At 37.7% G+C, this 122,401-nt stretch overlaps 2 protein-coding genes across 4 annotated transcripts; one reads left to right on the plus strand and one right to left on the minus strand.

Moving 5' to 3' along the window:
• Nucleotides 1-13,658: 13,658 nt before the first annotated feature.
• Nucleotides 13,659-45,184, minus strand: METTL4 (methyltransferase 4, N6-adenosine). 3 transcript variants are annotated; one of them, XM_082853391.1, is made up of 9 exons: nt 45,113-45,184; nt 44,008-44,402; nt 42,459-42,521; nt 33,134-33,503; nt 30,932-31,001; nt 26,866-27,040; nt 24,345-24,451; nt 23,840-23,931; nt 13,659-17,879 (listed from the first exon to the last, which is right to left on the minus strand). In XM_082853391.1, the coding sequence occupies exons 2-9, from the start codon at nt 44,395-44,397 to the stop codon at nt 17,734-17,736; spliced, it is 1,413 nt and encodes a 470-aa protein (XP_082709517.1). In that variant the 5' UTR covers nt 44,398-44,402; nt 45,113-45,184; the 3' UTR covers nt 13,659-17,733. The 3 variants fall into 3 exon arrangements, with proteins under 3 accessions (XP_082709517.1, XP_082709516.1, XP_082709518.1); XM_082853390.1 differs by having other exon boundaries at nt 44,008-44,398; nt 45,113-45,180; XM_082853392.1 differs by lacking the exon at nt 45,113-45,184 and adding an exon at nt 44,834-44,978.
• A 1,755-nt stretch (nt 45,185-46,939) lies between these two features.
• On the plus strand, nt 46,940-104,838 carry NDC80 (NDC80 kinetochore complex component; the record flags this gene model as incomplete). The annotated part of the gene is made up of 16 exons (XM_082852956.1): nt 46,940-47,043; nt 48,411-48,488; nt 51,357-51,480; nt 51,585-51,757; nt 52,444-52,546; nt 72,363-72,452; nt 74,630-74,723; nt 76,194-76,300; nt 77,054-77,198; nt 79,569-79,774; nt 82,626-82,778; nt 85,658-85,747; nt 92,988-93,080; nt 93,604-93,734; nt 94,569-94,671; nt 104,701-104,838. The coding sequence occupies exons 1-16, from the start codon at nt 46,943-46,945 to the stop codon at nt 104,836-104,838; spliced, it is 1,929 nt and encodes a 642-aa protein (XP_082709082.1). The 5' UTR covers nt 46,940-46,942.
• Between the last annotated feature and the right edge of the window lie 17,563 nt (nt 104,839-122,401).

A 122,401-nucleotide genomic window follows, 5' to 3' on the forward strand; every position in this document is an offset into this window, starting at 1 on the left:
TTAAAAACAGGCAAAGAACCTGAATTGACCTTCTTCCAAAGAAAACCTACAAATGGGCATAGGTATATGAAAAGATGCTCAACATCACTAATCATCAGGGAAATGCAAATCAAAACCACAATGAGAGAACCCCCTGGCAGTCCAGTGATTAGGATTCTGGGTTTTCACTGTCAGGAGCCCAGGTTCGATCCCTGGTTGGGGAACTAAGATCCTGTAAGCCACGTGGCGCAGCCAAAAAAAAAAAAGCCCACAGCGAGGTATCACCTCACACCCGTTAGGATGCTTATTACCAAAAAGCTAAAAGATAACAAATGCTGGCAAGGATGTGGATAAGAAGGAACCCTTGTGCACTGTTGGTGGGAATGTAAACTGGTACAACCACTATGGACAACAGCATGGAGTTTCCTCTAGAAATTAAAACTAGAACTACCATATGATCCAGCAACCCCACTCTAGGTATATATACAAAGGAAGTGAAATCACTATCTTGAAAAGACATCTGTATTCCCATGTTCATTGTAGCATTATTCACAATGGCCAAGGTACAGAAGCAACCTAAATGTCCACTGACGAATGAATGGATAAATAAAATGTTATATATATAACATATGTAATATATATATCAGAGAAAGACAAACACTGCATGGTATCACGTATATGTAGAACCTTTAAAAAAAAAAGTCAACTTATAGAAACAAAACAGAACAGTGATGGCCAGGGTCTGGGGATTAAGGGGGGTGAGGAAAATAGGGAAAGTCTGGTAAAGGATACAAATTTTCAGCTATAAAATAAATAAGGTCTTACTAGAGCATGGACTTGAGGATATGGGGAGGGGGAAGGGTAAGCTGTGACAAAGCGAGAGAGAGGCATGGACATATATACACTACCAAAAGTAAGGTAGATAGCTAGTGGGAAGCAGTCGCATAGCACAGGGAGATCAGCTCGGTGCTTTGTGACTGCCTGGAGGGGTGGGATAGGGAGGGTGGGAGGGAGGGAGATGCAAGAGGGAAGAGATATGGGAACCTATGTATATATATAACTGATTCATGTTGTTGTAAAGCAGAAACTAACACACCATTGTAAAGCAATTATACTCCAATAAAGATGTTAAATAAATAAATAAGGTCTAAGGATCTAATATATAAATGGTGACTGTAGTTGATAATACTGTATTGTATAACTGAAATTTGCCTTTAATGTTTGCATCAACCTAAGGCACTCAAAAAAAAAAAGCCATTCAGATTATATAGCAAATAAGGAAGAATAATAAGCAACTATAAATACAAAATGCAACAGCTCAATTACAGAGAATGAGAAAATGAATAAAGGTTGAAAATTACTTACAGATGTCATAGAGATAAGATAAAACTTTATAATGAAAGCTACATTTTGGGAATTTCATGTAATGCAGTTAGAGGTATATTCTGGATATTCAGAGTTATCATTTTATTGATCCTTAAATAATGTTTTTTACTGTAGCTTAAAAGAAAACTAACTGAATTATTTTATCCACCTGTCTCTTTCATCAGGACAGATGATACTTCCAGCTCTCATTGGTCTCAAGAAATATACCATATTTCTCAACATTCTAAGTTTATGGTATCTGTAGGTTGGCATTTCAACGACAGCATATACCATCTCACTCTAGAGACCAGAAAAAATGGGTACATGCTGATTAATTTCCATATTTGAACCAGAAAGAAGAAACCTTTGTGCTAAAAGCAGCATATTCTGGCATTACTTAGAGCAACTGGCATAACGCCTGGTGGGAATGCCTGTGCACAGTGGACATTAAAGGGTTTATAATCTTGCCTAATTGGCCTTGAGTCCTAGTTCTGCCATTTACTAGCTGTGAGACCTTGGATCTCCCTTTCATCATCTGTAAAACAGCAATAACAATAGCTTCCTTTCAGGATTGTTGTGAGACCTAGAAATAATGTAGGTAGTGTATCTCTTATTTTTAAACCAGATTTCTTTTTTTTTTTTTTTTTTTTGCAGTACGCGGGCGTCTCACTGCTGTGGCCTCTCCCGTTGCGGAGCACAGGCTCCGGACGCGCAGGCTCAGCGGCCATGCATGGCTCACGGACCCAGCCGCTCCGCGGCATGTGGGATCTTCCCGGACTAGGCACGAACCCGTGTCCCCTGCATCGGCAGGAGGACTCTCAACCACTGCGCCACCAGGGAAGCCCTAAACTAGCTTTCTTTATCAACATAAAATATTCTTACGGCAGGAAGACAGTTGAACAGTACTTAGCAGGACAAAATGGCATTCATACTTGTTCATGTTGAAATAGGTTACTTCTGTTTTAGGCTAAGATAATCTCAGTTGTGTCGTTTCAAAGCAAATTCGTCCCTAAAATGTTTAGTGCATCTCCTTTCACTTCTACCATTAGATGCCCCCTTCCTTTCAAGATAAGTTTGATGATGTAGCTGAAAGTGAAGTAATCAAAGGATTTAAAGTCTGTAATTCAGGCTTCATTACTTGTTAGCTCCATAAGCTATGGTCAATGACTTAACTTCTCCAAATTCTAATCTTCTCAACTACATAGTCCACATAATAACCACTAAGCTGGTCTATCTCAAGGAAATATAAGGGAAAAATGCACAATTTATGGAATGGTTCTTTTTAATCAATAAAAGCATCAACTTTTCCATATCTGGAAAATATTTAGTGAATACATTGAGAAAATACTCAGACTATTTAGTGAAACACTTACATTGACCAATTCACTCTTATGAAGATAATAATAGCAATGGTACATTGCCTTTCTCGCAAAGTAAATTTAGCAATGCAATTTTTAGTAATGGCAAGAGTATCTCACTTGAAATTAAGAGATTTGTGTTAATTTCCATTAATCATTTAATATGCAATAGTGCTTTATTCACTTTAATGTACAAATAATGTACAATAAAATATATTCATTTATTTGTTCAACAAATATTTATTGAAGACCTACTAGGTGACACCACTGTTCTAGGCACTGAGGATACAACAAAAAACAAATTATTGTTTAAGTAGACAGTATATCTTCACATACATAGTCTCATTTTGATACTCAAAACCACTACATGAGGTGAGCTGGTGAGGCCAGAGATGTCAGTAGATTTTACCAGGATCAATAACAAGTTGTGTCAGCTTCAGTCCAGTTCTTCTGATTCTTAATACAGTTCTTCCTATATTCTCTGTGAAAATGTAAGTGCTGATTCTTTCAAGTATAGCACTCTAGGGACTTCCCTGGCAGTCCGGTGGTTGAGACGCCACACTCCCAATGCAGGGAGCATGGATTTGATCCCTGGTCGGGGAACTGGGATCCCACATGCCACGCCGCCAAAAATAATAATAATAAAAAATAAATAGAAAAAAAATGTTTTTAAGTTAGTTAAAAAAAAAGTATAGCACTCTACTGGACAAGATTATACTACCCCCAGATGACCTAAACCCAGTTAGGAGAAATACTCATTCCTGTAAGTCCTGGGAACGACAATGTTTTTTTTGTAATGAAATAGTAAGACATTTAAATTAAAAGCTGCTTCCAGTTACTTCCCATTTTTCTGCTCATTCTATATAACAAAATTCCTTAACAGAATGATTTATATTAATTCTCACCATCTTCCTGCCCTCTGTTATCTCTTTAATTCACTCCAGTTAGACTTTTATACTGCTACTCCATTAAAATCACCTGTGTTAAAATGACCAATCTGGTGCGCATTCATTTTATTCCAAACATATGCATCATTGATGCAGTTGATTAACCAACTGCTTGTTTAAGCATTTTCTTTACTTGGTTTCAGAAATTTCAGTCTTGTTACCTTCCTTTCCCAGATCCCCTTCCTTTGCCATCTTCCCATCTTTTCCCATTTTCCCTTTCCATTTTCCTTTCCTGGGGTAGAAGAATTAATGCCAGGCAGAAGTATGGAGGTGAGAAGAGGACATGTGAGGCACCTTGGCAGCATGCCTAATGGTTTCCAGGATGTGGGATGTGAAGGAGTGAGTGAGGGAGCCACATGGAAGCATAATTTCAGCTTTCTCAACCGTGCCCAAGAATGCAGGGGTGCTGCAGAAGGTGGGGGAAGGGCCCCACCTGCACAAAGAAATATTGGCAAGTGTCTCCAGATTGATTAATAGCTTCAACTTATCTCCAACCAAAACCCAGTAGGTATTTTTCTAGAAACTGTTATCCTGATTCTAAAATTTATACAGTAATTCAAAGTACCTAGAGTAGCCAAAACAGCATCATGCTAGGTGAAATAAGCCAGACAGAAAGATAAATACTGTATGATCTTACTTATATGTGAAATCTAAAATAATCAAACTCATAGAAGCAGAGAGTAGACTGGCAATTACCAGAAAAGGGAGGGGGAAATGGGAAGGTGATGGTCAAAGGGCACAAAATTTCAGTTGTGCAAGATAAGTAAGTTCTTGAGATTTGCTATACAGCATAGTGCCTAGAGCTAACAATACTGTATTGTATACTTAAAATCTGCTAAGTAGGTAGATCTTAGGTGTTCTTAATACACACACAAAGGCACACACAAAATAATAACAATAATAGAAGTGGGAGAAAATTTTGGGAAGGTGATGGACATGTTTATGGCCTTGATAGTAGTGATGGTTTTATGGGTATATGCTTATCCCCAAACTCACCAAGTTGTATTCATTAAATATGTACAGCTTTGTACATGTCATTCATACCTCAATGAAGTGGTTTAAAAATAGAAAGAAGAAAGATAGAAAGAGAGAGAGAGGGAGGGAGGGAGGGAGGAAAGACTGATTTATTTTGGAGTGAAACAGACTGGGGTTCAGGTCCCAGTTTTGCCACTTACTAGCCATGTGACCTTGGCCAAATCATTTAAGTTCTCTGAATCTCACTTTGTTCATGTGTAAAATGAGGACACCACAGAAGGAATAATATGATGTCTGAGATGTTCTTTTTAATAATCCAGGTAGGAGTGGGCAGGGGTATGAATTAATCAAAACTGGCCATAGGTTGATAATTACTGAAGTTGGATGATGGATACACAAAGATTCATTATATCATTGTCTCTATTTTGCACGTATTTGAAATTTCTATAATATAAACCTTAGAAAAATTAATTTTAAAATATGAATGCCTCATCAGAAAAATGGATAATCAGAAGGAACTACTGATGATCCATGAAAGAAATATAAATGGCCAAACATTCTTAACTGTTAGATTTCACTAATTTTTAAATGGAAATTTACATACAAAGATAATATCTCTTAAGTGATGACCAAAAGTAAGAAAGAAGAATAAAGGTTGTGAACTGATCTTACTTGATTTCAAGCCTACAGTAATCATGATAGTGTGGAACTGACATAAATGAAGACATAATTCAATGGAACAAAACTGAGAATCCAGAAATAGACACATATACCTTTGTCAATTGTTTTCAACAAAGATGCCAAGGCAACTCAATAGTGGAAAAGAAAGATTTATCAGCAATTAGTGCTGTAAATAACTGGTTATACATTTGGGAAAAAACGAACATTGACCTTTACCTCTATACAAAAACTCACACAGGAATGTTCATATAAACTTTATTTATAATAGCCCCAGACTAAAAACAACACAAATGTCCATTGACAGAAGAATTATAGTAGGAAAATTCTAAGAATGACCCCCAATAACCCACACCCTAATATACTCTCTTCTTCTCTGATTATGAGCTGAACCTATGAATATGATTATGTAACCTTATGTGGCAAAATGGAGATTATCCAGGTGAACCAATTAATCACAAAACCCTTCAAAAGCTGAGTGTTTTCTCTGGCTGATGGCAGAAGGTGAAGTCAGTGAGACTGGAAACACAGGAAGGATTTGACACATTGTTGCTGGCTCTGAAGATGGAGGGGGTACAGCCCCTAGGAGCTGAAAGCCACCTCTGCTATCAGCCAGCAAGGAAACAGAGACCTCAGTCCTACAACCACGTGGAACTGAATTTTGTCAACAATCTGAATGAGCTTGGAAGCAGTCTATTCCCTAGAGCCCCCAGATAAGAGCCCAGATTGACCAACAATTCCTTGCTTTGGCCTCCTGAGACTCTATGCAAAGAATCCAGTTTAGCCTGCCTGGAATTCTTACCTACAGATTTGTGAAATTAATAATAATAATAATAAATAGTGTTGTTTTAAACTACTATATGGTAATTTGTTACACAACAATAGAAAACTGATACATATTTTGGTACCTGGAAGTGGGGTGTCATGATGATAAACACCTAAAATGTGACTTTGAAATTGGGCAATGGGCAGAGAGAGACTGGAAGATTTTGAGGAGCATGGTGGAAATCTTGAACAGACTGTTAGTAGAAATATGGACTTTAAAGATACTGCTGGTGAGGACCCAGAAAGAACTGAATGGAACTCAGAGGAACGTGCATTTGGAAACTAGAAGAAAGGAAATCCTTGTCTTGTAGAGACAGAACACTTAGCAAAATTATATCCTGCAGTTATATAGGAGAAAGGAAAATTCAAAAGTGATGAACTTGAATACTTAGGAGATTCCAAGCCAAGGGTTGAAGGTGTTCCCTGTTTTCTTCTTGCTGCTTATAGTAAAATATAAGGGGAGATAAATTGAGGAAAGAACTGCTAAGGAATCAGGACTTGCTGATTTGGGAAATTCTCGGCCTATCCAGATGGAAAGAGATGCTAAAAGTAAGAGATTGCTTCTGAAATCATGGCATTAAGAACAGGCTCAGGCTGGGCATGTAACCATACAACTCTTTGCTGAAACCCTGGAAAGATCAAAGGGTCAGAGTATTCAGCCACACAAAAGATCCTTCCAAGTGATTAAGCGTGTTCCTAACAGATTTTCTCAGTCAATCAAGAGGGCCTTGAGATAGTTTAAGAGCACTGCCCCTCAGCCAAAACACAGAGATCTTTAAAAGATTTGTGGATTTGGCTCTTGGCTGATGGGAGTGAATTCCAAACAAGATCCATAGGTTTTTGAGAATTTTATATCAGCAGCCATAATACCAGTGTGGACTGAACGTGAGTATAAAGTGAAAAAAAAAGGCTGTCAAGTCCCCCAAATTCTACTGACAGGAAGAGGCTGATAAAATAATTCAGTTGTAAACACATGCTACCTTTCATAGAAAAGGATGATTCAAACTATTAGGTATAAAATAAGCTACAAGGATCTATTGTACAACATGGGGAATACAGCCAATATTTTATAATAACTATAAATGTGGTATAACCTTTAAAAATTGTGAATCACTGTGTTGTACACCTGTAACTTATATAATATTACTGTACATCAACTATACTTCAACTTTTTTAAAAAAGAAAGAAAAGAATGAATCAAAAGACGAAAACAAAAGCCTAGAGAGCAGAATCAGAGGATGGAGCCAAGAACCCAAAGTGCAGAGCTCCGAACCACCCATTACTGCCAGGCCTTGAAGCTTTAATCAAAGAACTCTGCCTGGAGTTTACCTGGCTGGATTTTTTAACTGCTTTGGACAAGGAAAATTGTTATTTTTTTCCATCCTCCCCTATTTTTCAACTGGAATAGCTATAACTCTTATGCTATGCCCATCCAACTACTGTGGGAGTGTTGGAGGCAGCTGAAGGGAATTTTGCCCAGGAGCTGTACTTAATGGATTACACCAGAGCCTGTTCTAACCTGATTTAGATTTAGATGATGAGATTTGGGACTTTTAAGCCAGTAGAATTTATATGATGGAATTATACTATTTCGAATCTTAGGATAGGCTGAATGTATTTCACTTGTGGGACAGGCATGGATCGTTGTGGGCCAGAGGTTGGGTCATATTAGGCAAAATTCAAAGAATGACTCCCAGTGACTTGTATAACCTCCACTTTGAGTTTGGTGGGAACCTGTGACATGATGAACTATCACTCCCATGATTATGTTACACTATATGACAAAAGGGAGATTATCCAGGTGGGTCCAATCTAATCACAAAAGCCCTTTAAAAACAGAGAATTGTCTCTAGATGGCAGCACAAGGCAAAATCAGAGAGAGTCAAAGGGTAAGAAGCACTCAATGTGCTACTGTGACCTTGAAGATGGAGGGAATCGTGGGCAAGGACCAGAGAGCAGCCTCTAGCAGTTGATTTGACTCCTAGCCAACAGCCAGCAAAGAAACAGAACTGAATTCTGCTATCAAACTGAACGATCTTGAAAATGGATCCTTCCCGGGAGTTCCCTGGTGGTCTAGTGGTTAGGATTCAGTGCTTTCACTGCCATGGCCCGGGTTCAACCCCTGGTGGGGGAACTGAGATCTTGCAAACCACACGGAGTGGCCAAAAGTTAAAAAAAAAAAAAAAAAAAGAAAGAAAGAAAGAAAATGGATTTTCCCGTACAGCTTCCAGATAAGAGCTGAGCCCGGCCAACACCTTGTTTTTGGCCTTCTGAGATCCTGAGCAGTGAACCCAGCTGAGACTGCTCAGACTTCTGAACTACAAAACTATAAGCTAATAATAGGTGTTGTTTCAAGCCATTATGATTGTGGTAATTTGTTATGGCAGCAATAGAAAACTAGTACATGAATAGGTAACACATGGTATGTCCATACAACTGAATACAACTCAGTAATAAAAAGGAATGAATTATCGATACACACAAAAAAATGGAAGAATCTCAAAATAATGACGCTGAGTGAAGGAAGCTAAGTAAAAATAAATAAGAGTACCTGCTGTATGATTTTATCTATGTACAATTCTAGAAAATGCACACAACTCTATGATGCAGAAAACAGATCAGTGATTGCCTGGGGATAGGATGGGGAAGGGTGGTTAAGGAAGGTGGATTACAAGGGGCCATGAGAAAATCTTAGGAGATGATGACTGTGTTTATTATCTTGTTTCTGATGGTGGATTCACAAGTGTACACATAAGTCAAAGCTCATAAAACTGTATGTTATAAAATGTGCAATTTATATCATTATACCTCAATAAAATGTTATAAGTAAATAAAAATGTTAAAAGTAAGCCTCCTAGGGCTTCCCTGGTGGCGCAGTTGTTGAGAGTCCGCCTGTCGATGCAGGGGACACGGGTTCGTGCCCCGGTCCAGGAAGATCCCACATGCCGCGGAGCGGCTGGGCCTGTGAGCCATGGCCGCTGAGCCTGCGCGTCCGGAGCCTGTGCTCCGCAACGGGAGAGGCCACCACAGTGAGAGGCCCACGTACCGCAAAAAAAAAAAAAAAAGTAAGCCTCCTAGACAACTGTAGAAAAGATTCCCAAATAACATTTTCATTCAAAAGGTAGAAAATGCAGAGAAGCAGATTTTTTTAATCCTGTTAATTTAGCCTCCAGTTAAAAAATAGTGTGCACTATCTTCTATATTTCTATAAAAAGAATTTTTAAAGCACACAATCTACAAAGAACAAAATGCTTCCTTTGTAACTCTTCTGAACTTGCACATTTTAGCTGCCTACTGTCTAGTAACATCATTACAGCCACTACCTAGAGTTAGAAAATAAACCAAAATTTAACCAGCATGTGGTTCCTGTTCTCTATTTCTCACATTGCTCAGTGATCTCGAAGTGATGTGCTTCTCTAAACTTCTGCATCACTTTCCATCTGTTCCCCAGCTTAGTGTTTACTGTGTACTGTGGTTTATTAAGCTCTCATGGTTTCTTGCAGGAGTCTTGTCTATTCCATTGAATTCAAAGCCTGAAGGCCAAGAGTCCATTCATTCATTCATTAAATATTGGCAGTTCTAGATATGCTGATAAGAGAAACATAAATTAAAAATTGTCCTGGGCTTCCCTGGTGGCGCAGTGGTTGAGAGTCCGCCTGCTGATACAGGGGACACGGGTTCGTGGCCCGTTCCGGGAAGATCCCACATGCCGTGGAGCGGCTGGGCCCATGAGCCATGGCCGCTAAGCCTGTGCGTCTGGAGCCTGTGCTCCACAACGGGAGAGGCCACAACAGTAAGAGGCCTGCGTACCGAAAAAAAAAAAAACAAATTGTCCTTCCTCCCATAATCTCCTGAGATGAAAAAATCTATTGTTTAAAAAAAAAAAAAAGGGAGCCACCTACAGAATAAACCACTTTCTGATTTCCTGATAAATGTGAGGAAAAACCTAGCTAGATAATCCATGTATGTGAAAAGTGGCTCTAAAAGAAAGAATAAAGGCTTTCCTTTAGGAGACAGAAAAAGGTGGATCACAAAATAAGAGGTGCTAAAATAAATAAATAAATAAAATAAGAGATGCTGCCAGGAAGACTGTGAATAAAGAGAAATAAGCATATATATTGAATACCTTCTAGGTACCAGGCCCTACGCTAGGCACTTCACATATGTTATTTCACCTCATCCTCATAATAATCCTACAAGGTCCAAAGATTAGGCCTCTTAACCTCAAAAAAGTAAACAAAACAGGAAAACATAGTTTAAATAATTATTCAAATTCACTCAGAAGCCAAATATTACGACTCAATATATAGATCCAGCTGATCCCAAAGCCTAGTTTTTTTCCTGACAGAGGAAGGTCCATGAGCAAAAGCAGAGTCCTAAATTCAGGTAATAGCAAATATCCAGTTAGACTAACATTTAAGGCATATATGGGAATGTTGGGAGAAGCAGCTAAAAATCAAGCTAAGTACCATATGTTTTTCCTTAAAGATATTGACCAAAAATGATTTTAACACTGCAAATGACCATTCATTTACCTTAGTTATCCAAAGTTATCCCATTGTTATGTCACAGTTATCTGCTAATTAGTACAAAGTCTAATCAGAAATAGTTGACGAAAAAAAATTTTTCTCATGGTCTCCACTCCTAGAGATCAATTTGTTTTTATATAGTCCCAAGAATTTGGACTGATACTGAAAAAGTCCAACAAGTTCACTCAAGTTCACAGAAGCCCTAGAAAACCTAGGTTAACTCCTAGGAATATTTAGAGGAAAATATTTAATGTAATTATCATGGTATTCTGGTATTGACTTGCTTTCAAGCTGGAGCAGACTGGTCAATAGAGCCATGAATTTGGACTTCCCTGGTGGCACAGTGGCTAGGAATCTGCCTGCCAATGCAGGGGACACGGGTTCGAGCCCTGGTCCAGGAAGATCCCACATGCCACAGAGCAACTAAGCCCGTGAGGCACAACTACTGAGCCTGCGCTCTAGAGCCCGCAAGCCACAACTACCTAGCCCGTGTGCCACAACGACTGAAGCCCACATGCCTAGAGCCTGTGCTCCGCAACAAAGAGAAGCCACCGCAATGAGAAGCCCGCGCACCACAATGAAGAGCAGTCCCCGCTCGTGGCAACTAGAGAGAAAACCCGCGTGCAGAAACAAGACCCAACGCAGCCAAAAATCAATAAAGTTTTAAAAAATAGAGCCATGAATTTAATTAAGACCCTCAGTGGAGTTTTGGGTTGTCTATACCCTGATAGCAGATAACCATGGTGCATTAAATAATTTGCACCTGTACTTATGTTACTTAATCTAACAATTTGAACAACCACCTTCAAGTCCAAGTCTGTATCTTGCAGAAGGGCTTCCTTAAAAATGTAAATTTAAAATGGCTAATCTGATTGAGGTAAATACAATTGCATGGTAAATGTGCTCACAGCTTATGTCCAAGGGTTTAGCAGGCTATCTGATTCTGAGTGATTCTGAGTTGCACTGAGGATATCAGTTCAACTAATGTCACTAAAATCTCTAACAAAAAATACTGTGTTAATAATCCAAGACTGATGATATCACATACTGAGAAAGGTATGTTTGGATGACTACATATGAACCATTCTAAATTTGCTTCAGGCCAAACAGTGGATCCTCTGATTAGCAGCTGATGAGCCTATTAAGATCTCAGGTTCATTAGCAAACATGGTACAACATAAAGTGTCTTAATTTAGGAAACAGAATAGAATTCAAGTCTTGGTTCACTTATTAGCCATGTCAGTTCACCTCTATGAACGTGTTCTCTCATTATAACTACAACTTCATAAGACTGCTTTGAGAATAAAGTGATATAATTGAAGTAAAAGAACTCTGGTAACCAGAAAACCATGCCAACAATGCTGTGGTGCTTCCCAGCATGTGGTAAGCCAACGGTACATGATATGTCAAATGAGGTAAATTGAGCGGCATCTTCAAGGAAGGGAAAGCCATTGAAGGTGATTATAATCCTCCTCTGAATCACAATCAGTACAAAATCCAAGTCTCACTGAAGCTGAAAACACAAATTCGCTAAATATACGTCTCTAGAGTACCAAGCCTGAAAAGGTAAGATTTGGGGGCCTACAGTTTTCTGGTAAGAGTGAGTTTGAGCCATAGAATTTGGATAACTAGAACAGGACAAGGTAGATAGAGCCTACAGTGAGGATAGAGCAAAGGCAGCAACTAAAGCAAGGCTCAAAGTTAAGCCTCTGATATTCACATACTCAAAGAATGAACAAACTTCAAAAATAACAATTTTATTTGGCAAAATCAGTAAATAAATTGGCAAACTTGACAGATAATCATTTCAATGTAACATTTTACTTAGTAGATAAATATTTGTAGAAAATCTATAAACTCTTTTCTCAAAGCTCTAAATGAAAGGCCAAACACAATAGATTACATATTCTATGATTCCATTTATATGAAATTCTAAGAAAGCAGAACTAATGATACAAAACAAATCATTTGCAAAGGGCCAAGGGTGGGAGGATGGGATTGACTGCAAAAGGACATATCAATTTTGGGGGATGAAGGAAATGTTCTATATCATGATTATGGTGGTAGATATATATGTATGCTTTCAAAACTCATTGAATTCGACACTGATAATAGGAGAATTTTATTATGTGAAAAGTATACCTTAAAAAAAAATTTTAAACTTATATATAATAAATCAGCATGCTTTTCAGAGAACCATTTCAGTAAAAATATTTTACTTAGTAAACAAATATTTATTTGTAGATAATCTGGAAATAATATTAAAAAATTTTTCACAATCATGAGCAGTAGTTACTTTCTTTTAATTTTTATTTTATATTGGGGTATAGTTGATTTACAATGTTGTATTAGTTTCAGGTGTATAGCAAAGTGGTTCAGTTATATATGTACATATATCCATTCTTTTTCAGATTCTTTTTGCATATAGATTATTACAGAACACTGAGTATAGTCCCCTGTGCTAGAGAGTAGGTCTTTGTTGATTATCTATTTTATATAAAGTAGTGTGTATCTCTTAATCCCAAATTCCTAATTTATCCCTCTCCCCACCTTTCTCCTTTGGTAACCATAAATTTGTTTTTGAAAACAATGAGTCTTTCTGTTTTGAATATAAGTTCATTTGTATCATCTTTTTAGAGTCCACATATAAGTGATATCATTGTCTTTCTCTGTCCAATTTACTTCACTTAGTATAATCTCTAGGTCCATCCATGTTGCTGGCATTATCTCATTCTTTTTTATGGCTGAGGAACATTGCACTGTATATATTTACCACATCTTCTTTATCCATTCCTCTGTCAATGGACATTTAGGCTGCTTCCATGTCTTGGCTATTGTAAACAGTGCTGCAATGAACACTGGGGTGCATGTATCTTTTTGAATTATGGTTTTCTCCAGATATATGCCCAGGAGTGGGATTGCTAGATCATATGGTAGTTCTATTAATTTTTTTAGTTTTTTAAGGAAACTTCCACACTGTCCTCCATAGTGGTTGTTACCAATTTACATTCCCACCAACAGCATAGGAGGGTTTCCCCTTTCTCCACACCCTCTCCAGCATTTATTGTTTGTAGACTTTTTGATGATGGCCATTCTGACCAGTGTGAGGTGATACCTCATTGTAGCTTTTATTTGCGTTTCTCTAATAATTAGCAAAGTTGGGCATCTTTTCATGTTTTTTTGGCCATCTGTATGTCTTCTTCGGAGAAATGTCTGTTTAGATCTTCTGCCAATTTTTTGGTTGGGTTGTTTTTGTTTTTTTGATATTGAGCTGCATGAGCTATTTGTATATTCTGGAGATTAATCCCTTGTCGGTCACTTCGTTTGCAAAGATATTCTCCCTTTCTGTGGGTTGTCTTTTCATTTTGTTTATGATTTCCTTTGCTGTGAAAAAGCTTTTAAGTTTAATTAGGCCCCATTTGTGTATTTTTGTTTTTATTTTCATTACTCTAGGAGGTGGATACAAAAAGATATTTCTATAATTTATGTCAGAGTGTTCCACCTATGTTTTCCTCTAAGAGTTTTATAGTATCTGGTCTTACATTTAGGCCTTTAATCCATTTTATTTTTGTGTATAGTGTTAGAGAATGTTCTAATTTCATTCTTTTACATGTAGCTGTTTTCCCAGCACCAGTTATTGAAGAGACTGTCTTCTCTCCATTGTATATTCTTTCCATCCTCGTCATAGATCAATTGACCATAGGTGCATGGGTTTATTTCTAGGCATTCTATCTTGTTCCATTAATCTATATTTCTGTTTTTGTGCCAGCACAATACTGTTTTGATTACTGCAGCTTTGTAGTATAGTTTGAAGTCAGGGAGCCTGGTTCCTCCAGCCCCATTTTTCTTTCTCAGAATTACTTTGGCTATTAGGGGTCTTTTGTGTTTCCATACAAATTCTAAAATTTTTGTTCTAGTTCCATGAAAAATTCCATTGGTAATTTGATAAGGATTGCAATGAATCTGTAGCTGCCTTGGGTAGTATAGCCATTTTGACAATACTGATTTTTCCAATCCAAGAACACAGTATATCTTTCCATCTGTTTGTAAAATATTCCATTTCTTTCATCAGCATCTTATAGTTTTCAGAGTACAGGCCTTTTGTCTCCTAGGTATTTTATTATTTTGATGCAATGGCAAATGGGATTGTTTCCTTAATTTCTCTTTCCAATCTTTCATTGTTAGTGTATAGAGATGCAACAGATTTCTGTGTATTAATTTTGTAACATGCAACCTTACCAAATTCATTGAGGAACTCTAGTAGTTTTCTGGTAGCATCTTTAGGATTTTCTGTAAACAGTGACAGTTTCACTTCTTTTCCAATTTGGATTTCTTTGGTTTTTTGGGGTTTTTTTCTTCTCTGATTGCCATGGCTAGGACTTCCAAAACTATGTTGAATACAAGTGGTGACAGTGAACATCCTTGTCTTGTTCCTGATCTTAGAGGAAATTCTGTCAGCCTGATCTCACTGATCTTAGAGGAAATGCGGCCAGCTTATCACCACTAAGGATGATGTTAGCTGTGGGTTTGTCATATATGGCCTGTATTATGTTGAGGTAGGTTCCCTCTATGCCCATTTTCTGGAGAGTTTTTATCATAAATGGGTGTTGAATTTTGTTGAAAGCTTTTTCTGCATCTATTGTGAGATGATCACTGGTTTTTATTCTGCAGTTTGTTGATGTGGTGTACCACACTACTTGATTTGAGGATATTGAAAAATCCTTGCATCCCTAGGATAAATCCCACTTGACCATGGTGTATGAACCCTTTAACGTATTGTTGGATTAGGTTTGCCAGTATTTTGTTGAGGATTTTTGTATTTATGTTCATCAATGATATTGACCTGTAATTTTCTCTTTTTTTGTAGTATCTTTGTCTTGTTTTGGTATCAGGGTGATGGTGGCCTCACAGAATGAGTTTGGGAGTTTTCCTGCCTCTGTAATTTTTTGGAATAGTTTCAGAAGGATAAGTGTTAACTCTTTTCTAAGTGTTTGACAGAATTCACCTGTGATAGATAGAATTCATCTGGTCCTGCACTTTTGTTTGTCGGAAGTTTTTTAATCACAGTTTCAATTTCAGTACTTGTGATTGGTCTGTTCATATTGGTCTGTGATTGGTCTGTTCTTCATGGTTTAGTCTTGAAAGATTGTACCTTTCTAAGAATTTGGGCATTTCTTCCAGATTGTCCATTTCATTGGCATATAGTTGCTTGTAGTAGTCTCTTATGATTCCTTTGTATTTCTGTGGTGTCAGTTGTAACTTCTCCTTTTTCACTTCTAATTTTATTGATTTGAGCCCTTTCCCTTTTTTCTTGATGAATCTAAAGGTTTATCAATTTTGTTTATCCTTTCAAAGAACAAGATTTTAGTTTCACTTATCTTTTCTATTGTTTTGTTCATCTCTATTTATTTCTGCTCTGATCTTTATGATTTCTTTCCTTCTACTAACTTTGGGTTTTGTTTGTTCTTTTCTCTCTAGTTGCTTTAGGTGTAAGGTTATGTTGTTTAGTTGAGATTTTTCGTTTCCTGAGGTAAGATTGTATTGGCATAAACTTCCCTCTTAGAATTGCTTTTGCTGTATCCCAAAGGTTTTGTATTGTCATGTTTTTGTTTTCATTTGTCTCTAAGTATTTTTTTATTTCCTCTTTCTTAGGTGATCCATTGGTTGTTTAGTAACATTGTTCAACCTCCACATGTTTGTGGGGTGTTTTTTTTCAAATATTTACTTATTTATTTATTTTTGGCTGTGTTGGGTCTTCATTGCTTCATGCAGGCTTTCTCTAGTTGCAGTGAGCAGGGGCTACTCTTCGTTGCAGTGCACAGGCTTCTCATTGTGGTGGCTTCTCTTGTTGCGGAGCACTGGCTCTAGGTGATCGGGCTTCAGTAGTTGTGGCACACGGACTCAGTAGTTGTGGCTCATGGGCTCTAGAATGCAGGCTTAGTAGTTGTGGCACATAGGCTTAGTTGCTCCACAGCATGTGGGATCTTCCCGGACCAGGGCTTGAACCCATGTCCTCTGCATTGGCAGGCAGATTCTTAACCACTGCACCACCAGGGAAGTCCCATGTTTGTGTTTTCTACAGTTTTTTCCTTGTAGTTGATTTCTAATCTCATAGCAGTGTGGTTGGAAAGGATGCTTGATATGATTTCAATTTTCTTAAATTTACCAAGGTTTGCTTTGTGGCCCAGCATGTGATCTATCCTGGAGAATGTTCCAGGTGCACTTGAGAAGAATGTGTATCCTGCTGCTTTTGGATGGAATGTTCTATAAATATCAATTAAGTCCAAGCAGTGTTTACTTTCTGACATTATTAAGAATTTATTTTTCTTCTAGAAAAACAAGCAAAACTAAAAAGTAATTGAAAAGTAACCCTGAATGAAATTTAAAACCCTCCAAAAAATGTTTCATGAACTCAATACAATGATGCAGTACTTAGCAGGTCTTTGAATACATTTTCCAGAATGTAGCAGTATACTAGATGTTCTGAATTCAGGTTGTACAGGGGTCAGGAAGACAATATAAGTGAGTGGCATGGGACAAGGGTTACTGTGGTAAACTGGAGAGTACATGGCCCTTCCCAAATAAGCTGCCACCACTGGGTCCCACAGACTGATGCCAGGAAAGAACACAGGCTGCAGTGTAGCCAGAGTTTCTGACGTTTAAAGAAAGGCAGAAATATGGACTTATTATGTGAAATTTCCTGATTTTTTAGACTGATGGCTCCAACTTTTTTTACAACACCATATGGGCCGAACAAAACACACCCATATATAGAATTGTGACTTCAAGTCCATAGTGCATGCTTTCTGAACTTTTTCAGTAACAAAATCTTGCCATCGTTCTAACTGCTTACCTCTTTATTTGTAGGGCCCAGAATAATGTGAAATACTAGTGCAACTGAAGTAAAATTCATCTCAAAATTATATGACAGCTAGTCACTTTTAATCATTTTCCTGAAAAACCAAGTCCTGTTTACATCTCTAAGCATACTGGTTGGTAATAAAAGGAAAAATTTATTAGAATGAACAGAGAAGGGGTGAGGAAAAACTGAAGAAAAACACAATTTTAAGAACATAGTCAACTTTTAGACTCCAGGGCAACAAAATAATCCACATGTTGAAATTTGAGAACTTCATTGCCCCAACTAGTCCAACCTGGCTGTAAATTTCGAGCAAACAATTCCAAACATTCCCCCTCTGGCTTGATATAGTCTTTTAGAACCTCTGTCCAGAAAAAAAAAAGAGAAAATAACACGAAAATTATTATTAAGGAAGGACTCAATTTCCTTTAGCAGTAAAGAGTAGAAAAGCAGGGATGTTTCCTTAAAAAAAAAAAAAAAAAGGCAAGTTAATTTCAAGGATTTCATCACAGGCTTTACTATTTATAGTTAGAAAGTCATTTGAAATAAACACCCTTGAGATTGGGAACAATACCATCAGCACTTTCAATAGTCCTGATTTATCAGTTTTCATTTGTAGATAAGAAATGAGGATTTTAACACCCACATCGGTAACTTTTCAGTCTTCCAATAATGCTGACATTGCTCCTGAGTACTAACTTAATTTATTTTTTAATAAATGTAATCCATGCATGAAAAAAAGTCTATAGGAACAATACAAAGACAACCCACTTTAAAAACTAAGATAAAACATAAGTCTCTGCAAAAACATACTTTAGTGTAAGAGTTGGAAACACAGAGAAATATTCAGAACATATATCTAACAAATAACTCTACCTCCTCAGCTACAACTTGGTACTGAGAACACTCCTTCACTTCCAAATTACAGATCTTTCTTTACCTAAAATTTCACCATATTATTTCCACAGTTAAGTATTCCTTATTCAATGTATTCATAACTACTGAAAATTATATTTTGTTAGGAAAATGGCATCTCATCTATACCTTGGCTAAACAGCTGTGATCTACACTAACAGAAAAAAAGAGAATACCGTAGGAGCTTTTTTTTAAAGCACATGCTCATTTGAATAACAAATATTTAAATCAATTTAACCTTGATCACGTTGCTGGTTAGCTGTATTTTTTTGATATATGTATATTCTACGACAGGAATCGAGTATGAAAATAACAATTCAGGGATGAAAAGTCACTGGAACTGGCAAAATATAGTTCTTAATTGCTATATAAGATTGAGCTTGGAAGAAACCCATCAAATTCCCTTTAGCAATGATAAGGATTCTTTAGAAATACTTGATATAGGTTAGATGTGAAAGATAATATATTTAAAAATGTATATTTCATGTTCTTCAGATGATCTCACAGTAAAATAATTGTTCATTTGTCTGAAAGCACTGGTCCTGATTATCAAAAATCAAAGAATTTAAAGTATTCATTGTCTATAACTCACCAAACTCAAATCTGGGCTTTGATAGCTTCTAGGTGATGCTTACATGAGACTTCTAGTCCTTTCATAAGTATATAATTAAATGCTATTAAACTTGAGTGAGAAAAATTTCCCCAGAGTCTTAGAACAATAAACTTTTATATCACTTTTCCATTTTTGCCCCATGAATTCAATGACTTACTGGCCTCAATTCACTTTTAATGTGGTCTAAGGTTATATTGAAGGCAAGGTTTTGTTTTCTTCTTTCTGCTTGTTCAGTTCTTTGGTACAAAGATGTTAGCAACTCTATTTTGGAATTTTAAACTGGAGTCTAAACTGGAATCAGCCAGTCAATAATGTTTACTATTTCTGAGGGACTTCCCTGGTGGTCCAGTGGGTAAAACTCTGTGCTCCCAATGCAGGGAGACCAGGTTTGATCCCTGGTCGGGGAACGAGATCCTGCATGCATGCCGCAACTAAGAAGCCTGCATGCCACAACTAAGACCTGGCACAGCCTAGATAAATAAATAAATAAATTTATTTTTAATGTTTACTATTTCTGAGCACCCATTATAAGTGCTATGGGACTTAACAAAAGAAATAGATATCCATGTCTTCTAAGAGTTCACTAGCTAATAGAAAAAGATGGCCAGGTACTTGGAGTGGAAAAATACATGAAACCTAAACCCATTTATCACCTTCTACTTTATCAATGGAACACATTTCTGCATGGCTTTTTTCCTTTCTAGCTGAGAAACACAGAAAATCAAGGAGTAATGTTTTTGTACTGTTAACCACATATGTTTAATTTCAAAACAAAGCAAAAGAAATAGAGGCAAATTAATAGGAATATTTTATTCTTACTAATTTTAAATATCAATTTAAAAGAAAATGCAAGATCTTAAAAGTTCTCATCACAGGAAAAAAATTTTGTAACCATGTATAGGCTTATTGTGATCAGTGAATATGTATATATATCTTGAATCACTATGTTGTCCACCTGAAACTAATATAATGTTATATGTCAATTATCTCAATTTTAAAAAAGCAAATTCAAAGGTATAAATTTAAATGTGAGTATGCCAATATATATAAATAATTACATAACATCTGGCATTAGTAAAACATACTTGTAACCAATGGAGAGGAAGTAATTCATACATAGCCCATCATTCCCCTTCTGCTTGGGAGCAAAGGGCATGGCTGGGGGAAAAGCGGCTCAAATGTCAGTGCATAAAATCTCATCAAACTATATTTAACTGTTCAGATACAAATTGTTGTGAGTAAAGTAGTAAAAAGGAGTAGAAATTCCTCTAAGGTACAATATGAAAAACAAAATTTTCATTCAAATACTTTTATTTCATGATTTTCCTACCTTAAATCTTTAAACTTAAAATATTATACATTTATGTTAGGTTATAAGCCATAGCTATTGTTGGCTTATGTTTCAGTCTATAGGAAGAAATTTCAAAACTTAAAAAGAGTAAATGTCTCATTTTGAAACAGAATATGCTTCCAATTTGGTGTTTTTTACATTTTGCAGTAGAAATAACAAATTAAAACTTGTTAAAAGAAAAAAAATTGGTGTTTCTAGAAGCAAAAGAGAGAACATTTCATTTTGTGAATTGGCATAAAGCAGTTTAAGAACATTTACATGTAAAAGTTCTAAGCATTATATAGAGAACATGTATTATCCCAAATCCTAGGGTTATGATTCAGAGTAAAATACTATTTTATTTATTTTTATTTATTTTTAACATCTTTATTGGAGTATAATTGCTTTACAATGTTGTGTTAGTTTCTGCTGTATTACAAAGTGAATTAGCTACATATATACATATATCCCAATATCCCCTCCCTCTTGCACCTCCCTCCCACCCTCCCTATCCCACCCCTCTAGGTGGACACAAAGCACTGAGCTGATCTCTCTGTGCTATGCAGCTGCTTCCCACTAGCTATCTATTTTACATATGGTAGTGTATATATGTCCATGCCACTCTCTCACTTCAGAGTAAAATATACTGCAGAAATCTGCAAGTTGCTTTCTGATGGCTTTGTGTGGCTCTGTACCCAAAATACAGGCACTTGCTATCCAGTAACATGAACTCAAAAATAAAGGATTATAAATACTACTTGTCTACCAGTACTTAACCAAAACATAAGAATAACATATATTGAGTCACACAAGATTTCCCCCCCAAAATCTAACTTTTCTTTTTAAATATTCTCAATGCTAAAAATGTGTTTGTGCTGCACTCTATTGGGAACACAGCAGAACTGCACTTCATAACTACAGGCCGTAATATGTACTAATTTTTATTAGTATTAATAAAAGACTAATTTTACTCACTATTTTATAAAACCTTATATTTTGTTTCTTTTTTGTTTGTTTTGCGGTACACGGGCCTCTCTGTTGTGGCCTCTCCCGTTGCAGAGCACAGGCTCCGGACACGCAGGCTCAGGGGCCACGGCTCACAGGCCCAGCCGCTCCGCGGCATGTGGGATCCTCCCGGACCGGGGCACAAACCCGCATCCCCTGCACCGGCAGGCGGACTCTCAACCACTGCGCCACCAGGGAAGCCCTAAAACCTTATATCTTAAGACTACTCTTTAAACATAATCTATGTAAAATGAATTAAGAAATAGTTTAACTATCATTTGGGAATGAAAGGTTTTTTGGGTCTGGCGCTTGGATTTTTAAAAGTAAAAAAATAAGCCCTAAGACAAACCCTAAATTAAGCTTTGGTACTCACCAAATGATAAAGAAAATTCAAATGAGAAGAATACAAATTAGATTTCCTCCAATGAGTATAACTGGTGGCAAATATAATTTTTTTCTCAAAGAACAGTACAGCTACACTTGTCATTTAAGTCAAATGTTTACTGCATTAAAGTATCTATAACAGTCCAAAGTTTACAGGCAATTATTCACTAAGAATCCCTCTAAGTCAAAGAATGGATCAACAGGTAGACATCTGAACATTTCTCAAATGAATTAACACTAAAGACTCTCAGTATAAGCAATTTAAGATAATAGAAATCTTAAATGCTACCAATAACCATTCTCTTGGGAATTTGAATTCACCTTTCTATGTATCCTAGCTCATGAATTATCCCATATTCTGCAAAATCAGGTGAAAAGCTGATAGCCTATAGTCTTCCTGAGTGGCAGCTTGAAAGTTTTGGTTTATTTAAGCCAGGACCACCAAATTAATAAAATATATATTTCTAAAGAAAAGATTTTTACAGTAAACTTTGAATGTCAAATTCAGTATCTCTCATATTCCTATTCCTATTACATTCCTATTTTTTTATTCTTTCACTTGAAAAATTTAGCATTTACTGATCTTCTACTATATGCTACAGAATTTCAAATATAAACAATCCTCACAACTCTGAAAGATTAAATATCATTATTCCCCCTTCAAATGTCGACTTTCAGGTGGAAAATTATTAGAGTAACTTGCTCAAGTAGCAGAACCAGGATTCAAACTCATGTTAGTCAATCTGAAAAGCTAAAGCTTTCCACTATTCCTTGCTGCTTAGTTTCATTAAATGATGGACATTATACTAAAGCATTAAGACTAGTAAGAATTCCAGGCTGCAGCAATTACCTTTCCAATGGTTCAGAAAAGCAACACCAACTCAACATAAAACTGAGAGTATCTACCAACTATCAAGGGAATTCTTCAGGGTTCAAGGGATAGAACCCTGAGAGTACAATAAAGCACCTAGCAGAACTAGTCCTCACATGCACCATCAGTCTTCATTCTGCTGAGGGCAGTGATGGGATAACAACCCAGTTAGTAAGGGCAACCTAAAAAATGGCGAAGAGGAAAGGCTGAGGTAATGTAGGACTAATCTGCATGGGTACACTGGGTGGTCACGCGGCTCCGTCTCCACTTCAACAGTGTTTTAACATAACAGACCCTTTTTCCAACCACCAACCACCCTCCAGACTCTTTTCCAGTTGCGACCTCCGGGACCAAGCAACACCACTTTTGCGGTCAGCTCCTTAGTGCCACCCACGATGACCTCCCAGATTCGTGAGAATTATTCCACCCAAGTGGAGGGTGCAGTCACCCGCCTGGTGGACCTGCATCCGCGGGCCTGCTACACCTACCTCTCTCTGGGCTTCTGCTCCGAGCGCCACAACGCGGCTCTGGAGGGCCAGGGCCCTGCCTCCTTCAGCGGGTTGGCCCAGCACCTCTCCAAGATGCAAAACCAGTGTGGCAGCAGCGCCCTCTTCTGGGACATGCCGAAGCCACCCCAAGATGAGCGGGGCAAAGCCCTGGACGCCACAGAAGCTGCCATGGGCTCGGAGAAGAACCTGAACCAGGCCCTTTTGGGTTTGCATGCCCTGGGTTCTTCCCACACAGACCATCTCTGTGCCTTCCTGGGGAGCCACCTCCTGGATAAGGAGGTGAGATTCAAGAAGATGGATGACCACCTGACCAACCTCCGCAGGCTGGCCGGCCCCCAGCCAGGGCTAGGCGAGTACTTAGGACCAGTAGCCTTCGAGCCCAGCGGCCCTTGAGGGCCCAATTCCACCTCCTGGTCTCAGGGCCTCTGCCTGAGCCTCTCCCTGCTGCCACTAGGCAGCTATGTAACCGCCTGGAGCCCTCTCCCAAGCTACGGACCAACTTGAAACAATAAAGCTTTCTGTAGCAAAAAAAAATCTATTCTCTATTCCATAAATTCTGCTATATGATTTTAGAATATTAATTAAAATAACATATATCTGATTTATTTTCCAAATTTCTAGACTATTCAAATACTATCAATACATTCAACCCTTTTGTCAATTTCACATAAGTCATAACTATTTTATAAAAACATACCAGCAAGAGGTGGCTTATGTGAGTGAAGCGTACAGGGCACACTGACAATTAACTTGTGATCTGGAATGGGGAGCTCTTTTACATCTGCATTCCTATTAAAACAGAACAAAAACGTAAATTATATTTTAGAGGACAATTTTTTACATATAAGCCACAGTTGCCTTGATTTTTTTTTCAACTTTCCAATAGTATCTGAATTTATAATAAATTTAAGAATAGAAATAATGGAAATCAACAACCTTTGATTGAAACCAACAATTTCAACAAACTATCTGAAACCAACAATTTCAGATAGTTTCCTTTTCTACAATAATGACTCTTACACATTAGATAAAGCAAAAGATAATATAAAATTTCATGTGCCGTACCATTCACACTTATCTCGGCCATTTTCAGATTTTCAAAAATGTAAAAATTAACAAAAACTAATGATCACTGTATTAATAACTTTTAAAAGCCTTAAAATCAATACATTTATACAATTTTGAAAAATCACCTTTCCTACCTTAATGGTAAAGCAGCTTTTTCTCGAACTCTTCCCAGTATAAGACCTTCGTAAGGCTTTTTGTGTGGAGAATCTAATGGGAACACAAACTCTCCTGAACTGGTGATCTGATAAAAAGGAGTCAAAAACAAAAACAACCCATACATCTGTAAATATCCAGGAAAAGGATTGGGTTTTTTTTCCTACCACTATATAATTTTCACCAAAGAAAAAGAAGTATTAAGCCTCAAGGCTACCGCAGTCCAATAAAAATATAATGTGGCCACAAGTTTAAGCCACACATGTAATTTAGATTTTCTAGTACCAACATTTAAAAAAGCAAAAAGAATGAGGCAAAATTAATTTTAATTGTATTTTAAGTTTTAAATAATTTTTAATTATTTTTAATTTAACCTAACATATCTAAAATATTACCATTTCAATATGTAATCAATTCAAAAAATTATTGAGGTATGTTATATTCTTTCTTTCATATTAAGTCTTTTAAATCTAAAACACTTATATTTTACATTTAGCACCACGTCTCAATTTGGACTAGCCACATTTCAAGTGCTGAAGAGCTACATACTGCTAGTGACTACCATAATGGACAAGGCAGCTATGAAGGACTAAAAAATTTTAAGTATCATTTTATCATCTTGCACACAAAAACCTCTATTTTTCATTAAAATTTATTATTGGAAACCATGCCATCATTAATCCATTTATTTGTTCAAATAACATTTACCTATTACTGGCAATGTGACTAAGTCAATTACAATAAAGTATTTTCCTTTACTTATAGGAAACAATGGCATTAAATACTGTCAGAGCTAAAATTAATAATGAAGGAAGCTCAGGGATTGATGAGATAGACAATACGTGGTCCAATTTCTTGGCATTATAAATCCAGAAATTCAATCTTATCATTTCATCCTGGAGTGATCAGACTCCCAAAGACTCACTTTAGCTAATCAAACTCAAAACACAATTTATAATAACAATATCAAATCATTAATTAAGCATGGAAGAAAATATTTTCACTATCAGAATATTCATATCTATTCTCTGTGGAACCCTTTACCCTATATCGAGGTATCTAAAAAACCAAGTCCTTTTACCACCTCTAGGGCCCACGAGAAACAGCGTCTATTCCACACAGCACTGTATAAACACTGGCAAATTCTTATTCTTTGGATATCCTTTATACTCAATGCAGATTACTCCTTCTGATATAACAATATGTTCAATTACCTAATAAGTATTTCATAAAACATATTTTTGTTTTAAGCTATAGTCATATCATACCATCTCATAGAACTGATTACTACCAGAAATGAACAGTCTTAGTTTTCATGTATTAGCATTTTACTGGTTTTCATTTCAGAAGGTAACCTTTTCGTGACTTTGGCCTCAGTCTCTGATTATAAAAGAACTGCCATAATAGACAGAGTGGAATGGAGTTTTATATTCCTGTTATGGTCCTACAGCAAATCAACCAAAGCTAAGCCCAAAGCACAACTGTAAAAGCAAAGACACAACTTAAGTGTTTGTTTGCCAAGTCTCACAAAATAGGTGCAAATAAATAATGTACACAGCTTTTAGAAGATATTCCAGTACACTACAAAGTACACAGAGCACATAAAAATAGAACCTGTGTCTAAAATGAATATACAGTTAAATAAATATTATATAAATGTTAAAACATTCAACCCATAATAACCTGGTTTACCTTTTTAAAATTTAGGAGGGGTTTTCTGGAATTCACCTGGTAGACAATGTATCTTTAAAAGGATGTCCAATGAACTCTGAACTGATGCCTTATATTTTTGTATTTTTTGGTATTTTTATACCAAGCAAAGATATTAAAGATCATTCAACCAATCCAAGAGTTGGAATCATTTCTTTCAAAAACAGGCACTGAGGAACTAAGTTAAGGTTTAAAGTATAAAAGGTCCTTGCTTCTAGCATTTTCCCAACTCTTCCACAGTACATTTCTTTGCTATCTCCCTCTCATCCCCAGAAACATAAGAAAAAAAGAAAGAAGGAAGGAAGGAAGGAAGGAAGAGAGGGAGGGAGGGAGGGAGAGAGGAAGGAAGGGAGGAAGGGAGGAAGGAGAAGAAAGAAAGACAGAAGTCACAAAGGGCAGCTGAAATTTTGGATGAGTAAAGAGGAAGAAGATGAACAGTAAGACAATTTCTATGTTTAGTGATGGACAAATTCCCCAAAGTTTTTGTTTGTTGTTTCTTAAACTACAGACATCAGAGCTTTTTAAAATGTCATCCTGATATCTCCGAGTGATTTCTGAAGGCCAGCAGTTTGGGATTCTACTACAAAAATATACAGAACAAATAGGTAAAAAGTCTTGAGAATAAGAAGACAAAGGTATTTAGTAGCAAAGTAAACATTTTAATTAGACCATGTTGAAGGAGTAGAGCGGTGACATGTTAAGCATTAAAAAGTAGATGCTACCTTTATGTGACTTGTATGTCACACCTTATTAACAAATAAAGTTAACAAATACATTAACTTCTAAACTTACTTTTACCCAGTGCCATTCAGCAACTATCTCCACAGACCAAGAAGGGTAAAGTTCTTCCTTAACAAAACGTAGGTGCTTCTGTCTATTCGTCACCCAAGTAACAACAAGACAGTTTGGAGCAGCCAGCTTAGGGATAGGTATCTGCTTTATTTGCAGTGGTGATAAATAACTATATCTAAAAATAAACAGAAAAAAATATTAGCAAAATTTGCTGCAAAAAAGAAAAATAAGCAGGGTGAAAACCTGTATAACATTGACTCCACAAACACAAAGCTCCTATATTTATTTGTGCAACTAAACATGAAGCCACACTGACACCCAGTGGACACATTATTACACGCAAGTCAGAAATAATATTTTTAGTTTTTACTAATTTAAAATGATGAAGCCATATTTATCATTTCTAAATGTATTACATTTCAGTAATTTTACTAATATTTTCTATATGCTCTTCTAACATTCAAAATTAAGCAAATATTATGGTTTCATAATCTGTACATTACAAAGGGACCCCATTAACCGTCTTGAAACTACTATCTCAATATCCCACGAACATCTTCAGTCTATCATCTTGTTTCTTTCATCCTTCCCAATCAGTTCTACTGGGCTCTCTGAAACTCTCATGCTTTCATTACAAAAAAAATTCTACAGTCTTGCACCTCCTGGTCGTTAGTAGTATGAAGTCTAGTTTCTCTTGCTAAAACACTACTTGCTCTACAATACCCCATCAAACCAATGTGGCCCTTTCTCCAGCACCCAACACACACAACAGAAAGAGGAGAGGTCAGTATTCTCCTAGCTCCCCTACTGCCAGTTCCAGGCTATCAGCCATCTACCTTTGTGTAAAATCCCCTTCTCTTTGAGAAGTACGCTATCTAGCCTCCAATGTTCCTTATCGAGACTATTACAGCCTCACTCTCCATATTCAATGAGGATTTAAGTTCTGAGATCCTTCTACCTCACCAACATAAATCTTGCCAGTATCCTGGGCAATTTCAAAGCACAGGCTAAATAATGTACACACTCACCTATTCTTCACCTAAATAAATACAATTGCATTCACCCCACTTCAATAATCCCTTCGAGTGGCCAAAACCTGGACGTTGTCATCACTCAAACTTGCTCCATTTCTGAAACCATATACACTGATCTCTGGCCATTACTTTTTTTTTTTTACATCTTTATTGGAGTATAATTGCTTTACAATGTTGTGTTAGTTTCTGCTGTACAACAAAGTGAATCAGCTATAAGTATACATATATCACCATATCCCCTCCCTCTTGAGCCTCCCTCCCATCCTCCGTATCCCACCCCTCTAGGTTGTCACAAAGCATCAAGCTGATCTCCCTGTGCTATGTGGCTGCTTCCCACTAGCCATCTATTTTACATTTGGTAGTGTATGTGTATGTCAATGCTACTCTCTCACTTCGTCCCAGCTTCCCCTTCCCCCCACCGTGTCCTCAAGTCCATTCTCTATGCTGTGTCTTTATTCCTGCCTTGCCACTAGGTTCATCAGTACCGTTTTTCTAGATTCCATATACATGCATTAGCATACAGTATTTGTTTTTCTCTTTCTGACTTACTTCACTCTGTATGACAGACTCTAGGTCCATCCACCTCATTACAAATAACTCAATTTTGTTCCTTTTTATGGCTGAGTAATATTCCATTGTATATATGTACCACATCTTCTTTATCCATTCATCTGTCGATGGACACTTAGGTTGCTTCCATGTCCTGGAAACTGTAAATAGTGCTGCAATGAACACTGTGGTACATGTATCTTTTTGAATTAAGGTTTTCTCAGGGTATATGCCCAGCAGTGAGATTGCTGGGTCATATGGCAGCTCTATTTTTAGTTTTTTAAGGAACCTCCATACTGTTCTCCATAGTGGCTGTATCAATTTACATTCCCACCAACAGTGCAGGAGGGTTCCCTTTTCTCCACTCCCTCTCCAGCATTTATTGTTTCTAGATTTTCTGATAATTGGCCATTACCTCTTCTCCGTCACCAATTCTTTGACTTTATCAAAGCATTCAGTCAGTGCCCCATTCCTCCACTTTACTGAGTCTATCAGTTTCTTCCTGCCCACACTTTCTCCTCTTCCTCACATACTACCAACCACCAATCACTCCTCTGCCTTCTCACTATACCCCTAACTCCAATCTCCCCTTTACTCTTTCACCCCATAACTCCTGCAAACCTCCAATCTTAAATTCAATTCAATTTCAACACAATTCAATTCAACTTCTTCATATGGAAAAAATCAGGTGGAGAAAAATGCTAAACTGAAGAATTGGCTCAATTAAGTCCATTCTTAGGTTCTCAAAACTACTCATCAATTCTTTTACTTATCCTTGGTCAACTACTACAAACCTTCATCTCTTTTCAAGTCTCGCCCAAACTCACTCTTTGTAGATGAAGTTAACGCACATATCAATTAAAAAAAAAAAAGCCATCAGACTGCTTCAACTACCTAACCCTCTCCCGCCTGGTTATACGCTTTCACTTACCCATTGCTATATATTTCCTCTTAAAGGATAGCATGGCTTCATATATTTAAAGCTTATCCCTCCAGCTGTGTTCTCTTATTCTCATCTTCTAGTCTATTAGTGATGCTAATTACTCCCCTCCTGTATTTTCAACCTCTCTAGTAGTTCCTTACCATTAGCCTATAAATATGCTTATACTATACACTTTTCCTTTCTTTTCTTTTTTTTCTTTTTTTTTGGTTAGTTTTTCTATATACTATATACTTTTAAAGGAAAGAAGAGGAGAGAAGACTTGGGCAGGGGGAGGGTGGAGAAGGGAGAAACAAAGGAAGAGAAGAAAAAATAACAGAAAAGAAAAAAGGGGAAATACCCTCAGTTAGGTCTCCTGTCTACAGCTAAACTAAGGACTGGCCTATCCAGATAATGCATAGTAATCTCCTTTTCTTAGCAGCCTTAATTCCATTTGGAATTTTAATTCCCCTTTTCCATGTAACCTAACATATTCACAAATTCCAGGGATTAGGACAAGGGCATGGAGGCGGGTGTTGGGGGAGGGGGGACAACAGTATTCTACCTACCACAGATGCTAAAACTGGTAACAAGATATTTACATATATCACAGTATCTCCCTATATGATTTCCTTTTTAATTTTCTAATAAAGGAAAATTAGAAAATTAAAAAGGAAAATTACCTATTTTGATAATTACATTATGATTATATAAGAAAATATTAATATATTTGTTTTCAAGAAATACAGAATAAAATATTCCAGAGTAACTTACTTCTTCCTAATTTATTCTCATACAGTTCAGAAAAAAATTATATATACATAGATATCTACACACATGCACAAATACACACATATAGAGAATAGCTACAGGAATTCTTTGTATGATCCTTGAAACTTTAAGAGAAAAAAATTCCAATTATTGGTACAGCTCATAAACAAAAAGCATAACAAGATAATTGTGGAGAAGAAATTTCATACGAACTTTAAGTCAAGGTAATAGGAACTGTTCAGTCCAGAAAATCGAAGAGTGAGAGGAAATACAACTGAAGACATTCACTAGAACTAGAGGGAAAAACTTTTTTAAAAAGCTATTAAAAGGGAATGTCATCTTACTAACTAATTGAACTTATCACTCTAAAAGGTTACATAAACGAAATGGTGGCATAAATAAAAACAAATTTCAGAATGAAGTAGACCAATTCATTCATAGCAGTATTAAGGAATACTGTATTTTGGCACATATTTCTAAACTTTAGAATTTGATATCAAAGAAGGCAAAAATGTTGCCTTTTGGTGTTATAGAAACATCCCTGAACTGGACAGTCAGTAACCTTAATCATTAATAAATATATTACTTTTAACATTCTTAACCTACATCTACATATAGTTCTAGTTCAAGAGAATTATCTACTTAAGGGAATTAAAATCTTAAAACGAAAGTGTTTTAGTAGTTTCAGACAATCTATTATCATAAAGTAATGCTTTTAGCATATGTAACTAGAATGTACAAAGGACAATAGCTTTGAGAAAGCATATCTAATAGATAAATTATTTACACTTACCTGTTACTTCTTTTAACTGATTTGTTCTGCCATGGTGGATCTATCACAATTACATCATATGTTTTCTTACCTGAAAACAAAGAGACAATTTCAGAAAATATCTTCTATACGTATCACTTTAAAAACTAAACATGTTCTGAGATTTCCTGGCGGTACAGTGGTTGGGACTCTGCACTTCCACTGCAGGGGGCATGGGTTCCATCCCTAGTTGGGGAACTAAGATCCCACATGCCACATGGCAAAAAAAAAAAAAACTAAACATGTTCTTCAACAATGAAGTGCATTCACTACAGACACAAATATACTGGAATGCAAGAAAAGGATTTGTGGCATTTATTCAAATAATTTATCTAAAATAATTAAGAGATTCCCCTTATAATTTAGTACCTCTGGGATTTTAACATAATTTCACCTATTGCAGAAACTTCCTAAAAATAACTACAGCTCCCTTAGCTAGACATCAATGATTTATAAATGTCCTATAAGTCTTGGTAGCCATATTAACTTGGTCCTTTCAAGCCTAGATAGGGTAGGTGTGGGTTTTTTGCTTCTGTTTTTCAACTTTTTACATGAAATAAAACTTGTCTTTTGACTGATATATTGACCACAACAAAATGTCCCCAATAGTCTACTAGTGTTCTTTTCTCTGGACCAGGATCACACATTGCATTCAGTTGCCATGTCTCCTAAATTTCCTCCAATCTGGAAAAGTTCCTCAGTCTTTCTTTGTCTTTTATGACCTTGATACTTTTGAAGACTACTGGCTAGTCATTTTATAGAATGTCCCTCAAGTTTGGGTTTGGTATTTCCTCGTGATTAAATTTAGGTTCTTTATTTTTGGCAAGAGTATCACCATGCCATTATCAGGAAACACAGTGTCAAAATGTCTCATTATTAGTGATACTACCTTTGATCATTTGGTTAAAATGCTGTCAGCCAGGTTTCTCCAGTTTTACTTTTGTAATTAATAAGTATTTTGCAGGGAGATATTTTAAGACTGTGCAAATATCCTGCATCTCATCTTTTCATCCACTATTTTGACACCCAAATACTATGATGTGTGCCAAATGGAAATTTTCTAGTTACATCATTCTACCTACATTTATTAATTGGAATTTTACTGTGAGGAAGAGCTGTCCCTTTTCCTTTTATAAACAGAGGTATATTTTTGTAAATGTACAATCTCATAAGTGATCAAAAGAATGCAAATTAAAATAAGGAAGTGATGGCTTTTAAACTATTAGAGTAACAAAGATCAAAAAGAATGGGGAAAAAATGTTCAAATATAGCATGATTTTCTCATTAATTTGTTATCTTGTCATCTACCCTGAAGAATTTATGACACTGTGACATGAATAACCAATCATTTATAAGACGGTTTGAAAGTAATTAAAAGAAGCTTTTCATTAATAAGCTGTGTTATGTTAATAATGTAAAATTTTGCTTAAAAATGTCCAAATAACATTAAACAGCAGATTAAATTCAATTTGGTCAATATACCTCTTATCTACATCATCCCTTAGAATATTATAATAGTTATAATTTGTTAGAAACATAAATCACTGAGCTAAGCTCATGATGCAGATTATCTCATCTAATCCCCAAAATTACCCTTGGAAGTAGGTATTATCATATCCATTTTATAGACTAGGAAACTGAGGCTCAGTTTTGTGAAGTGCCTAAAGACTCATAGTTAAGCTTCAGAATCTAAATTCAAATTCAGGTGTATATGACTCTGGACTTAAATATCTAAATTCTTAACTTTCTACAGGAAAATATTTTGAGAAACTTTAGATAATAAACTTGAACAGTAGCTTAAAATGTAACCTAAAAGGCTAGGAATGGTTTGGGAATTAACATTCGTATATGAAGTGTTTCTACTTTGCTATGAATAAAAGCTAAATAAAGTTATTTGGTCAACCCCAACTGTACCCTGAATTCCTAAGTACAGAACAGTAACTATGTTTACTCTCTTGAGGACTAGTTAAGTTTTTGACCCTTTGTTTGTAATAAGAATTTTTTTAATTTTTAAGACAGAAGTCAGCACTTTAAAATTGAATTTAAAAGAAAAATACACTGAGAAAATTAAGTGTTCACCCTATCACAAAATGCTGGTGCTCATTCAACATTCAGACTTGTTCTTGACTTCTGAGGCCACAAAAAAATTATCTTTTTCTAATAATAAACATAATAATTACTTACAGCTCAGAAGCGGGTACATGCAAGAAATGTCAGACAAAAGAAAACTGCTTTTTGGTGGCAGCAGGTATTTCTGTCCCATTAAAGTGATCATTTTTGTAAAGCTAGAGTTGTTTTCAACAATCCGTGAAAATAAATCCTGCTCTGTAACAGATATATCATCTTCCATCAATTGTAACGTCTGAAGTTCCATTTCATTCCGAGAAGGCAAATGCTTTGCCATTTCACATAATTCTGACAAATTGCAGGTATCAAGTGGTAAAGTAATGGGCTCACTATACTTGTCCCGTTTTTCATAAAGTGGATGAAGAAAGCCACTTTTGAGACCTTCTTGGATTAACTGTGAAGATCCATCCAAAATCAGCCCCCTGATCTGTAAGAGAATTTTTTTTAAGTACATTAAAAAGTCACTAAAAAATAAATAAATAAATAAAAATAAAAAGTCACTGACATTAAAACAATTTTCTAAATAATAAAGTTCCTACTATGCTTTGAATATTTCAACTCTTGGATTAAAATCAACATTCTTAATGCTTACAGGAAAATAACTTAATACTACAAAAAGAGTTAGAAAGTGTGAATATACCTTTGAAATGCTATTTCTTAACTGTGGAATGAAACAAATCTCATAAACTCACTGAAAATTAACTAACCAAACAATATATTGAATACGTAGAAAATGTATCCTTAAAACTTTATATGATAAATTTGATAATGTTTCTAAAAGAAAGTGGAATTTCTAATTTATAAAAAGAATTAAGGGAATTCCCTGGCAGTCCAGTGGTTAGGTCTCCATGCTTTCACTGCCAAGGGCATGAGTTCAATCCCTGGTCGGGGAACTAAGATCCCGCAAGCTGTGCAGTGTGGCCAAAAAAAAAAAGAATTAAGTTTAAATCACATTTAATCTTAAATTTTTCTAGTAACTTAATTTTTTACATATTTATTTATTTACTTATTTGGCTGCGCCAGGTCTTAGTTGCAGCATGCAGGATCTTCATTGCAGCATGTGAGATCTTTAGTTGCAGCATGTGGGATCTAGTTCCCTGACCAGGGATTGAACCCAGGCCCCTTGCATTGGGAGCATGGAGTCTTAGCCACTGGACCACCAGGGAAGTCCCCCTAGTAATTTAATTTTAAAATAAATATACCTTTGATTTTATAAAATATAGCTTGAATTGTAAAAAAAGAAAAAAATTAACTCTATAAAATGAATATATAAACAAAGGTTTTCAATAATACAACCAAAATAATTATAAAATTAAAAGCCAAGTTCTGCTTCTGGACAAGATGGAGTACCTTTAATCTGAAATTACTTTTAAAAAATTATTTTTAAAAAACGGTTTTCAGACCTTGGATGGATGTCAAGCAGTGTAGAACAGTAGTCCCTAAAAAAGGAGAAACGAGTTGCTCCAGCTTACCACCTTGAGAAAGTTTCTAGGTAGCAGTACAGGAAAGAGACCCATTCAGAGCCCAGCAGTCTCTCTGAGTTAAGGAAATACAGCTGGGAGTCTGGAAAGGCCAAGGCAGCTAGAGTTTGCAGGGAAGGATGCCAGAGAGGAGAGAGCTGCAGAGGGTCAAGTCTCCAGCTGAGTAGTGATCAGCACATGTATGTGATGAAATACCCAAGGACAGGGAAAGAACCAGATAAAATGATCAGAGAGAGAAATCCCCAGAGTTCACACAGGGCTTGTGCAGCCCTTTTTTTTTTTTTTTTGTAATCACGGGCCTCTCACTGCTGTGGCCTCTCCCGTTGCAGAGCACAGGCTCCGGACGCGCAGGCTCAGCGGCCACGGCTCACGGGCCCAGCCACTCTGCGGCATGTGGGATCTTCCCGGACTGGGGCACGAACCCATGTCCCCTGCATCGGCAGGCGGACTCTCAACCACTGCACCACCAGGGAAGCCCGTGCAGCCCATTTTTAAAGATTAGGAAAAAAAAAGTAGAAAGGGATATTAGGCACTCATTATAACCATATTCATATGTTCAAAAATGTAAAGAAAAAAATGAACCTGTTAAGAAGAGATAGGGAAACTATAAGAAAAGACCAAATTGAGTGTCTAGAAATTTAAAACTACAATGCACAAATGAAAAATACACTACATTAGAATTACAGCAGATTAGACACTGACGAAGAAAAGGTTAATGCACTTGAAAACAGCGCAATAAAAGCACCCAAAATGAAGGGGACAGAAAATATATTTGAGGAGACAACAGCCAAAAATTTCTAAATTTGCTGAAGACTATGTATTCACAGATCCAAGAAGATGAACAAATGGAGGAGGAGGAGGAAGAGGAGGAAGAGAAAACTACATTAAGGAACATCACAATTAAATTGCTGAAAACACTCAAAGCAGCCAGAGACTTCCACTTCCAACCAAGATGGAGTAATAGGGACAAAAGCTTTCAAGACACTGGACATCAGGCAACAAAGGAGAGTGAAAGAAATCATAGGTAAGCCCTATGACTGCCCCAGCTAACTGCCTGGAGATTTTCCAAGGCACAAGAAGAATCTGGGCAGAGTCTAGAAGAAATCCAGAGTTATGGAGACAGAGCTGAGAATATGGGGATGCCAAGACAGAGTACCCAGGAGAGTATCAGAGAGGAAAGAGCTGTACAGAGAGAACTCTGTATATCTGCAGGTAGTCACACTGGAGAAATTCCCCTAAATACTGATCACTCCAAGTGTGTGGGGGAACTATCCAAGGCCAAGAAAAGAACCACCCAAGAGGACTAAAAGAAACAGTGTCTTGAGCTCTCACAGGGCCAAGAATAGTACTTGTTTCCAACACTCAGACCAGAAAACATCATGATTCACAGGACAATTGGGGGACATTTCACCATGGGTCTAGCTGTGTGAGCAGAGGCACTGATAGCTTTTGTTCCAGAATAAATTTTCAAGGTGTTGGTTTGTAACCTCAAGAGCTTCCCAGGTGAAATCTGAAACTGGCCCCTGTACACAGAGGGCAAGGAGAGACCAAAGAAAAGAGGCAGACCACTCTAGATGGGAAGATGGCAGGTTTAACAACAAGAGAACTTACAAACGAGGCTTGTCTTGGGAGGCTGCAAGACAAGTAGATCTCTGTACCTGTCGCCCAGAATCCTAAAAGTTTATACAGAGTTCTTAACTGGGTTCAGTCACATACACAGTCCAGATCGTCTCAACAACAGCTTACTCTCTCAAGGCTATGTCCTTGAAAACAGCTCCCACTGTGGGAACGGTGGGCAGAGTGTACAGTCCAAAGACAAAGGAGGGGTGAGGAGCCTCCAAGTGTCCAGGTCAACCAGTGGTCATATCCTCAAGATCAGTTCCTCCAACACAAGGATATTCATATAGCATGGAAGACGGAGATCATGTCTCCCTCCAAGCCAGAAGGCAGATCTGTTTGCTGTCCAGGTTAATAAAGGCTCACTCTGGGACAAAAGGCTGGACAGGTTTGTTTGCAACCCATTTTAAAAAACTGGGGTTCCCTAACCTTGGGGTTCTTTAGCTATGAACCAAATCTACTGCATGCAGAGCATACACCGAGGCTCCTTGGCATCGTCCCCATGGAGTACAAGGGAAGTCTGTGAACAGAAAGTATATGCTTCCCGCTATGCAGGGAGCAATAAACTCCTCATTTAATAAAATCTTAGGTCTAAATCTATTTTAATAAAATCTGAGACCTAAACTTGCTAGCTTGTTAGCTTCCAAATAGAGTAAAATCTCAGACATTTCATCCCAGTTCTTGACAGGGGTATTGGGTAGGTAATAGATTTTGTGTCAGTAAAAAGGAATAATCAGCCTTAGTCTAAAAACATCATTCTAAACTCACCTAAGAAAAATCTACCCAGTAATTGATAGACCAATTAAACCAAAAATCTCTAAAGACATAGAAGTTCTGAACAACACTACCAACTTAACCTGACATTCATAGAACACTGCATCCAACAACTACAGAATACGTATTCAAAAATACATTAAAAATAGCACACAATACAGTCACAAAGATAATTCATATGCTGGACTATAAAGAAAGGCTCAATAAATTTAAAAGGATTGAAATCATCAGGGTATATTCTTATACCCCAACGGATTTAAGTTAGAAATCAATAATAAGAAGATATCAAGATAAACCCCAAATATCTGGGAATGAAACAGCAGACTTCTAAATAATTCATATAGGTCAAAGATAAAATCACAGAGGAAATCAGAAAATATTTTGAAGTGAATGAAAGTGAAAATACAAAATATCAAAATATGTGGAATGCAACTAAAGCAATGATTCAAGGCAAACTTATAGCTTTAAGTGCTTATATTTAAAAAAATCTAAATTCACTGACAAAAGCTTCTACTTTAAGAAGTTAGAAAAAGAGCAAAGTAAACCAAAAGGAAGAAAATAATAGAGAACAGATATCAACAAAATAGAAAACAGACAGTAAAGAAAATTAATTAAGTTAAAAGCTGGTTCTTTGAATATACTTGACATCAATTCATGTGTCTAATAAGGGATTGATATCCAGAATATAAAAGAACTCCTAGGGAATTCACTGGCGGTCCAGTGGTTAGGACTCCAGGCTTTTGCTGCCAAGGGCGCAGGTCCGATCCCTGGTCAGGGAACTAAGATCCTAAAAGCCGTGCAGCGCGGCCAAAAAAAAGAACAAAACTCCTAAAACTCAATAACAACAACAAAAACCCAATTTAAAAATGAGTGAAGGACATGAATAGGGACATGAACAGACATTTCTCCAAAAAAGACATACAAACGGCCAACAGCACATAAAAATATGCTCAACATCATAAATCATCAGAAAAATGCAAATCAAAACCACAGTGAAACACCACTCACACCCATTAGAATGGCTGTTAAAAAAACAAAAACAGAAAGTAAGTGCTGACATGGATATGGAGAAACTGGAAACCCTTATGCATTACTGGTGGGAATGTAAAATGGTACAACCACTGTGGAAGACAATAAGGCAGTTCCTCAAAAAATTAGAATTATCATATGATCCAATAATTCCACTTCTGGGTATATTCCCCAGAAAATTGAAAGCAGGGACTGGAACTGATATTTGTACGCTCATGTTCATAGCAGCATTATTCACAACAGCTAAAAGGTGGAAACATCCCAAATGTCCATTAACAAAAAAATATATAAATAGGCACTTCCCTGTTGGGGGAAAATAAAAATCATTCAGGAGATAAATAATGGTGATGGTTACAAAACAATGTGAATGTACTCAGTACAACTGAATTGTACACCTAAAAATGGTTAAAGTGGTAAATTTTATTTTATGTATATTTTGCCACAGTAAAAAAAAAAAAAAAAAAAATTTACAAAAAAAAGCTGGTTCTTTGAGAAAACAACAACAACAAAATAACAAGCCCCTAGCAAGAAAAGGAAAGAATACAAATCACCAACATCAGGAATGAAAAGGGGCATCACTTATCGTCACAAATCCTAGAGACATTAAAAGCATGATAAAAGAATACTATGAACAACTTCATGCCAATAAATTTGACAAGTTGGATGAAACAGACAAATTTCTTAGAAAATACAACTTGCCAAAACTGACATGAGCAAAAGCAGAAAATCTGAAAATCCCTGTTATCTATTAAAGAACCTTATATTATTCCTAAAAACCTTCCCCAAAAGGAAACTCCAGGCCTACATAATTTCACTGGTGAATTAATTCAAATATTCAAGGATGAAAAAACACTGATCCTATGAAAACTTCAACGAAGAATGTATAGCAGATGGATGTATATGGATGTATAGCAAATGAAAAGATTCTCAACATTATTAGTCATTAAGGAAATGCAAGTTAAAACCTCAATAAAATACCACTACACACTTAAAAGAATTCCTAAAATCAAAAATCTGATGATATCAATGCTAGTGAGGATATGAAGCAAAGAGAGTTCTTATACTTTGCTGGTGGGAAATGCAAAACAGTACAACTACTTTGGAAAGCAATTTGGCATTTTTTTATGGAGATAAATATAACATTAACCATCAAACCAAAAATACCATTCCAACATGGAAATTTAAAACTCTATTACAAACAACTCTTAAGCAAATCCCTAGAAAACCATGATATATCAATGAAATTTCACATCATGACAATTACAACACAACATATCAGAACCTATGGTATGCTGCAGTGCCCCAAGAAAAAAAATCATAACATTGAATACTTCCATCAAAAAAAAAAAGAAGAAAAAAAAATGAACTAAGACAACTCAAAAAGTCAAAAAAAGAAAAAAACAGAAGGAATAAATTAAAATGGATTAAAGCAGAAATAAGTTAGACATTTTTAAGGTAAATTAATTTCAAAAACAACTAATAAATTAGGCAAAGCATTAGCTAATCTATCAAGGCAAAGGAAGTAAACATACAACATAAATAGTGAAGGCAAAATAACCACAGAAACAGACTATTCATAAACAAATTTGAAAAATTAGATAAACGGATAATATTCTAAGATAACATAATTTACCAAGATTAACTACAAAAGAATTTTTTTAATCTAAAATTGATTTCCAAAGAGGAAAAAGGAAAAGCTGTCAAAGAAGTATCCCCACAAAAAAAGCAACATACTGAGATGGATGCAAAGGGGAGCTCTACCAAACTTTTAAAGAACCGATTACTCCAGAGAATTGGGGAGAAAAAAAGAAAAACTTCCAACTTCCAACACTGAAATATGTAAATATCTGTATATAATTATATATATAAAACAAAAAAATTAAATATATCAGACCAATCTCACTTACGACTGTTCCAAATAAAATAGTAGCAAACAAAATCCAGCAGAACATTAAAAAAATAATATATCATGGTCATTTGGAATATATACTACAAATGTAAGGTGGTTACATATGATTAAAAATCAAAGGAAAATATCAGGAGAAAAATCATCCATTCAATCTCCATAGATGCTTTAAAAACATTTGATAAAATTCAGTAACCACAGTTGATAATAACACTCAATAAATAAGAATACACAGAAACTTCTTTAACATGCTATTTCCAACTCAGCCCAAAACCCAGTGGAGAGGAAATCATCTCCTACAAAGTCAGGGACAAGGATAGATACTCTCACAAACGTTACTTAATATTGTATCATATTTTCCAGCCTATACAATTAGAGAAGATAAATAAATTAGGGATATAATAATTATAGAGGTGTAAGTAAAACTATTAATATTTGCAAGAGTTATAATTATTACCTGAAAAATCAAGACATTCAATTTTTTTAAATTAATGCTAGATGTATATAAAGAAAATTTTACAGAATAACAACAGAAACTTAAACAAATGGAAAGACACATTTATGTTTTGGAGTAGGATCACAACATCTTAAAGATGCTAATAGTAAATGTTTATAAATTTGATTGCCATAAAAATTTCAACAGGTTAGTTTTTCTAACCAGACACTAAAATTGATCCTAAAATTCATGTGGGAAAATAAACAAAAAGCCCAGGAAAATTCTGTAAAAAGTAGCAATGATAAGATGGCCCAGGGTGGGGGGTGGCGGGGTGGAGGGTGGGGAATAAGTAACTACCACATAAGATATTAAAACATATTCACATTATAAAATCTCAAAAGAGATTGGCAAATAAATAGTGAGACAAACAAGTAAGACTTAAAGTCCAGAAATAAACTCAAATACTTATGTGAATTTAGTATATCAAGCATCTCATATAAGGAGGGAAAAACTGCATGAATAATGGTAGGACATATAGGTAGTCAACTGGATCCATATCTCACACTGTATACCAGGATAAAGTCTAAATGGATCAAGATATAAATGTGAAATAAAATCATAAATGTTCTAGAATAAAACATGGGAAATTATTTTAAAACCTTGAAGAAGGAATACTTCTCTAATTATGATTCCAAAATTCAGAAGTCATAAAAGAAAAAAATGATAAATTCAACTAAATGAAAATATAATATTGTCTGCATGGTGAAACCAAAACCAAAAAAAATCATAATTAAAAATAAAATGACAAACTGGGAAAAATATGCTTGTAATTTACATAATAGACAAAGACCTAATTTCCCCAGCATATAAAGAGCTCCTATAAATCAGTAACAAAAAGAACAATCCAATTTTTTTAAGTATGCAAAGGAAACAAACAGTTCACATAAGAGAAATACAAATGAATTTTAAACATACATTACAATGCTTAACTACATTCATAATAAGAAATGCAAATTAAAGCCATACTAAAATACTATTTTTCAACAATTAGATTGGCAAACATCAAAAACTATAATATACTGTAATGGTGAGGATGTGGGAAAACAGGCAAAATTATACAGTTCTAGTGTGCTAATAAGATGATACAATCTCCATAGCAGCAATTTGGCAGTATCTATCAAAATGCTCAAACCCTCTGACCCAGAAATGTGACTTGTCGAAATTTATCCTGCAGATACCACACATAAATATAGAAAATGACATGTGCATACTATACCTAAATGTCAGCAATTAAAGATTAAGTAAATAAAAGTAGGAAAGACAATGAGATCTAAAACAATTTGAACCCTCTGTTTCCTCTCATTTCTTTAACTCCCAGATCTCAGTAACCTCTAAGTTCTAGAAATACATCCTTCATATTATTCACTTTCTTCTGCGACTATCTTAAGTTGTTTTACCTACTGACAGTAGGCTTTTATAACTCAGAAAATTTCTGGACTTAACCAATATAGCATAAGTTTACTTATGTTAAATATGTAAATGAGAAGTATATGAGATTTTAATAAAAATTGGTTTAAATTGTTCATTACAATAAAAGTAATGATAAATCACTCCAGTGTTAAATTCTAACCTTGATCAAAATGACTGCTTGAGGGACTTCCCTGGTGGCGCAGTGGTTAAAAATTTGCCTGCCAATGCAGGGGACACGAGTTCAAGCCCTGGACCAGGAAGATCCCACATGCCGCAGAGCAAATAAGCCTGTGCACCACAACTACTGAGCCTGCGCTCTAGAGCCCGTGAGCCACAACTACTGAGCCCGCAAGCCACAACTACTGAGCCCACGAGCCACAACTACTGAAGCCCGCACACCTAGAGCCCACGCTCCGCAACAAGAGAAGCCACTGCAATGAGAAGCCTGTGCACCATAGTGAAGAGTAGCCCCGGCTCGCCACAACTAGAGAAAGTCCGGCAGCAGCAATTAAAACCCAACACAGCCAAAAGTAAATATAAATAAATAAATAATAATTTTTTTAAAAATGACTGATTGATTTTTAAGAACATCCTTATTTACGTTGTCCTTTTATTTATACTAGTTCACATTAACCTTCCAAAGTCATCAATGAATATTTTACACCGTACCTTTGTATGGTATTCCATAGCATCCAATTCACCTTGATTGAAAACAACACATCTCTTACGCTTCTAAAGAGTAAATTACACGGAAAAAAATTATGTGGCCATCATCAAAATAATGATATTTTGAAATATATTAGTACTTCCTTTTTCTTTATCACATTTTCCATATTGTGTATCTCATTCTTTAAGAGGTAATAACTACTGAGGTCGAAATAAGTGCAAAGAGTATGGACTGGGGAGGTAAGATTTCCCAAATAATAATAATTATTATTATTACTATTATTACAAACTTAATGGGTGATAAAAGGCCATGTAGGCGTTATCTACTATTAGTAAGAACTAGTATGACATAATAAAATGGCACTGACATCCATAGAACACAAGGAAACTGTGACACTGTATAAGAGTCACCAGTGTCATCTATCAGTTGATATAGGGTATAATTATTCTGAACTTTCTTAATTTCTACAACAAAAACAATTCGCAATGTACTTTTAATAGATCTTTATGTGTAATCTGAGGATTAGGTATAAATAAGATATATTAACACTGTTCTACATCTAACAACTCCATAGCAAAGAACATGTAAGTCTGCAATATAGAGCAGGGACTTTGTACTTTTCATTACTGAAATCTCAGTGCCTACATGGTGGCATAACTCCTAGCAGGCTAACAACAAAAGTTCTTTGGCTGAATAAATACATGGACTCTCTATTACTTTCCTTATTCTAATTCTCAACATGCTTTCTTATTTAGTATCTTTCTTCCCCACTCAATTGTAAGATCTAAAAAGGCAGAGATTATATTTATCTTGTTTCATCACTCCTTGTACAACAGCACATAGAAAGATCTCAAACATTTATTGGGTGAATAATGAATGTAATTCCTATCTCTAACAAAGAAAATGTTAATATGATCTATCTGAAATGGACTTTGTATAATCACCTCTGAGCTCTTCAATACATAAAAAGTATTCATGCATAATTAATTTGACTCTATATGGCACTCTCAAAACTTTTCATTGCACCAATGTGTATACAAATATATATTTTTTAAGAATATATATTTTCCATAGTAGCTGTCTAGTTTTATCACTAGAAACTTTTCAAAAATATCACCCTTCTTCCAAACATTTATTATACAAGCTTATCCCCAAAGGATAAATCTCTAAAATTCCCCCTTTATACTGCTATATACTGCTTTAGAATTTTACAGAGAAACATATTTTTGAGCAAAAATAGGTGTAAAAACATGCAATTAATACGAAAACCTAGGCAGACAGGGTTTCTTTTTTTGTTACTTAGTTTTGTTTGTTTAATTTACAGAGCATTCACTTTTGAATCAACTTTGCTTACTTCTGAAATATGCAAATTTGGTCTTCTAAGAATAGTAGAATGTTAGCAAAAAGTTAAAAATCACTCTGGATATGCTAAAGTCTTATGATGCTTTATTGACTATTCTTTATACTTAGTAAATCACAAGATATTTGAGATGCTGGAATAATAAATTTGTGTTCTCTGTAGAAAAATTTAAATTTCTTAAAACTTATTACCTTCCCATTAACAGAAATGGAGATTTCTTTCTTAACATCATTTACTAGATCTTCCTTTTCATTACTTTGTTGGCATTCTTTGTGAATTGCAGAAGTTATATAAGGTTTGGTGACATCAAACAGTTCAGATCGAAAAACATATTTTTGTATGAACATTTCACAATTTCCTCCATCATCATTTTCTGGCTTAGTGGTAGAAGCAATACAGGTAGCAGAGGCTCCAAAAGAGGACATAGAGTCCATGTGAAGAGTATCAAGGTGAACAGAAGAAGTAGGCTCATTTTTACTGCAACAAGGCTCATGATGCTGGTGAAGTTCATAACTTATCTTGTTAATGAAAGAAAGATGATCCAGTAACCATCCTGGCGATAGCTCACGCACCACAGACATTCTTCCTTTAAAACAAACAAACACCTCTGATAATTAGACACTAGAAGTATAAACCCAACTTTCCTAATTAAGTTCTAAACTCAGACAGGAAAGGTGACGTGCCCCAAATTACAACTGGTTGATGGCACAATTGCTACAAGACCCAGGTATCCAGACTTCGGCTCTGAGTTCCCCTCCCACCACCCACCACTCTCCAAGTTTGGGGCTGTGTTTGCCTCTGAGTTCAAACGCAGGTAAGGGGGGATGTCATATTTTAGCAAAGTAACCTACTGTGCTCAGGTCACTTTTCTCTCCTAATTCTCGGCCCCACACTGGATCCTCCAGCTTTCCGCAGGCCACCGCTAGAGCACCTGGAACCCCAGAGAGCACTCATGCCCTGAGCCCGAACCTTGGCGGCGGCCTCAGCAGCGCGACCTGGGCCGTCACTATCTCCTACCTCGCCGCCTCCCTTGTCAGAAAAGTGCACCCCGCCTTCCCAGACTTGCTTCATGAAACAGCACCCATCTAAACAGTGGTCCTGAAAGACACTCCTTTCAGGGCAAAGGAAAAAACAAATCTCCTTTTCTAACAGTCAACGGGAGCCGCCATGTTGCTGTACGGAAAAAACGTTTCAAGGGCTGCCTGGAGCGCTCTGCTCGCTACTCAGGGACGTAAAGCGCTCGGGTGTTCACAGCTAAATTTAAGGGTCGGACCAGACTTCTCAGAGGACGCTTACAGCTTGCCGGAACACGCCCGAGCGCGCCCGTGAGGCGGCGGCATTTCACCAACACGCAGAGTTCCGGCGACGAGCGGCGCGAGAGAGTTGCGCACGCGCGCGCATATGTCGTGCGCGATGACGTCAGCGACGCCGGAGATTTTAAAATTCGAACGGCGCCGGCGGGTGGAGGAAGGAGGTTGTGTTTTGGCGGCTGACGTTTTGTCTAGCGGGCAATAGCACGGTTTACAGCAGTTCGGTCCCTGCGTCGTATCGGGAAGCTGGAAGAAAGGTGACTAATGACTTTGCGTTAATTTTGTTCCGGCAGCACTGGGCTAGAGGGAGAACGCCAGGGCGCCAAAAAGTTAGATTCACGGGCCCTGAGGAGAGACGTTTTGATGTTTGCTGTTGTAACCGGTCCCCGGGCCCCATCTGTTCTAGGCGCTAGTTTCCCGGAGTCCAATAAATTTCTTATGGCAGTGATTTTCCAAGGGAGAAGGGGAAGGCCAAGGTGACACCGGTGGGGTGAAGAGGACATGGAGAGAGGAAAAGGGGAAGAATGGATGGGAGCAGGGAGAGGAAGGACGAGATGAAGAACTGTTTGCTATGGTGCGTTTGAGATACTAGTGTAACATCCTGGTGGCCGTGTAAGGAGTACATCTGAAAGTCTTAACCTCAGATTTTAAGAGTACATTTTAAGTGGAGATTGGGAGTGGACAGATAGGTGAGAGTGGAAAAGTTTAATAGCTCAGAAGCATATACTGAAGAAGAAATAGCCAAACAAAGAAGTAAAGAGTGTAATCAGTTTAAAAGACAAAGGAGAGCCTCAAGAAGTAAAAGGATAACCACAGATGTCCACTTTCTTGGAAACCAGGGCAGGACCTGGAAGGGCTAGGTGTATAGTGTCTAATGCCTCAGAGTTAAGATAGGATCAAAAGATTTGTCAGTCATGAGTATCTCAGGAGGCAACCGTTTCAGTAGATGGGAAGGGAATGAGATGTGAATGTGGTCTGAGAAAATGGAAGCAGTCTGTAGACCAGATAATTTATCCTTGATGAGAGGGAGATTGAAGCACGAGGGGCAGTAATTGAATAATGTAAATGGGAAACAGTAGGTTAAGGACAGAGCAGGGGAGATGGACATTAGGAAAAGAAAACTGAATAGCTCTGCTCCAAGACCAAAGAAAATGAAACATCAGAGGTAGTTCTTGTCAGTAGCCTCTGACTTCCCATTGAAATAGGCACAGCCAACAGTGGTGATGTGGTCTGAGTTAGGATTTAGGAGTTTAACTACCATAAATACCCTGTGAAGGTAGGAATCATACCTTATTCACCTTTGTATTGTTTGCATTACTTTCACACTCCCTTGTACATGGTAGGCAGTTAGTAAGTGTTTATGGGTGTTGAATTTTTTTTTTTTTTTTTTTTTTTTTTGCGGTACATGGGCCTCTCACTGCCGTGGCCTCTCCCAACGCGGAGCACAGGCTCCGGACGCGCAGGCCCAGCGGCCATGGCTCACGGGCCCAGCCGCTCCACGGCACGCGGGATCCTCCCGGACCGGGGCACGAACCCGTGTCCCCTGCATCGGCAGGCGAACTCCCAACCACTGCGCCACCAGGGAAGCCCTGTGTTGGATATTTTTAAATGGAGTTAAATAGATAGATGTTCCCTGCAAATTAGGACTTCACCTTACATGAACAAGCAAAGATGGCCCGGGAAAGATTATCTTGAAAAAACAGTGAAACTTGGCTGCCTTTCTGTTTGAGGGTAAAGATAATAGTTGTTGCTTAATGTACCATCTGTGTCTGGAAAGACTTGTTCATTACCAAATTCATGAATGCAGGTCATAAACATGAAACGCAGTTCATTTTCTACCGGTGGTGCTGGCCGCCTCTCTATGCAGGAATTAAGATCCCAGGACTTAAATAAACCAGGCCTCCATACCCCTCAAACGTGAGTACCTATGCCTTATTGTCTTTGGCAAAGAAATCTGTAAAGGAGGTTAATACAAAGATGTAGTATGAGTCATATTGTGATGAATCTTATCTGTTCTCAGTGGTACCTAATTTGGAGTCAGTGAAGGCTAAAAAATGGGCATGTTACTAGGTGTTGTGTTTTATCTCATTTGATAGTTAAATCTCCAAAGCCATGTCTTTTGCTAGGCAATCCCTGAGGGACTGCTAATTCCTTTTCAGCACTCTTCCACTCATTTATTTTCCTCCTTTACTGTAGAGCTGCTTGTTTGAGCAGGTTCTCTGCTGTAACTTGTATTTACTGAGGTGTATCCAACTAGCACAGTTCTCAATGAAAGGTATTATTTGCCCTGACAATTAGCTGCAGTTTAGTAGCAGCCTACAGAACACCACTTCTCCAAACTATTTCCTCAGGATTCACTGGAAAAAAAAGGTGCCCCAAAGAACTTGCTGTCACTGTAGTCAATATCCTGTAATGATCTGTAATTGGAAAGAATCTGAAAAAGTATGTGTGTGTGTGTGTGTGTGTGTGTGTGTGTGTATCTCACTTTGCTATACACCTGAAACATTGTAAATCAACTGGACTTCAATTTTTTTAATAAAAAATAAAATGAGGGGGAAAAAAGAACTTAAAATCATAAACTAATTTTTCCCTATGAATGAATTTCTTACAATTAAGAGAAGGCTATTTGTAACCATGTTGAGTGCTATCATTCCTTCTGTATTACCAAGGTACAGGTTACTTGCTAACTGTTCTTGTTACTTGGGTTTACATAGTATGAGCCTCTGCTACTTATAGAAATTGGAAATATTTATACATTTTTTCTTCTGAAATCAGAGAAATGTTTTGTACTGTTGCATATTACTACTCCAAAAGATTTGTGCCTTGAATTGCATTCAAAGCTAAAAGGTTGCCTTTGTCAATGTTTCTGGTCTGTAATTGACGTAATGTATGTTCTTAAGTGTAGCTGCAGTCTAATAAAGAGTGAGCCTCAAAAGAAAAAATGTTAAATGTGGCTATCATTCTCTGATTGAAAATATCTGTTAAGTTATTTCTTTTCCTTTGACGTTGTTATCCATAAATGTACATATTTTAGGATAATTAAAATTACAATGTAGATATGGGGTTTTTTCCTTTTTTCTTAACATTTTAGTGTTAAAACTCATACTATGTTGTAAGCCTATCCTATTTTTGATAGCTATGATTGCTGCTAAAAATTTTCATGATTTTGAATTATTCTTATAAGTAATGAGGAAGAGGGGTTGGTTCCAATGTATTTACAAAAGTTTCTTGAACTAATATTTTTCCACTTATTTAAAGAGTTTGTTTTTCTCCTTTTCTTAAAGCAAAGAGAAATCAACCTTTGGAAAATTGAGTATTAACAAACCCACATCTGAAAGAAAAGCCTCTGTATTTGGTAAAAGGTAATGATTTTTTTATTAATTCTAATGGAAGGGATTCTTATAGCCATGCATTGAGCTAGATGCTGTCAAAGTACAAAAAATTAGATGGCATGGTCCCTTTCAAGAGAGAGTTATAATCTAGTTTTCCTCTGTTTTAAATGGTTAAAATGGTTATATTTGCTTTAGGTTATGCTGAGATATATCAGCACATTTAGACCACTATTTCATTGTTACAAGTGAATACTTGATTGAAAATTCTACACATAGCTTTCACATACTATGGAATCATAGCATTTTAAAATTAGGAACCATCATCTAGTCCAACATCTTAGCCAAAGACTTTTTTTTACTAAATTATTAAGGACTCCAAAGAGCTTTTATCTTGTGGGCTGTATCTGTTGATATTAACTATATTAGAAAATAAAACTGAGAAAAAAAAATTAGTACGTATTAATTCAGTTTAAAATAAAAATAGCCCAGGACTGCACTTGTGATCCAGTGATAAAGAATCCGCCTTCCAATGCAGGGGACACGGGTTCTATCCCTGGTCGGGGAACTAATATCCCACATGCGGCGGGGCATCTAAGCCCACGCACCACAACCACTGAGCTCGCACACCTCCACTAGAGAAGAGAAAACCCGCATGCCACAACTAGAGAGAAGCTTGCATGCTGCAATGAAGAGCCCGCACGTTGCAACAAAAGATGCCACATGCTTCAACAAAGATCCTGCATGCTGCAACTAAGACCCGAAGCAGCCAAATAAATTAATTAATTAAATAAGTAAATATTAAAAAAATAAAGTAAAATAAAATAACAGTAACCCATTACATGTTAATATAAATAACATGCTTTAATTTTTAAAAAATAAAACTATTTCCGTAAGAAGAGTGACATTTATATTTTTGCAAATCTCTTTAATGTCTGGCTTAATAGAAGGTAGCTGAATTCTCATATCTGCTTCGGAATTCAGTCTGTTATAATATCTGACATCATGTAGCCAACCTCTGGAAAACTGCACTGTACACTCAACGAAAAAATAAGCATGAAAGGTGTGAAAAAAATCTTAATTTTATTGGGAAAATAGTTTTGACTTCTCGATCCCCTAGGGCACACTTTGAGAACCACTGTCTAGAGTAGATCAGTAGTTGCCTAGGCTGGGGGTAGGGTAAGGATTGACTGGTAAGGGGGATAAGATTTGAGATGATGGAAATGTTTAATATCTTGATTGTGGTAGAGATTACACAGGTGTAAATATTGTCAAACCTCATCAAATTGTATGCTTTAAACAGGTGCATGTTATTCTAAGCAATTATACCTCAATAAAGTTAATTTTTTAAAGAAATTTCCAACTCCAAAATAGAGAAACTGTTCATCTCACCAAAAACAAAATATAACTTTGTTTTAAAACAAATGTTTATTTAATTATATTTTGAAAATATTTAGAGATAACATATTTGTTACCTTATGAAAAGTCTTTGTCATGAACCCAAGTTAAACTGTTTCTGGTGTTTATTCTAGTTGATAAAAAATCTTAAGGCATTTTTGTAATGTAACTGTCATCTCAGAGCTGAATGTCAGAGATACTGATGCTAATGATTATAAATTCTAACTTTTGCTGAGCATTTTTGTAAGCCAGAAAAGTGCTATTTTATATCTCTTTTAATCAATCCTCAGAACTGCCCTATGTGTAGATACTGTTATTGCCTTCATTTTAGACATTAGGAAATTAAAGCACAGAGGTTAAATAGTTTACCCAAGGTCATACAACTAGTAACAGAGACAGAATTTTTAACCAGACTCTGCTTCTAGACCCTATTCTCTTAAACTATAAGTTGAATGATACAGTATTTTGATTGGTTGGGAAATTCTTTTATAATTTGAAAAGCTATCTATTAGTACAGTTTTGTGTAGAATAAGAGCTGAGTCTATACATGTATTCTTTCCTAGTAAAAAAAAATTAAAGATTAAGTAATAGCAGTATGTAGAAAAGTGGATCTCAAATAGCAAATTCTCAGGGGAAGAATTAGCTAATTAGCTAGTTAATCAGAGCAGTGGCATCAGAGAGCCCAAGGTAAAGAACTTTTAGATCCTGGTCAGGAGAGAACTTGAAAGCAGCAAGCAAACATGCAGGGAGAAATTGTTTTGATGAACAGAGTTCAGACATTACAGCAGTGTTCATTGTAACTCAGTTTTGTGGCATCTGTCCAAAAAGGAAAAGTATTGTCCCAAGGATATTTAATAAACTACAATGGTTAGGTAAATTGGGCCACAAAGAGAAGCAAAAGAAACCATTATAAAGATTTAAACAAATGATGTTTTATTTTGAGAGGAGGGGCTTAAGATGGAGCATATATGCTATAGCTATTAATGACTAAAAAGTAGCAACATATATTTATGGTAAATAACAATCAGATACATAATATTGCACGACACAATAACGTTTATGAAAAAAAGCACAATCTTTCAACATCTCAAATTTTCCTGCAATAAATAATGGTAAATAAAGGGGTTGGAAATGAAGGAGCAATCATGGAGGGGCAAGTAGGTTGTTGAAAGAATCTGGGTTATTGGAGAACAGTTGGTGCAGAACAGTTGGTGCAGAAGACCTAGTGGACTCAAAATGCACAGTTTTAGAGGATGATGTATGTGTTAGTAATGTAGAGCACCAGAAGTGTACTTTTCTTCCCACCTCATTTTATACTTTAATCTTCATTATTTGCTCTTTTTTTCTCTGCTTTGAGTAAGAGAAATCTTAGTTAAATAAAAACCAAAGAATTGAACTTTAATGTTTGGTGCTGATGTTAAAATATAAAATTGCCTTGAAATAATTTAGGCTTGACCACAGAAGGAAATAATTTTGACTGACTTTTTAAAAATATGTTTACAGAACTAGTGGACATGGATCCCGGAATAGTCAATTTGGTATATTTTCCACTTCTGAAAAAATCAAGGACCCAAGACCACTTAATGACAAAGCATTCATTCAGCAATGTATTCGACAGCTCTGTGAGGTATTTTATAATCTTAACCATTCGAAATTGTGAGTGTTTTCTTAAGTATTCTTCAATAATTTTCCTATTGTAAAATGTTTGATGTTTCATAAAAATTATTATAGTTTCTTTCAGAAAACGGTTATGCATATAGCGTATCCATGAAATCTCTACAAGCTCCTTCTGTTAAAGACTTCCTAAAGATCTTCACTTTTCTTTATGGCTTCCTGTGCCCTTCGTATGAACTTCCTGACACAAAGTTTGAAGAAGAGGTTCCAAGAATCTTTAAAGATCTTGGGTTTGTATGTTATATTTCTCATTAGCCTAGAGAGATTGTTGGAACACAGAAAAGAATGAAACTCAATAAGTGTGTAAAGATTTTGAGTTAGAGAAATAATATATTTTAAGATGGTCACTATGGGCGACATATGCAAGATAAATTGAAAAGGCAAAAAAAACTTTTTGGAGATTATTACTGAACTACAGATTATAGATCATAAAGCCCTCAACTACTGATGTGACGAGGAATAGATAGAATAGGCTAGCTACTGCAGATTTTATAGAAACAGAAAAGATAGGATTGAAGGCCTGGTGAAAATGGAGTAAGAAAGTCCAGAAAAGCCTATGTAGAATAAACACAGGGGGAGAAGTGGATTTGAGGAGGAGAAATACATACATGTGGTTTATTTGGGGTACATTGGATTTGAGGGAACAGTCTTTCAGGAGAGAAGTCCAGCATGTTGGTTGTAAATCAAATTCTGCTTAGGGAATATATGTACAAAGTAATCTGCAGAGAAATAAAACAAAATACACAAAACCATTTGAGGGTAAGAAGACGAAGGAGAGAATCTCAACAAGTATCTTCTAAACAAGTCGAGACTGATGGTATATATGGGGAATTTTTTTTAATGTAACTTCTTGCTTAATTTAGCCATTATTTTTACAAAATTAACATACTGGCTTATGTTTTCTGATTTTTCATAGGTATCCGTTTGCATTATCGAAAAGCTCCATGTATACAGTGGGGGCCCCTCATACATGGCCTCACATTGTGGCAGCCTTGGTTTGGCTAATAGACTGCATCAAGGTATTTGATTTCTCATTTTAATGATATATATAGGAAAGATTTTTTTTTTACCTCAGGGTATTTCTATTTCTCTCCCAATCTTGCTTTTACCAATTATCTCAAAATCTGCATCAGTTTTCAGTTTTCAAAGCAGTTTTTATTTTAAGTTCTTCAAAATGTTAATATATGATTCCAGAAGTGAGGAAAGGAAATATCACAATGGCAAGGAGATCATTTGTTTTCATGAGGTTTTACAGCTCAAAAACAAACAAACAGAAAAAAAAAAAACACAGCAAAATAAGTCAGTAGGAATTTCCCCCATAACATGAATTTGATTTTCTTCCCCTTTTTATTTAAAGTCCATATTCATTGCAACAGTTCTGGAAAATACAGAAACGCGTACACAGAAATTGGTATACTCATAATCCCACAACTCAGAGGCAACAACTTAAAACATTTCTTAGGATATTGTTTTAAAGGTGCATTTTTGCTATGCAAATTATGTGTATATTTTCAAATTTTGATACATATTGACAAATTTCCCTCCAGAAAAATTGCACCAGTTAAAAGGTCCTCAACAATGTCTGAGAATACCCATTTTCCCACATGATAGGCATTATTGTTTTAAAATTTTTACCCATTTGGGAGGTGGAAATGTAGTTTGTTTTAATATATTATTAAAGTGATTATGTTTTTGAATGATTTATCATTATCATTGCTGTTCTTATAACTTGCTTATATGTGCTTTTTTGGCCTATTTTATATTTATTTCTTTCTAGTATTACTATAAGCCTTTATATATTGAACTCCTTACATATTAAACTTATCGATGTTTTTAATAATTGACAACATGACAAGCAAAAGATAATATTTTTGTATTTGCAATTTTTGTTTTTAAACTTGAATATTCACACATTATAACTGCATATTCATGTCTTTTGACTTTTTTATCTTATTTGCAAGATCACCATTTTGTATGTCAAAAAGAGTTGAATTGGGTAAATAAGCTCTTATGTATATGGTGCAGATGTTTTTCCCTCATTATCCTTTTGATTTATGTGCTGTATTTTAATTGGTTGCAAATGTAAATATGTACATTGTTACCTAGTCTAATGCAGTCTCTTCCTTCTACAGCTTCTGAGTTTCCTGCCCTACTTAGTGCTGGAATCCTTAGAACTAATACTGTCCCCTGACATTCTCTTGGCCGTCAGCAAGCCCATAACTAAATGTAGGCAGGCACTGGGGATGGCTTTTGACCCAGGAGATATACTGGTACATTCAGCACCACCAATTTTCAAGAGAGAAGTAGAAATCCACTACCATAGTCCATTAACAGAACTTAAGTTTTATTGAACTTTATGTATAACTTTTATGCGTTCAGTTTGCCTCTCCTCAGTGATACACGTGGACATTGGGTAACCACCTCTCTGCTCTTCCCTCCAAATACCACTACTGTCATTAGAACACCTTACCCTTGTTTGCCTAAGCAGCTTAGGTCATTGTTATGTTTTAGGGAGATAGCATTTCCACAGTGATACAGGAGCTTCTGTATGGAGTACCTGCTTTGGCTTCTATCGGGGAGGGACCTCTTGAGATGCCTCCAAGTCCATTACATAGACTTGGAGGCATAGATTGAAATCCTCTCCTTCCTATCTTAATTTGCTTGAGGTAGTGCAACTGAACACTATAACAATGTAAGAATCAATGAGAGAGCATTCATAGGTTTCTTATGCTTTCTTTCCCACTTAACAGAATCCTAGGTAATTAGCCACACTTAGGATGGTCTCCTTTACTCCCATGTTTTTTAAAAAGTGCTTTCGCTTTTTTCCATAGTATTTTTATGGCTTCTTTGTATTGTGTTTAAATCTTAAACCATCTGCAATTTATTTTAACATTAAAGAAAAGGCAATTTTATTTTTTAAATGGCTCATTCATATATCTCAATACCTTTTATTGGATAACCCATCTTTTCCCCTTGGTTTTTTTTTTCTTTAATTTTGTTGAGATATAATTGACATACAGAACTGTAAATTTAAGGTGTACAGTGTAATGACTTGACTTACATTGCCAAATGATTACCACAGTAACTTTAGTTAAAATCCGTATCTCATATAGATGCCAAAAAGAAAAAGGAAGAAAAATGGTTTTTTTCCACATGATGAGATCTTTTATGATCTACTCTCTTAGCAACTTTCAAATATACCAAACAGTAGTGTTTGGTGTATACACATGTTGTATATTACATTCCCAAGACTTATTTATCTTATAGCTATAAGTTTGTACCTTTTGACCTCTATCCAGTTCTCCTACTCCCTAACCCCCTGCCTCTGGTAGCCACAAATATGATCCCTTTTTGTTGGCTTGTTTTTTCAAAATTCCACCTGTTAGTGAGATCATGTAATATTTGTCTTTCTCTGTCTGACTTATTTCATTTAGAGTACTGCCCTCAAGGTCCATCCATGTTGTCACAAATGGCAGGATTTCCTTCTTTTTATGGCTGAATAGTATTCCATTGTGTGTACATATGTGTATGTGTGTATATATATACACATATACCACATTTTCTTTATCCATTTATCTGTCAGTAGATGCTTAGGCTGTTTCCATGTTGTAAATAATGCTGCAGTGAACATATATGTACAGGAATCTCTTCAGCATACTGATTTTGTTTCCTTCAGATACATACCTAGAGTGGAATTGTTGCACCGTGTGGTAGTTCTAGTTTTAATTTCTTTAGGAACCTCCATGGAAACCAGTGTTTTCTGTGGTGGTTGTACAAATGTACAACTACACTAACAGTGCACAAGGGGTCCCTTTTCTCCACATTCTTACCAGCATTTATTTCTTGTCTTTTCCATGTAAGACATACTCAAAGGCATGAGGTTTTCACTGTGGTTTTGATTTGCATTTCCCTAATAATTCGTGATGTTGAGTACCTGTTGTCCATTTACTCAGGTCCTTTGCCCATTTTTTTAATTTCATTATTTCTCGGCTATTGTTGTATTACTTCTTTATGGATATTGGATACTGACACCTTATCAGATAAATGCTTTGCAAATATTTTTTCCCATTCTGTAGGTTACCCTTTCATGTTATTGATCATTTTTTTGCTCTGCAAAAGCCTTTTAGTTTGATATAGTCCCATGTGTTTATTTTTGCTTTTGTTGCCTTTGCTTTTGGTCTCAAATCCCAAAAAATCATTGCCAAGACCACTGTCAGGGAGCTTACCGCCTATGTTTTCTTCTAGGACTTTGTTTTGTTTCGTTTTTAACGTCTTGATTGGAATATAATTGCTTTACAATGGTGTGTTAGTTTCTGCTGTATAACAAAGTGAATTAGCTATATGTATACATATATCCCCATATCCCCTCCCTCTTGCATCTCCCTCCACCTTCCCTATCCCACCCCTCTAGGTGGTATCAGAGCACCAACCTGATCTCCCTGTGCTATGCAGCTGCTTCCCACTAGCTATCTACTTTACATTTGGTAATGTATATATGTCAGTGCTACTCTCTCACTTCGTCTCAGCGTACCCTTACCCCCTCCCCGTGTCCTCAAGTCCATTCCCTACATCTGCATCTTCATTACTGTCCTGCCCCTAGGTTCATCAGAACCTTTGTTTGTTTGTTTTTTAGATTCCATATATATGTGTTAGCATACGGTATTTTTCTCTTTCTGACTTACGTCACTCTGTATGACAGACTCTTAAGTCCATCCGCCTCACTACAAATAGTTCAATTTCATTTCTTTTTATGGCTGAGTAACATTTCATTGTATATATGTGCCACATCTTCTTTAAACATTCATCTGTTGATGGACACTTAGCTTGCTTTCATGTCCTGGCTATTGCAAATACTGCTGCAATGAACATTGTGGTACAAGTCTGTTTTTAAATTATCGTTTTCTCAGGGTATATGCCCAGTAGTGGGATTGCTGGGTCATACGGTAGTTCTATTTTTAGTTTTTTAAGGAACCTCCATACTGTTCTCCATAGTGGCTGTATCAATTGATGTTCCCACCAACAGTGTAAGAGGGTTTTCTCCACACCCTCTCGAGCATTTATTGTTTGTTGATTTTTTAATGATGGCCATTCTGGCCAGTGTGAGGTGATACCTCATTGTAGTTTTGATTTACATTTCTCTCATAATTAGTGATATTCAGCATCCTTTCATGTGTTTGTTGGCAATCTGTATATCTTCTTTGGAGAAATGTCTGTTTACCTCTTCTGCCCATTTTTCGATTGGGTTGTTTGTTTTTCGATATTGAGCTGCATGAGCTGCTTGTATATTTTGGAGAATGATAGTTTGTCAGTTGCTTCATTTGCAAATATTTTCTCCCATTATGAGGGTTGTCTTTTGGTCTTGTTTATGGTTTCCTTTGCTGTGCAAAAGCTTTTAAGTTTCATTAGGTCCCATTTGTTTATTTTTATTTCCATTTCTCTAGGAGGTGGGTCAAAAAGGATCTTGCTATGATTTATGTCATAGAGTGTCCTGCCTGTGTCTTCCTCTAAGAGTTTTATAGTGTCTGGCCTTACATTTAGGTCTTTAATCCATTTTGAGTTTATTTTATTTATTTATTTTTTTGTGTGTGGTACGCGGGCCTCTTACCGCCGTGGCCTCTCCCGTTGCAGAGCACAGGCTCCAGACGCGCAGGCTCAGCGGCCATGGCTCACGGGCCCAGCCGCTCCGCGGCATGTGGGATCCTCCCGGACTGGGGCACGAACCCGTGTCCCCTGCATCAGCAGGCAGACTCTCAACCACTGCACCACCAGGGAAGCCCTTGAGTTTATTTTTGTGTATGGTGTTAGGAAGTGTTCTAAATTCATTCTCTTACATGTAGCTGTCCAGTTTTCCCAGCACCACTTATTGAAGAGGCTGTCTTTTCTCCATTGTATATTCTTGCCTCCTTTATCAAAGACAAGGTGACCCTCTGTGCGTGGGTTTATGTCTAGGCTTTCTATCCTATTCCATTGACCTATATTTCTGTTTTTGTACCAGTACCATACTGTCTTCATTACTGTAGCTTTGTAGTATAGTCTGAAGTCAGGGAGCCTGATGCCTCCAGCTCCGTTTTTCTTTCTCAAGATTGCTTTGGCTATTCGAGGTCTTTCATGTTTCCATACAAATTGTGAAATTTTTTGTTCTAGTTCTGTAAAAAATGCCATTGGTAGTTTGATAGGGATTGCGTTGAATCTGTAGATTGCTTTGGGTAGTATAGTCACTTACACAATGTTGATTTTTCCAATTCAAGTACATGCTATATCTCTCCATCTGTTTGTATCATCTTTAATTTCTTTCATCAGTGTCCTATAGTTTTCTACATACAGATCTTTTGTCTCCTTAGGTAGGTTTATTCCTAGGTTTCAATGGTAAATCGGAGTGTTTCCTTAATTTCTCTTTCAGATTTTTCATCATTAGTGTATAGGAATGCAAGAGATTTCTGTGCATTAATTTTGTATCCTACTACTTTACCAAATTCATTGATTAGATCTAGTAGTTTTCTGTCAGCATCTTTAAGATTCTCTATGTATAGTATCAAGTCATCTGTAAACAGTGACATTTTTACTTCTTCTTTTCCATTTGGATTCCTTTTGTTTCTTTTTCTTCTCTGATTGCCATGACGAAAACTTCCAAAACTGTGTTGAATAATAGTGTTGAGAGTGGGCAACCTTGTCTTGTTCCTGATCTTAGAGGAAGTAGTTTCAGTTTTTCACCACTGAGAACGATGTTGGCTGTGGGTTTCTCATATATGGCCTTTATTATGTTGAGGTAGGTTTCCTCTCTGCCTACTTTCTGGAGGGTTTTTATCTTAAATCGGTGTTGAATTTTGTCAAAAGCATTTTCTGCATCTATTCAGGTGATCATATGGTTTTTATCCTTCAATTTGTTGATATGGTTTAACACATTGACTCATTTGCATATATTGAAGAATATTCGCATGCCTGGGATAAACCACACTTGATCATGTTGTATGATCCTTTTAATGTGCTGTTGGATTCTGTTTGCTAGTATTTTGTTGAGGATTTTTGCATCTATGTTCATCAGTGATATTGGCCTGTAGTTTTCTTTTTTTGTGACATCTTTGTCTGGTTTTGGCATCAGTGTGATGGTGGCCTCGTAGGAGTTTGGGAGTGTTCCTCTCTCTGCTATATTTTGGAAGAGTTTGAGAAGGATAGGTGTTAAATGTTTGACAGAATTCACCTGTGAAGCCATCTGGTCCTGGGCTTTTGCTTCTTGGAAGATTTCTAATGACAGTTTCAATCTCAGTGCTTGTGATTGGTTTGTTGATATTTTCTATTTTTTCCTGATTCAGACTCGGAAGGTTGTGCTTTTCTAAGAATTTGTCCATTTCTTCCAGGTTGTCCATTTTATTGGTATAGAGTTGCTTGTAGTAATCTCTCACGATCCTTTGTACTTCTGCAGTGTCAGTTGTTACTTCTCCTTTTTTATTTCTGATTCTGTTGATTTGAGTCTTCTCCCTTTTTTTCTTGATGACTCTGGCTAATGATTTATCAATTTTCTTTATCTTCTAAAAGAACCAGCTTTTAGTTTTATTGATCTTTGCTATTGTGTCATTCATTTCTTTTTCATTTATTTCTGATCTGATCTTTATTATTTCTTTACTTCTGCTAACTTTGGGTTTTTTTTGTACTTCTTTCTCTAATTGCTTTAGGTGTAAGGTTAGGTTATTTATTTCAGATGTTTCTTGTTCCTTGAGGTAGGATTGTATTGCTATAAACTTCCCTCTTAGATCTGCTTTTGTTGCATCCCATAAGTTTGGGGTCATCGTGTTTTCATTGTCATTTGTTTCTAGGTATTTTTTGATTTCCTCTTTGATTTCTTCAGTGATCACTTCGTTATTAAGTAGTGTATTGTTTAGCCTCCATATGTTTGTATTTTTTACAGTTTTTTTCCTATAATTGATATCTAGTCTCATAGTATTGTGTTCAGAAAAGATACTTGATACGATTTCATGTTTCTTTTGATTTACCAAAGCTTGATTTGTGACCCAAGATATGATCTATCCTGGAGAATGTTCCATGAGTACTTGAGAAGAAAGTGTATTCTGTTGTTTTTGGATAGAATGTCCTATAAATATCTATTAAGTCCATCTTGTCTAATATGTCATTTAAAGCTTGTGTTTCTTTATTTATTTTCATTTTGGATGATCTGTCCATTGATGAGAGTGGGGTGTTAAAATCCCCTATTATGATTGTGTTACTGTCGATTTTCCCCTTTTATGGCTGTTAGCATTTGCCTTATGTATTGAGGTGCTCCTATGTTGGGTACATAAGTATTTACAATTTTTATATCTTCTTGGATTGATCCCTTTATCATTATGCAGTGTCCTTCCTTGTCTCTTGTAACAGTCTTTATTTTAAGGTCTATTTTATCTGATATGAGAATTGCTACTCCAGCTTTCTTTTGATTTCCATTTGCATAGAATATCTTTTTGCATCCCCTCACTTTCAGCCTGTAAGTGTCCCCAGGTCTGAAGTGGGTCTCTTGTAGACAGCGTATATACAGCCAGTCTGTGTATTCTGATTGGAGGATTTAATCCATTTACATTTAAGGTAATTATTGATATGTATGTTTCTATTAACATTTTCTTTATTGTTTTGGGTTTGTTTTTTCTCTTGTGTTTCCTGCCTAGAGAAGTTCCTTTAGCATTTGTTGTAAAGCTGGTTTGGTGGTGCTGAATTCTATTAACTTTTGCTTGTCTGTAAACATTTTAATTTCTCCATTCAAATCTGAATGAGGGGCTTCCCTGGTAGCCCAGTGGTTAAGAATCCGCCTGCCAATGCAAGGGGCATGGGTTCAAGCCCTGGTCTGGGAAGATCCCACATGCCATGGAGCAACTAAGCCCGTGCACCACAACTGAGCCTGAGCTCTAGAGCCTTCGTGCCACAGCTACTGAAGCCCACGTGCCTAGAGCCCGTGCTCCCCAACAAGAGAAACCACCGCAATGAGAAGCCCGCGCACAGCAAAGAAGACCCAACGCAGACATTAATTAATTAAGTAACTAATTTAAATAAATAAAAAGAGGGCTTCCCTGGTGGCACAGTGGTTGAGGGTCTGCCTGCTGATGCAGGGGACACAGGTTCGTGCCCCAGTCCAGGAGGATCCCACATGCCGCGGAGTGGCTGGGCCCGTGAGCCATGGCCACTGGGCCTGTGCGTCCGGAGCCTGTGCTCCACAACGGAAGAGGCCACAACAGTGAGAGGCCCATGTACCACAAAAAATAATAATAATAATAAATAAAAATAAAAAGGGAAATCTCTTTTATATAAAAAATCTGAATGAGATTCTTGTTGGGTTTAGTAATCTTGGTTGTAGGTTTTTCCTTTTCATCGCTTTAAATGTGTCCTGCCACTCCCTTCTGGCTTGCAGAGTTTCTGCTGAAAGATCAGCTGTTAACTTTATGGGGATTCCCTCGTATGGTATTTGTTGCTTTTCCCTTGCTGCTTTTAATATATTTTTCTTTGTATTTAATTTTTGATACTTTGGTTAATATGTGTCTTGGCTTGTTTCTCCTTGGATTTATCCTGTATGGAACTCTCTGTGCTTCCTGGACTTGATTGACTATTTCCTTTCCCATATAAGGGAAGTTTTCAACTATAATGTCTTCAGATATTTTCACAGTCCCTTTCTTTTTCTCTTTTTCTTCTGGGACCCCTATAATTCGAATGTTGGTGCATTTAATGTTGTCCCAGAGGTCTGTGAGACTGTCCTCAATTCTTTTCATTCTTTTTTCTTTATTCTGCTCTGCGGTAGTTATTTCCACTATTTTATCTTCCAGGTCGCTTATCCATTCTTCTGCCTTAGTTATTCTGCTTTTGATTCCTTCTAGAGAATTTTTAATTTTACTTATTGTGTTGTTCATCATTGTTTGTTTGCTCTTTAGTTCTTCTAGGCCTTTGTTAAACGTTTCTTGTATTTTCTCCATTCTATCTCCAGGAGTTTGGATATCTTTACTATCATTACTCTGAATTCTTTTTCAAGTAGGCTGCCTATTTCCTCTTCATTTGTTTAGTCTGATGGGTTTTTACCTTGCTCCTTCACATGCTGTGTATTTCTCTGTTTTCTTATTGTGCTTAACTTACCGTATTTGGGGTCTCCTTTTCGCAGGTTGCAGGTTTGTAATTCCCGTTGTTTTTGGTGTCTGCCTCCAGTGGGTAACGTTGGTTCAGTGAGTTGTGTAGGCTTCCTGATGGAGGGGCCTGGTGCCTGTGTTCTGGTGAATGAGGCTGGACATTGTTTTTCTGGAGGGCAGGACCGTGTCCGGTGGTGTGCTTTGGGGTGTCTGTGACCTTATTATGATTTTAGGCAGCCTCTCTGCTAATGGGTGGGGTTGTATTCCTGTCTTGCTAGTTATTTCTCATGGGGTGCCCAGCTTGCTGTTGGGTGGAGCTGGGTTTTAGCATTGAGACGGATATCTCTGGGAGAGCTATCGCCAATTGATATTACTTGGGGCCAGGAGGTCTCTGGTGGTCCAGTTCAGGTGGTCCTGAACTCAGCTCTTCCACCTCAGGGGTTCAGGCCTGACACTAGGCTGGAGCACCAAGACCCTCTCAGCCACACGACAATGTACGTAGGGATTTTCTTGCCTTTTGGGAAGTATGAGGTCTTCTGCCAGCATTCAGTAGGTGTTCTGTAGGACTTGTTCCACATGTAGATGTATTTTTTTCTTCTTATAAATTTATTTATTTTATTTATTTTTATTTTTGTCTGTGTAGGGTCTTCGTTGCTGTGCGGGCTTTCTGTAGTTTCGGCGAGCAAGGACTACTCTTTGTTGTGGTGTGCAGGCTTCTCATCACAGTGCCTTCTCTTGTTGCAGAGCATGGGCTCTAGGTGCATGGGCTTCAGTAGTTGTGGCTCATGGGCTCAGTAGTTGTGGCCTGTGGGCTCTAGAGCGCAGGCTCAGTGGTTGTTGTGCACGGGCTTCGTTGCTCTGCGGCATGTGGGATCTTCCCAGACCAGGGCTTGAACCCGTGTCCCCTACATTGGCAGGCAGATTCTTAACCACTGCTCCACCAGGGAAGCTCTGTAGATGTATTTCTGATGTATTTGTGGGGAGGAAGGTAATCTCTACATCAACCATCTTGAAGGTCCTTCTGCAATAGGAGACTTCACTGAAGATGCCAACCTCCGCAAGAACTAGAGGTTCAGAGGCAATTTTTTTTAATTTATTTTTTTATACAGCAGGTTCTTATTAGTCATCCATTTTATACACATCAGTGTGTACGTGTCAATCCCAATCTCCCAGTTCATCACACCACCACCCCCACCTGCCGCCACTTCCCCCCTTGGTGTCCATACATTTGTCCTCTACATCTTTGTCTCAATTTTGCCCCTGCAAACCGGTTCATCTGTACCATTTTGCTAGGTTCCACATATATGCGTTAATATACAGTATTTGTTTTTCTCTTTCTGACTTCACTCTGTGTTACAGTCTAGATTCTTCCACGTCTCTACAAATGACCCGATTTTGTTCCTTTTTATGGCTGAGTAATATTCTATCGTATATATGTACCACATCTTTATCCATTTGTCTGTCAATGGGCATTTAGGTTGCTTCCATGACCTGGCTATTGTAAATAGGGCTGCAGTGAACATTGGGGTGCGTGTGTCTTTTTAAATTGTGGTTTTTTCTGGGTATATGCCCAGGAGTAGGATTGCTGGGTCATATGGTAATTCTATTTTTAGTTGTTTCTTTTGTTTTTTTTTTTTTTTTGCGTTATGCGGGCCTCTCACTGTTGTGGCCTCTCCCGTTGCGGAGCACAGGCTCCGGACGCGCAGGCTTAAGAGCCATGGCTAACGGGCCCAGCCGCTCCGCAACATGTGGGATCTTCCCAGACCGGGGCATGAACCCGTGTCCCCTGCATCGGCAGGCGGACTCTCAACCACTGCGCCACCAGGGAAGCCCTATTTTTAGTTTTTTAAGGAACCTCCATACTGTTCTCCATAGTGGCTGTATCAATTTACATTCCCACCAACAGTGCAAGAGGGTTCCCTTTTCTCCGCACCCTCTCCAGCATTTGTTGTTTGTAGATTTTCTGATGATGCCCATTCTAACTGGTGTGAGGTGATACCTCATTCTAGTTTTGATTTGCATTTCTCTAATAATTAGTGATGTTGAGCAGCTTTTCATGTGCTTCTTGGCCATCTGTATGTCTTCTTTGGAGAAATGTCTATTTAGGTCTTCTGTCCATTTTTTCATTTTAGTATTGAGTTTCATGAGCTGTTTATATATTTTGGATTTTAATCCTTTGTCCATTGATTCATTTGCAAATATTTTGTCCCTTTGTGAGAGCTGTCTTTTCATCTTGCTTTTAGTTTCCTTTGCTTTGCAAAAGCTTTTAAGTTTCATTAGGTCCCATATGTGTATTTTTGTTTTTATTTCCATGACTCTAGGAAGTGGATCAAAAAAGATCTTGCTATGGTTTATGTCAAAGATTGTTCTTCCTATGTTTTCCTTTAAGAGTTTTATAGTGTCTGGTCTTACATTTAGGTCTCTAATCCGTTTTGAGTTTATTTTTGTGTATGGTATTAGGGAGTGTTCTAATTTCATTTTTTTACATGTAGCTGTCCCATTTTCCCAGCACCACTTATTGAAGAGACTGTCTTTTCTCCATTGTATATCCTTGCCTCCTTTGTCATAGATTAGTTGACCATAGGTGCGTGGGTTTATCTCTGGGCTTTCTATCCTGTTCCATTGATCTATATTTCTGTTTTTGTTCCAGTACCTAACTGTCTTGATTACTGTAGCTTTGTAGTATAGTCTGAAGTCAGGGAGTCTGATTCCTCCATCTCCGTTTTTTCCCCTCAAGACTGCTTTGGCTATTCGGGGTCTTTTGTGTCTCCATACAGATTTTAAGATTTTTTGTTCTAGTTATGTAAAAAATGCCATTGGTAATTTGGCAGAGGTTGCATTGAATCTGTATATTGCTTTGGGTAGTATAGTCATTTTCACAATATTGATTCTTCCAATCCAAGAACATGATATATCTCTCCATCTGTTGGTATCATCTTTAATTTCTTTCATCAGTGTCTTATAGTTTTCTGCATACAGGTCTTTTGTTTTCCTAGGTAGGTTTATTCCTAGGTGTTTTATTCTCTTTGTTGCAGTGGTAAATGGCAGTGTTTTCTTGATTTCACTTTCAGGTTTTTCATCATCAGTGTATAGGAATGCAAGATATTTCTGTGCATTAATTTTGTATCCTGAAACTTTATCAAATTCATTGATTAGCTCTACTAGTTTTCTGGTGGCATCTTTAGGCTTCTTTCTATATAGTATCAAGTCATCTGCAAACAGTGACAGTTTTACTTCTTCTTTTCCAATTTGTATTCCTTTTATTTCTCTTTCTTCTCTGATTGCTGTGGCTAGGACTTCCAAAACTATGTTGAATAATAGTGGTGAGAGTGGACATTCTTGTCTTGTTGCTGATCTTAGAGGAAATGCTTTCACTTTTTTACCATCGAGAATGATGTTTGCTGTCAGTTTGTTGTATATGGCCTTAATTATGTTGAGGTAAGTTCCCTATATACCCACTTTCTGTAGAGTTATTATTATAAATGGGTGTTGAATTTTGTCCAAAGCTTTTTCTCCATATATTGAGATGATCATACAGTTTTTATTCTTCAATTTGTTAATATGGTGTATCACATTGATTTATTTGCATATATTGAAGAATCCTTGCATCCCTGGGATAAATCCCACTTGATCATGGTGTATGATCCTTTTAATGTGTTGTTGGATTCTGTTTGCTAGTATTTTGTTGAGGATTTTTGCATCTATATTCATCAGTGATATTGGTCTGTAATTTTCTTTTTTTGTAGTGTCTTTGTCTGGTTTTGGTATCAGGGTGATGGTGGCCTCATAGAATGAGTTTGGGAGGGTTCCTTCCTCTGCAATTTTTGGAAGAGTTTGAGAAGGATGGATGTTAACTCTTCTCTAAATGTTTGGTAGAATTCACTTGTGAAGCCATCTGGTCCTGGACTTTTGTTTGTTGGAAGATTTTTAATCACAGTTTCAATTTCATTACTTGTGATTGGTCTGTTCATATTTTCTATTTCTTCCTGGTTCAGTCTTGGAAGGTTATACCTTTCTAAGAATTTGTCCGTTTGTTCCAGATTGTTCATTTTATTGGCGTAGAGTTTCTTGTAGTCTCTTAGGATGCTTTGTATTTCTGCAGTGTCTGTTGTAACTTCTCCTTTTTCATTTCTAATTGTATTGATTTGAGTCCTCTCCCTCTTTTTCTTGATGCATTTGGCTAACGGTTTTTCAATTTTGTTTATCTTCTCAAAGAACCAGCTTTTAGTGTTATTGATCTTTGCTATTGTTTTCTTTGTTTCTATGTCATTTATTTCTGCTCTGATCTTTATAATTTCTTTCCTTCTGCTGACTTTGGGTTTTGTTTGTTCTTCTTTCTCTAGTTCCTTTAGGTGTAAGGTTAGATTGTTTGAGATTTTTCTTCTTTCTTGAGGTAGGCTTGTATAGCTATAAACTTCCCTCTTAGAACTGCTTTTGCTGCATCCCATAGGTTTTGGATCGTCGTGTTTTCATTGTCATTTGTCTCTAGGTAGTTTTTGATTTCCTCTTTGATTTCTTCAGTGATCTCTTGGTTATTTAGTAACGTATTGTTTAGCCGCCATGTGTTTGTGTTTCCCGTGTAATTGATTTCTAATCTCATAGCATTTTGGTCAGAAAAGATGCTTGGTCAGAAAAGATGCAAAAAGATGATTTCAGTTTTCTCAAGTTTACTGAGGTTTGATTTGTGACCCAAGATGTGATCTATCCTGGAGAATGTTCTGTGCACGCTTGAGAAGAAAGTGTAATCTGCTGTTTTGGGATGGAATGTCCTATAAATATCAATTAAATCTGTCTGGTCTATTGTGTCATTTAAAGCTTGTGTTTCCTTATTAACTTTCTGTTTGGATGATCTGTCCATTGATGTAAGTGAGGTTTTAAAAGTCCCTTACTATTATTGTGTTACTGTCGATTTCCTCTTTTATAGCTGCTAGCAGTTGCCTTATGTATTGAGGTGCTCCTGTGTTGGGTGCATTTATATTTATAATTGTTATATCTTCTTCTTGGATTGATCCCTTGATCATTTTGTAGTGTTCTTCTTTGTCTTCTGTAACATTCTTTATTTTAAAGTCTATTTTAACTGCTATGAGTATTGCTACTCCAGCTTTCTTTTGATTTCCATATGCATGGAATATCTTTTTCCATCCCCTCACTTTTAGTCTGAATGTGTCCCTAGGTCTGAAGTGGGTCTCTTGTAGACAGCATATATATGGGTCTTGTTTTTGTATCCATTTAGCAAGCCTGTGTCTTTTGGTTGGAGCATTTAATCCATTCATGTTTCAGGTAATTATCGATATGTATGTTCCTATGACCATTTTCTTAATTGTTTTGGATTTGTGTTTGTAAGTCTTATCCTTCTCTGTGTTTCCTGCCTAGAGAAGTTCCTTTAACATTTGTTGTAAAGCTGGTTTGATGGTGCTGGTGCTGAATGGTGCTGAATGGTGCTGAATTCTCTTAGCTTTTGCTTGTCTCTAAAGCTTTTGATTTCTCCAACGAATCTGAATGAGATCCTTGCCATGTAGAGTAATCTTAGTTGTAGGTTCTTCCCTTTCATCGCTTTAAGTATATCATGCCACTCCCTTCTGGCCTGTAGAGTTTCTGCTGAGAAATCAACTGTTAACCTTATGGGAGTTCCCTTGTATGTTATTTGTCATTTTTCCCTTGCTGCTTTCAATAATTTTTCTTTGTCTTTAATTTTTGCCAATTTGATTACCGTGTGTCTCAGCGTGTTTCTCCTTGGTTTATCCTGTATGAGGCTGTCTGTGCTTCCTGGACTTGGGTGGCTATTTCCTTTCCCATGTTAGGGAAATTTTCGACTGTAATCTCTTCAAATATTTTCTTGGGTCCTTTCTCTCTCTCTTCTCCTTCTGGGACATCTGTAATGCGAATGTTGTTGTGTTTAATGTTGTCCCAGAGGTCTCTTAAGCTGTCTTCATTTCTTTTCATTCTTTTTTCTTTATTCTGTTCTGCAGCAGTGAATTTCACCATTCTGTGTTCCAGGTCACTTATCCGTTCTTCTGCCTCAGTTATTCTGCTATTGAATCCTTCTAGTGTAGTTTTCATTTCAGTTGTTGTATTGTTCATCTCTGTTTGTTTGTTCTTTAATTCTTCTAGATCTTTGTTAAACATTACTTGCATCTTCTTGATCTTTGCCTCCATTCTTTTTCCGAGGTCCTTGATCATCTTCACTATAATTATTCTGAATTCTTTTTCTGGAAGGTTGCCTATCTCCACTTCATTTAGTTGTTTTTCTGGGGTTTTATCTTGTTCCTTCATCTGGTACATAGCCCTCTGCCATTTCATCTTGTCTGTGTTTCTGTGAATGTGGTTTTTGTTCCACAGGCTGCAGCATTATAGTTCTTGCTTCTGCTGTCTGCCCTCTGGTGGTTGAGGCTATCTAAGAGGATCGTGCAACTTTCCCACTGGGATGGGCTGGTCGCAGAGGCATTTTTTTCAGATGGTTAGCAGCTTGCTTTTTTTTTTCTTTTCCTCTATGCTTCATCTGGTTTCACTTGTTCACAGGGTGCTTCATGCAGAGGCCTCGCACCTGGCACTTAAGATCAGAGTGCCTAGTGAGAAGTGGCTGCACTGACACCTCCTCTTCTAGGAGTTTTATAGTTTCGAGTCTTACATTTAAGTCAAGTCCAATTCAAGTTAATTATTTTGAATGGTGTAAGCCAGTGTTCTGGCTTCATTCTTTTTTACATGTGAATATCCAGTTTTCCCATCACCATTTATTGAAGAGACTGTCTTTTCACCATTGAATGTTCTTGGCTCCCTTGTCAAATATTCGTTGTTGTATATACATGGGTTTATTTCTGGGCTCTCTGTTCTGTTCCATTGGTCCATGTGTCTGTTTTTATGGTAGTACCATAACTGTTTTGGTTGCTATATCTTTATAATATAGCTTGAATTCAGGAAGTGTGATGCCTCCTACTTTGTTGTTCTTTTTAAGGATTGCTTTGGCCACTTGTGGTCTTCTTAAGGATTGCTTTGGTCTTCTGTGGATTCTGTGGTCTTTTTAAGGATTGCTTGTGGTCTTCTGTGGTTCTGTATAGATTTTTAAATAGTTTTCTCTAGTCAGCTTAAAAAATGCCATTGGAATCTAGATAGACATTGTATTGATCTATAGATGCTTTTGCATAATATGGACATTATAACAATATTAATTCTTCCAAGCACTGAACATGGGATATCTTTCCATTTATTTGTGCCTTCAGTTTCTTTCATCAGTGTCTTGTACTTTTTTTTTTTTTTTGCGGTACGCGGGCCTCTCACTGCTGTGGCCTCTCCCATTGCAGAGCACAGGCTCTGGACGCGCAGGCTCAGTGGCCATGGCTTACGGGCCCAGCCGCTCTGCAGCATGTGGGATCTTCCCGGACCGGGGCACAAACCCATGTCCCCTGCATCGGCAGGTGGACTCTCAACCACTGTACCACCAGGGAAGCCCTGTCTTGTACTTTTCAGTGTAGAGATCTTTCACCTCTTTGGTTAAACTTATTCCTTTATTGCTTTGATGCTATTGTAAATGGTATCATTTTCCTTTTTTCTTTTTTCAGATAATTTGTCATTAGTATATAGCAACACTACTGATTTTTGTATTTTAATTTTGTATCCTGCAAATTTACTGAATTTGTTGATTAGATCTAACAGGTTTTATTTGTTTGTTTGCTTTTGAGGGGGCTTTAGGATTGTCGGTATATAAAACCATGTCATCTGCAAATAGAGATAATTCTACTTATTCCTTTTCAATTCTGATGCCTTTTATTTTTCTTGCCTGATTGCTCTGGCTAGGATTTCCAGTACTATGTTGGATAAAAGTGGCAACAGTGGGGCTTTCCTGGTGGCACAGTGGTTGGGAGTCCGCCTGCCAATGTGGGGGACACGGGTTCGTGCCCCAGTCTGGGAAGATCCCACATGCCACGGAGCGGCTGGGCCTGTGAACCAAGGCCGCTGAGCCTGCGCGTCTGGGGCCTGAGCTCCGCGGCGGGAGAGGCCACAACAGTGAGAGGCCCGCGTACAGCAAAAAAAAAAAAAAACTGGCAACAGTGGGCATCCTTAACTTTTTCCTGATCTTAGAGTAACAGCTTTCAGTTCTTTACCATTGAATATAATGTTAGCTGTGGGCTTGTCATATATGGGCTTTATTACGTAGAGGTACATTTCCTGTATACACAGTTTGAGAGTTTTTATTATGAAGTGACGTTGAATTTTGTCAAATACTTTTTTTCTATTGAGTTATTGTAAGATTTTGGTTTTTTTATTCTATTAATGTGATATATCACACTTATTGATTTGCATGCATTGAGCCATCCTTGCATCCCATGATAAATCCCACTTAATCATGTTGAATGACCTTTTCAAAGTGCTACTGAATTTGGTTTGCTAATATTTTATTGAAAATGTTTGCCTCTATATTCTCATCAGGGATATTGACCTGTAGTTGTCTGCTCTTATTGAATTGCCTAATTATTACTGTTCTTGATTGATTTCTGTTGGTACCACTGTTTTCAAACAAAAATTTTTCTGTTTTATCATTTAGTTGTGATGTTTCCAGATAGAAGATAATGTTTTTCATGTTGAAGCTTATCTGCCTCTTTCTAATTTTTATCAAGAATAATCATTGAACCTTATCATATGCTTTTACAGGATCTATTGAGATGATTGTTTTTCTCAACCTGTTGGTATGACATGATAGGATATTGGTTCCCTAATAGTCTCTGTTTGTTCATTGTTGGTTATTCCTTTGCTATACTCCTGAATTCAGTTTGTTAATGTTTTGTAAGTAAAGTTTTATTTCTTCTCTCTCATTATGCCTCTTAGCACAGAGCTTATAAGCACATCCTTATTACGGTGTTTGAGTGGTAGGAGTTTTGCCAAAGTTGCCCCATCTCCCCTCTACCAAGGAACATGAATAGGAGGGTACATATGCTCCACTAGCGCTGTGATTAACCTTTTGGTTAATAACCAAAGTGGGCTAGGGCGTTACTCATCTCAAATCCCTCTGAGTCCTTTTCTTTTCTTATAATATAATACCCTTTTATAATATGAAGGAGTAGTATTTTATTGGTAAATGCCACCTCTGGGTAAAAAATGATTACTCAAGTCCATATTTCTGGTTATCTCTATCCAATTTCAGGTTGAAACATTTTCAACCAAATCTTCTCAGTACAGAAGAACTTCTAGTTATTGTAGTAAGAGTCTTGCCTATAGTTCCTGGGGATCTGTTTGTCCCTTGTAAGGCTCTTCTTGAACCTTGCAGAGTAGCAAGAGTTTTCACAAGGACCTTTGACAAGGCAACAGAAACTCTGTCTTTATCTACCCTGATGATAAGATATGAGATTCTATTCTTCGTCTTGGGCTCTGCCTTACATGTCTTTAAGACTTAATTAAATCTGATTTTCACTTGAGGCCTTGTCAAGGGAAGAAGAGGTAAAGGATGAGTTGATAGAGCTTACCTGCATCCACCCTAGATATACAAAAGGTCTAATGAGCGCCTTTGGAATAGGAAAGGAGCAGATAGGACAAGCTACTCTAGACTTAAGGACAGTATCCCCACTCAGCAATCCTATCTATATATGAATACTAGGGTAAGAAAATGTAAAGAAATATTTTCAACAGAAACCACATTCTTCTTTTACACTCCTAATGCATAGTCCATTTTTGTAGAGTTTAGTCTTCATTATATTAGATATACGTTGCTATCTTTACATTTTATAGCAATTTCATTTAAATTTTCTAATTTTCTTTTATTTTTAAAAGGTTATATTTCTAAAACAAATTATAAAAACGTGTTCCAAAATGGAATTTATGTGCCTTAAAAACCTATAGGCATTTTCCTTTTAGCTTGTTAATTATAACATCTGAATGTTTGCTATAATTTATTATCTGTTATCACTTTCAAGGTTAAATATTTGTATTTCTGAAGATTTTATATTGTAAAATTCAATCTAAAGTGCATGCTTATACAGTCTGAAGGAGGCAGTAGATAACATTTGAGCACCAAAATTGAGTTTATATAAAAGAGAAATAATTACTTTTGGCTTACCTTTTGTGGCAGTTCTGTTTTGGATTCTCAGAATTGCATTAAAACGTGTGTAGGAGGCTTCCCTGGTGGCGCAGTGGTTGAGAGTCTGCCTGCCAACACAGGGGACACGGGTTTGAGCCCTGATCCAGGAAGATCCCACATGCCACAGAGCAACTGAGCCCGTGCGCCACAGCTACTGAGCCTGTGCTCTAGAGCCCACGAGCCACAGCTACTGAGCCCACGTGCCACAACTACTGAAGCCCACATGCCTAGAGCCCGTGCTCCACAACAAGAGAAGCCACTGCCATGAGAAACCTGTGCACCTCAACGAAGAGTAGCCCCTGCTCGCCACAACTAGAGAAAGCCCGTGCGCAGCAGCGAAGACCCAACACAGCCAAAAATAAATAAATAAAATAAAAAATTTTTTTTAATGTGTGTATATGTTCTCAATAAGTGTATAAAAAAGATCAGCATATTTTTCACTATAGAATAGAACTAAACATGGAGCCCATCCTTTTTTAATCCTAAGGAATTTAGTTACTAAAATATCAAAAGGATTATATTTTAAGGTTTAAAAGAATAACTTCTCACGAGACTTTGTCAGGCAGTAATGTGAATGCTCCTAAAAATGACACTGAAAACAAATTTGACAAAACATGAAAGCTATGTGTTTTCCTCAGAAACTTAATCAACTTAATATTTTGCTTGTGTACGAAATAGTTACATAATGCCATGAAAGAAAGCTCACCTTTATTTGATGATGGACAGCCTTGGGGAGAAGAAACTGAAGATGGAATTATGCATAATAAGGTACCTTACATTACTGTAAACATTAGAATTATCTTAATATTAACTAAATGTGTTATTATTGAAAGTGATATATTCTTTTGTAGAACTTGGCTTTTTGCTTCCTGAAAAATCTGCTAAAACTGATTTGGGGAAATATTAGTCAATGGAATTACTCTTGAAATCACATTGTAGTTTCCTAAAAGTAACTAGGAACGGAAATTTGTAAATTTTAAGTAAGTTAAAAAAGCAATGCAATTAGAATTACGTCATAACGTTATTGTTATATGTACAGATGTAATATTTCTCTTTCTCCCCTATCTTTTATAATGAAGGTATCAATACTGGCATCATTATTGTAATATAGTATTTTGTCAACACAAAGCCTGAAAGACTGGGTCTTTAAATAGATGGCATGTGGGTTTTTTGTTTGTTTTGGCTTTTTAGTTAGGCATATTGCACTTAAGAGTTGCCACTTCCAAAAGTGATTGAGATAAAAGTAAATAGATGGTCTAAATTGGTTCCCAAACCATCCTGTATTGGAGCCTTAACTATGTAACTAACCCTACCCTATTTCCTAAAATACATAAATTTATATATCCAAAGGGAGCAAACACCAACTCCAAGGAATAAATTTATAGTATTGAGATTAAACATTAATGTCCCCAGCATATATAGTTCCTATAGCATATATAGGTCCTACTATGTAGGACCCTAAAGATAAAAAAAAAAAAAATTCTCTGTTCTTCACTCTTTGGAGCATTTGTCATAAAAAGAAAGTGGAAATAACCTCAGCTTCATCTTTTATTACTACCTGGGAAATAGTTCAAATAGAAAGATGTATCAACTGACTGGCATGGTAGTGTTGCTTTTTTTTTTTTTTCAAACAAAGAATATCATACCCCATTACTACTTCATCAGTGATCCTTGCTGGAGAAGCAGCTAGAAAGCCTTTGATCCTCTTGAGAGAATTCTCTTCCCATGTTGCAATATGTGTACTAGACTAGATTTATTGGTGCCTCAGTTCTCACCCAAATAAAATTATAATACCTACTAAATGACTAAATATTAAATTTATTGATATTCATCCTAAATGTTAAAACAGTAAAAGTTATTCTTGCTATTCTAGCTGTTATTTCAGATGACAATATATAGAGAAGCACTTGGGAAATTATAAAGTGCTATTTTTAATTTTAAAGTAAAAATTAATTTTAAATTTAATTAAAAAGAGTTACCAAAGTATCCAACTTCATCAGATTCTGAGCCTCAGCTTTGTAGATCTAGAAATTCAATTTTTTTTTAACCTGCAAAATCACAATTGACCAAACTTAAGGAAACGTTCACTCTTACCAAATTCACATCTGAAAAAGAATAAAAATGTATTAATTTACCACCACTGACACATCTTTCCAGTTACAGAAATACTCATACCCCCTATTCAGGGCACCCCTTCAGTATCAACCAAGTAGTAAGAAGATTGTTTAGTAAGCAGAGAATCAGCACAAAGGGAATTGGTTTATGTTGAGGGATGTGTACTTCATCTGGCTGTGGAAAATTCTGATCAGCCATCCTTGCCTCCTAACAAAGTACACATCTTCAGTAAGCAAAACATCTCAGAATTGCAAAATAGAGTATTATTTTCTCTTGGATAAATATTAAGAGTACTAATAGTCTACTGTTTAGATCTCTGCTAACCATGCCATGTTTTAGCATGAAGTTACAATGTAAATTATAGCCTTTATTAATTATGTTCTGGTTTTCACAACTAGATCTTGTCAGTTTAATTAGACTTAAATGATCAGCAATTCATTTAAATTTTTAATTAGTTAGATTATCCCTAAAGATGCTCAAGTTTACATTTTATGTTGAATTATATTTATTAATAAGCTTCCTTGTCTAACCTTCTCAAAATTCTGAAGATGTGGATTTTTTTTAACCATTTACTAAGTATCACTTTTATCCAAATTGAAGTATTCTTTTCATCCTTATTATTCACTATAGAAGTAGCAGACTAAGTAAATCTGTGCAGCATAATTAATGATATTCCCTAGGTTTGTATCTCATTTACAGGAGTTCATGTAACCACTTAGTGTTCCTGACTTTTATTTTTTTTAATTCAAATTTAAATTTCTACTTAGAAAAATGAAATAAACTAAATAGAGAATCATGGCTTTGTTTTTAAATCTGCTTATCCCAATCAGTTGTTTTTGGACTACACCATAAAATGCTATGAGAGTTTCATGACTGGTGCCGACAGCTTTGAAGAGATGAATGCAGAGTTGCAGTCCAAGCTGAGTAAGTGTTCTCATTCCTAGAGTGCTTGCTTTGGGTCATTTAACTCCACTCAAGGAGTTGTAGCTCATCTTACTAAGCCTAATGTAAATGCGTTTAGATGCCTCCTGATTTTTATCATAACTGTTTCTTTGGTGGAGAGGAGTAAAGGTTAAGCAGAAAGAATACTGGTGTTGGAGTCAGACCTGAGGCATGACCCCTTACTGGCTGTGTGACGTTAACAAACTACTTAACCTTTCTAACAAAGTTTTGCAGGATTAGATGGCCATGGTTATAAAATGTCAAATGTGCTACCCGGAGCACACAATATAATCAGCAAATGTTATTCCTCTTGGGGGATGATATCCCTGTGATATCCTTGCCTTATTATTTTAGAAATTAAAGTATTGGTTAGTCAAAAGATCTATGGTCTCTTTCAAAATTTATGTCACATAGTTAATGGGCTATGATATTTCCAAAGAAAGAAATTATTTTTCCACTTAGCTAATCTAGTGACATTCGGTATTTACTGGCTAACTTTAAAATATTCCGGAGTATTATTTTACATTGTTGTTCCTTTTTTGTAATAGTCTTGTATATAAAATGCCAGAGTGGTAGGTAAAATAGATAAGTTTAAGACGTGTAAAGCGATCCTCCAAAGACTATGGAATCAATCAAAATAGGAGATCACCCTGCCACTATTAGCACAAAAAGTGAAAGCATTCTCTTTTGTTTCCATGGGATATACTTTCCTGAAGAATAAGCGGAACAGGGACTTCCCTGGTGGTGCAGTGGTTAAGTCTCTGCACTCCAGTGCAGGGGGCCCGGGTTTGATCCCTGGTCAGGGAACTAGATCCCACATGCATGTTGCAACTAAGAGTTCACATGCCACAACTAAAGAGCCCACGAGCCACAACTAAGACCCAACGCAACCATATAAGTAAATAAATATTTTTTAAAAAAAAAAGAAGCGGGACAATTTCAGCTTGTCCATACGAGAAGCGGAGCAAAGAAAATGATGTTGTCTTTTTTTTTAAGAGGAAAATTCATAGTGATCTAACACTGAAAGCATCTTTGCTTTGATATTGTGTTATAATTAATTAAGCATATGAATTATATTCATTTATTCGAACAATATTTATTATATACATACTGTATACCAGCCACCATGTAGGCACCGAGGATACAGTAATGAATAAGAGGTAAAACTCTCTGCCCTTGTGAGCTTACCTTCTATTAGAGACAATAATCAAATGAACAACTGTAAGTCAAATGGTGATAAGTGCTCCGGAGGAAAATAAAGTAGGATAGGGAGGTAGAGAGTGTGGTGGACCAAAGGGAAGGGTTGCAGTTTTACAGACGGTAGGATGTCCTTCAGTGGGATGTTTTGAGTAGAGACTAGAGGACGTGAGGGAGAGAGCAATGGTAAAAACCTGGGGGAGAATTTTTTAGGCAGATTTGAGACCTTATGAAGTTTCTGGGTTTTTTCTCCAGAGGATTTATTTAATGTAGATGCTTCCAAGCTGGAATCATTAGCAGCAAAAAACAGAGCATTGAATGAACAGATTGCAAGATTGGAACAAGAAAGAGAAAAAGAACCGGTTAGTAAACATGCTTATCTTCAACAGGCTTATAAACTTACTTATACTCTTGGGTCTCCTTGGACAACACCAGCTGTTTCTTTATCTATTTTTTAAAAAAATACATTAAAAAAATAAGCTTCTTAAAAGTTAATTTTTTTTACATAGGACAGAACTCCTAAGAAAACATGTTTGGTATCCCTAGAGCTTTGTTTTCCCTTGTGATCTGTCAGTCTTGGACTAATAGTGTTCAGAATATGATGAAAGAGTCTTACCTATTTACATAAGACCAAAAAGATCTTTAGAACAAGGTCCGCATGTTATATACCTCTAGGGAGCACTACTTACAAGAGACCCTGAGTTTTGTAGTTAGTGGAAAGAGAATGGTAATAAATGTGTTTATATAATATATTGTATCCAGAGGTCTTTCTAAAAGCTAAATGATAATATACAGATATCTAATTTTATTTTGTGTTTTATATTGCGGAAGCCCCTAGACTGTTCTGTAAAATAACAGATTTTAAATGTTTGTTCTTTTTCATTCTGGCCCTGGACTTTTTCTGTCCCAAACTGACTTCTGAAAAGTACGTACATCTTCTTAATTGGGTAATAACAGTAAGCTACCGTTTTAGTTTTTTTGACTCCCTCTAAAAGTGAAAAGGAAACTAATTTACCTTTCTCTAAGATGAATTTAAATAATATTGCTTTAACTTTCAAGTAAAGTGTGGCATCATTATTGACAAGAATAACTAATCGCACTTTCTCTTCTTTTAGAATCGCCTAGAGTCATTGAGAAAACTGAAAGCTTCCTTACAAGCAGATGTTCAAAAATATCAGGCATACATGAGCAATTTGGAGTCTCATTCAGCCATTCTTGACCAGAAATTGAATGGCCTCGATGAAGAAATTTCTAGAGTAGGTAAGCACAACTAATGCTGAAAAAGGTCATTCAGACTGGGATGGGGACCTGTGTGGGACTTATCACATGTAGAGACAGCTTTGTCGTCTGTATCTTTTTTGCCTCTAATGGTAATGTATCAGGCAACCAAGTTTTTAGTGACTTATGTATTAGTTTTCTGAGACTGCTGTAACGAATTACCACAAACTTGGTGGCTTAAAACAATGGAAATTTATTCACTCACAGAAGGCTAGAGGTCGGAAATCCGGCAGGGCCACACTTCCTCCCAGGACTATGTGGGAGAATCCATTCCTTGCTTCTTCCAGCTTCTTGTATCTGATGACATTCCTGAGATTGTGGCCCTGTCACTGCAGTCTCTGCCTCCATCCTCACATTACCTTCTGTGTGTGGGGGTGTCTCTCTTCTGCCTATGTTAATTTCTCTCTGCCTTTATCTTTTAAAGACATTTATGATGGCATTTAGGGCCCACCTCGATAATCCAGGGTAATCTCCTCATCTCAAAATACTTAATCATATCTGTGAAGACCCCTTTACTAAATATGGTAATGTTTACAAATTCCAGGGATTAGGACTTCCTATCTTTCGGTGGTCATTATTCAACCTACTACACCTTCTAACATGTTTTCAGACACCTGGCTTTTTAAAGCCAAGAGGAACCTTATCTAAGAACACAAGCTGCCTGAATATAAATATATCTTCTATTCCACCTTGTAATTAATAAGCCAGAATTTTAAATCTCTGCTGGCCTCAGTCTGCTATATTTGCCTTATCCTCTATCACCACCTCCTAAGCTACTCAGCAGCTTAAGTTGATTGAAAATAAGATGGAAAGATGCTAGTACTATAAAAGCCCAACTAAAAAAAGCTTGTTTATATCTGGTGTGCTCCTAACCTTGTTTTCATAAACACATATGGATCTTAATCATAAAACCCTGAAAATACTGTGACACATGAATTGATTGTTGCTTCTATGGTGCCAAAAGGAGATCGAGCCATTGGCTGGCAGTTTACAAAATAAATAAATAACTATATGGACCTACTATACTATTTTCCCAGACCTCAACCTGCTTCAGTTTTATTCTTTTAGGGTTTTACAGGCTGTATCTGTGTCATGTAGGAATTATGTAGATAGTCCTTAGGATATTTGATTTAGTTCTTAGTCTATGGAATATTGATCATCTGTCAAAAATCAAGGACAATAATTATCTGGAGTATTTGATAAATTGTTTTATTTTTTTCCAAATAAGTCTGATTACATATATTAGCTTTGCTGTAAACCAACTCTTTAAATAGTTTAAACTTGACCACTAATGTTTGTTCTCCATGACGACAAGGAGCCATAAACTAATTTTTTATTATAGCAATGTTTGTAATGCAATTAAATCAATACTTTATAATATTAATAATTTATCTTCCTTATTGGTATTTAATCTAGAGAATTTTTATCCTTCCCACTTCTCTTGTGAGACTTTTTTTCCAGTAATGGCAAACTGGGTAGGAGAGAAATACTTCAGCAATCATTTGCCATTGCACAGTGATTTAGTTTGAGACAATAATTTGATAACTGTTAACCTAAAATATTTTATTCTGAATTTTTTTAACTTTCTTGATTATTTAAAGTCATTCATGGCCAAGAGTGTGAATGAGACATATGTAACTCTATAGATATTGTATATTTTGTATTTTTTGTGCCGATTCCTGTAATAAATGAAGTTTTACTTAAACCAACCATTAATTCATTTTGAGCTCAGGTGTGGAGCTTCCCAACTACAGTACTACAATACGACTGAGTTATAACAAAGCCGAGATTTTGATCCTCTCAGCCCTCAGGATGATTTCTGTGACCCCTTTGGTCATGAGCATCCTCATCCATTTATCCCAGTCTGCTTAAAAATACTGTCATATTTTTTATAAGCTATGAGTCATAAAATGTTGGCATCACTGTTCGATACAACACCAAATATTATAAATTTGATAACTTTTCTTCCCCTTTCATGATCATTTGCTGTTCGTATCTTCTCTTGGTACAATATCATCGTTCATGATTACAAATTTTAGTAAAGCAAGAACCTAACCATTATGGTTGCTTAATATCTTATGAAACCACTGAAAATATCAGTGAAATAAGAATAAACTGATGTATGTTTATATAAATATTTTTTGTTTGTGAAAAACTTGTAGCTTTTCTGACTTTTTGCGGAGAATCATGTAGGAGTATTAAAAGCATTTTAACTGAACAATAGCAGACTATCTGTTAAGTCTAACAATTCTTAATCATAATCATTATGTGTGGGGGTCAACTCTATTAAATAACGGCATCACTTTATTTGTAGGAATTAAAGGAACTTAAATTTTTTCTTTTTCAATGCAGAACTAGAATGTGAAACAATGAAACAGGAGAATTCTCGACTACAGAATATTGTTGATAACCAGAAGTACTCAGTTGCAGACATTGAGAGAATAAATCATGAAAGAAATGAATTGCAGCAGACCATTAATAAATTAACCAAGGACCTGGAGGCTGAACAGCAGCAGTTGTGGAATGAGGAACTGAAATATGCCCGAGGCAAAGAGGCGGTATGTCATACCATTCCCAGAGTGGCACTTCATTCAGACTTACGTTTGTAAAAGTCTATCCCAGTTAAGAACAACTGAGTGGGTAGAATAAATTGGCTAAAGAGGTAAAATTTTTCAGCATTGACATTTTACTAAAAACACACTCATCCCTTTATGTCAATTCAATAACAGCCCAATTTCTCTGTCATTTTTAAGGTAGCCTGTATTTTCCAATAGTGAAACAAGAAGTGAGCAAAAAAGTCTCTAAGGCCATGAAAATAATTTTCATAAATCCCAAGCCTTTTATTCCAGAAGTGGATATGAGTCACTTCTTCATTTACCTCCTCACTACTTAAACATTTATTTAACATCTGCTGTGTGCCACTTACCATGCTGGGCATAGAGGGGAGATAAAAAGACATAGAAGCTTAAGAAACTTCCATTCTAGTTGATATTTTCTACCATGAGATCAGACCTCCAATAGAGGTTTGCACAGTGTACGGAGGGAGCATATAGTACACCTAACCAAGATTTTGGTGCGCATGGTGTGGGGAGATGGACGGAGGTTGATTTTAGAAAGGCTTCCTTGAAGATGTACACCTGAACTGAATTGGGAAGTATAAGGGCGAGTTAGCATGGCAAGGCTAGGGGAGCCAGCAAACAAAGAAGTCTATGGGAAAGCTCAGGGAGAAAATAGCACGGTGCACTCTGGTACCCTAAGGTTTTCGTATGGCTGGAGCTTAGTAGCAAGGGACGGGAGCATGTGCAGAAGATGAGATTCAAGGATAAGCAGAGAGCAAGTGGTGAAGATCCTTTTCACGTTTAGAAGTTTGAACTTTATCCTGAAAGCTCCAGGAAGCCTTTAAAATTTTTAAACAGATAAGATCATATTTCAGAAAGGTCTCATTTTTGGTAATGTGAAAAATGGGTAGAAGGGAGCAAACCAGTCAGATAAGGATCTGTGGCAGTAAGGTAGCAGAAATAACAAGCTGAATTGTAGGTAATGCTATTGGAGATTCGTATGTGCTCCCTCATACTCCTGACCTGGTAATCTCTGTCCCTGTGTATTAAGGAGAAAAATATACATTTATAAGAAATAGGCTGTGGTGGTGATCCCAAAAGTCTTTGAACCTAGAATTTGGTAAACCTGTGTTAGCCCTGGATTTGCCACCACATGTTTCTGTGACCTCAGCGTGTCCTCTGACTTCTCATAGCCTCAGTTTCCTTATTTATAAAATAAAGTGTGGTTAGACTAGGTCGGGAACCTGAAATGTCACTTCAACAATTATTAATATATTTTCTCTCTCAAGCACTGTGTGGGAAAGGGGAAGTTACGAGTCTCTGGACTTAGGCAAACTCTGTTTAACTAGCGAAATCTAGCTGTATGAATGCTATGTTTGATTTGAAGGATCAGGCTGAAAGGAGAAAGTTATCTGGGAAGTGGGTAAGCAGTGGCCTATGAAGGGCAAGAGTAGGGCCATGGACAGTGAGAAGAAAGCCTTAAGGTACTGAGTAGGAGAGATATTAAAGAATGGTAGCAGAATGCAAAAGGCAAACAAACATTCCACCCATTACCTTTATTTCTAGACTGATTTTTATTCCACATGCCACCTCTGACTGGTAGTGTCCTTCTGGAGCTCTTTGTTGAGATAGACATTGAGGCTGCATCTAGACTCATCAGGAAAGAGTGTGATGAGTTTTCACTGTCTGAATTAGCTGTGGGAAGGAGAAATGTGCCACATGTTTGCTGTCCCTGCAGTTAGGTGTGATAAAGTGCATGGGCTTGAGAAAGCTGTTTTATTACAGAAATAAAATCCTAGTGAAAAACAGAAGAAACTACCCCTGTGATCATTTACTGTAAGGACAAATAGACCTGCATACTTTAGTTGTCCCTAGAGAGCTACTATAGTAGTTGAAATGATTTCCTGATTTATTAATAAGGAATCTTAAATTTAACATATAAGTAGTATTGCTTTTGAGAGCTGATAAATTTTTGGAAATTGCAGATTATTTAATCAGATTCCGATAAGTACTTTTGCCATTTCATTCTTTCAACGTATTCAATTTTATGGGTGGATAACAGCAATGAGAAACTAAGTATGTACTAAATGGAGGAAGCAGTATGAAAATAAATTGCCTAGACTCTGCAAATTCATTTATTTAATCAAAAACTAGGTACTGTATGCCAAGTACCATTTTAGGTGTTGGGGATACAACTGCTTTCATGGAGCATACTTTCAACTAACGGAGATGAACAAATAAATAATGTATGTCAGGTAGTAGTAATAAGTGCTATGAAGAAGAGTAAAGCAAGAGGGTAGAGAAATTGGGAGTGTTATATTAGAGGGAAAGCCTTTCTGATGATATAATTTGAACAGAGCCTTGAACAAAGGGAAGGAGACCAGGAAATGTGGAACATATTAGTAAAATATTTTTATCAAAACAGTTGAAATAATATTTTGAGACTTAAGTGACTACATTTCTCTGATTTTGGATAAATGAAATATTTTGTACATTGACAAAACTAAGTTTGTTTTCGTTTCATAATTTCTCTGGTACTTTAAAAAGTAAATTTTAGTTAATACCTAAACATGGACTTTTATTCCAAACTCTTTGTCAGATAAATGGAGGAACAGTAGTATATTACTTACTAATTAATTATGGTGTTAAAACTATCCTACAATTTAATGTGAAAAAAATCTTTCATTCTTTATATTTTAAAACTGCCATTCTTACTACTAAAAATACTAAATTATAAACTACTAAAAAACACATAATTTTGTGTAAAACTGCCAAATAATGCCAATTGTAAACCATATGGAATGGGGCTCTGGGTTTTTTTAATGTTTGTTTTTGTGTTCTTTTTTTACAGATTGAAACACAATTAGCAGAGTATCATAAGTTGGCTAGAAAATTAAAACTTATCCCTAAGGGGGCTGAAAATTCCAAAGGTTATGACTTTGAAATTAAGTTTAATCCTGAAGCTGGTGCCAACTGCCTTGTCAAATACAGAGCTCAAGTTTATGTACGTAATCGTGAGTACTTCACAAGGTTTTTAAATGATATGGTTGATGTCTGGCTCATAATATTTGTAAGTAAGAGTTTAAACTTTAGCATGTCCATAACTCAGGACTGAACATAGAAATACAGCACTGAAACTTTTTATCTTCTTTCCTCTTGGCAGTACACATCTGCTCTCTATTGTACCTTACTCTCCAAATTATAAAGCCTTGTCTTCCTCTCTACATACTTCACCTATTCAACTATCCAATAAAAGATATGATACATATAAAATAGACGCCAGGATTATAAAGACAAAAATGACCTGATACTTGCTCTCAAGTTGCTACTAGTCCCCTCAGCGAGAAAGACATAAAAATAAATACTATATACGTGCTTTATTAGAAGCCTTTACAAGGTATAGTAACAAGATCAGTTCTCAGAATTGAGAGAAAAGTCCCCACAGAGATGGTGAACGTGGAATGAAATCTTCAAAGATGAGATGTTTATGAGGGTGATCTGTGGAAAAGTTTCAGGCACAAGGACACACATGAAGGCATGAGATATAATAGAGCACTAAGTAACACCAGGAGTCAATAATGAGAAAACTGCACATAATTTTCAAATATAGTCAAAGGTGTAATTTGGAGAAGAAAAATGTTAATTTCAACTTCTCAATTATTCACAGATTTTAGTATTTTAGTGGCCCCCCAAAAAATGTCAGTTTTCAAAATAGTTTTTAATAGAAGCATGTCAATCAAAGTCTAAAGCCATGCATTTTTTTTCCCCTTAGAATCACTCATTTATCCCATAAATTATTTATTGAGTACATACTACGTTCCATACCTGCTAGATGCTGGAGATAAAATACCCGGAAAGAGGAATTTCCTGGTGGTCTAGTGGTTAGGACTTGGCACTTTTACTGCTGGGCCCAGGTTCAGTCCCTGTTCAGGGGACTAAGATCCCACAAACTGTGCAGTGTGGCCAAAAAAAAAAAAAAAAACCTAGAAAGATACAGTTCCTACTTTCCCAGATTACAGTTTGTTGGTGGACAGACTTTGATTAAATAAAGCTAAACTCATCTTTAATAGAAAAAAATGCATCCAGTAAACATTTAATCTTTTACTGTATTGTTTCTCAAGCAATAGCTAGGTAGGTAGATAGATAGGCAGGCAGGCAGATAGAGTTTACTCACCTTTATTTTGAGTAGTTTTTCATGCTAGTTCAAGAAAACAATTTCCTGAATTAAATTGCTGTAAAAAAGATTACCTGGTTCAGAAAGAATGCATATGCTCAGAAAAGAGGGAAATTTTTTTTTTGGCTCCCTGGAAATAGTTTTACATAATAATAGGACAATAAAAATAGAAATAGCATCAAGAAGATGCAGCCCCAACTGTTATAAGTAGTATTTGGAGAAAAGTTCTTAAAGAGATTAAAGAGGCAATTGCATCTCTCAAAAAAGAACAGCCAAAATTAAAACTCAGCAGTGACTTCAGAAGACCTACTGAAAACATAGTAATGCACAGGGTTTTCTTTTGGAGTGATGAAATTGTTCTAGAATGAGAGTGCATTGTGAATGTACTAAATGCCACTGAGTTGTGCACTTTAAAAGAGTTAATTTTATGTTAAATTAATATTTTAACTTAATTATTTCAGTTTAACCATTTTAAAGTGTGAGTTTCATCTCAATAAAAGAAAAAGGGGAAGGAATGAAGTACTGTGTTCAAACAAAATCAGTAGAATAGAGGATAAATATAAGAAATGCAAGCAGATAAGAGCTTGTTGGTGTACATGTGGAGATGCAGGGAGAGTGGCATGCCCAGAGAGCATAGAAGCGCTGCACCTCTTCCCACATACCTTGCCCTATGCATCTCTTCCATCTGGCTGTCCCTGAGTTATATCTGGACACCCACCTTCCATTATTCACGGATCAACCCACCCCAGATCTCTCACAGTAGTATGTTGTTGGGGAGGGGGAAGTTTCCCTCTCCCAGGCAGTTTTGACAAGCCAGCCTGGAGAAATCACCAGCTGGAAAACTACTGCCACTGAGAGATCCTGGGATATCTGCCAAAGCAGGCAGAAAGTAAGATTTCTTGCCATGTCAGCCTCTAGGGTCTCTGACTGCAGGATCTGGTGGAAGGGAAAGTGGTGAGAGTCCCTTTTCTCTCAGTTTTGTTATAAGTCCTGCCACAAGAACTCAAGAAGGGTAGAGGGGGAATTTCCCTCTCCCTGACAGTGTTGAGATCTTCCTCGTTCCTTTTGTAGCCTCAGTCCTACATTGTGTGGCTTATTCAACCAGTCCTTGCTGATGGACATTTGCCATGTTTCAAGTCTTCTACAACAGAGTTAGAATGAGGAGCAAAAAAATAAAGAAGAGGGACTTACTTGGCAGTCCAGTGGTTAAGACTGTGCTTCCACTGCAGGGGGCACGGGTTCAATCCAGGGAACTAATATCCCGCATGCCACATGGCGCGGCCAAAAGAATAAATAAGTAAAAATAAAGAAGAAATATAAGCAGATAATTGTAAGACTAAATAATTGAAAAGGATTAAGAGAAAAATGACGCATCTAGAGAGCATAGCATAAAAATAAAAACTACATATAAGTTGTTTTCAAGTGTACTTCAATTAAACTAAGTGTACTTATAGAATGTTTAAATAATAACAGTGAATTTCTAGAGTAGAGAAGCAAATCTAGAATTTTGCAATTATTCAAAACCAAAAGCAAGTTACATTCTATAGTTATAGAAATTGCATTAAAAATTTTTTGTTTTATTTTCTTACTGATGGTGTATTAGATTAAAGATACCATGGCTTCACTTTTTTTCTCCAAAAGATGCCTCATGAGAGAAATTTTGTAATTACATATGTCATATGTAACCCACATTCCTATGTATTTTATAGGTACCACTCAAAGAACTCTTGAACCAAACTGAAGAAGAAACTAATAAAGCTCTAAATAAAAAGATGGGGTTAGAGGATACTTTAGAACAAGTAAGTAATGAAACAGAGTCATTATAAACAAACATAACATTTTGTGTTTTCTGATTGATAAGGAATGAATTTTTAATAAAATATTATGAAAAATGAGAGTCAGGTACACCCTTGACCTAGAAATACTTGAAGTAACTTTTTAAGTTACTTAAACATTCTAAGCTTCCCATATCATTGATGATGAAGTGATATGAAACTGAGTAAAGCTCGCTTTTTTTCTAACGGCGAATTGCCTCCTTTAACTTAAGATAATTTAGTAATATTCCTTTTTATAGTAAAAGGGAATTGAGGAGACTACCATAAAAGTAAGTATGTTATCATTTGCAGTTAGAAGCTAACTAACTATGATACATTAAGAGACTTCCATTTACCAGATTTCTCAGGACCATAGAATTCAGGGAGATTCAACTTTAAATGTCTATAAAAGTCTATTTCCAAAAGTAGTTTCAGAAAATTCCTGCTTCTGAGATACTTGCAACATAATATCACCAATACTATTATATTCAATAACCTTTAGAGTAAACATTGTTATAGTTGATTAAGAAAAGTTAAAAAAAACTTCTCAAATGCAAGCAAAAGGTATTATTTATATAACACCAAACAGTTAAAGGAAACGCCTAGCTAATTCAACTTTTCGAGAACGATTGTGTTCTGGCTAACAGATTTCAAGATATAAAAGAAATCCTGTCTTTTTTGAGAATACAAACATTTATTTTCTCTCATCTGGAAATAAAATCTATGCATTTCACAGATAACTTTTTAAGTAATTTTGTATTAGAGAGAATTTTTTAACACCTCCCACAAACAGAAAATGTTGTTAGATAAGTGAAGAGTTTCATGATACTATTGTTACTATAATTTGGGGTTTCTACAAATCTGTGGGTTTTGTAACGTCACAGTATGGAAAGAAGATAGGAATTCGGACTGCTTTAACAGGTGTTCCCCAGGGGTGATGGTTATTTGAGGTAAAGTCTTCCTTTAGCCTGCTTCAGTTCAATTTCTCTCTGGTTGGAATGGGCAATAAACCTGAAGACTCTCAAAAAGGTGTGAATTTCAAGCAATAGGAACCTCTTGACTGAAACATATTTTCAACTGACTTGAAACTTTTTTATGTTTTATTTTTTTTTTTTGGCTGCATTGGGTCTTCATTGATGCGCACGGGCTTTCTCTAGTTGTGGCGAGCAGGGGCTACTCTTCGTTGCAGTGCGCGGGCTTCTCATTGAGGTGGCTTCTCGTTGAGGAGCACAAGCTCTAGGCGCATGGGCTCAGTAGTTGTGGCACATGGGCTCTAGGTGCATGGGCTTCAGTAGTTGTGGCACGTGGGCTCAGTAGTTGTGGCTCGTGGGCTCTGGAGCGCAGGCTCAGTAGTTGTGGCACACAGGCTTAGTTGCTCCACGGCATATGGGATCTTCCCAGACCAAGGAACCAGGGATCGAACCCGTGTCCCCTGCATTGGCAGGTGGATTCTTTTTTTTTTTTTTTTTAAGGAATTTAGCCTTGTATGGCTTCCTCTTTTCTTTTTTTTTTAATTTATTTTTGGCTGCGTTGGGTCTTCATTACCGTGTGCAGGCTTTCTCTAGTTGCTGCGAGTGGGGGCTACTCTTAGTTGCAGTGTGCGGGCTTCTCATTGCGGTGGCTTCTCGTTATGGAGCGCGGGCTCTAGGTGCATGGGCTTCAGTAGTTGTGGTGCGTGGGCTCAGTAGTTGTGGCACATGGGCTTAGTTGCTCCGCGGTATGTGGGATCTTCCTGGACCAGGGCTCGAGCCCGTGGCCCTTGCGTTGGCAGGCGGATTCTTAACCACTGCGCCACCAAGGAAGCCCCAAAAGGTGGATTCTTAAACACTGCGCCACCAAGGAAGTCCCTGACTTGAAACTTTTTAAAAGCTATAGGCAGGAAAGTTTGGGCAGGGTGGGAAGGTGATTATGAAATGCCTACAATAGGCTAGGCCCCATATTAATGTTCCAAAGATAAATATAACTAAAGTTTATATGAAATATAAAGCCCATTTGGAGAAGACCAATATATGCAATTATGCTAATCAGAGTTGCATTTTTTTTGCAAAACTCCTTTGGGCATAGAAAAAAATGAGTAGAGGGGAACTGAAATTAAGAGGTTAAACCATAGTATTAGAATAGAAAATGAAGAAGGGGACAGGTTTAAGAAATGTTAAGGAGGTAGGACCCAAGCATTTCGTGGCCAAATGAAAGCTAGGAGAGGGGACTTCCCTGGCGGTCCAGCAGTTAAGACTCTGCGCTTCCACTGCAAGGGGCGTGGGTTCGATCCCTGGTCAGGGAACTAACATCCCATATGCCGTGCAGCCAGGCCAAAAAGTTAAAAAAAAAAAAAAAAAAGAAAGCTAGGAGAGAAAGAAGGATCAACAGTGACTTCCATTTTTCTGGGGTGGGCAACCTAGAGGAGGAAAACCTAGTGCTGGGAGTAACCAGGACAGCTTGGGAGATGAGCTTGCTGTCCATTGACCACAGAAAACCAAAAGGGAGTTGAAGCAATAGATTCAGAACATAAAAGAGATATTGGGTCTGAAAGTACAGATTTTAGGGTCTCTAGTATATATGTGATTGTTGAAGCCAGTGATGTGGGTGATATTTCTTAGGGAGAATTGTAGAAGAAAGAGGCAAAGGATTGGCCAAAGAAGGAAATTGTAGGAAAAGCACTTAGAAGAAGTAGACAGAATAGTTGAAGAATAATCAGAAGAGGATATGCTATAAAAGGCAAAGTAGGGAAGACTTTTCAAGAAAGGAGTGATCCTAACTAATCTTTTTATGGTAAATATTTTACAATATATACATATATCAAATCATCTTGCTGTACATCTTAAACCTATGCAATGTTATACATAAATTATATCTCAATAAAACTGGAAAAAAAGGGAGTGATCAGTGACGTCATACGCTTGAGACTAAAAACTAAAACTATTTTTTCTAACTTGACAAGTAGTTTAACCAAGTTAAGATGGCATAAGGTAAAATAGCATTTGAAATAGTAAAGGTTAAACAGAAATTAATAGATTAAAATAACAAAACTAATCAATCTGATAAGTACTTTAAAATAATTGCCAAAACCGTTCAAGAAAAAGCAGGAAAAAACAAAATGAGAAATGGAAACACTATAAATACGGAGGTTATTTATAAGGCTAGTGTAACCCTCATACTGCAACCTAACGAAGATTATCACAAAAGAAGAAAATTAAACCAATCATACTTATGAATAAAGTGTAAAGTTTAAATTAGATATTAGCAATTGAAATTTGTTTAGCAAACTTTTTTAAGAGTCTGCTATACATGCCTGTACTGTAATCAGTGTTGGTGATGTAATATCTGCCTTTGTGAATTCTTATTTTGTGTGGAAAGGTGGACATGAAAACAATCACTTTCATCATAATACTTTTGGAGTGTAAATACAGCATGCTGTGGATTCTTACAATACACCAAAGATAAGCACAAGGTTCTTTCTGAAGGAAGTGGTAGGTGAGCTGAGTGATGAATAACAAGAAGGAGTTGGCCAGTGGATACATGAAAGGATACACACACATCCCTACTGCAGAAGGCCCAGAGACCAAAGAGCATGGCATGTTAAAGAATTACCATGAAAAAAAAAAAAAGAAGAATTACCATGAGTTTAAGTTATCAATAGGATAGAGGAGAAGCCTGGAGAAACAAAAACCTAATTCTGAAGAGACTTACTTGTTCTTGCTTACTGGTTGAATTTTTATTCTATAGGTAGCAGGGACCATTGAAGGTTTTTAAGCAAGGGAATAAAAGCTGTGTATCTTAGTAAACTCACAGTGTTGACATTTTGAAGAACAGGTTAGAGGTACATGAGACTAGAGACACACAAGAGATCTAGCAGTATTCTGAGCCATAAGGATTCAAACCAACACTACTGCAGTGAGGATGGAGAAAAGAGATTTAAAGATTGAAACAACAGTGAATCCCCTGGGGGTCCAGTGGTTAGGACTCCTCGCTCTCACTGCTGAGGGCCCAGAGTTCGATCCCTGGTCGGGGAACTAAAAATCCCACAAGCTGCACAGCGCAGCCAAAAAAAAAAATTGGAACAGCATAATTTAGTGGTCCACTTGGATGTGAAGGTTAAGGAAGAGTGAGAAATTAAGACTGTCCAGGTGTCCAGCTTTGGTATATGGTATTAAACAAAAATTATTTATGACACTTGTTAGTGGTGATAAGGCAGACTTTATTCAAGGGGGGGGGGAGCTATTACAGTGAGGTTTTGTAGTAGGCTAGGCTCATTCCAAATACAGCAAAGAAAAGTGGGAATTTATAGCCAGGGAGCAGAGTGGGGATCAGTGGATGGAAAATTACTGAGAGGAAATATCAGGGTAAGGGGGGATTCTGGCTAAACCAACCTAACAGGTTTCTTGCTGAAGGCAGGCCAAGATGATCAGCCATCACCTGGGCCGTGGTAGAGGATGAGGAACCGGATCATTTATTCGGGATGGGAGATTCTGGTTAAAGTGACTTAGCAGGATTCTTGCTTAAAATTGGATAATACAGAGACAAACACGAACGCCCGAAAGTCAGCCTAATTGAGAAGAGAGTTCAGAAGATCCTGAGTAGTTTGGTCAAAGAGAGATTCTTTGTCAATGGTGATGTCCTAAAACCTTGATAAAGAATACAAAGAAGGTTGTAGAACAGAGAATTTCAGGCTGGGATATGCTGTTTCAGGTCTCTGGGATATCAAAGTAGAGAATGTCCAGTAAGCAGTTGGGGTTTGGAAATAATATAGATACAGATAGATATTTTTAGCATACATGTAATTACAGTCAGGAGATTCCCCAGGTGTGAGAATGAGAGAGAGCTCTCCTAAGTGAGCGAATGAGAATACAGCCAAGGTGAGAATACTAGGAGAACATCCACATCCAAAGTACAAGCAGAGAAAGAGAAATCTATAAGAAAGAATTAGAAGGACCTCCCAAGACTTAAAGAGGAAACCAGGAGTTTCCATGGTCTTAGAAACCAAGGAAGAAGGTTTCAGTAGGGAGTGATCAGTAACTACAAATGTTACTCAGATTAAGTCTGAAAGGTGCGTGTTGGCTTTAGCCGTAAAGGTGTTCCTCATGACATTTGCAAGAGCAACTTCATGAACCAGAAGAGCCAGAAAGCATATTACTGGTGGAGTTTGAATGGTAAAAGAGGAAGATACTATAATTCGAAAAGGTAGTTCTTCAGGGACTACTACAAATCTATTGCAAATGTTTGAATCTAAGGAAGGGAGATGGAACAGTAGCTGGAAAGTGGTGTGCGGGAAAGATTTTTGGTTTTTTGTGTGTAATTTGTTTGTTTGTTTGTTTATGGGAGGGGTTTGTTTGGTTTTAATGACGAGGGAGAGAGTTCATGGAAAGAGGGTAAAGTTTAAAAAATTAGGAACGAAAGGAATTGATGGATTTGAGTCTGGCTGTGAAGAAATAAAAAGGCATGAGATCCAGAGAAGAGCTGGAGGGGTTACTTCTCTTCATGAAGAAAATGTGTGCCCTGCATCCTGAAACTGACTGGAAGGAAGAAGGAAAGGTCTCATGCTGGTTGGTTGGTTGACTGGAGGCAGTCTAGTGGCTTCTGTCATCTCAATTATAGAAGAAAAAAAATCATCTAATTAATTAATGGTATCTTCTTTGCTTATAAGCAACTTGAGAGCTAAGAAAGAAGGGAGGGGGGGAAAGAGGGAAGGAAATTTGGAAAGAGAGGAAGGGAAGAAGGAAGGGAGGGAGGGAGGAAGCCAAATCTTAGTAGGTCTTAGGGATTGCAGAATTATTGGTGATGGTTATTTTCTTTAATGCTTCCCCTGTTTACCACAGTGGAAATGTGTACTTTTGTAGTCGGGGAAAAAAATGTTTAATTAATTGATGTAACTTTAGTAAAGCTGACATGGAAAGTAGAGCTGCTCAGATAAAAGTAAACAACACATTTGATCAACCAGGAGGACCTAGTGGAAGTTCTGATTATTTGGGTGTTGATTGGTCTTATTGCAGATGAGTTTAATGAAACAGTTTGTTCACTACAGAAGTAGCATATCTTTAGACTGGAAGCAAAGTTTATAGCTTCAGTAGCTCTGGTCTTTAAAATGTGAAAGACAAGTGGTATTAGAAAAAGACCTTGGAGTTAGTTTTGAGTTCTGGGCGTATGCTAGTTGTGTGATCCTGAGTAAACAGCATTCTTTCCAGCCCACTCTTCTCTTCTTGTAAATAAGAAAGGAATGTCCCTTACAAGGGACTTTGGATGACTGAATGAGAAGTACTATATGCAAGAAAAGAAAAGGGGGCAAAAAAAGTACTATGTGCAGGTTTCTTTAATAAGTTTGGTCATTTTACCATCCTATCTTTTGCCAAATAACAATAGTTTCACTAAATTTTTCCCAAAAGGTATATATTTTTTCATTTATGTATGTGTAGAATCATCCTTTTAAAGAAAGATGTCAACTATTTTCTGTTTCCTATTGGAAATATTATCATCTTGATCTAGCTGAAAAACATTCTCTATTAATTACCAATATCAACTGGTATCAGCACTTGTCAACAGGAAATGAACTTCAGAAACACTTTTTTCTTTTTTTTTTAGAAACACTTTTTTTTTTCCCAGTTTTGGTTTCATCAGATCTTAAAGCTCAAGCTTGAACAAGATTAAATGTAGTTACTTTATTACTCTTTGGAAGAATGCATTGACTATAACCAATTAGCAAATATTATCAAACAACATCAATATAAATAGTTCTCTTTAACATCCCAGAAAGTGAACACACAAATGATATCTAGATAACTAACTCAAGTAGATAAAATCTAAATAAAGTGAGACTTCAAAACTAGAGAGCAAAACAATTTTTATTTATTAAGTTAATATAAGAATATTAATTATATGTAATACTTGTATAATATATATGAGATCTTAAAAAGTACTCCCACAGCCACTAGTGGAAAAACAGATATTGGTATCTTTATTTTAGTGAGAATTAGGCCAGATTTTTAATTCCTAACTAATGCCCTACTATACCACTCTGCATTTAAATATTATGTATTAAAAAACATGTCTTCTTGAAATTAACTTCTCTTTGGGAAATAATAAATTTATAGGACAAATAAAAGGTAAGAGCCCACGAGAACTAGAAGATATAACATGGATCAGTTAGTTGATTGATAACATAAAAGTTTTATAACTTGTTAAAATTTTTTTGATGTGTAGTTATGATTTCTCAACCAAAGTTTTATTCCTCAAGTTAAATACAATGATCACAGAAAGCAGGAGAAGTGTGCGAACTCTGAAAGAAGAAGTTCAAAAGCTGGATGATCTTCACCAACAAAAAGTTAAGGTAAGAACTTTGCCCGTTTGTTTAGGTTATCCAAAGCCATGTCATGGTTAATGGACTAGGCATCTATTCTGACATCAAACTGAAATTTTTAAGCTATATCCTATAACTTGTCTTTAGTTTAATCTTCTCACCCAAAGTTTATTTTAAGGAGTTATTTTATTTTGTTTTTCTAGAGGACTTTTTTCTGGAATTCAGCTATTTTACCATAGAACATGTTTAGTATTCCATTAATATTTTATACTTGCATTTGTGATTCAGTATATTTCCTGTAGTACAGACTTGAAATTACTGCTAAATGAATTCTGTATAGGCCTATTGAAAAGGTCACATTTATGTTTATAGTATAAAATTTCCAAAAGACCATTTTAAAAGTCTCTTACATGTAAAGCAGTAAGCATCCTGCAAATACAAATGATGGTGCAACCTGATTTTTTTAAATGCTTTACATACATTTTTTTAAATCCTCCTGGAGTGTGTAGAATGTGAATACTGAAAAAACTTAACCATGACTTTATCCTGATAGGAAGCTGAGGAAGAGGACAAAAAATGTGCCAATGAGCTGGAGTCCTTGGAGAAACACAAGCACCTGCTGGAGAGTGCAGTTAACGAGGGCCTCAGTGAAGCTATGAATGAGTTAGATGCTATTCAGCGGGAGTAAGTTCATCTTGCCAAGATTTGTAATGTTTATTGTCAGTTTAGTTAACATTTATATAAAACTAGGCCTAAGTTTATTTGCTTTAATTTATATTATAGAGCTATTTGGGGCAGAGGGAGTGATGAGTAGAACTTAAGCAGAACAGCTTGAGACACTTGAGATACTTTCCCTAGATAAATACATTCTGCTACCGTTATAGCTATTGCCCCCCTATTATCTTTTCAGTCAGAAGGGGACTGAATAGTTAACCCATAGGCTCTATGTTAATTTATATTAAAATACACTTTTTTTCTTTTAAGTGTTAAGGGGCCCTCAAAAAAACTACAAAATAAACTTTCTTTGAGGTTGGAAGTATCCAACCTTAAGAAATCACACCTTAATCCTTAAGAAAATCACACCTCTTTGTTTCCTTATTTGTAGCCTAGGGACAGAAAACTTAGTTGAAGGTATCTTTGGCATATAGTCTTTGTTTTTAATTTAAATTTGAATGCCTAAGACTCCTATTTCCTCATTCATATGTATTTAATGTCTTGTCCCTGATTAAGTGTACAATCCTTTTAGAGACTCAGGTAAACAATTTGCTCCCAAGCTTTGTATATTAAAGCATGAGGTTTTGGTGCTGTTTTGTGCTGTTGCTTGCATGGGATCTTTGAAAATGTTTTTATTTCTGTTTTAATTATTGTGAACTGGACCTTTGTGAATGATACACTGGGCAAGCAGCACCTATACCAATCACAGCCTGGTTTTATTGAATATAAAAAGAAGTGAGGTAGCTAGAACTGATATATTAGGTTTTGTCCTAGACAATTCAAACAAGAGTTTTTATCCTACAGATGCCAACTAGTTGTGCAGACCACAACTGAAGAAAGACGAAAAGTGGGAAATAACTTGCAGCGTCTTTTAGAGATGGTTGCTACACACGTAGGGTCTGTAGAGGTAAGTGTGTGAAGGTCTTTCCTACATTCTAAGAAAACTTTTTAAAACTTTTATGTATTTCTGTTTTGTTTCTACAGAAATTAAATGATAAATTTTATTTCTGTAGAAAATATGATCTAGTAAAAATTTATCAGAAGAATTTTGTGTAGTAGTGTGCATTTCGTAAAGTGATCTGTTTTACATAGGTTTACTATATAACCCAGCAGTTCCACTCCTAGGTATCAACCCACCAAAAGGAATGAAAATATATGTCCATACAAAGACTTGCAGACAAATGTTCGTAGCGACATTATTCATAATAGCCAAAAAGTGTAAACAACCCAAATATTTATTAACTGGTGAATGATATACCCATACATTGGAATATGATTCAGCAATAAAAGGAAAGAAGCACTTACGCATGCTACAATATGAACGAATGTCAAAAACATTATGCTCAGTAAAAGATGTGAAAGCCTACATATTTATGACTAACTAATATAAAATGTTCCGAAAAGGCAAATCCAGGAGCTGGAGTGGGAATAAGGGCAGATGGGCACAAAGATTGTGGTGAGGATTGTGCAACTCTGTCACTTAATTATTAAGTTACTCTTCTTGTTGCTTAAGGTACAAGCCCTTAATAAAAAATAATCGGTTTTGTTTGCATAAACAACATACAATGATATTTATTACATCAACAATATATAATGATGTTGTGCCAGGCCATATTCTACATACTGAAAACATATTAGTTAAGATGAAAGAGCATGTGTTAATAACAAATATTTTTCCTGTTACAAAGCAAGATTCAACTGAATAAATTTGAAGGTCAAATCGGCTTTATCCAGTGATTCATGTGTTGGGCAGCATCCCTTCTAGCAAATAGAAAGGAGCTCCAAGGAGTACAGAAAGGAAAAGGTTTTCAAAGGCAGAGGGGGAGTGGGACAAAGAAGACATAAATTTAAAAAAGATTATTTCAGGCAAGGTGGCAAGGTCACCTCCCTTTGTGGGACAAAGATTCTATTAGACAGATTACCTCACTGGTCCTGACCAGGAAATTCCAGAAGGACCAGTTAGATTACAGTCCTGTGGTAGGTTGAAACGGCAGTTAGGTTAGGTATCGAGTCCTAGTTTGGTGACATGGACTTAGCACGAGTGACTCCATTTTGGGCCTGTTGTTCCTTTTTAACAGTTCCCCCCTTTTGATCACACTCTCAGCTTGACTGAGAGAGACGTGATCAAAATTTAAGGCGTTAGCACCACTCTCAACTATTGCTTGCAGTTTTTGTTGATGCTTTGTGTGGTATTCATAGGTCATGATGTTCTTGCTTAATCCATGTAATATTCACAGATCCCAGCTCCAAGTTCACAATTGTTGATTTGTGAACAATTCCCTTTGCTTCTTTACTGATTTTCCAGTCTTAGGGAAATCATTTGCTTGTTGGTTAGCAGCTGCAAACATGCATTTAAAGCTTTTAAGAGAATGCAACGCACTGAGGAGACCATTATGATTATAATAAGCAAGATAATCCCCAGTGTTTGAAGTGCACTTTGAAGCCATGGTCCCCAAAACCCAAACCAATCGAAACCAAATAAGTCAAAGACCCCACTGAAGGAGTCGCCTTTTTAAGCCAAGTGGCCTGCTCAGTGATCTTACGTTAACTGAGTTTCAACTTCCGCAGAAGTGGTAATTCAGGTGTAGCAGATGGCGTTGGCCGCAGCACAAACAGTTCCTGGCTCAGCTAAAATATAATCAAGGACTATCCTGTTATCAAGAACAATTTCAGCCAAAGAGTCTAAGGATTTTTGTTGGGCAGTTGTTGCTTTAGCGGCAAATTCCATAATGCTTTCAAGAGTTAGCGACAGGTTCCTGATCATAGCCTCAATTGCAGTAACTCCTACCCAGGGAAGGTAGGGTTCTCTCCAAGGAATCAAATCCAGAGTAATGAATCCCTCCTGGTAATTCCCATTTGAATCTGTGGCTCAGTACTGGAAATGTGACATCCATTGAGACCAGGAAAATTTTAAGGATCTGTAGAACACACAGGCAGCTTTATTCTGGTTACCCTCGCCTGTGTCACTTTGTATAGAGCCTGGATGCCAAATTCCCCAAGTTTGGGGTTATTAACCAGAAATGAAGAAACAGACCAGGGATCTCTTGCATCATGAACCTATCAGAGTGTTTTGTTTTCTTAATGACCGATCCAGCAATTTGAAATGTTACCCACCTGAGCATTGACCTGGGCGATACGGATAATGGCATTATCTTTTCAGGCCAATGCCAGAATAAAGGAAAGAAAGAGAAGAAAGGGTTTCATGTTTAGTTAAAGCATGAATCTTGATCCAGCATCTTGGGAGGAAGCATTCTACCTCAGTGTCAGCTGCTTCTCTTCCTATCAATTTGATTTGGAGGTCTCCAGCGTTTATATAGGACCAGATGTCAGGTGGAGCCTTCTTCAGCTGGAAATGTATATCTGAGATTCACGTCCCTGAAATTTGGCTGCCATCTGGGTAGTGAGGAGGATCTGTTGTAATTCTCATCCAAGGAAATTCAAGGCAGTCTTTGTTATTACTGACTCTAAATTAGAAGTATAGGAGAAATTTGGAAATGTTAGTTTGGAGGGTTGTAGCCAGATATTTGAGGAGCTAGAAGAATTTAAGATCCAGTCCAATTTACAGATATGTGACAAAACCTCAAAGACAATTAACAGGACTGGAATCTAATATCCACAAAGGTGCAGGCATAACTTTTCTCTCTACAATTATCCCTGTTTATTTTTTCCATGGGTAATCACAGTAAAACTAATTTGTCTGCATTAAATTTGGCTTGGTTATTTACAGAAGTGCAGCAAGAATAGTGATTGACCATGTAAGTTCTTTTTAAGACTGCTTTGCTGGAACCTTGTAAGCAAGGTACCAGGTCAAGTTTTCAAGGGGCTTTATTGGCTCCATAAAGTCAAACTTAATACCTTAAAACTGTCTCGTCCCATCTGAGTTTATGTACATCTCTGTCAAATGTGACAATCCAGTTAAAGCCTTGGTAATATAGCCAATGTTTCCAGTCGTATCCTGTTACAAGAACAGATTCATATTGAACTTATGCAAATAACTTAATTATATTGCCATGAAAAGAATATTTAAGAGTTTCTGAATTCTGGAGTGTTCAGGTAGGGAGAAAAAGTAAATGTTTCATCTTAGTTTACAAAGGTATACTTTACCAATTGCTGTTAAGTCATAAATGGCTTAAGAGAAAAGGTTTCTTTAAATCTGGAAAAACAAAAAAATTAAGAAACCAGCCATGTTTTACAACAAAAAGTCATAAAAATTTTAATCATCCTCCTCAGTTCATTCAGTCCCGTGTCATTAATTCTTATTCTGCTTAAATCCTGTATTTCCATTAATTCTGGAAATTCTTATACAGTTCATTTTTATGATCTTCAAAGTTATCAGAAACCTGTACTTTTCAAAAGTCCATTCCGTGAATCTTCTTGAAGATGAAGCACTTCTGTAGGAACACTTTTACAAAAGCATCTGAGGAAAACAATAACTGTCTGAAATGACAGAAGACTTTTTTAAAATGCCCATTGTTAAAGATTTAATAAGAGTTTATTATAATGGAATTGACAAGGAAACTTCCTTATCACAAGGTTTTAAAATACTTGGTCAGACAGGTCACTGTGAAACAATACTTAAGTTATTTATCTAACCATAGTGACAGAAGGCAAATGCAGAAAGTTAAATAGTTGCCAAAACAAACAAACAAAACAATGGCTGTTTTAATAAGGAAGACTGTTTTAATAGGAAGACTATTTTCAATAAGGAAGCTGTTTTAATAAGGAATGAGCTGTTTTAATAAGGAAGACTCAGTTTTCTTAAGTAATCAAAGAACTGATTTAAAAAACATGAAACACAGGAAATTATTTTGACAAGACACAAAATCTTTCTTTTCTTGGCAGATTGCTTAAAAGATCAAGAAAAACCTTTGAATCACTTACTAGAAGCAGACCAATAGTCCAAGAAATTTTTGTTCTTTTAACAGATGAAAGAAATTTAAGGGTTTTTGTTTTTGTTTTTGTTTTAATTTTATTTTTGGCTGCGTTGGGTCTTCGCTGACTGTACACGGGCTTTCTCTGGTTGCGGTGAGCGGGGGCTACTCTTCGTTGTGGTGCGTGGGCTTCTCATCACAGTGGCTTCTCTTGTTGCAGAGCACAGGCTCTGGGCACATGGGCTTAAGTAGTTGTGGCACACGGGCTCAGTAGTTGTGGCACATGGACTTAGTTGCTCCACGGCATGTGGGATCTTCCTGGACCAGGGCTTGAACCCATGTCCCCTGCATTGTCAGGCAGACTCTTAACCACTGCACCACCAAGGAAGCCCCAGAAATTTAAGTTTTAATTTTACATAAGTACACTACTGATTTTAAAGCTTATTTTTTAAATCCTTATAATAAATTCATTCTGTCTTTCCCAGTTTGATCATGCATAAATTCCTTTCACGAGATTCCTTTTCTATAAACCTTCTACAGCTATCTTTTTGTTTCTAGTAACTTTAATTACATATGTATTAGAATTTTTAACCCTTAAAAACCTTAATTGCTGGTGGAAACTAAGAAGTAAACAATTGTGACTCACACTGGTATTCTGTGGCTTGCCAAATTTATAAATGCTTTTTATAAAAATGCATATTTTCTCATAGTAAATTTCTCTATGTGTGGCACTGGACATGTTTACCAATAGACCCAAATATCTTTAGTTTTTCTGTAAAAGTGTTACCTCAAAATTGGGCTTGCCTCTTGGTGGGTGTCGAGCCAAAAGACACAACCAAGCCCAAGACTGGGGGAAGGAAGGATTTATGATTACTTGCAACACATAAGGAGAACACCAGGGATCTTTCCCAAAGCAGTGTCTCCCCAAACAGCAAAGTTGGGGAAGTTTTAAGCTAAGGGTATATACATATTCATGAAGGGGCTTGGGCAGTCCACAGAGTCCAGACTTTACTTGCTTCAAGCCACAAGTGTCAGAAAAGGTCAACATCATCGTCCCTTAGGTTCCAGTTGATCTGAACGTTGAGCACTTCAGGCTAATGTTCCACATTGAAACAGAACTGGAAGTCTTTACAACAGATAAAATACCTTTGCTATTGTTATTTCTCTTGTCTGATAACAATTTGTTTCTGCATTCTTCCGTTCCCTTAAGATCATTAATTACTGAGACCTGTTCAAGGGCAATCACTGAGGCCAGGCTTAGATCACAAAATGACTTTGGCCAAAAATCGTTTCTCTTATGTCCAGAAAGCCATGCCTGATTTTCTTTCTATATTCTGTTTTGTGTGTGTGTGTGTGTGTGTGTGTGTGTGTGTGTGTGTGTGTAAATGTCTTTTTTATATTCTATGTGTGTAAATGTCTATTTTATATTCTAAATATTACTAAGACCAGTGTCAAAGAGTGTACTGGTTATGTTTTCTTCTAGGAGTTTTATGGTTTCCAGTCATCCATTTAGGTCTTTAATCCCATTTTGAGTTTGTTTTTGTATTGAATATATGGTGTTAAAATGTTCTAATATTCTTTTACATGTAGCTGCCCAGTTTTCCCAGCACCACTTAATGAAGAGACCATCTTTTCTCCAATCTATATTCTTACTTCCTTTGTCATAGATTAATTGCCAATAAGTACATGGGTTTATTTCTGGGCTGTCTATCTGTTCCATTGATCTATGTGTCTGTTCTTGTGCTAGTACCATACTGTTTTGATTACTGTATCTTTGTAGTGTAATCTGATGTCAGGGAACATGATACTTACAGCTCTGTTCTTTCTCAAGGTTTTTTTTGGCTATTTGAGGTCTTTTGTGTTTCTGTACAAATTTTTAAATTATTTGTTCTAGGTCTATGAAAAATGCAATTGATAGTCTGATAGGGATTGCATTGAATCTGTAGATTGCCTTGGGTAATATGGTCATTTTAACAATATTCTTCTAATCCAAGAAAATGGTATATCTTTCCAACTATTTGTGTCATCTTCAGTTTCTTTCATCAGTGTCTAATAGTTTTCTGAGTATAGGTCTTTTACCTCCTTAAGTAGGTTTATTCCTAGCTATTTTATTCTTTTTAATGCAATGGTAAATGGGATTGTTTCCCAAATTTCTCTTTGTGTTAGTTCATTATTAGTGTATAGAAATGCTATAGATTTCTGTATATTAATTTTGTAATTAAGAGGCATCCCCAAAAATGGTGCAAAAGATATTTTATATTCCTCTCTCTACTGGGTACTACAGACAGAGGTCCAGGAGATCTGACTATAGTAAGAATTCTTACCCTTAGGAAGCTTCTGCCGATTTTCCCAGGATCTCATCTGCAGACGCCGAGTGGGGTTTTAAAGTATTTTCATTTACCTTGGCTGTTCAAGGAAATAATATAGCAGTTTACCAGAAAATCCCTGACTTCTGTCAGCTCTGGGAGGGGCCCATATGGAGGCCCTCTCTTGAAGGCAGACATGGTTGCATCTGTAGGGCCATTCACTTGGCTACTTTTGTTTATGGTTTTGTAAGTCTCTTCAGAGTAGAAAGAGAGAGGATTACTAAATGAATACTCAAGTAAAGGAGGATAAAGGACAGCAGCAGGAGTTATGTCAGTCTTCTAGTCTTTTGTTTTACGTGCCTCTTTATGTCTTTTTCGTTAGCCTTTTGTAACAAACCTTTCAATGAACTATTTTGCAATTTTGAAGCTTTTTAGAGGCTTTTGTGTACTTTTTAAGTGCACTTCTTAAATTATCTATCTAATTGGAACTTTCCTCATGATGGCCACTGTACTTTCCCCGAGGGCTGGTGGCAGTTTGGTAGGACCCTGGCCACAAATGCAGTTCGGCACACACTTCTGTCAGGCAGGCCATATTTTGGGGCTCGCAATCTGATGGTTACCAAGCCAAGCCCTCAAGACACAAAATTCCAGGTTGTCTTTAGTAAAATTTTGGCCATCTTTGTAGATATTTATAGCTTCTGAGACCATAAGCAGGTATGTCTGAAGGTAGTGTACTTAACTCTTTTGATTTTAAGGATCTTATTTTTATTTCTATTTATTTGGTTTTTTATTTGTTAGTTTAAGGGTTTTTTTGTTTTTGTTTTTGTTTTGTGGTACGCAGACCTTTCACTGTTGTGGCCTCTCCCGTTGCGGAGCACAGGCTCCGGACGTGCAGGCTCAGTGGCCATGGCTCACGGGCCCAGCCGCTCCGCGGCATGTGGGATCCTCCCGGACCGGGGCACGAACCCGTGTCCCCCGCATCGGCAGGCGGACTCTCAACCACTGCGCCACCAGGGAAGCCCTGTTAGTTTAAGTTTTGAGGGATATTTTGTTTGGGTTTTTAATTTGTTTTTGTAGGGGTGTTTTTTTGGGGGGGGGAAGTTCTTCCAAGATCACCATTGTAAGTAATAGCCTTTGCCTAAAACAAAATTTTATTCATCTGAGGCCTCACACTGGACCCAGTCCACCTAAATCAGACCCAGTCCGATTCCAGACCCAGTTGGTTCTTAAGTTGGACCGTGTCCTACTCCAGCTGGTAACACCAGTTTCCAGTGTGTCACCTGGGGGGTGGGAAAAGGATTGAGCCAGCAAACCTCAGCAAATGGGATTGCAGACAGGGGCTCCACATAAATGGGAACTTGGAACTGCCACTAGCAGTTCCCATGTGAATAGATTCTTGGGGCAGAATCAAGGGCTGGAGTTTCCAGTCAAATAGGAAACGTGTGGAAAGCCAATTATATCTGGAGCCTTGACACAAATAGAGCAGCGTTCAGAACTGAGAGGAACTTACCCACGGCCCTCAGAAACAGTGAGAAAGACAATGAACCAAAGGCTTCATGGGCACCACACCTGCATTTCTCGTTGTTCCTGAGACCCTATCAGAAGTTCACTTCGGATCCCGTTGCTGCAACCAAAACTGTTAGAAAAATTCAACTGAGTAAATCTGAAGATCAGATTGGCTTTGCTCAGTGATTCATGTTTCGGGCAGCATCCTATCTAGCAAATAGAAAGGAGCTCCAAGGAGCTACAGAAAAGAAAAGGTTTTTAAAGGCAGGGTAGGGGGTGGGGGGGACAAAGAAGTCATAAATTTAAAAAGGATTATTTCAGGCAAGATGGCAAGGTCACCTCCCTTTATGGGATACAAGGTTGTTATTAGTCAGATTACCTCACTGATGCTGACCAGGAAATTCCAAAAGGACCAGTAAAGATTACGTTCCTGGGGAAGGTTGAAACTGCAATTAGGTTAGGTATTAAGTCCCTTTTAGTGACATAGGCTTAGCTCAAGTGAATCCATTTATAGCCTGTTGTTTGTTTGTTTTTTTGTAAGTTTTTTTTTAATATATTTATGGACTTTTTATTTATTGATTTTATTTTTGGCTGTGTTGGGTCTTCGTTGCTGTGTGGGCTTTCTCTAGTTGCAGTGAGCGGGGGCTACTCTTCATTGCGGTGCGCGGGCTTCTCATTGCAGTGGCTTCTCTTGTTGCGGAGCACAGGCTCAGTATTCATGGCACACAGACTTAGTTGCTCCGCAGCATGTGGGATCTTCCCGGACCAGGGAATGAACCTGTGTCCCCTGCATTGGCAGGCGGATTCTTAACCAATGCGCCACCAGGGAAGTCCCAGTTGTTTCTTTTTAACATTCCTTTCTGTTAATTTTGTATAAACACAGAAAATAGTATTTCAGAAACATGAAGTCTCCCTTAGCTCCACCTTTCACATAGCTTGAAAGTTTAACAATGAAACTATTCCTCCAACCTGCTGTACAGAGCCCAAAAACTAAAATAAATTGCTAAATCTAAAATTCCTTGGTAATTTATTAGGAGATAATGTATTCCCAGTTGTGAATTGTTTAAGGGGGAAAAAAGCTCATAATATCACATTAATAGGCTTTCATTTATTTGAAAACAGAACATTTGATCTTATATCCCCTCATCTCTCCTGAATGACATGAACTGCTGCTTGCTTGCCAGTACTTTCTCTGCTTAGTGGTAAGCACTAAGAAAAGCATCCTGGAATAAATACTAGGTCAGAAAACCTAGGTTATACCCACTTCTTCCTAGTTCAGCCACTTAGTGGCTCTATAACCTTTCATGGATCCTTTTTTAACAAGTATTGTTGATCTGAACCACAGACCAGAAAATGATTTGAGTGATTACATTTCTGGAGGTCAGAAGTCTAAAATGGTCCCTCCGGGTTGTACTCCTTCTAGAGGGTCTAGGGAGGAATCCAGTTCCTTGCCTTTTCCACCTTCCAGAGGTCACCTGCAGTCCTTGGGTTGCAGCCTCTTCCTCCATCTTCAAAGCCAGCAACACAGCATCGTCTGTCCTTTCTGAGCTCTCTTTTGTCCTTACGTCTTCTCTCTCTGACTCCCACACTGCCGATTCCCTCTTACAAAGACCGTTGTACATTGGATGCACCAGGATAATGCAGAATAATCTCCTTTTCTCAAAATCCGTTACTCAGTCACATCTTCAAAGTTCCATTTACCATGTAAGATAGCATATTCACAGGTTCTGGTGATCAGGACATGGACACCTTTGAGGAGTCAGCCTACCACACCTGGGAACAAACAAAAATTCATTAACAGTAAAATGGATAAGTAAATGTTGGTATATTCATTCAACAGAATGTTATATAGCAGTATATGAATAAACTATAGCTATATGCATTAACATGAATGAATCTCAAAATTCTGTGTGGAAAAAAAACCAAGTCATAACACATTACATTTAATATTGTTCAGTAAACATGAAGGTTAAAACCAGGTACCACTAAACTAGTATATCGTTTATATATTTAATCTGTGTGTGTGTAGTAAAAGTATAAAGAAAAGTACCTTTCAGGAGAATGGTTGTGTCTGGGAGAAAAGAGGGTATAAGATTAGGAAAGGGCACAAAAGGAGCCTGCTAGGTGGATGCAAGAGTATTCTTTTTATTCCTCTTCTTACAAATGTTATACTCTTATTTGTAGATTTCACAATTAAACACTTTAAAAGAAATTAATGTTTTTACATTAACAATTGTTAATTGTTTCCACTAGAAACATCTTGAGGAGCAGATTGCTAAAGCTGATAGAGAGTATGAAGAATACACGTCTGAAGATCTCTTGGACAATATTAGAGAGATTGGAGACAAGTATAAGAAGAAAGCTGCTCTACTTAAGGCTTCTGATGAATGAAGATAAAATGTTGATTAAGCGAGAACTTTATTAACAGTGGAAATTTTGAAATGTCCTTTGTAGGTTTGAAAAATCTCTTAGCATATCCTATATCCCTCCTTACAATGAAGTCTCATGACCACATCTTCCCAAGCCCGTGAAATATTTTTATATCTTTTATAAATCTAGTTCATTAACTTAAGGTATGTATAACCTGAAATTATGATAACTGGTTGGACTGTTATCTTTAGTTATGAAAGACCAATTATATTACGTACCTGTAGTTAATAAACTTACATCAATAAAGTGTGTTTTTCCCATGATCTCTCTGCCTAACTTGAGATAGTTAGAAAAATAGGTATTTTGAATTAAACCAGGAGTCAGCAAACTAACTGTGGGCCAAATCTAATCACACCCATTCACTTACATACCATCTATGACTGCTTTCCCATTACAAGAGCAGAGTTAAGTGTGTGCGACAGAGATCATGTGGCCTGAAAAGCCAAAAATGTGTACTATCTGGCCCTTTACAGAAAGTTTGCCAATCCCTGGGATAAACCATACAAAGGTTGGCACTGACTGACTAAAAAACTTTCCTAATCACTTTGGACACAAAAACCCACTCCTTATCCAGAGCTAAGAAGCTAAAGTTCTTTCTGGCTTCATGCCATCTTTACTCTGAAGTAAGTAGAAGAATATGGAATGCGAGAATCAGAAGAAATAATCTTGTTTAACCCCCTCATTTTAGAGATGAAAATATATTCCTAGAGAAGTTCTGATTTACTAATGTCATGCGTCTTAGTGGTAGAAGCCACCTGAGCTTCTTGAACCTGCGCTCAATCCTGAGTACAGCCACAGGAGCCCTGAAACATTAATGTTGTGGATGGTGAGGGAGTCATATTAGAAAGTGGGATTTTTAGACAGGTCTAAGTTGTTAGGAAGCTCCTCCTTAAATTGAACTAAAATCTGCCTCCAGTTGAATTTTCTATTCTTTTAACTTTATTCCAACTCTAATATAAGTCAGAATGAAGAACATGGTAAAATGAAACGTAAGCAATATACAGAACGGGATTCCAGCAACATTTTATGAAGAGAGGGCATTCAGCCTGACAGCGTGGAAACAAAGACAGGTCGTTGCTGGGAGATAATTAATAGGTATGGCAAGATTAATGGTTACCAATGTATTCAACAATCTTGACTCCAACATCCAATAGAACTTGCTTCAATGTTGGAAATATTCTGCCTGCACTATCCTGTATGATACCTGCTATATGAATCTATTGTGTACTCAAGTGATGTATATGTATGACAAAATAAAGACTCAGAGCTTTGCCACTCAGAACATGGTATGGAAATAGCATCAGCATCACCTTGGAGCTTGTTAAAAATGCAGACCCTTGGCCCCACCCCAAACCTACTGAATCAGAATCTGCACCTTTTACAGTGTATTGACATAGACTGTACATATTTAAACTTTTCATTAAGTTCCAACATACATATACACTCCCATAAAATCAAAATCACAGTCAAGGTAATGAATATATCTTTTGTTTGTTTGTTTTTGTTTTTGTTTTCGCGGTACGCGGGCCTCTCACTGACGCGGCCTCTCCCATTGCGGAGCACAGGCTCCGGACGCACAGGCCCAGCGGCCACGGCCCACGGGCCCAGCCGCTCCGTGGCAGGCGGGGCCCTCCCAGACCGGGGCACGAACCCACGTCCCCTGCATCGGCAGGCGGACTCTCAACCACTGCGCCACCAGGGAAGCCCTGAATATATCTTAAACCTCTAAAAGTTTCCTCGTTGCCCTTTGCAATACTTTCTCTTGCCCCTACCTGACACCTGCCTGACACCCATCCCCAGGCAAGCACTGATCTCCCTTCTATTACTATATTAGTTTGCATTTTCTAGAATTTTCTATAAATAGAATCATATAGTATGTACATTTGTATGGCTTCTTTCAGAAAATTGTGAGGTCCACGTTGCACTGTATATCAGTAGTTCATACTTTTTCATTGCTGAGTAGTGTTCCATTGTATGTATATATCGAGTTTGTTTATCCATGTACCTGTTGATGGACATTTGGGTTGTTTACAGTTTGGGGCTATGATAAATAAGGTCATTATGAACGTTCATGTACAGATGTTTGCATGGACATATCCTTTCATTTCTCTTGGGTAAACACCTAGGAGTGGAATGGCTAGTTCACATATGGTAGATGCATATTTAACTTTCATGAAACTTAGAAAATGTTTCCTAAAGTGGTTGTATCATATGTTCCTATCTGCAGCGTGTGAGTTGCTCACGTCCTTAACCACACTTGTATGGTTTTAGTTTAGCCATCCTAAGGGTGTATGGTTCTATCTACTGTGATATTAATTTCCATTTCCCTAATGGCCAAAGGTGTTAAGCATCATTTCATGTGCTTTTTTTTTCAACCATATATGTTTTATATATTTATTTTTCTCCCAGTCTGTGACTTGCCTTCTCATTTTCTTAATAGTGTCTTTTGAAGAACAAAAGTTTTAAATTTTGATGAGACCCAATTTATCACTTTTTTTAAAAATACTTTCTTCATTTTGTGTAGTATTTAAGGAATCTTTGCCAGCATCACTGATTTACACCTATGTTTTATTCTAGAAGTCTTATAGTTTTGACTACTAAATCAAAATCAGAAGTCAAATATGCATTTTAGAAAGGTCTCCAAGGGGGCTTCCCTTCCCTGGTGGCACAGTGGTTAAGAATCCGCCTGCCAATGCAGGGGACACGGGTTTGAGCCCTGGTCTGGGAAGATCCCACATGCCGCGGAGCAGCTAAGCCCGTGCACCACAACTGCTGAGCCTGATCTCTAGAGCCCGTGAGCCACAACTACTGAGCCCACATGCTGCAACCACTGAAGCCCGCCTGCCTAGAGCCCGTGGTTCACAACAAGAGAAGCCACCGCAATGAGAAGCCAGCACGCCGCAACTAGAGAAAGCCCGCACGCAGCAACGAAGACCCAACGCAGCCAAAAATAAAATAAATTTTTTTTAAAATTACTATTAAGGGCTTCCCTGGTGGCACAGTGGTTGAGAATCTGCCTGCCAATGCAGGGGACACGGGTTCGAGCCCTGGTCTGGGAAGATCCCACATGCCGCGGAGCAACTAGGCCCGTGAGCCACAAGTACTGAGCCTGCGCGTCTGGAGCTTGTGCTCCACAACAAGAGAGGCCGCGACAGTGAGAGGCCCGCGCACCGTGATGAAGAGTGGCCCCCGCTTGCCACAACTAGAGAAAGCCCTCGTGCAGAAACAAAGACCCAACGCAGCCATGAATAAATCTTTTTTTAAAAAATTACTATTAAAAAAAGTTCCCTGAGTTGTCGTATGTACGTTAAAATTGGAGGTGCACTGCTTTAAAAGAAAAAGTCACCACTAGTTAAATATTATCCATAATGTGATACTATTTAATAGCGACTCTAGGAATGACAGAAAAATTATACTAAGTTTAACCAAAGTGATAACCTCAGCACAACTTGGGACGTGCTCAAGAGACAGAAGTGATAAATGTACTTGCACTTTTCATTTCACGTTTACCTCACTCTACACGCTTTCTTCTGAATTCCTAAGCACATGCTTATCTCCAGAAGTAACACTATTAAAGTACAATAGATGTTCCAGTTACAAGTTCCAAGAATCCTAGAGTCACAAAAGCCTTTAGATATACAAATCAACCTTCCAATCAATGAGGAACACTTCCCACAGCATTTTTTTTTTTTTTTTTTTTTGTGGTACGCGGGCCTCTCACTGTTGTGGCCTCTCCCGTTGCAGAGCACAGGCTCCAGACGCGCAGGCTCAGCGGCCATAGCTCACGGGCCTAGCCGCTCCACGGCATGTGGGATCTTCTCGGACCGGAGCACGAACCTGTGTCCCCCGCATCGGCAGGCGGACTCTCAACCACTGTGCCACCAGGGAAGCCCCCCACAGCATTTTGTAGATGGTTACCTGGCCCTCTTCTGAATACTTCGGTGATAGGACTGCTTCCAAATGGCTCGTTACTACGAAGCATTTGATGGCTAAGCATCACTGCTTGCCTGAAAGTTCTGTCTCATATTGGACCAAAATCTGCCTTCATGTAACTTCCTCCAGTTACAACTTTTTGTCATAGAACAGCAGGGTTGTCATAGTTTCCAGTTCCACTTAGGGACATCAATTGCCTATTATTGTTTATCTTATGTTTGATCCTGTGTTTAATAAGTCAGTCTTTCCCGAATTGCTTTGATCTCTGTTATTTTACCTTGCTTTCAATGTTACTCTTTTAAGCCTTTCCTCTATAGAAATATTTTTTCTTTTTTTAATTTTGAAATAATTTGACTTTTAAAAAGTTGTAAGACTAATACAAATAACCCCCTTCACACAAATCCCCTAGCTAATATTTTATTACACTTATTTATCATTCTCTCCCCCGCCCTCCCAATTTATTTATTTAGCTAGCTAGCTGGCTCTGTATCTTGACTCACTTGTAAGTTGCAGACATGATACCCCTTTACCTCTAAATACTTCAGTGTATATTTCCTAAAAACAATGACAATTTTGTATAACCATAAGACAATTTCAAAATCAGGAAATTAATATTGGTATGTTATTACCTAATCTACAGAACTTACTCAAATTTTGCCAGTTGTCCCAATAATGTCCTTTATTAGGATTTTTTTTCTCCTGGTCCAGGATCCAATTCAGAATCACACATTGCATTTAGTTGTCAAATCTATTTAATCTCTTTTACACTGAAAGAGTTCCTTATTCTGTCTTTGACTTTCATGACCTAGACATTTTTGAAGTGTCCAGTGATTTATAGACTGTCCTTCAATTTTTGCTTAACGTGTTCTCGTGATTAGATAAGATACGTATTCCTTGAAGGACACAACAGAACTGACGTTACATTCTTTTCAGTACATTGCATCAAAAGATATCTGATATTTATGGTTCCATTAATGTTAACTTTAATCACTTGGTTTGGGTGGTCCGCAAGATTACTCTTTTCCCCTTTGTAATTAAGGATATGGGACTTCCCTGGCGGTCCAGTGGTTGAGACTCTGTGCTTCCGATGCAGGGGGCATGGGTTGGATCCTTGGTCAGGGAACTAAGATCCCACATGCTGCACAGCCAAAAAAAAGGAATTGGGGAGGACTATGTAAATATAATGTTTTTCATCAAGTTTTCACCTACTAGTTTCAACATCTATGTGTCTTGAATGAATTATTACTATGTTGCCAAAGAGTGATTTTTTAGAGATATAATTGACATATGATGTTTCAGGTGTACAACATAATGATTGGATATTTGTATATATTGCAAAATGACCATCACGAGTCTAGTTAACATCCATCACAAGTAGTTACAATTTTTTTTCTTGTGATGAGAACTTTTAATACCTACCCTTAGAAACTTTCAAATATACAATATAGTATTATAAACTATAACCACCATGTGGGGGGGACGGGGAACCGGCTTGGGAGCTCAGCAGGCTTTCCGGCCCCAGCAGATCACCCTCTGCTCCTCTCCCGCTCTTCCCGGAGACTCCCTCCCACCTGCCTCTCCTGATCTCCCTGGCCTCAGGGGCGCCAATCTTGTCTGGCCTCCACTTCTCCTCCCCTCTCAGCCCGCCTATGTCCTACCGGTTCACTCTGGGTTTCCTCCCGTCTCCTTGGGGGTTACAGTCCCCCACCATCGGCTGGCAGGTGCCCTAGTTGTAGAGAGATGCTAACTCTGGGTCTTCCCGCACTGCCATCTTGACTCCTCCCCCCAGATTCTTTTATATATATTATATATATGATTGAATCACTTTGCTGTCCACCTGACATACTGTAAATCAATTAAGCTTCAATAAAAATAAATAAATTAATAATAAGCCACACACACACACACACACACACACACACACACACACAAAGAATAGGCACAGACAAAATCACTCGGCCAGTTGTTAAACAGAAGTGGTGTGATGGGGCTTCCCTGGTGGCTCAGTGGTTGAGAGTCCGCCTGCCGATGCAGGGGACACAGGTTCGTGCCCCGGTCTGGGAAGATCCCACATGCCGCGGAGTGGCTGGGCCCGTGAGCCGTGGCTGCTGAGCCTGTGCGTCCAAAGCCTGTGCTCCGCAACAGGAGAGGCCACAGCAGTGAGAGGCCGGCGTACCACAAAAAAAAAAAAAAAAAAAAAAAAAAAGTGGTGTGATGGGTACCTGAGGGAAATGGTCATGCTGTCAGAGATGGAAGTTCTGTGTAGGTCCAGTCGCAGAGATTCGCACTTACCAAGACTGATCTAGTTACTGCTCCCTCTGAATGTGCACCTTTCAGCCACAGAGACCAACACTGAGCCCCTGGTACAGCACTATCCTTGGAGGAGACCAACTGGCCACTAGGTGGCAAATTGACCACATGAAGCCCTGTCTATCCTGGAGGGGCAGCACTTCATCCTCACCAGGATCAATAGCTACTCTGAGTTAGAGTTCCCCTTTCCTGGGACTTCCCTGGTGGCGCAGTGGTTAAGAATCCGCCTGCCAATGCAAGGGACACGGGTTCGATCCCTGGTTCAGGAAGATCCCACATGATGCGGAGCAACTAAGCCCATGCACCACAGCTACTGAGCTTGTGGTCTGGAGCCCATTAGCTACTACTGAAGCCCGTGTGCCTAGAGACTGTGTTCCGCAACAAGAGAAGGCACTGCAATGAGAACCCCAGGCACCTCAACAAAGAGTAGCCCCCGCTCACCGCAACAAAGACCCGACGCAGCCAAAAATAAATAAATAAATTTATTTTTAAAAAAACAGAGTTCACCTTCTCTGCCTGTGGAGCATCAACCACACCACTATCTGGGGCTTTTGGAATTCTTGACTCATAGGCATGGAGTTCCAAACACTTAACATCTGATCAATGAAGGAAATAGAGGATTGAGCTTGTGACCACGGGACACAATGGTCTATCTTGTACTGGACAATCCAGGGGACTAGTCTTCTAAATGTACAACTGAGATGCAAACTTAGAGGAAACACTCTGAAGGGATAGGTCCCCATCCTTTAAGATACAACATATTTATGGGAATTCCCTGGTGGTCCAGTGGTTAGGACTCAGCGCTTCCACTGCGGTGGCTGGAGTTTGATCCCCGGTGGGGGAACTAAGATCCCGCAAGCCATGGAGCCCAGCCAAAAAAAAGAAAAAAAAGATACAACATACCTATTAAATCAGAGAGCTCTGTGTAGAGCCGTGTCCCCAGTAGGAAGGCTCCATGGGACCGGGAATCAAGAGGTGGAAGCCAACGTCGTTCCACCTGCCATCCCTCCCAGTCACCCATTTAGGACTGTGTGTGTCCCATGCCCCGAGCTGCAAGGTTGAAGCTCCTGCTCCTGTAAAAGACACATTCTCCTTGTACAAGTTGTGGTGGTGCCGGATCTTCCCCACGTCGTCCTGGTTGGTGATGATGCCCTGCTCTACGAGGTACTTCAGTATCTGGACACTGTGCCTGCTTTGGGTCCTGTCCTCCAGGTAGCTGTCCTTCTGGTCCACACCCACCATGAAACCCTGGTGTTGAGGTGCCCGAGGATGGATGGGAACACAGCTAGGGGGCATTATCTCCAGCAAAGCCAGCATTGCACATGCCAAAGACATGGTGGCTGACAAGCACAGCGATTTCCTCCTGCCTTGGATCCTCCGAGGTTGGGAGCGAAGGAGGGAGAGCCTGAGCGCAGGAGCCCTCGGAGCTGAGCTGGCTGAAGCAAGGCCACCCCGGGTTCTTTTTTTCTAAAATTTGGTCATTTATTTGACTGTGCGGGGTCTTAGTTGCAGCATGCAGGATCTTTTGTTGCAGCATGTGGAATGTAGTTCCCTGACCAGGAATGGAACCCAGGCCCCCTGCATTGAGAGCATGGAGTCTTAACCACTGGACCAGCAGGGAAGTCCCCTAGGTTCTTAGATGCTGTGTTTTCATCATCTACAGTTTCAGTTTAGTGGTTTCTTTTCGTTCAAAGAATTGTCTAAAATGGGTTGAAATTTCCACATAAAAGGAGCTTTGTTGCCCTAACTTGTATTAATTTCTATTTATACTGCATGGTGACCAGAGAATGCTATCTTTACTATTTATTGTTTGCACTTTGCTGAGGTTTTTCTTTGTGGCCTAGCAGTTTTTGTGAACATTCACGGGCAATTGAAAGGAAAGCATATTCTCTTTTTTAGGATGTATTATTTGATATATCATTAATCATATCTACCTTATCAATTATATATAATTCTCAATTATATTACTAAGTTTCCCATAATTTACTTATTTTTATTTACTTTATCTCTCACAGATTGAGAAAAAGAAAGGTTAAGTGATTTTGCCAAGTTCTCAATAGTAAATGGAAAAGTTCTTTAGTCAATGGCAAAACAGAATTCAGGAAGTACGATTTCAGAACCTCAGCTCTGAACTATTATGCCGCCTGACTTCTGTGGGCATTCATTAGATTTTTCTCTGTGTGTTATCACTTGGGGGTTAAACAATTTAATAGGAGGAAGAGAGATCTCCCAGGGGAACAACATGAAACCAATAAAAAAGGCACAGAAGTTTGTGAAGCAATTCAGAAAAGTATTGGGGAAGTCAGGTTATTCTCAGGGAAGCTGAGTAATTGTACAAAATGTAGCATTACATTTAGGGGATGTAAATGTAAATGTTACACGTAAATGTTAGGGGCAGGGTGCATGCGGTCAGACTGGGGATGGTAAGTGGCTAATATCAAGCAACTGAGCAAGTGGGGGACACGCTTCACCAACAGTCTGTAAGAGGGTTATGAGAGTGGGATATTTTATCCCTTGCAGACCTTCCAACCTCCGACTGGGAGGATGATTATCAGTTCTGGGGCAGAAGAGTCCACCCACCAGACAAGTGCTGGGTTAAGATAAAAGGAGGGAAGGTCCTGAGTTGTTTGCCCATGAAAGGGAGGTGACAGCGCCACTGTGGTGGAGGACGGGGTGATGAATTGCTCTCCACTGGCAGGTCTTTCAACTAGGAAAGGAGAAAGATATCTGTGCTCAAGAAGCTAGTCAGAGTAATATTCCATTGTATATATGTGCCACGTCTTCTTTATCCATATATACACTACCAAACGTAAGGTAGATAGCTAGTGGGAAGCAACCACATAGCACAGGGAGATCAGCTCGGTGCTTTGTGACCGCCTGGAGGGGTGGGATAGGGAGGGTGGGAGGGAGGAAGACGCAAGAGGGAAGAGATATGGGAACATATGTATATGTATAACTGATTCACTTTGTTATAAAGCAGAAACTAACACACACACACAAAATTTAAAAAATTAAAAAATAAAAGCTAGTCTGTTCACCGGTAGAAATGGGTCTGTCTTAGGGAAGCCTTTGGGAATTATGTCTAAAAGAGGATGCAAACAGAGCAACGTCATTATAGGGAAAAATTACTCCCTGCTTATCTTTCAGCCTCAGAAATAGAGTGTCTATTCTCTACAAATTAGAGAATAAGGTAGTTAATCCAGTGGTCTTAAGAGAAGGCCCTTAGGTCCTTTGCTCATGAGAGTAGAGAATGCAAAACTCCACCAGCATGCTGGGAGAGAAGTGGAATGGTTGTCAAACTGATTCCCTAGGTACCTGCCAGCTTTGCAGTAGGGGAGATGAGGTTAGGTCTGTTTGAGAGACTTGGATTTCAAGGCACCAGGAGGGTCAAGGTTCAAGTTATTTGGACCCTGGAAAAGGAATCCCAGATGTGTTCTTATACCTACACCCTCGTGCCTCACCTCTTGGAAGAGGAATTTAGAGAGGTGAAACAGCGGATTATTTGAAATTGTCCATTCTCAGCCAAGCAAGGAAAGCTGTGGAAATGAATCAGGCCAGAAATGAAGTTGGCCATGGAGAAGGGGGCGAGGTTGAAGTGGCTCTGACACTTCGAGCAGGAAGGTAGTAAGGGGGCTTCTAGGGGGAGGGAGAGTTGGGGAACTCCAATTCTATGAGACAGCACTCAGAGCTGAAGAAGCCACCAGAGCCAGCAAAAGCCAGTTAAAGCCACCAACCAAAGAAAAGACCACCAGGCCACACCTAGAGAAAAAAGTTGGGTTTATTGAAGTCGCTGCAGTGAGGAAGAACTAATCATGGGATGTCTCAGTAAGACAGAGTGGGGTTCGGGCTCATGCCGGTTGATTCTAAGAAAGGATGGCTCGTTAGTCATTTTTGCAACTGCAGCATAGCCTTAGTTATGTTTGGTTAGAGACACTGTCTTGTTGGCCTGAATGAGTCCTATCTATTGTCTATCACCGTCTGACTGCTAGCAGAGTGGCTTTGCTCTTTCCCAGGTCCTAATTAGAGTTAGAGGTCCTGGTTGGGGAAAGTAATTTGGCTGACTAGAAAGCCATGGAAAAGCCTCAGTAGGGTTGTGGTTCTAGAAGAGCACTCAAGGAAAAATTCAGCTGAGCAGAGGAAAAGGGGGGATTTAGCTTACGTGGAAATAAGAGGTCACTCATCAGTTGTTGGAATATCTAAGGTGAACCTCACCTCGGATACCCAGAAGCTGTTTCCTGCACTTGCACGGGTGTTCTACTCTGTGAGAAGACTTAGGCAGATGGGGAAAAAACAGCAAAATTATACTGAGCATGTACTGTACTTCCCCTTCCTGTTGTGGTTAGCTTTGAGTTAGAACACCTTGAGGAATTTGACTTTGAGTAGCAAGCAGTTTCTGTCTCAGGCTAGCAAAGCTGGAGACAATACAGTATTTGGTATAAATTTCCCTTTGTTCTGAAAAAGCAACAGGGTTGAACAGATTTAGTTTTGCAACATAAGGCAAAAACGTTCTCGAAAATGGAAAAGGTTGAGATGCTATGAATCTGAAAGTCTAAAACGTTCATGGGACCCTGTGTGTATATGTGCACATGCGTGTGTGTGTGTGTGTGTATACGTGTGATTCTGCTTGAGTTCTTTCTTCTTTTTTGAGAAGGCTTTTTTTTTTTTTTTTACATTTAGAGCACAGGAACAGGAGGAAGGACACACCCAACAGCTGTAGAAGCAGGAAACATCTACTCTAAAACTGAAGAACAAAAACATGAAAACTGAGAGTATTTTTTGCGTATTTTGCTCCAACTAAACTTCTTTGAAAAAGTCCGGGCTTCATCTATGTATGATTGGGAATGGAGATGCGATGTGCAATGAATCCAGTGTGATTTATGCAGTTTTATTTCTACAAACTTACTGTTTGCTTTGGAGAATATTTCTTCTCTAGATTACATTGCAGAAGTATTAGGAGCTAAGTCCCATGGGACAGCAGTGGGGCAATTATAGGAGTGATGTTCACTTCAAGCTGGGGGAGGGTCTATGAAGAGGAACTGGCCTGGGCTTGGCAAAGGTCAACTTGAACTATTGATGAGAGTGTTTAGAACTAAAGAAAAAAAAAAAAGACTTGAGGAATGTGAAAAGTACAAGCCATCCTTCTTTTTCATAATTTATATGGTTATGTAAAAGTAAATGAGCTACTTGCTATAATACTTATGTATCTCTTGTGGGGATACTACATTCTAACTCTGTAACAGGCCAACTGCCCTGTAGGGGGAGGATGAGAAATATCCAGTTGTTAGGAAAGAGCTTAGATCTCTTTCGGGAAAGTGAAACCTAGATAGAAAATAGAAACTGTCCATGGGGGAAACCTGTGTTTTCTCTCTGGGCTTTGTTTGGGGACTACATTTTTTTAAATTAATTAATTTATTTATTTATTTATTTTTGGCTGTGTTGGCTCTTCACTGCTGTGCACGGGTTTTCTCTAGTTGCGGCACGCAGTCTTCTCATTGTGGTGGCTTCTCTTGTTGCAGAGCATGGACTAGGCACACAGGCTTCAGTAGTTGTGGCACATGGGCTTAGTTGCTCCGCGGCATGTGGGATCTTCCTGGACCAGGGCTCGAACCTGTGTCTCCTGCATTAGCAGGAAGATTCTTAACCACTGCACCACCAGGGAAGCCCCTATATATATATTTTTAAATTGGAGTAAAATTGCTTTACAACGTTGTGTTAGTTTCTGCTGTACAATGAAGTGAATCAGCTATATGTATGTAGACATGTTCTGGGAACTACCAATTGTTAGAGGAAGATTTCTCTGCCCATTTGAAGGCAAGTGCTATATGCTACAAATCATTCACTGCATTTTGTAAATCAGACTATACAGTCTTTTATATATTCATCACCCTTTTTGTCTTCTTTGGTCCAGTATTTCTCAAAATGTCATATTTGGACTACCTCTGTTAGAATCACCTGGAAGTTGTCAAAAATAAAAATTCCTAGTCCCGGGCTTCCCTGGTGGCGCAGTGGTTGAGAATCCACCTGCCCATGCAGGGGACACAGGTTCGAGCCCTGGTCGGGGAGGATCCCACATGCCGCAGAGCAACTAAGCCCGTGCGCCACAACTACTGAAGTCCACGCGCCTAGAGCCTGTGCTCTGCAGCGGGAGAGGCCACGGTGGTGAGAAGCCCGCACACCGCAACAAAGACACAACACAGCCAAAAATAAATAAATAAATTTATTTAAAAAAAAAATTCCTAGTCCCATACTTGATTGATTTAAAATATGTGGGTATGAGGATTTCCCTGTTGGTCCAGTGGCTTAGACTCCACCGTCCCAGTGCAGGGGGCCCGGGTTCCATCCCTGGTGGGGAACTAGATCCCACATGCCGCAACTAAGAGTTTGTATGCTGCAACTAAAGGTCCAGCATGCCGCAACTAAGACCCAGCACAGCCAAATAAATAAATAAATATTAAAAAGTAAAATAAGGGACTTCCCTGGTGGCGCTATGGTTAAGAATCTGCCTGCCAATTCAGGGGACACGGGTTCGAGCCCTGGTCCGGGAAGATCCCACATGCCACAGAGCACCTAAGCCTATGCACCACAACTACTGAGCCTGTGCTCTAGAGCCTGTGAGCCACAACTACTGAGCCCACGTGCCACAACTACTGAAGCCTGCATGCCTAGAACCCGTGCTCCTCAACAAAGACAAGCCACCCCAATGAGAAGCCCGCGTACTGCAACGAAGAGTAGCCCCTGCTCGCTGCAACTAGAGAAAGCCTGCACGCAGCAACGAAGACCCAACGCAGCCAAAAATAAATTAATTAATAAATAAATTTATTTTAAAAAATAAATAAAATAAAATATCTAGGTATGGAAGCTACGAATCTGTCTTAAACACCCCTTACAGGTTTTTCTTATGCATACTACAGTCTGAATACCCTAGCAGAATCTCAGCTGTGCTGCCAGGAATTAAAGAGGGATCTATGTTCATGAAGGTGTTAGAGTCTTAAAGAGGAGCTAGTGGTGGCAGCAGCAGAAAGAGAATCCCCAGGGGAAGTTTGGAGCTTTGAAGTCTTCTATCCTATAGAGCCTGTGTATAAATTTGCCTTCTGTTGCCAAATGTGGAGCCTGTATTTTGTTATTGCAGGAGGTGATGAGTTCCTGTAAGCTTTGAGTCTTTCTTTCTAAAGAAGCCTAGAAATACCTTATTCATTATTTGCCACCAGATGAAGCCTGAGGCGTCCAAGTTGGGCTGCTGTCATATCCTTAAGAAGGTAACCCTCTTTGAGGCAGGCAACATCTTTCTGCAACAATTTGAGTAGGATCCCCCTTGGGTGTTCAGTTCCATTTTCCCCAAGTACTACAATCTTGGATACTTCCAAGTATCCAACATTTTATTTGGAGCCCAAGTCAAATGTTAGAAACTACTTGACCTCAGTGCTACGTGTCTTCACAGGCCCTATGATGCACCTGAGTGACCACACAGGGCTGACAGGAGGCCCAGTAACAGTGACTACTTCTCCCTATAACACTTCCTCCTTGCCTCAGACACCTGCCATGCCCAGCCCACTAACTCCATGCTTACATGCTATCAGTCCTATCCTTGCTGCATCCTTTCTTTTCTTCTGCATGCTTTATCCTGTTACTAATCTCCTATAGAAGCAAAACTGCCACTTGGTTCTGCTTCCAAAATGATTAAGCTTGTCATATACTACAGGTAGGAACATGATAAAACCATTTTGCATTCCTAGATAAAATGAAAATAGTAGGGTCATCCTGAACAGTTCTTGTCTCCAGAATAATAAACCCCGAAAATTTTCCTACAAACCTGGACTCTTGAGACAATGTTATCCCTGATCTTTGTTATGCTGGTGTCTGAAAGCACAGGTGACTTTTGTAAATATGGTGGTTGTGTGAGAGAGTTGGTGTGTTTTTTTTTTCCCCACCATGAACAGACTAATAAAAACTTGGTACCCTTGATAGTTTTGCCTTTTTTTCCCTTTTAAATATTTGTGTTTTGAATTTGGTGAGCCAGTCTTTCTGGCTTTTTCAGAAAGAAGTCTGACACTCTTGCACTGAGGGCAAGTAAATTTGTCCTTCCTTTCTTCAAGGCAACAGTCTCTAGGGACTTCCCTGGTGGTGCAGTGGTTAAGAATCCGCCTGCCAATGCAGGGGACATGGATTTGAGCCCTGATCCGGGAAGATCCCACATGCCGCGGAGCAATTAAGCCCGTGCACCACAACTACTGAGCCTGCACTCTAGAGCCCTCGAGCCACAACTACTGAGCCCACATGCCACAACTACGGAAGCCCGGGTGCCTAAAGCACGTGCTCTGCATCAAGAGAAGTCACTGCAGTGAGAAGCCTGTGCACCGCAATGAAGAGAAGCCCCCACTCAAAAAAAAAAAACAAAAAAAAAAACTGGGCTTCCCTGGTGGCGCAGTGGTTGAGAGTCCGCCTGCCGATGCAGGGGACACGGGTTCGTGCCCCGGTCCGGGAAGATCCCACGTGCCGCGGAGCGGCTGGGCCCGTGAGCCATGGCCGCTGAGCCTGCGCGTCCGGAGCCTGTGCTCCGCAGCGGGAGGGGCCATAGCGGTGAGAGGCCCGCGTACCACAAAACAAAAACAAAAACAACTAAAAAAGAGTAGCCCCCACTCGCCACAACTAGAGAAAGCCCACGCACAGCAACGAAGACCTAACACAGCCAAAAATAAATAAATTTATTTAAAAAAAAAAAAAAAAAGAGTCTCTGGAGTCTTCCTGGGGCAATTCCAGTCTTTTGTATTGTTTCCTCCAGAATCCCTTCCATTACATCAGTATCACTTACATGTCTTCTCCTCCTCACCTACCCAGTGGCCTAAACCCAAAACCTGGAGTCATCCTTGACTCCTACCTCTCCTCACTCCCTTCTCTTATCTTCTGAAAGTCTTTCATATAGGTCTATAACCCAACCATGACTTCTTTTATTTACTTATTTATTCATTTATTTGTTTAGGTGTGAGAGTTTTTATTTTTTTAATCTGCTGCTTTTTTGAACACATCTTTATTGAGCTATAATTCCCATACCATAAAATACACTCCTTTAATGGATACAAGCGATGATTTTATGTATATTCATGGAGTTGCACAACCACTGCCACCATCTAATTTTAGATATTTTTTTATCACCTCCCCCACAAAAGAAACCAGTACCCTTTAGCAGTTAACCATAATCTCTTGCCTGGGTTTTTATAACAGCCTCCAACAAGTTATTAGGTAAACGCTTGTAATCCATTCTCTATACTACAGCTCGAGAGAACTTGAAGTGCAAATGTAAGCACGCCCCAACTGAGATTAAAAACCTTCAATAGCTCCTGGCTCCCATCGTCATCCTGACAGAGTACAGAATCTTCTGGTGAGTCCAGGCCTTTAAGGATCTGACTCCTTTCTTAATTCTGGAATAAACAGTATTTTAGTATCATCTGGGGACCATGATGGACCTCAGAAAATCAATGAACCCCGTGAATGTGTATGCAAAAGTTGGTATATTCTCGGACATGTCCAGTGCAATGATAAAGTGCATTTGACTTTGCAAGGTTTAGAATATCTGGAAGAGCAGATTAATTATATATAGTTTTCCTTATCATAGTTTTGTATTGTTTGTATTTTTATCTATGGAGTGAGAAACAGTCATATTTTCAGAGCTTGAGGTGTCTAAAGATCATTTTGGCCCAGGAGGTGTTGGGGAGGCAGAGGCAGCCCCCCTCCCCCGGACAGGAAAGTCTTACTTGGGGGAATAAGGTCTAAATTGAGTCCAGTGAGCTAAACTAAGGGTGTGGGGAGGTGGCTGGTAGCGAAAGGAAGAGTTGGGAAGGGCCACGGAAATCTGTGGGAGGGCGGAGTAGAATGTCAGTGCCACAGCAAGGCTGGTCATTATTTCCTGGGCCACTGGCTCCTTGGGAGGACAGAGGTGGGAGGCAGGGAGGGCTTTTTCCTTGTTCATCTTTGAAACCCCAGCACCTGACACAAGATAGGCATGTAATTGACAACAAATGCTGAATGGACTAATGAATAAATGAATGAACACTTCTAATAAGGCATCACAGTTTTCTACGTTTCTTGTCTGTTTTATTCATCTCTGCCTTGTTAATATTGTGCTCAATATTTGTGGAATTGCCCTGAGTTGCATAGCTTAGAGAGGGGGTAAGTTTGACACTTGGGAGCAAGTGTTCTCACTTCTAGCTCAGTTTTCATGCCCCTAACACCACATCACTTCTTTAGTGCTGTACCATTAAAACAAGATGTTTATTATAACGTGCTCCTCCTCTGAGTGCTTCTCAGAGGCTCACAAACCGCAATTTCTTTTCTAACAATCCAGTTTCCTTCCTTTTTAGTCACTCCTCTTATTAGTAAGCAACATTTTTTTTAAAGCAGCGAGTTTCAAATATTCAAAACCATCAGCCAGCCCTGTATTTTAGGTAACTATAGATATTCTAGCTAATTTTTTAAAACAGCACAATAAGTGTGTGCTTTTGAGTCTGCTATAGTACTTAATGTCAGCTCTCATACTAGAAGGTCTCAGTGGTAACAGATGCCATCTGAAAAAGAGCTTGGTGTATTTGACAATATAGAACTTTACCTCCAAATTCTTACTGATCAGAACAAGATCTATTAAAACTGAAACTTTCAGAAAAGTTTGCCCAAATTTCAAACAAAACTAACAAACATTAGTATTTACTTTGAATTAGATTTATGGTTTTCACCCGACTATGATAAGTTTTCAAAACAATGACACATCTTACTGTTTCAGCGCTTCAGGATTTCAAGGAAATTTAACACTTGTGAATATACATAGAGGTTATACAGAGGGCTCAATTAATGGAAAAATGATAGTTCACAATATTATATGAACCCAAAATGAACTTATCTGCAGTGTATAAGTGTTCAAGCTTTGGAGTCAGATAAATTTGGATTTTAGTCCTGGCTCTGTCAATTACTAGCCATATGACCTTGGGCAAGTGATTTATCCTTTATGTCTCAGTTTCCTCAATTCTAATACAGGAATAATATTTATCTAGCAGAATTAATTGATATAAGTGCTTCAATCACTTAATGAATGACAGCTATTAATACGATAACATTCATAGTAGGAATGTTAATCCCTAATATATCAACTGGGGTTTTTATTTACAAGGAAAAGAAACTATCTCTGGCTCTTTTAAAAGCAGAAACAGGAACTTCCCTGGTGGTCCAGTGGTTAAAACCCCATGCTTCTAATACAGGGGGCCTGGGTTCGATCCCTGGTTGAGGAACTAAAAAT

The sequence above is a fragment of the Leucopleurus acutus genome, assembly GCF_964270905.1.
Source record: "Leucopleurus acutus genome assembly, chromosome: 13".
Taxonomy (NCBI): Eukaryota; Metazoa; Chordata; class Mammalia; order Artiodactyla; family Delphinidae; genus Leucopleurus; species Leucopleurus acutus.

Coding starts and splice junctions, on each gene's coding strand:
- METTL4 (XM_082853390.1), bottom strand. CDS start 45,156: ATGCCGCCGCCTCACGGGCGCGCTCGGGCGTGTTCCGGCAAGCT. Junction 31,002..33,133: donor CATGTACCCGCTTCTGAGCT/GTAAGTAATTAT, acceptor CTTTGTTTTCAG/GTAAGAAAACATATGATGTA. Junction 17,880..23,839: donor ACATAAGCCACCTCTTGCTG/GTATGTTTTTAT, acceptor TTTTCTGGACAG/AGGTTCTAAAAGACTATATC.